Source organism: Pezoporus flaviventris, unplaced genomic scaffold (genome assembly GCF_033815535.1).
Source record: "Pezoporus flaviventris isolate CSIRO_AGI_PZ_B2104156 unplaced genomic scaffold, CSIRO_AGI_Pfla_v1 ptg000001l, whole genome shotgun sequence".
NCBI classification, from domain to species: domain Eukaryota; kingdom Metazoa; phylum Chordata; class Aves; order Psittaciformes; family Psittacidae; genus Pezoporus; species Pezoporus flaviventris.
In genome coordinates, this window is record NW_026892549.1 from 51,112,000 (window position 1) to 51,256,178 (window position 144,179).

The 144,179-nt window shown below is 39.4% G+C and overlaps 5 protein-coding genes across 17 annotated transcripts in view; 3 read left to right on the plus strand and 2 right to left on the minus strand.

Moving 5' to 3' along the window:
* The window catches only part of NEMP2 (nuclear envelope integral membrane protein 2), a 13,966-nt gene extending 13,878 nt beyond the window's left edge, over positions 1 to 88 (plus strand). For all 3 annotated transcript variants that reach the window (XR_009744150.1, XM_061457470.1, XM_061457486.1), the window contains one exon: positions 1 to 88. This exon is cut by the window's left edge. The gene's annotated coding sequence lies outside the window, so the exon portion shown is untranslated.
* An 894-nt stretch (positions 89 to 982) lies between these two features.
* Positions 983 to 50,002, minus strand: MFSD6 (major facilitator superfamily domain containing 6). 9 transcript variants are annotated; one of them, XM_061457408.1, is made up of 9 exons: positions 49,684 to 49,899; positions 30,092 to 30,141; positions 29,904 to 30,001; positions 19,758 to 21,352; positions 14,368 to 14,465; positions 8,643 to 8,804; positions 7,974 to 8,072; positions 5,545 to 5,825; positions 983 to 3,158 (listed from the first exon to the last, which is right to left on the minus strand). In XM_061457408.1, the coding sequence occupies exons 4-9, from the start codon at positions 21,296 to 21,298 to the stop codon at positions 2,976 to 2,978; spliced, it is 2,364 nt and encodes a 787-aa protein (XP_061313392.1). In that variant the 5' UTR covers positions 21,299 to 21,352; positions 29,904 to 30,001; positions 30,092 to 30,141; positions 49,684 to 49,899; the 3' UTR covers positions 983 to 2,975. The 9 variants fall into 9 exon arrangements, with proteins under 9 accessions (XP_061313392.1, XP_061313401.1, XP_061313425.1 ...); XM_061457417.1 differs by lacking the exon at positions 29,904 to 30,001; XM_061457448.1 differs by lacking the exons at positions 29,904 to 30,001; positions 30,092 to 30,141 and adding an exon at positions 3,375 to 3,393 and having other exon boundaries at positions 2,964 to 3,158.
* Positions 49,980 to 91,794, plus strand: HIBCH (3-hydroxyisobutyryl-CoA hydrolase). Of its 2 annotated transcripts, none has more exons than XR_009744152.1 (14): positions 49,980 to 50,074; positions 51,003 to 51,045; positions 51,782 to 51,922; positions 53,391 to 53,475; positions 54,347 to 54,427; positions 55,134 to 55,186; positions 69,815 to 69,893; positions 74,724 to 74,869; positions 75,786 to 75,872; positions 77,847 to 77,905; positions 78,659 to 78,740; positions 82,859 to 82,979; positions 84,700 to 84,819; positions 85,970 to 85,998. XR_009744152.1 is itself a non-coding variant. In XM_061457499.1 (14 exons), the coding sequence occupies exons 1-14, from the start codon at positions 50,043 to 50,045 to the stop codon at positions 90,754 to 90,756; spliced, it is 1,158 nt and encodes a 385-aa protein (XP_061313483.1). In that variant the 5' UTR covers positions 49,980 to 50,042; the 3' UTR covers positions 90,757 to 91,794. The 2 variants fall into 2 exon arrangements, 1 of the variants encoding a protein (XP_061313483.1); XM_061457499.1 differs by lacking the exon at positions 82,859 to 82,979 and adding an exon at positions 90,641 to 91,794 and having other exon boundaries at positions 85,970 to 86,003.
* Positions 91,795 to 96,200: 4,406 nt separating this feature from the next.
* CUNH2orf88 (chromosome unknown C2orf88 homolog) lies at positions 96,201 to 113,103 on the minus strand. 2 transcript variants are annotated; one of them, XM_061457526.1, is made up of 5 exons: positions 112,965 to 113,103; positions 108,198 to 108,375; positions 103,018 to 103,098; positions 102,336 to 102,405; positions 96,201 to 98,837 (listed from the first exon to the last, which is right to left on the minus strand). In XM_061457526.1, the coding sequence occupies exon 5, from the start codon at positions 98,669 to 98,671 to the stop codon at positions 98,408 to 98,410; it is 264 nt and encodes an 87-aa protein (XP_061313510.1). In that variant the 5' UTR covers positions 98,672 to 98,837; positions 102,336 to 102,405; positions 103,018 to 103,098; positions 108,198 to 108,375; positions 112,965 to 113,103; the 3' UTR covers positions 96,201 to 98,407. The 2 variants fall into 2 exon arrangements, with proteins under 2 accessions (XP_061313510.1, XP_061313502.1); XM_061457518.1 differs by lacking the exon at positions 112,965 to 113,103 and having other exon boundaries at positions 108,198 to 108,496.
* Positions 113,104 to 135,096: 21,993 nt separating this feature from the next.
* MSTN (myostatin) lies at positions 135,097 to 141,748 on the plus strand. The gene is made up of 3 exons (XM_061457761.1): positions 135,097 to 135,602; positions 137,749 to 138,122; positions 140,372 to 141,748. Exons 1-3 carry the CDS (start codon positions 135,230 to 135,232, stop codon positions 140,750 to 140,752), a joined length of 1,128 nt encoding a protein of 375 aa, XP_061313745.1. The 5' UTR covers positions 135,097 to 135,229; the 3' UTR covers positions 140,753 to 141,748.
* The last annotated feature ends 2,431 nt before the right edge of the window (positions 141,749 to 144,179 follow it).

Genomic DNA, 144,179 nt, shown 5'->3' on the forward strand with positions numbered 1-144,179 from the left:
TATTTATTTGGTATGCATGGTACAGCCCACTTGATATCCTGTCTGTACTTTTCAAGGTTTTTTTAAATTAAAGTATTTGTCAACTTTATCCTTCTCCTCTCTGACGCATTTACTGTCTTCAGAGCAGCATGACATATGACAAGGAGGAGCCAAGCAAACTGGGTGTGTGTTCATGTCCTGAGGTTTTCTCCCTTGTTGCAGATTTGTTGCACTAGCCATGGTTGCTCCAAAATAGTGTCCCCTCTACCTCAGATCGATCTCCCTGAAGGGGCTCACCATTCCATTCTCCCATCCTGACACATCCAAACCACCAACAAAGCCAAATTCATAAGGTGACATGGTCCAGCACATATACACTCTACATGTGCAAATGAGGAAGCGAAGATCTCTCCCTGTCAGCACTTTTGTACTCGTGCAAGTTGGGCAGTTGAAAGTAAAAATTTAACTGTCCTACACCCAAGGTAAGAATAAATTCCACACAAATGTGCCCTTGTTAGGGTAGGTGCAAATGTATATCATTAATCAGAAACTGGAAGTATCTCCATACAAGCTGACATGACCTGCGCTCAGAGCAGCCTCTGTCTCAAAACCACCAGGTAACAATCCAATTCTGACTTTCCCTCACCATGTGGAGATTGTACTTGATGATCTTAAAGGTCGTTTCCAACCTCTTTGATTCTATGATTCTGTGTCCTGCACGCTTCATATCAACCTGTTCGTGAAGCACATCACAGTGCATCCCTTACATTCCCCTCGCCCCACAGAAGGGAATTTGTGCCTACAGTCAGATTTTTATCATGAAATGCATTTTAACACTGTGGAAGAGCAGGTCCCAGGCTCTAGGTTCACCACACTCGGGGCACTGCCATTCACTGAACCTAGGAAAAAAGGTCATTACCAGTGAATTCTTCCCTATTCTGGTGATTATGTTCAGTGCTGGCACCATAACATGAGCAAATGTAAAGAAGGTTCAGATCAATACTATTGACTACATTATGGATATTTTATATTTCTTACCACGGTTTTTACAGTTTCACAAATATAAAAACCCAGGTGTACATGTCCATTTTGCAACATAGAATGACTATACGATTCCAAAAAGAGCAGGCATTTCAAATACACGATTCTGAAGTGTAAACACAGTGTACAAGCTCTTCACCCCACAACCCAGTGCTATGCAGTAGCAGCTGAGGTAACACTGTACAGCATGAACTCAACAAATGGTTGGTTTGCCTCAAAATGATTTTCAGCATCCTTCTGTCACCTGTTCAGTCTTTAGCTCTCCTCCAAGTTATACAAACATACAATAAATACATTTCTGATTTTAAAGGACACTTAGACAAGTCATGAGGATTTACGTGAGTACAGTACATTTAAATTCAAGTGCAAAAAAAGTAACTAGTGGTTAGTCATCAATGTTTCTTTTTATTGTCTATGGTGTTGGTCCCAGGCACCACTAGAACATGGGTTATTCCAAAAGCACAGCTGAAGCACAGCTACAGGACGCCCCTTCAGTAAAACCAGGTAAAACTACACACCTCCTTCGCTGCTTAGCTGCTGCCATCTTCCTCTCCCCTAACCCTGTGATCCTGTTGGTCTGCCTCAGGATCACTGCACAGTCCTACAGCACACGTCTTCCCCACAGAAGGCCTGACAGATCACAGACAACTGGTCTCAAGAAGGGCTGACCAATACTCACTCGGTCCCCTAGAAGCCGAGTGCTCAGGATCTCCCAGGAACAAGCTGTTAATACATGCAAATGGACCAAACCACTCTCCTGACCAAACCCCCAGGCTCCTCCCTGAGCCCAAGGATTCCCCTCCAGCAGCAATTTTCACTATGCACTAAGTGAGCCTGCTGCAGTTAATATTGAAAAGCTTAATAAAACATAATCCAAAGTCATCCAGTGTCTTCACACTGGGCAAAGTAATTTCCTAAACATCCTGCAATTTAATTACGTTTGCTTCCTCCTGAGAATCTCTCACTCTACTTGATTTCTGCATCAACAACTCTGCCCCATAATCCTAATTGTTAAGATTTGCAGGTAATTCCTCCTTATCCCCCACCTTCCCTAGGCACTTAAAGCTTACTCTTTTCTTAATAAATAATCACAGTAACTACACTGCATTAAATAAACCACTGTATAGGTGATGAAATAAAAAACCCAAGAGGAAAGTGTGTCCATTGAAACCCTTGATCAATCTCAGGTTGTGCAATCTTGACCAAAGATTTTTGTCTTGATACAACATCAAACAAAAAATTACCCAAACACACACAGCCAATGCCGAACTGAAGGGCTGCAAGTGCAGAGGTTAACTTCTTCAGAAGCCTTCCTCCAGCTCTTTTGTTTCACTAAAAACTCAGTTCAAAAATCATTGCTTTGCAGAACTAAACCTTTATCTCAAACAAGATAACATTAGATTCAAAAACATTCTTTGAATATGTGTGTGTTTTACTTAATCCACCACCGTAACAAGAAGATACACTTCCTAAAGCTATTCTGATTCTGAGAAATCTTTACAGTTTCATGCTGTTCCTATATTTATTGGGTATTTTTTAATAGACTATGCAAGGAAACTCAAATTTCTCTCCTAAAAAGTCTTCTCTCATTTTATCTTGGGAACAAACTCAATGAAGAAAATTATCCAATTAAGTCAGACACTCTGTGCCTCAACAAGCGAGGAGTGAACTCCCTTTTTTTTACATAGCACTTGACTCAGCTTTAGCAAAGCAGCCAAGAATTCTTCCTACCGTTAGATCCGGCCACATCACTTCCCTCAAGAATTCCGAACTTTGGCTTCCCTGCCGTGGTGCTCTGCGTAGTCATATGAATATCCTTTATATAGTTAAAAGCTTGCACTGCATCACATTATGATCATTAAGATGAAAGAAGTCCTACTTTTGAGCTCCTACTCCAGTATTTCCCAGGTGAGAAGCAGGATTCCATGCACTGGATTTGATAAGATGAGCGCATCTCAGGGCCCTGCAGCAGCAGGCTGAGCATCATGATCTGACACAATGCGGTCGCCATCTACTTGGGAATCTGATGTTGCTGTAGGTATTGGTGCTGAACAATTGCTGGACTGCCCAGAATCTGTTGGATTTTGGGGTTGTCTTGCTGAGCTGGCTGATGAAGCACTGCAATTCTCATTGATTTTCTACAGAGAGGGGAAAGGATTGCATGCAAAAAGTAAGTATAAACACTCATAACATTATCCCCCGTGGTACACCCCAGATGCATTCAGGCTCTTCTGAAAATTTACAAAGCACTTACTTTCAATGCCAGCAACAGAACAAATCAAACTTAAAGCAGCAAAGCAAAAGCAGTACATTTAAATCCAGATGACACTAATAGCAAGCAGACAGTAGCTTACCTTCCATCTCTTTTCCTAACTGCACTTTCCCAAGAAGCATGCAAAAAACAAGCTTGTTGTGTTTCAAGGGAAAAAATACACAATTAACTGGACTTCAAAGTGTTCAGACAAAATCATTCTTTTGACCAAGCAATTCTATAAATTGTTTTTCATGCTCCTTGAATATATAAATGCTCTTACTACTCAATAGTTTGTTCCCTAATCCTTCCCCTTGCCCCAAGATATTCCTCAGACTTTCTGAATGGCAGAACTTCTGCAATACTGCTGTATGATTCTAGCCAGGCTACTCAACTGGCCTTGCTAATGAACATGAAAGCACATTTAAATACTGGTTACATTTCGCAGGGCTGAAATAGCAAACCTTAACACCAATACATTCCACTTAGAAGATACCACACTATGACTGCTTCTCACTGAAGAACAGAGAATATGGAAAGTATATCTCTTTGCTTTAGGAGTATAAGCAAGCAGTAGCAAAATCAAACCAAAGTCTTAGTAAGAAGGAATACTTTCTGTCACCAATTCCATTTTCTGTGTACTGACCCTCCTTCCAAATGATCTGTTTTAGTTTTAAGGAGGCTATTTAAAAAATTCTCTCAGAGAGCCAGGCAGCGTTTTTTTTAGTTTCAGTCTTTTACCACCAGCCTAAAATAAATGACTGAGCAAAAAAAAAAACTTGAAGTGTTTTGGGGCAAGTTTGTCCTTTTGGAGCACTGAAACAGGGATGAGAGACGTTAGAAAATAGAGATGATGAAGGATGTGGTGTGCACAGAATTTTGGCACATCAACAAGAACAACTTTTTTATCAGTACTGTATTTTTACAGGAAGGAAAGAATAATGAAGAGATTACGTTCCACAGGGAACAGGCACAAAAGCCTTTCTTGCCTCTCCGCAATTCTCAATGAAGCAGCTGGGGGGTGAACAACAGAGCTGGACTAGTCTCTCTCAGATACCACACAACTGCAGAAACATTCTTTTCTTGCCATGTTCACAGCATAAGGTCTGTGTGACTGCTCTTCTCTGATTTAAAAGGGGATGGCTTATACTAACCAAGACCTTGAGGGTATTTACCAATGAGAAACAGAGCAGTTTATCTGGACAAATTACTTTGATGTCAGAGATCCTGTGATATCTTCAGTGTCACTATAAAAAGAGATGCTCTTTGACTCAGTGAAGATAAAAAAAAAAAAAACCAAACAACCCCCCATCAACCTAAAGCAGACATGCCTGCAGTATATTTTCAGGAATAAAGACAAGAAAGGCAGGAGATCTCTGACCGCATGACATTCCTACACACTCTGCTCTGCTGATTCACACTCATCTCCCAAATTACCAATTTCTAAAGACAGCAGTCATGGAAAAAGCATTTCTGTGTTTACGCCTACCGGGTGCATACAAAGGAATCTCACCCACTCCTTCCAGGCAGGTAAATAACAGTGGTTTTAACATTAACCATGCTGTTCTAAAACCTGCATTGATACCGCTGCATAAGCGGCTCCCTTCTGAAAGGCATGTCCAAAGCGTTAGAAGATAGTTCAAGATCCAAGCCCATCTAACCATTGATGAAGCTATTAAAAGGTATCTTGGAGGGAGACGGGACAGAAGGGAAATGGTGTAAAGTCACAGAATGGCTCTTATCTGGTGTAACTCTAGATAAGATGAGAGACTATTTTTATTTGAACAGAAGGTTTGTATCCCATCAGTAGTTGTAACACCTATTTCTGCAACCATGTAGACGTTTGACAGGATCACCCAAGGAAGAAAAATTAAATAAAAACACATTTTACACTGTTAAGCAGCTGTGTATCTTCAGTTACCACCTGGTACATTTTGAAACATGTATGACCTGCACATTCCAACTAATACCAAACCAAATATGAACTTAAAGGGAATTCAAGTATATCCGAGCTTGTAAACCAGAGTCTCTTCCTATGTCTCTCCCTGTCCTTCCAATTTTGGGAAAACAATACTTGCAAAAATAGTTACTCCTGCTGTATTATACACGGAGAACAGCTCCGTTTCATGCAATATTTCAACTACCATGTCAGAACACCAAAGTTATCACAAGCTGACAGAGAACACCTGCCAGGTACTAACAGATTTACACAGCTGTAAAGGTTTCAAGCACCTAACAAATACGTAAGAACTTCCTGTAGATTAGAAGATTACCTGCAAAGGCTGATTCTCGGGAGTTGGATGGGTTTTGGATAGTTTAACCATCTCTTTGATCTGGTAGACAGCATAAGCTAAGGTGACCCACGGAGAAGAGCTGATGCCCCAGGCAGGCTTGTTCACATCCTCTTGATCTTCTTGGTGCTTAGTTTTCTTTACAGGAAGTCTGGGCTCACTCCGAGGCATGATATCTTCTGACTGCTGCGGTACAAGGTCAATAGTTGCTATAGGAACAGGACTGGAAGGCACTGGGATCCTTTCCGCCAGCATTGTCTTTTCTGAAGTTTAAAAACAAAATAATCACTGGCGAAGCCAATGAGCTTAAAAAAAAGCCCACCCCAGAACAGTGAAGCAGACAAAGAACACTAAGTATTTCTGGCTTTAACAGACCAGTTATCACTGCACTGAAAGCAGAACACTGGCACTAACAGCCAGGAGCCAGACACACCACAGTCTAGTTAGGGAAAGAAGCCATGGATGGTGCCTTACAAGCAAGGCTGTTCTGCAACTGCAACAAGGTATTTTAGATGTCTTCACAGACAGGAAGGGCTAATGGGTATGAAGCAGCCCATTTGTTTCCAGGTAGTAGAAATCTGTGTTTTCATGTTACATGGAAGAAGTCATTTTCACGTTACATGCAAACTGGAAATAAGCCTTTTAAACTTGTTGCAAACTTCTTTCTCTGTGTAAAGCCTGCATCTCACAACTCACTCGCCCTCTAGGTAACTAAATACTGGCTTCAAACAGGAACCATTTGGTGAAGGCACATGGCCTGAGTCATCAGAACAGTCCTTTTGGATTTTAAGATTTTTAAACCTACTCATTTGACTTAAAGAAGTTGTTGTACATCTTCACCACTTCTTTTTTTACTTGAGAAACAAACCATCCCTCCATAGTTACTATGGAGTTAAGCAGTTAGTGAGAAAAAAATAAGGTTAGTGACACATGGGAGAAGATGAAATATCTGTAACAGAGTTTCAGGCAAAGGCAGAAATCGTTCCAGCAGATCTTTAGATCTAAGGTTTTCTGATAATCTGAAATAGTTTTCACAACTGTCTTGAAATGTCATTCACAAAAAACTGTCATGGCCCAACACAATGTACCTTACAACTTTGAAAAGCCAGAGTATTTATATATGAAAAGTAATTGAGCATTTTTAGAAACTGTTAAGATATTTTAAGTAAGAGCTCTATGTTCTCTGTGAGTCTGTAAATAACACTGTAAATTTTGAGAAAATATTTTTTTCTGAGTAGAAGTATTTTTGCAGTTAAAAAGAACTTTTTTTTCAAAAGTATAAAATTGTATTTTGTTTGCAGACTTTTAGCACTGGATATTTTAAGCAATGACTGGATGTTTTCTAATACTGAAGAAATGAAGAGGCTAATCCTGCACACACTTGACCACATGCTTAGTCTTACTCATCCAACTGGTCTGGTTGAAAGCGATCAGATTAGTGCCATGCTTAAAATGAAGATACACACTGTTAAGATGGGTAGCGCATATTAAATGAAAACCAAAGACTGAAACAAACTACAATAAGGCCACTAAGAATAAGCTATTCTTTTGTAGGTTCATGTGTAATTAAACAAAAGTTGATGGGAAACTGAAGCAGCAAATACCTTTTTTACCTTTCCATTTTTTGGTGTTATCATTTGAACAGAGAAGAAGAAAATTCTAGCAAAATAGGAATTTGAACACCTTATTACAGACAACTTGACAACTAGTCAAGGACAATTCATTTAATAGTCCAGCTAAAGAAAACTAACTTTCATTTTCATTTCATATTCAAAGCTTATATTGCAAAGTAACATTTGGGTAAAAAGCTCAAAAATTCATGACTTTGCAGAATTTGCTCCAGTTTTATTGTAATTATTAGCTTTATGCTAAATTCTTTGCACCAACTATTTCATTTTCTGGTTAGCCTTTATACCAATAAAGATGCAGATTAAAAAGTTCAAGTTCCACCTGAGGGGAGATTTCTCGGGTGCCGTAACAGAACTCAGGAAGCTATAGAAGTCTGTGCCCTCTGTAGCCATCTCTACAGTTTCTGGCAGAGGTGATGGTTTGGACTGGTAGAATATGACAGCATGCAGTGGCAAGGGTGACCATAAAGAACTGATGCAACTGACATGACTCGCTGTATGTTCAGACTAACCCAAGGGATTCCCAGAACTAAGAGGACTTATGGGTGGTAAAATATGTTATACTTTCCTCCTACTGACATCCAAAACTCAGTGCTACCCTTCTTACAGCAGCAGCACACTGTCATTGCTCAGGAAAAGACTTCCCACTTGAAAATAAACTGTTCTGTCAAAATCTGAGTAAAGACACCAAACATGCAGAATTAAAACCGCAGGAAGAAGCTTCAGAGATACCTTTCTTTACTCGTTCTAATTTTGCAGAGTCTCAGAGACATTAATATTTACCTTCTTCATCATCAGGAACCAACAGCCACTGGATCAGGGCAAACAGAAGAAGAATCACTAAACAAGCCATCCCTATTCCTCTGAATGTGGCAGCAGGACCTGTAATGAGATTTATTTTTCTTCTAAATTGAGAATGTACTAAGATGAGTCAGTATTATGCACTCCTTGGGTACATACTGTCCCATGTAGGCTCTTATTAGCCTGTTTCATTACATTTTCCTCCCTCCAGCTGTTGAGCAGGCTTTGCAAAGGATTTTTAACCAAGTAATTAGATTCTCATTTGCTCATGGAAAGGCTGCATAGTATCAACCTATTCTCTCACAAAGGATTCATTCATCTCAGTCATGGATCAGGTTAGAGATTTGCTCACACAGTACTAAAAATATCTAGGCATAACATATTTAATTAATCTGTAATGCTCCCAGGACAAAGCCACAAGCAATCTGGTCCGCATTCAGTGGTGACCTTGTTTTGATCAGGAGCCTGGAGTGGACATCTGAGGTCCCTCCTAGCCTGAGCAGTTCTATGATTCCACAATTTACATGTAGTGCATTATTACTCTTTAAAGCACAACAAGACCTTGAGCATAAGTAAGTTTAAAGCTGGTAGTTCAGTAAAACTGTAACTTCAATAAATAAGATGAAAGTTTTAAAAGCAATTTTTGCTTACCGAAGTAATTGACCAAAACGCCTCCAACCATAGCCCCGCATCCTCTGCCTAGACCCAAGTGGAGACCTTGCAGGATTCCTTGGGCTGATGTTCTCAGCTCCGGAGGCACTGCTGCACTAAGGTATGAAATACAGGCTGCCCATATAGCTGCATGAGTGACACCTAGAGAGACGAAACGTGAGCAAAGAGTTCACAGTGTTCCAATGCAATATCAAAGCAACTGCACTCATCAACTGGAGCACATGTTGGAGAACAAAAAAAAAAAAAAAAAATCCCTTTACTGACAGCTCTCTGTGAAATACAGATCAGCTTTTGGTAATGTGATACTGGCAACCAAGCCACAGGGAGACATGATGACTCCTCCTGCAGAGTCTGTCAATAGCTCTTTCTCCCTCTAAGATGACCTCACTTCTCTTCTTGAGACACAGTCCCTCGGAAGATTAAGTAAAGTGCCTTAGATGTCTCCCTACCAGATTCCCTGTCCCCTTGAGAGTGACCCTGGGCATCTGAAATACAGTTATAATTTCATCAACTGCAAGCAATTAAGCACTGATGCCTCTCAACAGACTCCTTACTGCCACCATGAAGGCAGTGCAAGGTCATAAAATCTGAACAGTATCAAAGATATCCATGCCATTCCAGAGGCAAGAATTAATCCCCTCCTGCCCTTCTCACTCCCCCCTAAACCATCCACCCCCAAGCAAACTCTTTCTGAACTCAACACCAACACACTCTGCATTTAGCACTGAATGGTCTGGACAAAAAAAAGCACTCAAGCTCCTCAGGGTAGGCCAAAGATACAGATTTTCACGCCTGCTGTTGAGAGGCAGAGTCAGCATGCCCTTCCTCCTGCGATGACTGCATCCTGCGTAGGAGCTGCCGCACGCTGCTGCCGCCTCCCACTTCACCCACTCCCGCTCTCGGGACTGGCGCAGCCAAGGGCCTTGCTGCTATAAACAACAGCCACAGTTCCAAGACAGCCCCAGTGCCACAGCAGAAGTTTTGGAAGTCTCCTTCTGGCACGTCTTGTAGATTGAGGGTTACAATATTTCTTCCCACTGCAGCAGAAGGAATGGCTAATGCCCCATCCCTGGCAGTGCTCAAGGCCAGGCTGGACAGGGCTTGGAGCAACCTAGTCTAGTGGAAGGTGTCCCTGCCCATGGCAGGGTATTGGAACTAGATGAGCTTTTAAGTCCTTTCCAACCCAAACCACTCTATGATTCCATGATTCTAGGGGGAAATGAGCTGTGCACAAATGACCCATGAATGATCATCATCAGCACACAGAAGCAGGCTTTAGACGGAGCCCTCATCTTTGAGCACCGGCTTGGTGGGGGTTTGTGGAGTATGGAGGACAGGACAGGAAAAGGCAGGGTTGTGGAGAAGTTGGAAAAGCAAAACAGTTTATTAGCTCATCACACACTGAATAAGCCTGAACTATTTTGCCACCCTCGGATTGAGTGGGAATACTTTTTTCTTATTTAAGTGGTATTAAAAATAGTCATCACAGCTTACCAATGCGTCAGCTCTACTGCCTCAGTTTAAAAGAACATTGACACCACTGATGATTCAGTCAACATGTTTCTGTCCTCTACATTTGACTTATTAATGAATAGTTGGACACTTAGTAATTAATTAGCCATTAAGGCTGAAGACTGCCAAGAGCAAGAAAATACAGGATTTTGTAGCATACAGACTAGCTTGGATTTTGCTTAGGTGTAAAATGATAAATAGCACTGACTGGAATGGGTACAGGTCAGGTATAGCCATGTTACATATCCCTACATGTCCAATTTCATTCCAAAGCTAAATGAGAGTTTCTCAAGCTTTGGGTTTGTAAAGGCCACCTTTCACCTTTATACATTGCAGAGGTGGTTTTGGTAACAGCACATCACCTTGGTGAAAAATAAAAAGCTTACATCAGGATCAGAGCATTTTACCTTACCATTTACAGTTTAAGGCTTTAAAACTCAGACTTTCCAAGCAAAAAGCTCACAGTTTTAAAACTCACTGAATATCTACTTTTTTAAAATGCAGACCCGTGTATGCACTGAAAATAGCAACCAAGAACTGTCCCAATAACAAAGCAAAGCTAATCTTGTCTAATGTGTTTTTGTTTTAGAAAAGCTATCAATTAATGTAAAACATTCAGCTTTATCAACTATTAAAGAGTAAGTCCCGTTTTAAAGCCTTACAAATCAAAAACACACCAGAAATTATTTGAACCATGAAGCACAACACCCCTGTATTTGTTTGAAAACAAAAGCCCATAACTTAACCAACAGGTTCTCGGCTGTTTTCACCTTTACAAGGCAACCCAGACAGAACATAGTGTTCCCAGTTCCTCTGAAACCAAATCCATGCCAATTTTTACAACAACTTCTGTAAGAAGTCTGGTCTGGATTACTGCTAACCATGATTCTTTTAAGAAGAAGTTGTGTACAATGTATATATTGTGACATCATTTGCAAAACCACTAACTATCATTTCAACATCTGGACTATCATTCCAACAAACGGAACAACCCCAGTGTTATGCTTAGAATAACAATGTTTAGCAATGTTAGGATAATTTACATACAAACCAAGAGCTGAAGATTTAGGGAGCTAAATTTATTTCAGGAGAGATATATATCCTCATTACTGCCAGTTAAAGGCCCAAGCATTTTGCTCTCTCAGTATAACTGTGTTGCTGGTACATCAGTAGGAGTCACTTCGTAGAACAATACTTGTTTTGGAGTTTGCTGGATAACTGCCAAGTGAAAACAGCTAATTTTCAGGTTATCAATAAATTACAAAATCCCTGTTATGTAAATTGGTGAGCTAGCATAGCTGTTACCAGAGAATTTGGACCATTGCTTTGCAAGAATAAGTTGCAAGCTAACTAGTGGATCAAAACTTAATCTGTTAATTGCAAAATGAACAAGATTGCCTGTGTGTTTGCAGGTAGATATATATATATATATATATATATATACACATTTTACCATTTCCCTATGAGGATGCCTAGACATTTTCAGCTATTAAAGATTCAGCCTAAGCTCTTCTTTTCATACACTGCATGTGCAAGTCGATGCAGCATACCTATTCAGAACTCTAAACTAAGAAGCAAGGTTAAATCTCCTCATTTACTCTTCTGACAGTGCAATGCACTTAAAAGAGTCCTCCCCGTTCCAGTTACAGACAGCAATTGTTCTCAATACAATCAACAGACGCAGTCTGGGGAGTTATCTTCCAGAACTCTCTCCATGCCCTTTAGCACAGCACATGGGGATAACCCTCATATTGCAGAAATATATTAAAAGAAAAGAAATTCTTTACAAAATTCAGCTGCAACTGAATTATGTACAAAATTCAGCTCAAACTTAAAACCCCTTCAGCTCACAGAACTGAAATTCACATGGAATTTGACAGCTTCCTGGGAAAAAGTTGTCTAAAAGAATAACAAGGACTTCACTAAGGGATTTAAAGGTCCTATCAACATGGTGCAGTCATGTGTCCCACATGGTATCCATGTGTTCTGCACAATCTATTCTTTCACTGTTTTTAAATACTTCTAACCCCTACACATGCAAAGGAGCTACAACTCCTACCGCCCTCTGTCAACAAACTCATTTAACAAAAACAAGAGCTTCTACCTCACCAAATTTCATTAAGGTTATACCTGTTATCCCTACTGACAGATTCAATGGATATGTGGGGAAAAAAGCAGAGCCCAAAGAAATAGGATTTGGTAACCACTGCAAAAGAAATAATGAATCAAGGAGAGATTAAAATCAGTAAAAGTGAGGAGAAGAAAAGAATAAAGCGGGGAGGGGGGAGTTAGCAGTACTTATAAAAAGATAAAATTCAATCTCCCATTCAGGAACAAATGAGTGAGATTACTGGAATGTAACAAACGTAGTGGCAGTTATTAGACACACAGTGTACTTATGGACTTCACGGACAGTAACAAACGATGATATAGAGGCAGGCTGAAAAGTGCACACAGAACGCAACACGGGGCTGGGGGAGAGTTCTATGTGTTTGTTTTAACTTTCTCATTTGCTGACTATAAACAACTGCAAATAGCAACAATAACTGAAGCATACATGATTCAGCAGTGGCTAGATAGAGTCTGGCAGACGAATTCATGATGAAGTATTATTTTGAAGGTCCTTAGCTTTTTCTTTAAATTACTCAAGATTATACCACGAAAGAAACCCAACCAAAACAGATCACTCACAGCCTTGCTGTAAAGGCAAACTTACATATTATGCAATTCATATTAAAATTTCAGGAGAATAAAAACAAGATTGAAAGCAAAAGAAACTTCTTTCTCAGTCATGACTTATAAGATGCTTCCAGGCACAAACTTAGTCTGTGTTGCCATAACACAGGTTTTTTTCCTGTGATTTCTGTTGAGGTATCTTTAAAACAGAATTCCCTAGAAGGCAATATCCAAAGCTCTGGATTAGTAATTTGTTCCCCCTAGATGTTTAAGCAGGCAAGAGTGTAACACATTCACATCCTTCAGGTTCTTTGCAATATTTTCATATTTTAACACTTGGTATGAATGATGAAGCAACTCAACAGCTTTGGCTTTTTTTTTTTTTTAAAACAAAATTCAGAAGCTTGCTGCTGTGGCAGTTTTAATACAACAAATTGGTTTTGTTAATCAGGGAGGTAAAGAGCTAGGACACAAACAGATCTTTTTCTATGCTTAGAGATTTACACAGTGTTCTCCAATGACATTTTATAGCTCAAGTTAAAATCTACCTTAAAAAGATTTCTGTAAATAGAGTGGAAAAAGTTAATGCAAATTCAAATTATGCATATAGAGGAATAAAACTTCTACGTATAACCTACAGAAAACAGTCCAGGTGGCGCTGCAGAAACCCAAACCCCTGGCTTTAACAAAGACAGTGCAATTATTTTTAAAGGCAGGAAAACATTTTCTGCACTTTAACTATTCTCTTGCAAGCTTATAAAACCAAATACTTCAGTATTCTTCAAATACCGAAGAAACAAAAAGTAAGAGAGTTTAGGTTTTTCCTGGTTTTGAAAAGTGATACCTACCACAAACAAAAAAATGCTGCAAAACCTAAGTTAGAACAATTTGTATTTTAACATCACAAAGGTCTTAGAGACTTCTGGGACAACATGACTTGAAAACAGGGCTCAACCTGCTTTTCACAGACCACACCTCTGTCCTCTTAATTAAATTAAATGGTGAGTATCTTAAAGAAGCTATACTAGCACAAAGCTATTGAAAGAAATTCCTCTCTAGCTATTCATAACAAACAATTCTGCAGTCTAAAGGTACTGATCGAACAATAACTATGAAAAACTACAAAGTATTTTAACGAAGACAGAATGACCCAGAGTCCTTTCAAGAGCCTTTTTGCATTTAATGAAGTTCACATTTTCCACCAAACAGGACTTGCAGTAGGCGTGTACCTGGGTCGTGCTTCTGTCTCTTTGTTTAGTTAAAGGGTGTGCTGGTCTCACGCAGTTCTGTTTGAATAAACAGAGAACTGCGCACAATCAGATGCAAAGCCACCCTTTTGACGTCAAGTATTTCCCAAGACAAACAGCGATGTTTTATGAACCTGTGTCTTCTGGAGCATTTGTGGTCAACAAAAATAGAGAAATACATGATTTTTACTTTATCACAGTTCACCTGAAAACAAGCTAAATGTAAGAACCTGATCTTAGGTTGGAAGGGCATTATTGCACTGCCTTACCTTGAAGTACTTCCATTGGGAGAACAGTCCAAGCATTTTCCAGATAGGAGATGTAAATATATCGAGCTGTATTACAGGCAAGACCAATGTAAAGCACTCTGAAGGAAGTAAGGAAAAGAGAAGTCAGGATAGCTTGCACTTTCTTTTTTTTTTTTTAGTATGTTATAGCTTACTGCTTCAGAAGCTATTTGTACATGTACAAAACAGTTTGCCAGTCTAAAGCATATGATCAACGCAAAATACAGTCTAAGTCCTACAACCAAACACACACTCTCCTCTCGCCCACTCCAAATGTATTCAAACTAAGGCTAAAGAGTCTCTTCAAAATCCTAATGGGGAAAAAAAAAAAAAAGATTAGAAATAAAAAAATTCAAAGGGACAGCAAATTCACTGACCCTTTACACTGTGTTGTTCTATCATGCTCTACACTGGATTGTATCTCAGAGAAACCATTTCTAAGCACATACAACATCCCTTCCAAACAATCTTTTAATCATTCAGGGATTCATTCTACCACTTTAATGTAAGCCTGGTGCAGGTTTGTATTAGATGAATTAATTTTACCCCAATTAATGTAAGTTTATAGTCCCAGTATCTGCAAACTGCTCAGAACTACTCTAAAAACACATCCCACAGAAGCAATATGGTTTATAACAACATGCCTCAGGATGATCCTGTTGAAAAGCAGCAGATGCTGCATCTCAAAATGAAGAGGAAAAAGAAGCTCTTGTAACAGTTTTCAAACAATGAAACACAAAGACTATTTGTGCAGTGCATTTCCCACTGCATGTTTAACCTGATTACTTTTCCCTTCTGTTCTCAGATTCAGCTTAGCTTACCTCTAGGATGCTTACTCATCCAGCTACCTATCTCTTATTTTTAGATGGATCTTAGGAAAGAGCAACTTAATTCAAAACATGTTTTTGGCTTAAGAAAAGATGCTATTCCTAACTTTAAAGGTTCTTAAAGGTTGGTGTTTTGTTTTGGTTTTTTTTTTACAGGGACAAGGATAATTTATTATCCAAACATGGCTTCTTGGTTGACCCCTGGCTTTGCGCAAGTGAAATAAATGCAATTAAGGTGTAAGCACAGACACTGTGAAAGGGCAAGGTTTGTGTTGCCTTTTTAATTATTCTGCAAAAGCAGAGTGAGATTTCATTAAGTGGTACATAGCCACTGAAAAATCTAGAGCGAGATGCAATCAAAAAGATGCAGCATCCTGTCAGCATCTGAGGCCTCAAAACATGTATGTTGACAGCTACAAAACCAGTACCATAGTTTTCATCATGTCATTGAGACCAAAAAGCATTCAGAGCTATGCATTTCACAACAACATAGATCTACAGTAGACAATTTGTTTTACTTTCAGCAAGTTGGGTAAGCTTGCAGGAAGCTCCCCCCACCCAAAAACATGCATCAGACCAAGCTGTGTTGCTTCCAGATACATGTGAGGTACATGAATAGCTGGTTTAAGCTGCTTTTAGGCAATGCAAGCCCAAGCATTCATTGAAGAAAACACGGGAAGCCATGAAAAAAATCATTATGATACAGTAAAGAGAAAAAACTTGTTCTTTGAGCCACACATCATAAATTTCATCTTCCCCTTTAATTAATGCCTTCTGCTAGTTCCTTTCATAGCCACAACTTGATGTAATTATTTACAATCACATTTCTTAAGTATATTAAGACACATTTGCCACAGAAGGTAAGCAAACATGCAAGGTTTGCAGGCTCCTTTCTTCATTCCCTTACCAGTATAGACCAGGGTGTTGCACACTCTTGGGAATACAAAAGAACTGCCATACCATATAATTGGTTTTCCCCATCAGCAGCACAGATGTGCCCAGAACTGTTTAGGACCAGTTCTTGCCAGCTTAATTTCACTTTTGCCTAGCAAAAACTTTGCCTGTGCCTCAATAAATTTCTTCCCACCTCAGCTATCCCCTGTCACAGCCAGGCCAGAGATGAAAAGAGGACTCCTGCTCCATAGCATCACCACTAACACACTCGGCTAGAAGGGCTTTTCTGTTACGTTAAACTTGCAGAATGATTTGGATTCAGAGTTACAGATGAGCAACTTAGCCAGGTTCTACCTTTTAATTTGTTAGAATATGTACAGAGTTTTAGGTAAATTGCAGTTTATGAAGATTTCTACAATTACAGTTTTGGAGTGGCACATCACACAAGAGCTTCTGTGTAGTTAGAGTTGTTTCAAAAATGTATTTATAATGATCACTTGGCCTCTTTATCAGAACTAAATGGAAAATGCAAACAGATGTTCCTTATGAACCTCATATTCAATATCCACAGAGACACCGTACTCAATTTACAGGTTAAGCCCTTAAAGCACTGAATCTATATTTATGTTAAGGAGAGTAAGCTGTTTACAGGCATTGCTACCAGTCTCTGCTTCCTATAAAAACTCACATGCTGGAATTGTGGTCAGACAAACACGTTCAAGCTTAACCTCAAGCAGGAAGTTATTTTCAGAGAGTAACATCATCTTCCTAAACTCGGTAGCAGTTTTGGGTGCTTCTACAGAGGATACCATTCAACAATGATGTCTAAATATTAGACAGCTGGTTTTGTACACTTTTGCATCACAATATCCTCTCAAAGAACTTGTGACTTTCACCACACTTTCTGAGGATGTATTTAACTCTTTATTTTCTAACAAAACTCTACTCTGCCATCTCTCAAAAGGTGTCTGGAGCAGAGAAGGCAAAAATACCCTTCTAACATCTGCAATACTCCCCCCTGTACTATGACAGAACAGCTTTTGAGATGAACCCATCACTACCATTACTCCAGATTAATCTAGTGGCCTGCTAATATACACTGTTAAAAACACTAGCAGCATGTATAACATATACACACATGCCGTGCACATGTGGATGAACAGTAAAGCTAATGAAGCCAGAAATCAGGCATTTTAATCACCTCCTGTTTAGCATGGTCATGTTTAAAATGCTTGGACAATAATCTGAGTATTAGTTAAAAAAAAAAAAACAACAACCGAGTGAAAATAGAATAGGTTTCAAAACACTGTAAGGGTCCTATATGCCACCCCATACAAAGGTAGAAACAAAGTTTCACAAGTCAAGAAAAGGAAAACTGAACTTCTATCTGACAAGGGTGTAAGGCCTTCTTCTTGTAGTTCAACAAAGGACAGCCAATAGCATTTTTTCCTCCTACTGTGACAGCACCCGCAATTCTGATGCTCATGCCTTTCTCCAGAGAATTGGGACAGGAAGAAAAGATTGAATGATAATGTTCAAATAAATAATACAGAAAGATTGTCTATATCTAGGAGTCTTAACCCAGAACAAGGAAATTTTGAGCTATTATAGCTCAAAAAAATATATAAATATAGGAAAAAATATATAGTGCTATTCCCGAATACTTCTGGCTAAGATGGTCCCAAAGAGGATATATAGTTGGCTCTTATTAATGGAAGAATTAACATCTGTACTAAAAGGCAGCAGACACATATACAGAGCTATCAAAGAATATGAGCTATGAATTCCTGTACTTTCCTCTTTAAAAAAAGGTTGCCTGCTCTTGAACAAACTATACATTGAACACAGCTCAAAGAGTACAGGAAGGCAGGCAAACAGGAGACAGCTCATAAACTGTGATGACTAAATACAAGCAAGCATTAGGTAACATTAAAGTATGACTAATGTGCATTTCCCAGGTGCAGGTATAAAGAATCTTGTTTCACCGCAAATAGGAGCTAGTGTTTAAACAACTTAATCTTGATCCAGTCTTGTCTTCATAGGCTTAACAGTGCAAAGAAGAAGCAAAAAGAACAGGATTTAATCCTGCACATTATCTTTCTTTTCACTGGCCGATGCTCATGTCCCCTTTTGTTTCATCTTATTCAGAAGCCTACCATTCCTTTGGTTTTTCTTCTTTCTCTACTTGAAGCCTAAGCCTGAATTCTGTGCTATATACAGATACAATATACACAGAAAAAGCACACCCAAGCTATTTTTAGGTATCAAGACTGTGGTCTGTTCTCACCAGTCCTCCATCACCATATCCTTCCTCCAGCCTTTGCATGCAAGTTGTCACATATACTGATTATTGTCAAATTCAGAGATTAAAAGAGTGACTCAAAGTCAAGGGATACTCCTCAGTTCAGAGGAAGAAAGAAAGCATCTTTTAAGTAATCTCTCAAATTACCATGCTAAGCATCTCAAACATTTTTAGTAGAAGTCGAATCAAAAAATTCACCCGAGTAAAAAAAAAAAAGCAAACCTACAGAACAGAAAATGCACAAAAAGAACAGTGCAGAGAGCTTAAAAATACATCTCAGTGACTGTATGACTATAAACAGGGCCTTTGGAAAGGACATGATGCTAACAGCACAGAGCTCTGTGCTCAGTTGAACAAAGTACCTGAGTAAACATAAAACCACCCCTTTATGACTTCATTAACTCAGATTCCCCCCGATCTTTTCTTAAAGAACAGTGAAGAGATTTAGAATATGCAAAATTAAGTCATTATGAGTTTAGCAGAAAACAACATACATTAAGTAACATGTTGGAAGAAGTCAGTTTCACTTACACAGGGCAAAAACTATGGGAGAAGCCCCACACAGCCATCTCCCTTCAAGAGCTGACACAAGCAGCTGCAAGGAACTGAACTGTAAGCGACACCACCAGGCTGCAACCTCATTCTGCCAACACCCAGAGACTGATCCACAGGACATGTGCACAGGAGGTGTGCTCCCCTCACTTCTTCATAGAATCATCCTCCTCTCAGGATGCAAGCGACACCCTTCCAGGCTACTGTGGGGCAAAGAACTGCCCTACAAGGAGAATCAAAGAATCACAGAATGATTGGGGTTGGAAAGGACCTTAAAAATCATCCAGTTCCAACCCCCCTGCCGTGGGCAGGGACACCTCACACTAGACTATGTCACTCAAGGCTCTGCCCAACCTGGCCTTGAACACCGCCAGGGATGAAGCATGCTAAAGCTGGCTAAAGCACGAGTTTTCCAAAACGCTGCTACTCACAGGTTAAAAAAAAGTTAAATTAACAGTATTTGTATGTCAAAACAGTCTTTGAGTGGGTGGCGATTCGCAAAGAACTCTAACAGAGCTTTGCATCACTGAACTAGGATGTCTTCCGAACTGTCTGCAAAAGGTTACAGCGCCAGGCACAATGCACTACTAATGTGCAACTCAAACACAAAGGAAGCTTTTCAGGGCATTTTCAGCTCCTAAAATAACAATAAAAAACTGCATCAGGCAAGCTACATAACTGAGCAGGACTTGAAATTTTAAAATAAAAATCAGCTTACATTTCACTTTGTATCATAAGGCTAAGCCTGAAATTCAGCATCTTTTTGTATAGCTCTTTAATGATTGATAGCATCTTACCTGATATGACCAACCAGTTCAATCAATTTGTGGCTGAAGAAGTAGGCAGTCAGCTCAGACACATGACTGAGCACAGAACAAACTCCAAAGAGTGTGGTGGTACCATTCAGGTCTTCCAAGTGCCAGTACAGAAAGGTGAACACAAAGCCATATCCAAACCCCATGAACCATGCCACAAAGAGCACCGAGCCGTACTGGATACTACACAGCAGTTTTATTAGGTCCCAAAAACTGAATGACTGTGACTGGGTCATACTGGTAGGAGTGTTATCAGAGGACTCATTGGAGGCATTTCTGTCCACCTGTGAGATTTCTACCTCTTTTCTCTTACTTTCGTCTTGCTTGAAGTGCGCATAATGGAATCGAAACTGAGTGGCCACGATCAACGCCATTGTCATCAGAACACCAAAAACGATGAACACTATCCTGTAGTTCTTGTACTCAGGAGCTTTACATCCTTGACCTTCAATGCCAACTTCTGTATGAGTATAGTCAATGCCAATTCCCACAGAGAGCATGGCTAGCCCCCAGCCCAGAGAACCCCACATACGCTGCAATCCATACCGGTCCCTGTGTTTGCCAAGGTACTGCAGAGTTACAGTGTCCACAATAGTAACGGAGGAAGCACTGAAAAATTCTCCTATGATGACAACCAGCAGAATGAGTAGAAAGATGGCTTCTACTTCTTGTTGATCATAAATGAGCACAGCTTGGTCAGAAGGCATTGGCTTTGTGGTGACAGCAGCTGGCAGGGTACTCGGAGTCGTGTTCCCTGGTGAGACCGGGCTAGTGGTGCTGTTTTTCAAAGTCAGATGGGTACTGTTTTCCAAGACAAACTCCACATCATTGCTCTGTGTAGGTAACAGGAATGTTACTTCAGGATTAGCTGTTCCTGTTGTTTCCAAAGTGACTGGGCTGGAAGCGAGCAGGTCTCTCTTCCTACGAGCTTTTGGGGATGCAGTACTGGCTGTGGTTAGCAGAGAAGATGAGATGTTTTGCACAGATGTTGTGAAAAGGCTGCTTGCATTGGTGGGGTGTGCTGGGGGGAGGCCCCTTGGTATGCATCTTAAGGTGGCTGGTCTAACAAATCCAATCCCTAGGTTAAATAAAACCCAGCATAAAAGTGAAAACAGGAGGACAACCTTCCCTTTCTTGAAGCGATCTGCCACCACTCCCCAGAAGGGAGCACTGCAAAACTCAATAAAGTACCTGATGCCCACCAGAAGTCCACTCTGACTGGGTGACATACCCAGCTGCTTATAATATACAGGCAGCAAGGGGTAGAGGGAGCCATATGCAGAATAGAAGAAAAAATAGAAGACCTTTGAGATGAGGAGATCATTGTTTATTTTGACACAGTGCTTTTCTAACCAATCTAGCTCCTCATCCGGGACAGTGGTTGTCTCCGTTGAAGGGGACTCATTATGGGGTGGCAAATCTTGATCCTTGGAAATGCCATTGAAAGGATCAGCAAGCACATACTTCCTCTTCTGTTCCTCTTCGTCGTCGGTCAAAATGGCAACCTTATCATCAGCTGCCATGGTTTACCAAAAGCATCCAGTATCTGTATATTCTCTCAAGGAAGCAAGGCTACCCTGGGAACAAATGAAAGACAACGTGGTTAAGGTACCACACAGGAACTGACCTGCAATGACAGTCATCAAGGACAAAGCCAGCTTCTATTTTATAAGTGACATCCCTGAGCAATAAACGCACCATCGGGGTGTGGAAGGCCATTTGTCTAGACTAGTGGTACGTGATAGCATCAATAAAAATGTGGTTTACGACCAATTCTGTGAAGTTCTCCCAACAGCAGCTTTAATATTGTGCAGTAAGACATATTTCATGTTTAGGACAGGGAATAATTTATATATTCAAAGTTACTGTGGCAATTATGTGCTAGAATTTGCAAGTCTTTTCTTTCAAGCTGTCTTTTCTCCCCCAAGACTAACTGTTTTATTCCCAGTATTCCCTACTATACCAAAGGATAGCCAAGATTTTGTAATTAAGTAATGCAGCCACATATATATCTGTGTTTTTTAATTATCAAAACAAATTATTATCCAAAGCCTCATGACAGCTTTCAAAAGGTTCATCAACCTCCTCTTGAAACACAATTTCCTAAACGCTCCACAACTACAGCAGAAACTGGTAGAAGGCTTAAGCTTCTTGGCTGAATGGCAAGAGAGATGGGAATCAGGATAGGGCTTTAAGGTTAAAACAAGGAACTCTCAAAATTAGGATAACAACCTCAAAGGTATCAAAGACTCAGGAGCAATGAAACTAAAGGACTAAGTACAGACCCTATAATGACCTTTTCAAGTCCAAATCTGAAATTGAAGAAAGGTGGATTGGGAGGTAACTGCACTGTAGCTTCCCATATTTATCCTTTGCAGAAAACTGTAAGACTGGACAAGAAACAATTAAAAATACATTCACCACTACTTAGACTTTGATTTGACCAACTAGCTCTCTCATTTAAAAACAACAGACTAATAAGGTAAGCTACCTAACAGCAGCTTTCCTTTCAAGGAATACAAAGGAAAAGCTCTGCCAGCAGACTACCAGCTCAAAATCATTCTCTTAGGCAACTATTTCTTCTATATTAGTATCTGTAAATTTAACCTAGTATTAGCTCATATTCATTATGAGAAAGTTGAACATTTAGTTTCTTTTTGGTTTTGTTATCCCTTTGTGGTTTGGATTAGTGTTCCTATCACACAGGAACTTTTCCAAGGATCAAGGAAAAGAGCATTATATTCCAAAAGAACCTGAGATTTCTCCAAGAGCATTCGAGTTAGGTTAAGGAATACCTTCTCCAGGAACTTCAAGTATTTTTTTTGCAGGTCTGCACTTTAGTTGCTTGAGAAACACTCCGGTGAAATTGCAGTCTTTCAAAACTCAACCGTAAACATAGTATCATCCCCTTAAAATTAGTCATGCACTGATATAGTCAGTGCCTTTAAATTAGCTATTATTCAGAATTAATTTAAATACTGACAATGGATTTGCAAACCAATGCAAAGCTATTAACAGAAAAGAGACCCTAATGTTGACAAGCATGTCAATTTAACTGTTTCTTACTGATCCAACACATAGCAGCTGATATAACCAACTATGGATACTTCTGAAAGCAACAGTCCATTAAAATAATCAAAACCTTACAAAGTTCAGTGATAGACAAGTCTAAAAATACCACCATTAAAATCCCAAACACTCATGAGGTTTGTGTTCTTCAATTCTAAATGTAATTTCAATGGGATATTACCTATGAGGATCTCTGGTTTCACTTAGAGAGAAAAGGTTGCATAAAAATCTCAGAACCTTAAATATTCATGTATTCAAGTTCAGAAGTTAAAACAATGCCAGCACACACAGAAACTGCTTTTTTCTCCAGTTCCTTCAGAGACAATACAATTTAAAAAAGTATTTCAAGTATCAAAAGATTAGAAAAAGTCCTAATGAAGTTGTTAGAACAGTTCAATGTGAAACCACATTTTCTTGCTCTTACCTGCTACCATCAAAAGCCACATGAACCAAAACCCAGCAGCCGTCTAGTTAGCTCTAGCAATTTTTGATTCAGGCAGCCATTTCCACCTGACAGCTGGAAGGACTGTGGGGTTTTTTACTCATATATTTGCTCATTTTCCACTTCTATATCCATAAAACAAGTCCTTCTAACAAGTAAATCAATCAGTTATCATCTGTGCTTTTATTTTCTTTATCCCTTGCCTGCTTTCACAACAAAGACTCCAGAACTTGTGCAGGGCCCCACTTATGTCAAGGGGATGTAACTGTGGTTTCAGTGCTGTTCTTGTGTCCTAACAAAAACAGCATATGCTCATCTGTTTGCAGAACTTGCTTAGTAGCTGTATCAGAGCTTTACAGCATTTAATTGTGAAGAATAAATTTCCTTCCCTGTCCCCATTACGTGACAAGATAGAACTTGTATTTTAACCACCTGTGTATTAGGCCAACTTCTTTGTAACTGAACTTACCCTGAATTAAAAAACACAGCTATGTTCTTTATCCCTGTATATGACCTCCAAACCATCTGATTCCATATATAAATTATACTGAAGGTTTTTAGAGCAAATAGTATTCAATCTTTTCAAATTCCATTTCCTTTTTTCATTGTAATGGGGTTTCAATTTTGTACACTGTATGAATAGGGGGTATGTTAAAAGTTGTTATATTGCTCATCTTTAAACACTTCAGCTGCTGCATCTTCCTCCTTCCCTCCCTCCATAACGTGTCTCTGCCCCAGCATCCGTCTTGTTCTAATCTGTTGTGAGCAAGGATTAATCCAAAAGATCCATCCTAGTATTTTGACTAGAACATCTTGGGTTAGAATGCTATGAAAAGTTTATTTCACAGGAATTCCAGTAAATATTTTCCTACCCTAAGAGTGTTTCATTGAATATTATTAATAACACAGAATATACTCTTCATAAATGTAACAGCATCAAGACTAGTAGAAGCCATATGGCATTCTTTAATGTTTTGATCACTAGTTTCTTTAGGAGTCAGGCTTTTGAAAGTGATTTTATTTAGCAACTTTTTAAAGACTAAAAATAAATGACTGAAAATGAGAAAAGCAAACTAGTGGTATTGTTATTGAAAAATCCACAGAAAAGTAATCTACAGGGCTTTCCTTATACTGGCAAAAACACCTATACCATTCAGGGACTGAACATGCAGCAAATCAAAGCAGAAGGAAAACCAATGTCCTTTTAAATGAGACTAGTTATCTACTGGTTATTTTAACCATAGCCTTCCAATACTGTATCTTCACTTTGCAAAACCTTTTTTCCAATCCACAAGGCAACAGGAGGATAGAAGACAGCACTACCAGCAAGTTTAAAACGAACAACAGAGTATAAGCAAGGAAGAAAGGTTTAGACAGTAAACAGAACGGATTTCAGTGTGAAGACAGATTTTAACTCATCGAGGCAGAATGAAGCATGAAGTTTTGGTAGAGGCCTGTTGATTGTCATCAGTTCAGCCAGGACAAGCAAGACCAGAGAGGCTGCAGAGTGGTAACATCACTCTGAAAAATAGGAGTAACAATTTTGAAGCTATCTTCCCTAAACTAGACAAGTACACACATACAACAAAGCCCTAAGAAGGAACTTCTTCAAAGATACTGAGAAAGCCCCTCAAAGGGCAAGAGAAAAGGCGTAGCAAGCGGACAGTGCAGCAGTTACACATCACAGGAAAGCATCTCAGTCCTCCAGCAGACAAGCAAGCTTTTGAACTCCCACAGGTTTACATTTCCAAACCAGTACAGAACTCACAACAGGGAACCAAGTCCTTGTTCCTGCACCATCCCATCACCCCTGACATGGCTACAGTGGAAAAAGTCTTCATTACAACCTGAACTGCCCACTTCCTCCCAGCCTATGACTCTACCAGCCCAGGAGCACAAGGCCCTTTGCTCAGAGCTGCCCAGAAAGCTTGGGGCCAATCTGGCTTTCTCAGGCTGAGGATTAATTCTGCAACATCACTCAGCCTCTCAGCAGCTCATGCACAAGTGCAGGCACTTCTCACATATAAAGAATATACTTTTCAACCACAAGACTATTCTTCCTTCAGGCTTTGCACAGATATGCAAATACTAGAATCCATTATTTTTCCTGATACCGACTGCTGTCACTTGGTTCACATCTTACCTCCAGCAAGTCAAAATACACTTTCAAACCCTTACATCAACACATCTTTTGTCCAACCATCTTCTGCTAACAGTTACAGCAACTTTCCTGCAGACTTGTACCTTTGAGCAACTATTTGATGAACAGAGGAAAAATCACGTGTCCCAAGGAATTCAGGGATGACAATGCAATGGTTATTTTAACAAGGCTCTTACACAGGTAGGTGGAAGGAGCAAGTACGGGTATTCTACATACAGTTAAGGATCTTCTTGGCATTCTTGGCTTTTTAATTTCTTAAACTGATCCTCATTTACTCTGGCTCTCTTAGGAATTAAGAGGATTTCAAGCTCAGAAAGGATAAAAAGCTAATCTGTTCAAGACAATCTGATGTTATGAGAAGTTAACTATAAAACGAAAGAAAATTATAATACGGAAAATACAGTAACTAAAACTCAGCTCTCCCCTTGGAGCCACTCTTCCCAAAACCTGGAGAAAAAAACCAAAGCATCTCAGAACACCTGCTTTGCACCACATCTCAGGAAAGAAAATAAAGCTAATGAACAGATCAGAGTGGGTCAGAAAATCCCTAAACCTCTCAGGGAAAACATCATGGCATTAAAACTTCACTTGCATTCCAGCAGAAAGTTAGATTTGAGGGGAAGGAACACTGCTGCTTTTAAACAAAGTTTAACTCAGCATAAATGTTCCATTCATTAGGATTTGAGGACTGAAGTACAATTTAAAGTCACAAAGCAGAGCCTCAAAATCAGGCTTTGGATATATAATGAATGTAAAAAAAAACAAACCAACCCACCAACCAAAAACAAAACAAACAAAACAACCCAGGACAGTTAATCAGAAGACAGTGAGAATGATCAAAAGTAGCTTAACACATCAAATCCCTAGAAAAATCTCTGTAGATTTTTATTTATACAGTCTCAGAATACATACTCTACGAATAGAATTTCAAACCAGGAATCATTAGTTGATCTCTGAAGCAACATGCACCTGTAAAAACAGAGCGGACTAGCTTGCTGTTTGCACTGTGTGGGTAAATCAATGCCACCCAACATGGCATCACATCTTATTTTTCCCTCTCAGATTTTCACAGATTAGCAAAGTTGATGTTGTAGCCAGCACAAGAAATTTTCATGCTAAGAGTTTTAAATCTGCTCATAGGAAACATGTTTCTTGAATAACCTTTTTTCTAAAGTCACTAATTATTGTTTGATTCAGAATAGGTCCGTGCTAGAGAAGCAGACTTAAAAACTCTCCATCTTCTAAAGAAAGCTCACCTCACTCATCCCCCAGCTGGTGCAACTGCCACAAGTGCATCCATCATATTGCTCATGCACAGTATCTCCTCCTCAGCCCCCTTGTCTCATTAATCTAAACTACAAAACCTTTGGATCAAAGACTTTCTGCTACAGGATCTGTGCAGCATCTCTCAGAATTAAGCCCTGCATCTAGCAAGCCTGCAAGGCATTGCTGTAACAAACATGAATAATAGACCATGTTTTCCTTTTCTAAGGAGGTTTCACCCCTAAGGAGCAGCCCAGCACTGTCACCTGCATCCATGCCAAAAAGGAGGAGGATTTTATGCAAACAACTTACTTCATGACAGAGAAGTACATAGGCTTAATTTACTCTTGCATAATGTTCCAAAACCTCTCCCATGTAGCTCAACCTCCAAGCAGAGCCCTTGGAAGAGTTGTCCCCTGCCAAGCCCTATGACCAACTCACACAGGCTGACCCACCTGCCCCACATCACCATCCCCTGCTCTCTAAAGGTGTGCAGTCCTCCTGTGAGGCCCCTGCACTGACACCTTGCTCTGAATTTATAAAATCAGGAATAAATTACATTTAGTGAATTAACTCAGTGCTGGGAAATACATTTCTTTCAAGTCTGAAGTGAAATACTAGTGCTGTAACATTAACCACCACAATTAGGGCTTCCATGAAGTGAAACCACCTCGTTCTAAACCACTTAACTCAAAATGGCTTTATTTTGTGTTGCTGACATGCACTCACTTGATGTGTTGGTCGATAGGCTTTTCTACTTAATTCAATTTGCATGTAAAACCCCACATACTTTGACACATTTAGTCAACTAGATTGAGAAACGACAGTATGTCTGAAATATGTCAAGATCAAGTTTATAATAGGTTTAATGCACTTTATGATAGGTCTGAAGTTGCTAAGTTGATACAACAGTGCTTAACATTAACATTAAAGATGACAAGAACACTATCAGATCCTCATCTGCTAGCGAAAAAGCATTAAACTCACATTTTAGGACTCCTGCTTTCCAATTATGTTTTCTATCAAATATGTTCAAGTTAAGGTGTCCTAGCAGACTCTATTCCTGAATCAGCTTGTCAGCATTAGACTCCATCTTTTTAGCCAGTTTTTAATTTACCAAAGACATACCTACACCACCGAGGTTTACACTTCAGTAGTGACAGCAAACAAGCGTGCTTTCAACTACAGGCCAGGAAAACACCCAGGGTCAGGCCCGCAGGGCTCCAGAAGCAAAGCTGCTGCTAGCGCTGAGGAGGGAGGCAGGCACCGGCTGCACCACGGCCAGAGCCTGGCTGCAGCAGGAGCAGCAGGGCTGTGCCAGCTCCGAGCAAACCCAGCCGTGGGGCAAAGCCATGGTGCTGGGGCTGGGCTGTGTCACGCATCACCCGTCACACTCTCCCGCACTGCTGTATACACTTGGGCCCATGGTGCTGTAACGAAGACTACGATGAATGTCAGGTTGTATTTAAGTTGTGCCCTTGCACCAGCTACATAAGTGATCCACCACAGCTTCCTCACTTCATTAGCCCCTCACTTCATCAGCTTTTGCTCTCATAGACTCACTTCACCTGTTTGAATACTTTTGTTGAAATCTGTTTAGGATTTTTACTATGTTTATGACTGCTATCATGAGCACCATCCTTAAAAAGACAATTGTTTCCTCTTCCCCTATTTCCTACTGGGTCTCCAGAGAATACAAACAATAAATTTCATTTTTGTCCGCTATTAATAACCAAGGAAACAAATACAAAAAAAAAATAACCAAGCTGGAAAACTAGCATTTTACAATCTTTTCCCTTGGGTATTACTAAATACAGTGGACAACTAGACCCTGTGTATCTCAGTAATGTAATGAATGTTTGGGCAAGTTCTGACTGAGATACTTCACTATTATGTTCGTACAGCCACTCTTCGTTAAACTACGAGTTCATCACTCTTCAACGCTGTACTTCTCATTAACACAGCATTTTAAAAGAGCCTGTTGTTAAAACTTTAGAGCTGCTGACCAAACATGGGCTTTAAACTCCATCTAACAGGCATCCATAACACCTATGGTACCTCCAGCACCAGTTCCTTAAACAAGCATCTGTTCCTATGCTTGTTTTAATAAGCAAAGGAGCAGCTGACAACCTGCTTACTAAAAAACATCGTACTTTAAGGATTTAAGGGTTCAGAAACAGAGTGACAGCCACACGTAACACTACAGCTAGATATTAGCAGCACGGACAAGCACAGCGACACCAGTTCCCATGGGACACTGCCCAGACCGCGGCCACCGGCGGGAATGGAGGTGACACAGGCGGGCACGGGACATTCGGCTTCGGATTACCGCAGGTACGGTGGTAACGCCTCACCACAACGCTGAGCTCCGATGATGAGGGCCGGCACCCTAATGAGGTCACTGCTTAGCCACAGCTAACGCGGGGGACCTCAACAAGGGCGAAGCAGCCCACGCCGACCCCCCAGCTCAGCTGAGGAGCAGGTGATCGGCCTCGGCGCGGCGCAGGCAACACCTCGGGAAGGAAGCGCTGAACGCAGCAGCCGTTACGATGGGAAGGAAAAGGCTGAAACCAGGGCCCAACGGCAGCATCCTGGGCGGCTGCTGGACAAGGCCCGTCACTCCAACGGGGAGGAAGCCGCAGCCGGGTCACAGATTAGGAGAGGAACGGCCTCACCGGCCCGGCTCCCACCGACAGCGCTGAAATGCGCCACAGCCGGCCCGCCAGCCGCCTCGGCCACCGGCAACCCCGCGGCGCAGCGCGGCCCGCAGCAACCCCCGGGTCGGTACCCGCCGGCCCGCGGCCAGGCCCGCCCGCTGCCAGCGCTCCGCGGAGCGCGGTCAAGGGAAGCGGCGGCGACCGGGCTACCGCGGGCCTGGCTGCCGGCCCAGCCCCCTGCGCACCGCGGAGCCCCGCTGACTCACCTCGCCCGGGGGCGGCTCCGGGGGGGGCGCGCAGCTGAGAGCATCGCAGCCCCCGCCCGTCGCCGCCTCCTGCCGCCGCGGCTGCTGGGGGCGGTGCTTCCGCGCACCCTCCACCGCCCGCCCCCCCCCCCCCCGCCGGGCCCAGCCGCCGAGCAGAGACGCTGAGGGAAGGAATGGAGCTGGCACCTGCCCGCCCCGTGCCGCCGCCGCCGCGCTCCCCAAGGGCGGACGGGGCTCCGAGCAGGACGGGGCGGCAGTCCGTTTACTTACGTGCTCTGCTGAAGCTGTGGATGGTAGGTATGCACCTCCGCTGGGCCACGGGCTGTGCGTCTGGCTTAAGAATAGGGTTTGGGGAGCGTTCGTGGACTCTAAACAACCAAATAACTCAACAGTCATAGTGCTTCCTGCGCCTGCGAAGTTCCAAACACGTATTGCAGCACAAGGAATTAAATTATTACCTGTAGTGCCTGCCGCAGCCACTCGCATCATCCCTTCAGCATCATCATTTCTGGAATTTCTGGAATTATATACGAATTAAATTGCGTAAATGCTTAACAACATAAACGTACCCACCTCCCCCTCCCCCCCCACCTCCCCAAGCCCCCCGCACTAAGTATTGAGGCAAAAAAACGAAGGCAGGGAGAATAACTTCCTGAGCGACAACTGAGCCGTGTTAAGCTAAGGGAGGGCAGTAATCAAGGCAGAAAGTGAAAGGCTGGTTTAGGATGTGGGGTGTTTATCAGCCCTCAACTGACCCGGAGGCAGTGGAGTTGTCTGAGGACTAAAGAGCTGGGGTGAGGGTGCTCTGTACACAGGAGCTCGCACTGGGCTGCAGTCCAAGCAGTCAGTAACACAAGCAGCCTCCATGGGCTATCCCTCTCCGAAGCACACACGGGCTGTCTCTGCCCAGGACACTGACATTAACTGGGTATCACAGGACAAACACATTGCTTACATCTTCTGATATGTACCTCCCTTTTCTGAGGGAGGATCCTTCATTTCTCAAGAAAAAAAAAAAAAAAAGGCATTATTTTATCCAAGGGAAGAAATTAAGAATACAAGTTTGCATAATTGAGGACAGAGAAGAATGGGAGCACCATGGGTGTTTGACCCATTTACTTTGAGTCCTCATAGAAGTGGTAGAGACACCAGTGCATGTGGAAGGCTGTGCTCTCTTAAGGTCATTCCCCTGCCATGCTAAGGTACTAATGCAGTGTGATCTGTGTATGTGGATATGAAGGCTATTGAGGTCACTGTCATCTCCTACAGTAAAGGCTGCTCCTGGAGTCAGTAGGAGACAAAAGATACGGGAGGTAACCTGGGTGGGAGAAGGCTTGTTTATCATCTGTCTCTGGAAGGATTTTCAACAGTCTTCATCTTTCAGAATATCCCCTATGAGTAGTTCACCACAGACAAAAACCACGTCTGAGACCAGGAGTGCAGGCCTCCAGTCATCTTGCTGAATTAAGAGATAGAGAACTACCAGCTCATATACTGTGGGGTTAATTACAAAATATCACTGTAATAAACCAGATGTCAGCTCCACATAAAATGATTTAATCTGGATGGAGACTTTCTGGCAAATGACTACAAATGCTTTTAGAGAGAACATCTATTTCAAATCATTTCCAGTCACTGTTTGTGAACTGAAAAGAGAAAGCTGATCTTTGTAGTCACAGACTACATTTACTGCAGCCATAAAAGCAGTCTTTCCCTAAACTGTGGTAACTCAACATTGCCCACCACACACACACTAAGAATGTGACCATGTTCTGAAGCTTTGCTTGTAGTTCCTTTTCTTGGAGCTGTGTTTTTGAGAAGCTACACCTTGATCATTCCCCTTCCTTCTACTTGGTTTCATTGGTGCCAGGGATATCCCCTAAACAAACAAACAAATAAATGCTTTCTGAATAGAGGAATCATGACAAAACATGTAAAAAAAAATTCTTTGCAGGCTGTTACATAACCTGGTATGTGAACAAAAGGGTTGCAGCTGAGGACCAAAATACAGAATATGACTAATACAGAGTAATTTACAATGTTTTCTTTGCCCAAGGTAAGAAATTGAGAGAAAACTGCAAGTTTGCATAACTGAGGCAGACAGAGAGGAATGGGGGTACAATGGCATGTATAAATATGTATATGTATCTCTTTATCTATATACATAAATGGTTTCTTAGTGAGTTTAAAAGCCAAATCCAGTACCAAGCGAGTTTGCTGACATGGCTAAGCCTGGGGCCCATGGCCAGCAATCAGTGTGAGGTAACCCCTGCAAAAAGCCTCTTCCAGTGAGGCTCTGTGTGAAGATATGGATTACAGCCTGTTAGGCTTGCTCAGGAACTTCTTTTGCTGTTCTTGTAGCTATGAAAATGAGGATTAGCAAAAATGGAGAAACTGTAGCACTGCATACAAACTGTCCGAATGTATCCTTATCACAAAGAGTTACACATTTATAGCCAAAGCAGTGTTCAGAGAAAGGAAATGTAATTGTACCCTACTTAAAGTACAAAGTTTTCTGTTAAAGCAGTTGCTAGTGTAAAACATTGTAGAAAATAAAAATCTGAGTCAGGTGTAAAATCTATTTAAATTTAATTAAAAGATCTCTTCTTTTCAAAAGGCCTCTGAATCACAGTTAATGTGATACATCAATGTGATATACCAAACAACAATCTCTCTCTTAGCTAATACAGTGACACTAATAAATATGTACCCAACCACTGCATATTAGAATATTCAGAAATAATACTTTATAAAATAACCAGAATTCACACATATACATGCCATATAATGAACTCTATACTACAAACCCACACTGGGTTAAACTTGCCCATGAAATGGAAAGAATGCTTGTGGATTTCTGTGGGCTTTTGGTTCAATGCATATGTCACTTTGTAAAGATTTCAATTTATGTGTCCTACATCACTTCACCATCTATCATGGTGAGAATACTTGTAAAAAGGAGTTACAAATGCTTCACTACTTAAAAAAGAAACAAACGAAATTAATGTCTAAAAGAAAGCCCCAAATAAACTGAAAAATTTAAAGCAGTTATCTTTGAAAAGTATGTAAAATTCCACATTAAATAAAATTAAAATAAACAAACCTGCCCATTACTAACCATGGTAGATTTTGCTTGAAAAGACTCAGTGGAAAATAAATACAGCATAACACACAAACTTCCATGGAAAAACATCTGGTATGTTATATGCATGAGATACGCATCTTGTGCATCTGGTATTTTCCAGTAATGATAAAGATGAAGTATCTGAGCCCCATCTTATGGAAATGGTTTCTAGAGGCTTAAATTTTAGTGTACATAAAAACTAACTGGTTTCTTTCATAAGCTAGAACTGTACTTTGAAATCGAGAATTTCTGGCTGGCACAAAATACTCTACTGTCCTTCGGCAGCTTTTAACTCTGAGCTCTAAAAAAAACCCACTTACATCAGCCAGATTAGAAAGATAAGTTGAAGGTGAGATTTGTGCTGGCAGGACTTGCTCTAGAGTACAATGAAAACATCAGAAAAGCCTTCATTACCTTCAGACCTTTAATATATTTTTTAATATATTTTGCATAGCATGAACTACTTTTTTTTAGTCAGTCCTTTGCTAGGAGAGGTACTGCATTAAGGCAACTATGGTATTTGTTTCTTCCTCTTTAAGAAGTTCTTCATAACACAGTTCATACTTATCCCAGCATAAATCTGGGAAGAAGTCAAGTCTTCTTGTTCCTCAAGCTATGAAGAATAAAGTGGCTTTTCCCTACTGTTTCAGACACTAAACTATATTACCAGTAAAAGTCCCAACAGAGGAACTGAGAAATAGTCATCCAGTGAATCAGCAAATCATACCCAGCTGCAAGCAATGTTAATGGTAGCCAAGGACAAAATATTCACAACCAGTAAGACAACAAGCTACCATTGCAGTGGTCTGTCTGGTTTGGCAGGGAAGCAGAGGATTCTTTTCCTTTGATTTTTAATCTATCACTTTCAGCAGGATTACATTCATTAGCAAAGAGAAGGCAAAGCAATGCACAAAGCCAAATACTAGTTACAGAAACTGCATTTACTTTGACTGTGTTTACTGTGTGTATGTACGCATACATTTTCCTACAGGTTAGGTTCTTCCCCACCCCCCCCCAAGTTAGATTTATGTCTGCATAGTATCTGCTTATAGGGTAGTCAACCTTTCCTCACCCCAAGAACCTTTGAACCTACTAGCAGGTATCAAAATTTGATGTGTGGTGACAGTCTCGCAAATATTAAATTACTATACGGTTGTGTGAACATCAGAGACTGACAAAAGAAAAGAAATGCAAGACAGTGCCCTCCACAGGAAGAAAGCGCATGGCATGAACTCCACAGCCGGCTTCCGTTTGTCCAGTTAATCACTGGCCGTGATTCACTGAACTGCGTGAGCCGCAGTTCAGTTACCCTGTGGTGTCCCTGCCCCTGGCAGGGGGGTTGGAACTAGATGGTCTTAAGGTTCTTTCCAACCCTAACTATTCTATGGTTTTATGAAGAACTGGGGGTCAGGTGAGATAACTGAAGGGAAAAGAGAAGAGACGGCCAAAGCTTTTAAAGTGGTGGAGACAAGGGAACAGATCTAGAAGTATAATAACCATAGGAAATCAAGCTTCAATAGTTTTGCTGTCCACACAGCAGATTGGTTCCATTGGGCTGCTGCTAACATTGGTGCCATCAAATATATGCAAAATCATGATGACTTTGATCCTGTCATAAGCTCCACTGCTACAGAAAGTGCAGAGCTCCACTGACTCTGTAGTCCAGGGAGGAACTAGAGACAATTTATGCAACACAGCTACTGAACCTACAATGAATTCTGCTCTGGCCTGTCTTCATGGAGGGAGGGAAGCTTAACTGGCTACAGCTTTGAAATAGATCTGCTTAGACCTTCTGTTATAGAGAGGTCCCAGAAAAGACCAAACTTAAACAATGAACAGAGACTTTATTCTAAATAAACACCAGAAAACTTAAGTTTAAAAAATCCAAAATTACTAGGGCAAGTAGATTAGTTAAAAACATGACATACATCTACCTCCTCTGCCCCTGATGTCTTGGCAGGATGGGTCCTTACTTCCACACTTGGCCTCAATAACACATGTACATGCCTTCTCCATTGCATTGAGTGTACTAACTATTGAGCCTAACATGTTTTTAATAACTGCAGGTATATGACCGAGGGATGGCAAACTGATCAGTTTTTTCTGATCCCTAGGAAGTTCCTTCTATCCCTTCTGAGAGCAAGGGGTTGAGCAAATACTGGCAGTGAAGCAAGAATTTTTTTTCTATTATTGTCATTCACACCCACAGAAAAAAACACCAAAACCAAACAACAAACCAACATGGATATAGGGACAGATATCTCTGTTTTCCTAATTATTAGTCAGTGACTTGAGGTCAATGGGAAATTGAGTTATCAACTTTTGACTAAATCAAATTTCACGAGAGTAGATTTTAAAGGTAATACAATACCACTGCACAGCAAAATATTCCCTGACGAAAGCAAATTTCAATTGAGGGTCAGTAATCTACGTAGTGAAAGATTATTCAAGAAAATGACTGCTGATTTTACAGAGCATTATAGATTATTCTACTTCAATCCAAGGACTAGCTCTCACTATTTATATGTCTAAAAAAATGGTGATAGCTCAAAGCAGTTTTTAACTGAACTGATTTTTCTGAATCAGATACAAGTATAGCCATATCATCTTGTCTTCCTGATTAAATCCAGGTCTTTTACAATGCAGCTTTGCAAACCTAAACCAAAACTAAACTCAGTATTTTTATTTAGTACATGCAAATGTGATTTTTGATTAAAACAATGAGCAATTTACTTATGCCCTTCTCAAATTCTCAAGATAATATTCCTCCCTGCAAAGAACAAAGGATCTAAGTACTTAAGTGTCAGTAGGAGGATTGCCATGCTTCAGTTGCACTGAGATTCTGATAAAGACTGAGTGTGAAATAAATAGAACCTTTTTAGACAAATAGAAGCACTCATCTGTTTAAACTGTGTTTAGGACAGGCAAACTATGTTGTCAGTCATGCCACAGAATAGTAACAGCAGCTTAACGTTATCTGGTAACATTAGTGAATAAAGTGATGTTTCTATTTTTGTATTCAGATTTCTGGCAGGAAATAAAAATTATTAGTAACACATAAGAAATGTTTTAGATGTTTTCTTTTTAGGACTATCAGTGCAATGTGAGATAAAGACAATGTAATGGTACAAATTGTTTCAGAAATACTGAACACAGCTCTTCACCTGTTTCTTACAATATCCCAGTCATCACAGTGTATTTAATTTAGGACTTAGCGTACTGTAGAATTCTCAGTGGAAAGCTTCAGAACATCTGTTTATTTCAGAGTTTGAAGTTGAGGATAAAAATAAGACAAACAAAATCTCATATTTTGAGTAGATATTAACAGTTCCACACCTACCGCGCTCACTAATAAATTCATTGGATTCCTCCCCAACAGTGTTTCTTTTCCAAACCTGGAAACTAAATTGTTGACAGTAAAAAAAAAACAACAACATATGTTTAGTTTTCAACAGAATGTTAATTTAGGTTTTAAGAACCTGATTCTGCAGTGTGTATTGGCCTAAACTTGTATTAAAGCCAGTGACATGCAGGGACAGAGACATGCTTCAAGCAAAGATCAAGTTTTGCACTAGTGGCATGACATTGTATCTGGCAAAGTTTGAGCAAGGATATCTATGTCAAGCGAGTTGCCATGATATAACTACTGTGAAACCCAGCCTCGTTTCAGGAAGCAGCTTCTCTTCGAAACAGAAACATCCTAGAGAAACTCTGTCCCTTCCATTTAATGTCTTACTTTACCCACAGACACCAAATCATCTTTCCTGACAGTCACTCTAACAGAATTAGATAGTGGGAAGAAAATCAACCTCAGCTATACATATATGGCTGCAGAAATACTCCTAGGAATCAGATTTCAGCGCAGGGTAACTACTTGTTCTTCCAAAATCTGCTGGAAGTGTCAGTGGGATATAAATGACCTCAAACAGAAACAAAGGGGTATTAGACTGTTCCCCAGTTTTGATTTTTTCACTGCCCTCTTTGGACAAGGACAAGGTTTCAACCAAATGCTAAGATGTGTGGCTAAAGTTAAGGCATTTTGAGGCAAAGTGGAAAAGTGGAGCAAACTTGAACCCTACCAATTCAGAGTACATGAGTATCAACAGAAAAATTCCAGTGTACAAGTTATACATTCTGATTTAGTGACTCTACAGAGTATAAAAGAGTAATTTCCTCTGGTGTTTTAGCTTCACATAAGGAACTGTGAAGAAACTGCAAGGTGCTGCCTTCTCATGCCATTGAACTTTTAAGTTCCCAGAGATGGGACTGAACGTCATTCTTTGCTTGGCACTGTGACCAGAAGTGCCACCTGATTCCACCTGGCCTCACAAGGAGCACGGGTTCCTCTGCTGAGGCTAATAAAGCATTTCGAACTGAGTCCTTCCACTCTTGGAGACACCTAAAATCTCAATCCACAGCTAAATTTTTCAGCTTTTACAATATTTCATTCTCTTTGTCTCTTGCAGAATGTGATCTATTTATAACAGCTCAGCTATTTCTGAACCTCAAGCAGACAGAAAATTGATGTGTCATTATAAGGGTATGCCTTTGAAATGGTTGGGTGGGAAAAGAAAAATACAGGAAGGTGACAAAAGTGGGAAAATTAGTCTTCGTCTATGTAACAGTATGAACATTTCTTACCTTTTTTCTATGGCATTCCTCATAACTTCCTAAATCAGCACATCAACTATGAATTCTCAGAACCTCTGCTTTTTAAAGTCATTTACTAATTCCTTTTCTTCTTTCCCCTCTCTTCCCTCTGTTCTATTAATAGTTGAGAAAAGGTCTGTTGCCTGCAGGGTTGGACAATTTTATCTGCTTTTAGGAGGTACAACCCAGCTCCCTGAGGATTTCTTACATTGCTGCAGTGTGCTGTTAACTGTTTATTACCAGAAGGTTCAAAACTGTCAAAGTACTTATGTGTAGGGGGAAGAAAGGCTGTAAGTGCAAAACCAATTGCAAAGAAAGAAAGAATTCTATTTTAGCATAATATATGCATTTTTTTTCACACAGAGAGAAATTCAGACATGGATCCCATCTGAATTACAGGAACAAATCGGTATGGTCTCCTCATTTCATTTCGAAAAGACTATATTAAAGCTGGAAAAGGTTCAAAGAAAGATGCTCAAAAGTTTGGAATGACCTGGAACAGCTGAGGAGTTTAATATTCACCAGTCAGGAAAAGAGGCAACTTAGCAGGAATATAGCAGATTTACAAAGTTATGAATTGGAGAAAGTGGATTCATTTACTCCTTATTCTCATACATGGATTAGGAAACATCAAATGAGGTTAGTAGGAAACATGTCCAAAGCTCGCAAAGATACTGTAAATGATAAAAATTCATCAAGTTGCTGGGGAGGATGGACAAATACATGGAAAAGAAAGCCCCAGATTATAGAACATAAGCCATATTCACCCTGGTCTTACTCTTGCCCATACAGCCCCTCGGGGCCATTTCTGGGAGACTGTGGCCTGGGCTAGACAGTCATTCAGTCTGACTCAGCATGGTTATTCTTATGTCTTTTTACCAAAGAGCTGTAATCTTCTGGGGAACTAAAAGAGATTAGAATAACAATAAATCAATAGTTCTCAAACATCTTGTAGCACAGTTTATTTTCCCTTCAGTTTTTCAAAATGTTGTGCATTCTTGTACTTGTTTCAAATAAACACTATATTTGGTTTTGCAGATCACCTCTGGACCACTGGTGGTTCCCTGAACTCTCGAGTTCCTTAGGCCGCCATGTAATAAGTACTGTTAACCCTCATGCTTTGCCTTAAACATGGGCTTATAGATGTTCTGAGTTAGGAAGGCATTTTTCCCATTCATGTAGAGCCCTTCTAATGTATTTAAAACAGTAGCATTTCCTACCAGTGCAGGTCCATCAGTATATGAGTGACAAAAGGAGAAGCCAGAGCAGCTAATAGCAGCTGGCTCCTTCTTGACGTTAGTCACATCTAAGTTAGAAAAGCTGTAGGCAGATGTTCCTTGTGTCTTCCATAGCCTTAGTCACTGGTATCAGTAGCAGCAGGGAGTGTTATGGGAAGTCTGAGGTCTCAGTTTCTTTTTTCTCTGTAGCTTGCATGCTGAATTAACATCGGTACAACGAGAGCAAATGCCATCAGCTCTGAACTGTAGATGTTTTGTTATCCAGGTTGTAGTGGAAAAAAAAGCTAAACTGTTACCCTAAACATTGGAGGACAATTGTGAATCAGCCCTCCTGATGCCTAAAACCCCTTCAGACAGCACTCTCATAAGTAAGACTTGTAGTCTTGAACCATCTCCAGGAAACTGAGTTATTTATAATTTCCTCTGACAAAGATGAAAATGTGTAAAGATATAAATGTACAAGACACATAGGTTGCCTGTCTACCTTGTATGTCTCCCTTACATTCTAAGTTAAGAATTTAAGCATCAAATACCAATCCAAATGGTAATACTGGAGAAGAATTTGAAAGACCTTAAATTGCAATATATTTTAAATGTTGATCCAACTGCACCAAATAGTAAGTCAATGCAATATCACTAAAAAAGAATGCCGTAATTGGTTTACAAAACCTGTCTTATCTTACCTACTGTTAGATGTATTAGCTAATCAAAACTGGTAAACCTTTGGACTCTGAGCTGGGTGGGGGTGATCTCCTTCTAACAACAATGGCTGAACAAATATAAATGGTTTATACACAAAAGGCTTAAAAGGAGGAAATGAGTATTGGAAGGTTGGCTGCTAATTAACTTGGGCCTATCTGGGAAATGGAGACAGAAAGTGAACTACACTACAGTCATAACACCAGAGTTGAACTTTCATTTAGCTATCTACTGAGCTGAAGCACTTTAAAACATGGCTGAGCTATAGCGTTTTTATGAGATGGGTAAATACTGCCCTCATTCTACATGCTAGATAGGTGCGAAAGATTAACAGGGACCTGCAAACAGTTCCCCTTCCTGGATAGGAGAGGTAAAGGTTATACAGCATGAGTCACTAAAACCTTTGGCAAAAAAAGTTTCCAGGTATTTAAGACAAAGTGACATCTTCTAGGGAGGATGTTTTCCTTCACCTTCTAGAAATAACTCCACATATGTCTGAGAGATCTGTTTCTGGTCATTACTATGCAGTGACAAATTCACAATCCGTTGGTGCAGTCATTTTGCAGTGAGTAATTATGTTACCTACAATCATTACAACTGCTTATTGTGGATAATGAAGAAAAGCAAATAAATTACTTGAAAGAGAGTGCCAACTGCTTGTGCAAATACTCTACAACTTCCTGAAATTGCACACTGGAGGACATGACAGAATTTTGGGCTTTGTTCTTCTGTAAATACTAGTTGTTTTGGGTTTTGTGTTTTTTTTTTTTTATTTAAAAAGTGAAGAAGGTGAGAAATTCTCAGATAGGCGGGAATTTCCTCAGAAGAAAAGTTAAATTCTCCTGAGGAGAGTGACTGAGTGCATTTTAATACAGGTTTGTTTGTCCTGTGCTACAAAAAATGTCCTCACTGCCTTCTGCAGAGCTGGGTAACAGCTGATAGATGGCAACATTACAGGCTTGCATGTGAAGCAGTGGTCGGATTATTTGTTTAGGAAGAAGAAGCATGCATCTCTTCTAACATACACAGAAGACCTTATTTATAAATCTATTTATAAGTTTACAGAGCAGCTTTTCTTTTCTTTCTTAAAGAAAAAAAATATATTCCATGTATTGATTTTAAGGTAACACAGAAATTTAAACACATGGTATCTGAATCTTCTTTCTTGGGATCCCATAATCCTGGGTCATTGTGCTATGTGGCATTTTCTGGTATATGCACTGCAAACATATAGATAAGCTATATTTATGCTTCAGCTCAATAACAGGAGCCATCTTTAGTGTGATGACAAGATGCCATTTGTTATCACTAGTGTATAGCATCTGATACTTTCAACTACGAAGCTAATATTGATACTACAACGAGATGGTAAAAGTTACTTTCTTTACAGAAGTGAAAACTAAAGCAGAACAGAGAAAAAAATACTTCTTTCTTAATGTCTGCTTCTTCTGACTAGTTAAAATATGTTAAAAATGGTATGTTGCTATTGTAATTAGGATGACAGACAGCAAAAGTCAGCTGATCCCTTACTAGGAAGTAACTGATTAATGGTGAATGCTCCAAAAGGCTCACAAAAGCTACAGCAATATTAGTGGTGGCACAGGAGGGAGAATGCATAGATCAGATGTGTTGCATGATTCTCCTGTTCAGCCAGGATGGGATGAGAGGGGACAATTGCCATTAACATTTCAGATGGAAAATGGATTTTTCTTTTTTGTTTGCTTTCTTTCCTATTTTTTTTTAACAAAGTCTCTTCTTTCTCACAAAATTGTTTAATTTTATCATAAAGCAAAAGATGTTGCTTCTTGTTGCTGACCAGAGCTTTCTCTTCTTTAATTTTGGTTTTTTTTTTAGGCTACAAATATCAATAAAATCACTTTTCATAATATCTTAAATTTATGAAATAATGTCCCAGGCTAATTCTTCACAATGCTACATCTCCTAGGCAGAAGCACAGCTTTCAATTCAAGCAACAGATTTGTGTGCTTTAATATCTTGGCAGGGCCCAGATTAAAACCCTGCTGTTAACTCCTGCAGTTAACCATACAATAAAGCACCTTCTCACTCCCAGAGCCTGAAGAAGCGCTCTTAGCAACAGTTTTATAAGGTAGTGCCTGCATTTTTCTTGGCAGACAGAGGTGTGTCAAAGTATGACTAAATCACACTGAGTTGCATGTTATTTCTGAAATAATTATATATTCCCATATACTGCTCTTGGCAGCGTGAACTTTCATTCCAGCCTGCTATGGCAGAGACAGAGGGAGAGCAAAAGAGAAGGAGGGACTGTCAACTTCTGGACAGGAGAACCAGTGGCATCATGAGATCCACATGGCAGATGAAGATTGAATTTACAGAGAGGAACCAATGATACTACAGACCATGCATTTCCTTGTGAACAACTTAGATGTATATTGTGCCTTGCCGTGGCTGGCACTGCTTTTCTTCACCAAGCAGTGTATATATATTCCTGGGGCAGTATATCCACTGAATGAGGGTTCCAGGTACCAAGTACTCCATCCCTGTCACTTCCATTGTTTGTTTATGATCCAGGATGACCACATTTCTTTTAAAAAAAGCAACAACCACCCAAAAACCTCAAACACTTTCCCTTCTAGCTTGCTATACATCCTTTCCACCAGGTTAATCATTGTACACAGAGCTGGTAAATTGAGTTTCACTGAAGCATTTGCCTCATATTGGAGAGTGGCAATTTATACTTACAAACAGAATATATCTGCAATAATGAATGATATATACTTATTTTTTAATAGCTTGAAGGTCTCTATTTATTCTGCTGACCTTTCCCCCCACAAACCATTTTTAAGTTTTCTAATCTGCTGTTCTGTCCTATGCATCATTCATGGCATTAGATGAGATATCTTTGCCTAGGCAATGTTCTTCAAAGGATTTATTTTATGAACAATTTTAGCTGCACTGTAGAATTAAATAAAATAGAAATTTGGAAAAATAATATTGACTTTTAAAATCAAAGGTACATCTTTTCAAGTGAAAATGAATACCTGTGTGAATTGTCAGATGAGTAATGTGGAAAGGCTTGAACACACACACATCCATTTAATAAGATACCGTCACGCTGTCAGCCAAACTGCCCTGCTGCAGAGCCTCGTTTGAATTTAGAGCAACAAACTCTTAAAATAAACATCTGAGGTGTTCTCTCTAGTCATCACATCCCTGAACTGTCAGAATCTACTAATTAGCATCAAATACTTTTGTGTTTAATTCACTATGATTCTGACTGAAACAAGATGAGGTAACTAAGCACTCACTGCAGTCCCTGAGAAGGAATGGCTTGGTACCAGATGGTTCAACACCAAAGCACGTGACATTGCAGCTAAACAACAGATAAAACAGGGAGGCCGCAGGAATCTTACATACAGGACTGAGCTCCTAAAATAGATTTGTAATGATTCTAAATGTTTGGGGTTTGTTTGTTTTTGTTTTGTTTTTTACTGCCTCTTGAATAATATCATTCCACCACAATAGATCATATGAGGAAAATTTCAGGTTAACAGCAGTTGGCAAGATAAGCATATAATCTGCATTTAAAATGTAATGTACATTCATTGATACAAAAGATATGAAAAACACTACCTTTAAAGTTAACTGAACCGATGCTAAATGTGAGATAGAATTACAAGCGGGCCAATAGTGCTTCAGAATGCTACTGACAAAGGAGTTACTGCAACATCTCAAAGTAAATCAGTCAAGTGACAGGAACTTCCTATTCAGAATATTGTTCCTTGCCAGGGTGGGTATCTGATTCTAGTAGATTATAATAACGAGTTCCGTAAGATTCAGTGGAGGGTCATCTGCATTTATATGTAAAATATTAATCACCATTCAGAAATAAGACTTTAAAAACATCAGGATAGTTCCATTAAGGGTACATCTCCATTGAAACTGCTCTAGCTGCTTCTAGCATAAGTCCATCAGCTGATCTTTCTATTGTGTCACATGCAAATGTGTTAATTAGGCTTATTCATAACTCCCTTTGTTTCTGAGCTGATCGTAAGGAATTATGGCTACATTTTTATTCCAACTCTAGGGTAAAATCTCCAGAGCTCCAGGAGATAGGCTGGCAGAGGGGAAGCACTGAAGGCAGTGAGCCCAGTTCCCTACTGCATTGTACCTGTGCAGTCCTGGTCTGTGAAATGGGTCTGGCAAACTGCTATGTCCTGACTGGAAAGTAAATTGCCTTGTGCCAGGATTTTACACCCAGTGTGTACTCATTTTCCATGAAGAAAGTTACTTCACAGGGCTAAAATCATTCAAGTATTAGGTTTGAGGTTTCTGCTCACTAGGAGAAAGTTACATGCCCTATGCAGTACCTTTTAAAAGATCTATATTTTTAAAAGTCAATTTTCATTAATTGGCTATTATTGCATCTCTTTGAATCATTCACATCCTGATACACAATTCTGCATCAGTAATGTATAAAGTCTGATGGATGGTGAGAAATAGTGAAATTTATGGGTAGAGCTGTTCTTTACCCTTAGTTCTCAGAGTCTATCAGAGATTTCTTAAGAAATAGGAGTACCACTTTGCACTCTGTACCACTAGTCTTACAAGTTCTGTTTTCCTATACTAGTTTCACTGCTATTTTCATGTAATACAAGCAAAGCACCTCAAATAACATCCTGTTAACATAAATAAGCTTGAATTTAATTTCTTATAGAAGCACAAATTTAGAATAAATCTCGAATTAACTGATATTCTGGGCTAGTGCTATTTCAAGAAGTCCAACAGGGATGGTATTTTGAAATAGAGAGCCACACTGTGTGAAAACCACATGCCTTTTTCTCTTCCTACATAGAGGCAGCTCTGACTCTCACAAAATCAAGCTCATACATCATGACACAACAGGATGCAATACAAATACCATTTGCTAAGCAGACTCCTGAAGTCTTGTAGGCAAGTATCCCTGAGCAAAGAGTGCTGGCTGCACTGTAGCAGGGAGCTAGAGCTCACTTGCACTGCCAGGGAAAAAGGAACTCAGTTTCATTCCTTCCAGACCTGGGAAACTCAACCTCAAAAACTAATTTACATACCCAAAGAGACCTTCAGCAGTAACATATCATTGGGGGATCTTTTTTTTTTTTTTAGTCCTCTAAAGGTTAACTGTCCTATGAACAGAAAATGCACTTTCCTTTGGCCCCATTCCCACTCCACACACACACTCCCTACTGCTATTTCCACCCACGCTACAGCTCTTTTTAACTGTGTTTAAAAAGCTGAGAGAGAAATGTGCTGCTGCTGCTGCCGCCGCTCCTCCTCCTCCTCCTCCTCAGGTGGGCGGGTTGGTAGCTGGTCAGTTTTCCGCAGCATTTCTCATTGCTAGATGTGTGGGAGGCCGGGAGCAGGAAGGGAAGGAAGCAGCCCTCTTAGGAAGGGAGACATATCAAAGCAAGTGGGAAGCAAACAGCCCCTTCCCACCTGTACATGTGCAATAATATGCAAATGAAAAACATAACAGATCTAGAAGTAGAGCTTTCCAAGATGTGGTCCTAAAAGGTATCAAACATCTTGGGTCTCAACGCCAAGCTCAGGGGTGACCAAGATCTCTTGGCAGACAGCATTTTTCACCCACGAAGAAGCACACACCCGTGGTGAGGGAAGGGGGAAGGGAAGAGGGCGTTCCTTACAGTTCTGGCTTTGTACGTAGGTGGAGGGTGGTTCGAGGAGAGCAGTGACAGATTGCTCGTGGCAGCAGGGAAGAAAGATGTAGGAGGGTGTCTGCCCAGGGTCCCGTCTAGCCCAGGGGATACTGGCAGGGTGGATGCAGCACAAGTGCTGTGTCTAAACTGGGAGGGGAGGCACCCGCTGGCGGATGGACCTTGCCTAGGGGCTTTCTACCGGCTCCATCAACACGACAGCGTCTGCTGGTGCCCTGCGAGGCCAAAAGAAAATGGAAACTACTTCACCCACAATTTCATGATGGATTTGCTTTCATACTTTTCCAAACACTTCCAGTTCCCCACTGATAAGATGCAAATTAAGTGGTTAGGGAGGTGAAGCGGGGGGGGGAGAGGGGGGGAGGAGAGATGTTTGTTTGGATTATTTTTACCCTCTCACGCACTTTTTTTTTGTGCCAGGAGGAATTCACTACTGCATGCCATTAGTTGTGCCCTCATCCCAAATCTGTGATTTCAGAGGTTATATGGATGCATTAGCTAAAAAGTCTCTGACCAAAAGCCCTGGGAAAAGCATTCTGTTCCCATGGGATTACTCACATAACAGACAAAAGCAGATTATTTGCTTCTCCATATTACATGTGTGTGTTCCAATCCTTCCCTGGGCTGGGCTGGTTTTAGAGGGCAGAGAAACAGATTTTTTTTTTTTCACTTACATCTAATTTACTCTCAGTGACATCAAGGGAAGACTCCACTGCAGACCTGAGCCTTTAGTACTTAGGTGTCCATGCTGGCACAAAGAAATTTGAACCTGTGTCATGTGGAGATGTTTCAGAGTGTTGTCAACTGAAACTGGGCTGAGAAGAAACAATTTGAGGATTGCTTGTCAGCACAGCAATAGCAAGTTAGCAGGGATGAACTGGAAATTTTCCTATTCTTTACTGTTCTTTACTGTGATGGTAGTGAAGCGCTGGAACAGGTTGCCTAAAGAAGTGGTAAATGCTCCAACCCTGGCAATGTTCAAGGCAAGGTTGGACAGAGCTTTGGTTGACATGATCTAGTGTGAGGCATCCCTGCTCATGGCAGGGGGTTTGGAACTAGATAATCTTAAGGTCCTTTCCAATCCAAGCATTCTATGATTCTATTCTGTTCCTCACGCCTTCACAGGCTCATTTTTCCTTACCTTCATATACAGTAAGGATGGACTTACTACCCACACATAGAGAAATTAGATGCCAGCTGTTAAGCCAGCAGAGGAAAAGATTAAATTTACAGCAAGCCTCGATGCAGAAGCATGGGACATGAGGAAGCACTTGTACTGTTTATTATCTGGTCTTGGTGGACTACACTGGGAGCTCTCAGAGGCAAGTAAGCGAGAAGTACAAATTGATGATTCATTAGGGGTATATAGGTGGCATACAGCTGAGCTACTCTTGGAATCCTTCTTAGGAACAAGAACTCCTGCATCCTTAAGTTATATGTTTTTCTGGAAAAGAAATCAAAAACTCCCAGAAACAAAACCCCAAAACATCTGCTCAACTCTGAAGTCCTCCTACAGTCTGCAGTTTGTTTTCACTTTCCAAACCTGCTGAACACAGTGCCAGAAAATTTCTCCACAGGGAGGAATTACAACCTGCCTATCCTTCTGGCTACTGCACTTATACTCCTTGAGTTACTGGTTTAATTATTAGGGGTGCTGCTCACCCCAGTGTATGCAGCCTCCTGCATCCCTTTCTGCTAATATTACTATCATCTATAAACTCACAGGTTAAAGGTCATCTCGTTCCACTTATGTGACTCCACTGTTTTCACTCTTTTTACTAATTCTATTTATAGAAGTATTTTATTTACTTTTCAGAAAACATTTTCACTTTGATATTCTGGTTGATGAGAAAATGAACATGAGCCAGCAGTGTGCACTCGCAGCCCAGAAAGCCAGCCGTATCCTGAGCTGCATCAAAAGGAACGTGACCAGCAGGTCGAAGGAAGTGACCCTGCCCCTCTTCTCTGCTCTCATGAGACCTCACCTGGAATATTGTGTGCAGTTCTGGTGTCCTCAACATAAAAAGGACATGGAACTGTTGGAACAAGTCCAGAGGAGGGCAACAAGGATGATCAGGGGACTGGAGCACCTCCTGTATGAAGACAGGCTGAGGAAGTTGGGGCTGTTCAGCCTGGAGAAGAAAAGGCTGCATGGAGACCTCATAGCAGCTTTCCAGTATCTGAATGGGGACTATAGGGATGCTGGGGATGGACTGTTCATTAGGGAGTGTAGTGACAGGACAAAGGGTAACAGGTTAACACTTAAACAGGGGAAGTTTAGATTGGATATAAGGAGGAAATTCTTTCTTGTTAGGGTGGTGAGGCACTGGAATAGGTTGCCCAGGGAGGTTGTGAATACTCCATCCCTGGCAGTGTTCAAGGCCAGGTTGGACAGAGCCTTGGGTGTCATGGTTTAGTGTGAGGTGTCCCTGCCCATGGCAGGGGGGTTGGAACTAGATGATCTTAAGGTTCTTTCCAACCCTAACTATTCTATGATTATATGATATTGCACTCTGAAGAAAAAAAAAAAAACAAACAAACAAAAACAAACCAAAAAAAAACACCAACCAACCAACACCCCAGGACGATATCAGTTCCTTTTTGGACTGGCCTGCAGTCACTAAATGGCTGCCTGTAAGAAAATTGCAACTTGGTAACACCTACCACCCCTCTACCTGAAAAAAAACTATAGATAACTTCAACCCATCATCAGCATATTTTAACACGCAGGACACTAGGCTCAAGGAAGATGGCTCTTCTGGCACCACCCCTTCTTCTTGAAAGCAATTTAAAAAAAAAGAAGAAGAAAAAAAAGAAAGAAAACATTAAGCTTAAACTCAGTGTCAGAACCACAGAAAGAAATCAGAAGCTGTCACAATGCGTGCCGATACTTCATTGTTTACTAATGAGTAGGCCCCACTCTTACTCTGAATCAGACATGCAGCTGGAAGACAATAAAGAAAGAGTCTTTATACTGAAACCATGGGGGGAATAAATTAAAATCAGCATAAGTAAAAGATGAATCAGATCACTGACTTCTATTTTGAATTCTAGAAACAGACATAGTATGTAATCATGTCCTGATCACAGCCTTGCCCATGTGCCGGTGGAATTTATTAAGAGATTTCCAGGATTTCAAGCAGCCTCCACCTGCTCGTACCCAAGGTTAGCTTACACACGCTGATTTCTTCATTTCCACAGCACCACCAACAAAAGAGTATCTGACAAAAAGGCTCTGTTCATATTTGTCTGTGAAATATACAGACTTTCAGACACAGGATACAAAGAAGTACAAAAAATGTTATCTCCTTATCAAACTCCTCCTAATTTGCCTACACCTGGATGAGAGATGCGGTTTTCCTCAAAAATAGTTTAAAAAATAAAAATCTAAGTAAGGGTTCAGATTCTGCAACTATGGCAATTTAGTGTCATTTAGAATGGTTTAGATTTAATTGCGTGGTACTTGCTGTAAAACAGCATATAAGGCTGAATATACATGCTCAAGATGACACTAGAAGGCTGCATCTTTGATGATCATATAATATGTAGGGAAAAGTTTGGATAGTCTGGATTGTCTAATGAATTCTGCACTCAATTAATTTGCAGTAGTCAGTTTCCCAATGCCTGCAAAAGCACCTCATGTCCTGTTATTCTTTGTTCAGTGTACATGGCTGAAGACTGAGACTGCACAATATAGACATGTTCTGTGCCTGTTTAGTTTTAGATTTTTACAACCAAATTTAACATAACCCAAGAGTTACTGCAGCGGAAATGCCAATACAGATTACGCTGCTATAAGCAGGCCCTGAATTAGTTCTTGAAATGAAGAGCAAGGTTGCCCTCTGGGGACTTCACTAGAAGTGCTTCCCAGAGCTGGGAGGTTTTTTGTTCCAGAAAAATAATTTTACTGCAAGGGTTTTATTTTTAAAATATACAAACGTGAATCAAGACAGCCAGTGCTAAAAGCTTGCTACATTGAGTGATGACGAAGCTACGGTTCAACCTAATGCACTGTATCGTCATTTACTCCATGGTTCATCTCATTTTTCAGTATCAGTCTCATGCTGGCCACATGTCAGCCTAAAAAAGTAACCCATGGAATGGTCTGACTTAGTTACTGAAATAAAAGTGAATTTAGTTCTCCTGGCGTGATGGTCATGTATTCTCAGGTGCCTTAATCTTCTATTAAAATGAAAAAGGCAAAAAAGCCATTTTCCTGGTTGCAATTTCTGAGTCTGTTTGGGTTGAACACCTGCTGAGTTTGAACTCTCAGCTGTCTGCAGCTACTTTTCGGGCAGTAATCATGCCAGCTGCCTAATCCCTGTATTTTACCTTCCAGGATAACCAGGTTTTGGTGGGATGTTACATCGGAGCAGCTCCTTAACCCCAGCTCACGAATCTGTGTGTCAGTCACTGAGAGGCAGCACAGGTATGGCTGCAAGTGTAAGGAATAAAAGGAGAGAGCTGGAGATCAGACATTAAGAAATCAGGTTTGCTGTTTGAAACAACACATCACCAAAATGCAAGGTTCAGTCTACAAAGCTCGGCTCTGAACGTAATTTAGCAATGCCGGCTTTCAACACTTTGGGCAGCTACCACCACGGTTTAAGTTACGTTTGCTTCACCGACTGAAGAAACAGCCTCACTTCATGTCCTCATACCTCCTGGGTTAATCCAGGACGCGGAGCAGCACCCATTCAGCCCAGATCCCATCGAGGTAAGGGACTAAACCTTTCACAGAACTACCGCGCAAGGGGCCTGCTTGCAAACCCCATGCTGCCGCCCGGCTCTCCTTTGTCAGACGCTACATTGACTGGAAGACGGCTGTTCACGTACGGGATGGGAAAGAAGGAGTCCTGAAGCGGGCGGCTATCCCTCAGGACCACCCGCTTACCCCAAGTGACGTGGGGGGAACGGAGACCGGCCCCGCGCATGCGTCCTACCTCACTCCCGGCTGATCGTATCGGTTACCCGATGACGACGATCGATCGCGCCGGCTGTCGCCATGGCGGCCCGGGTGCTGAGGCCGCTGCCCAGGTAATGGGGAGGTGGCTGTGGCCGCACTAAGGTGCGACGAAGCTGCTCCCGCGCCCCCCTTTCTCCCCGCCGAGGAGAGATGTAAATGGCGCCGGGCTGGCCGCGCCCGCAGCTTGCCGCGGGAAGCAGTGGCCTGGGAAGGCCTCATGCCGGAGCTTGAAACCCTCTGAACTAGGATCAAGGATAATTTAGATCCGAATTAACTTTCCCATTCTAAAATGAATATGTAGTTTAGGTTGCCGGAACTTTAGAATGTAAAACGTTAATTGTCTGTGATTTGCGCTCTTAAGTAGCTGAAAGATAGTTTGTGAACGCTGATGCAAGCCAGGCGTTTGAAGCCCAGTGAATGCTGCTGTTAACTGTCCTCCTTAACAGAATATACTGACAATTAACACAGCCTCATCAGTTAAATTGAGAAACGTTCACGTGTCCCAGCATTGGTGTTTCCTGTCAGTAACAGAAGCATGAGTTCAAGCTGTTCATAAACCCTACCTAAATGTATGTACACACAAGGACATGAGGGCAGGTTTCTTGTAATGGAAGCTTTGGGAATAGACAAGTCTTTGACAGGATTATTAAAAAAAAAAAAAAAAATTAGTATTTAAACACCCAGGAAAAGGCCGTAAATCTTTTAAAAAACAGACTGCTAAGTAGCGATCTTACTATTTACAGGTTCCCCTAACTTGAACACATCAAAAACAGTAGTTGACACTGGTATCTGCCATCTATTTACTAGTAAGCAAAGAAGTTTCCGACTGTTTGTAGTTTCAAAATTGTTGGCTAATTTACTTGATTTTAAAAAGGAGAATGTAAAACAACTTTGCGTTCAGATATTTTTCTGACAAAACCTTGCTTAAATCAGCAGTTATGTATTTGGGATTGAGTAGCTGGTTTATGGTTTTAGCTATCTTTTTAATATTTCTTTCAGGCCAAAACCATTCAACAGACTGCAAATAATACTACAACATTTGGTAAGAGCAGTATCTTGCATGACTGAGCTAGAGATTTTTAAGACTTTTAACTCCGTGAGGCAGACATGCAGCTTGTGTCTTTTCACAGTGGTTCTGAATGCCATCACTTATTTGTAGGCATAAGGCTGCTCATGTCTTTGAGCACTTTGTTACAAGTTTCTGTTACATTGTAAATTAAAACTTAATTATTTTGGCCTTGCCTACTTTTATAGCTATTTTCTATGTTAGCCTCTGTATATTCCTTAAATAGAATTCAACTGTGAGTTTAAATAAATTGTGAAAATAGTTCAGTGATTTGTTCTCTACTGTTAAAGGTTACTTACAGACAAAGCAATATGTACATTTGAGTTTCCAGTGTCAAACTGCCAGTAGGGACACATAGAACTATCATTGTTATAATTGTTGCTGGTATTTTCAGAATGCTAGTCATAAGGGACCATGTGGCAGTTCTGGTGGTGTGTTTTTGAATGAATTCAATTGTCAGTGTGTAGCTCAAAAACTTGTCTGAGGTTTATTATTCTCAAGGACTCAGGCATAAGGTGTTTTTGAAAAAACTGTTGAGGTATTACAAATAAAACTTGAAGCACAGTGGGAAGGCCTTAGTGTACATTTCCAAAATGCATGCTTTATGATCTTAACTGTTACGAGAATATTTCCATAAACACTCTTGTATGGATGTTACTCAAGGTATCTAACTGATGACATTTGGTTTATTTATTTGTATTTCCATGTACAGAAGATTTCTAAGCAAACAGATTCAACAGCTGAAGTCTTGTTGGAAAAGAAAGGAGGTGCAGGAATAATAACTTTGAATAGACCCAAGGCTCTCAATGCCCTAAATCTTCCGATGATCCGACAAATTTATCCACAAATAAAGGTTAGTAGCTCCCCTTCTACCCATCCACTATACATATGTATCCAAAACCAGTTTTGAAATTCAGTCTGACACTTCTTAGTGTACTGATTTAAAGAATGAGAGTCTGTGTGACTGCATTGGCCAATGAGCCATTTATAGTATGGGAAAGAACAGACAGTTTTAAGTAAGTTAGAAGGAGAAGACATGTCAAAGAAAGAAGCTGTCAGACAAAGTTAAATTTAGCATCTGGATAGATAGAGACACCCATATTAAAAGTAGAACTGTATTAAAAGCAAGAAGGGCTCATGGTTTATGTATTGCTTTTGGCAACACCCAGCTGGTCAGTCAGCATGCATGAGTTCCAGGATGTACAGTTTTGTTGGCTTTTGGTTGGGTGCATGTTTTGTGGAGAGGCTGCATCGCTGAAATAAAACATACAAGCCACTTGAAAGCAAGGTATTGTCAGTGTCATTCCTTTAGGAAGAACTTTATGGATTTACAGGCACTTTTTACAAGCTAGTGAAGTAATGTGAAATTTTAAGCTTGCAAATTTTTTAATTTAATGTGACTGTTTATGATATGCAGAAAATCAGGCTTGCTAGATACCAATATTTGTTGGATAGTTGCCTGCCTTTTGGTATTTTGGTAGACAGATGTATTGCAAGTTTATGCATTCTTTGAAGAACATTTACAGACATACTTAATCTGTAGTGCTGAGTACTGAGTTTTATTTGAAGCACAGCCTTAAAAGGTGGCATAATTTTAAGTACACTTGCTGGTATACAGAAATGTCCTGTCTTTTTTGAACAAGGGATTTATAAGCGTAGTTTAAAGGGCAGGGGGAGGGAAAACCTGTAGATGGCATCTTTTTCTCAATATGGTTGCACCACTGCTGAAGTCTTGTACCACTGTATTTAATTCAGGGGAAAAAAAAACCCCAAACAACAACATGGTCATTGTACCTAGCAAAACGTCTGTGCACAAATTAATTTAATACAGAAAAAAAATTCTTGATGGGCATTGATCACAGTAATTTTGCCAAAATCCATCAGTAATTTAATCCCTGTTTTCCTTGCCATGCATTTTAGCTTTACACAACTTTCATGATTTGGCCTGAGACCTTGTTATTATATCTTCCATATTCCTAGCTTTATGCCCCAACATTGTGTTCCAGTTGGGATTTATGCTGGACCCTGTTTTAGGGAGTGCTGCCTTTCTTCAAATTGGTATCTCTACACAGGCATTTGCTGAAATACATGAGGCAACTCTGCTAATCTGATGTTAAATTAGATTATTTAACCTAATCAAGGTTAAATAGGTCACCAGGATGGCAGAAAGACATTTAGCTCTCAGTGTAAGAAAGACAAACTATTTTAAGTATAGTTTGATTTGCTTTTTGAGAAAGTAAAGTAAGTATTACAGCATACAGAGAAAGCAGGTTTTTTTGCACAGACTTTAATCTTACATGGAAACATTTACTTCTTTTTAGACCTGGGAGAAAGATCCCGAAACTTTTCTAATAATTATAAAGGGAACTGGAGGAAAAGCTTTTTGTGCTGGGGGTGACATCAGAGGTAAGGAGTAGAGTCATTTGAACATTTAACATGTCTTTGCCAGTTATTATTTTGCATTGGTTTATTTACTGTGACTTGGGTAAGCACAGCCTTGCTACACAAAAGTAAGAGAGATTATTCTTATGATGCCTTGATGCAGGGATGCTATTTAAGTTACTCGTCAGGAGACAGCTGTCAGAACATTGTATAAAAGAGTAAAAATTGAACTTTTATGAATAACTGGTAATAGCAGTCATTTGTGGGAAGAGGGAAGAGAGGGTCCTTGTCTCTACCTTTTTCTTCCCAGATTTTCATTACTGACAACTTCTTTATGAGAAATTTGAAGAGTCCTAATAAGTAACTTTTACTATAAGATAATTTGTGTCTGATGTTTGAGTTGGCTATGTAAAGAGCTGACAATGGTTATCAGTGTATCTAAGTAAGAACTGTAGGAAACTTCCAGACTGTGAAAATTAGCAGTTGTTTTAAATTTTAGGTGAACAAGCAGCACAGGTTATCATCAAATTATGTCCTGCTCTCATTGGCTTCTCAGTTTTAGTATTCAGAGTTTTCAGTATAATAAGTTTTAAGTAACCGTTCTATATATTGATATGAAACACCACAAACAAGACTACCATACATTAGGATGGGTTCCATGGCATAGAAGATGAATTGCATGCTCACATGCATGTGACAGTCTCCAGCATAATAAATTGACTCATATTTGAAACTTTGCATTCGTATTTAAGTTTGAGCAAATTTTCTCAACTAAAAGCAGGATTAAGTTGCTGCTTGATTGCAGTTGGAATAAATTGTTTTCATGCAATATTAATTCTTATTTGCACTTTCCTTTAAACTTACAGTTATCTTTAGAATTTTTATTTCTCTTAAGCCATCACAGATGCAGGAAAAGTTGGAAATAAGCTGGCACAAGATTTCTTCAAAGAAGAATATACCCTGAACAATGCCATTGGTATGTTTAATAGCAAATTCTGAAGCAGTACAGTTTTCAAAGTAGTGGCTTTGAATGTAAATTCATTTTCTCTCTTTGCTGATCTATAAAAAAACCGAGATAACATAATAGAAGTAGTTTTATGTTAGTTTTTTTGTTTTTTTTAATGCCACTAGTGTAACATATCTCATGTTTACATCATGCATGCAGAATTTGTTTCTTTTGTTTAAGCTACTGTGATAGCTTATTGCATCCAGTTGTTCTGGATAGTTACAATTCAGCTACAGATTAATTATGTTGTAGATGCAGACAGTGCAGTTCTGCACTAAGTACCATTGATCTGCTTCAAAAAAGACTTGCGATAAAAATAGATGCATGGAAAATCATTAGTATTCAGTCAGAAGGCAGAAGATCAAATTATGTTAAAGCTTTCCATTTATATAAACTGCATAAATTAAGCTAGGAGTTAAACGCCTTAGTTTATTTCGAAGAACCTAGGAGTATGTGGTCTTAAAATAACTACCAGCAAAGACACTGAGTAAAGATGTTTTCAATTACCATGCATGGAAAGATTCAAAAGTCCACTCTGACTAAAACTGCTGTCTAATATTAGTGTTTTCAGGTCAGATTTAAAAGTTCAGTCAGATTCATCAGTTCAGCTGATGTCACAGGACCATTGTCTTGAAAAAAAATGTACAATTTTTTTGGTTCTTTACATTCCTTACAGGCACTTGCAAGAAGCCATATGTGGCACTTATTGATGGCATTACAATGGGAGGGGTAAGTTAAGCACCTTGGTGTGGTATGTGACATCATTTGTTTTAAAGTAATGTAATATGCTGAGCTTGAGTTAAATGAAGCGCACACATGGCATTTCAAACATTGCAATTCGAGAATAAGGATTGTAATGTGAACCTTTGTCTCTTGCTTGTCAGGGCAACTTGCTGCTCTTCTAGTGCTTCTGTTCTTTCATACCCAGTGCAACTGCTTCTCTGAGGATCTGGCAGTTGTGTTAAGAGCAGTATCCTGTCACTGTAGGAGATGCCCCTTGCAAAGGTTTTCAGAATACTGAAGTGTGAGTTTGTAGATCATACAAGAACTGAGTTTTTCACTCAAAATGTATTATGAAATTGAACTATATAAATATGCAATTAAAGGACAACTCCATGAAAATTAGTAAAAATTATATTTTAAGCTGTACTTTAACGGACATTTGTGAGATCTGTATTTTTCCAACAAATTACCTGAAAATGCATCTACTTTCTCACCTTTGTAGTACTCCTAAAACATGTATTACAAGATCCTGATTCTCCCTTACCCTTTCCAAGGCCATACCTTATTACTAAAGCAACATGGAAAGACTCCATCATATTGCTAGTTATACTCAGTGTTAATAATTGCTTCAGCAATTGGTGGCTCTGAACACTATGAGTAGGTAGTTAAGAGACCAGTACTGTACTTTTCTTCATGCTGAAATGCTATTCTCTAAAGCTTGACATCTGTTGGATACATTTGCGCTGTAGCAGGGAGTAGAATATAACAATCTTAAGTTATTTTGAACAGTGAGTTTGACAAGTAAAGTCTGCCTGCCATATTGTTGCTTAAATTTATATTCTTGCACACCAGTATGATATGGGCGTATAATCTGTTTAAGTTTGTCAAAGACAGGATGATATAAGTGTAACACTACATGATCCATCACTGGTCATGACTCCTCCCTTTCCAACTTCCCTTGCACATTTCTTTTTGTGTATTTTGGCCGTGGTCTTTCCAGCTGGTGATCTAAACATGCGATTCCTCTTTTCCCCTTGCTGCTCTGCTACCAAGCCTCAGATCTCAGACCTCTAGAACAGCCCTTGAACTTGGCATGGTTGTACCATTATCTTGTTCTGCTTCCTGTGTGGGAATGCTCTGTCCTACTGTAATTATTCATCAGAAATGCATCCATACAAAGGAGTTATTCTGTTCATGGTATAAATAGATGCTCTGTTTTAAATCACTCAGATGTTTGGTTCTATGTTTTTAACACAATAAGTTCATATTTCATCCCTTTCATATGCCCAAGATTTGGCTATCTTAGTCCCTACAAGTGAGTGGGAGCTAGAAGCATCTGTCACTTATGAACTACAGTAAATGCCTTTAAAACAAATTTACATTGAAACCATTGGCTTTAGAAGCAAGTCATTTTAGCTTGGCCTTAAAATTTAAGGGATACCTCTTAAAAACTGCAATTTCACTATAGTCAATGAACAAAAAGACAAACAGGTCAATCTCAAACTTGCTCAAAAAAGTAGCACTGTACATGGAGTGCTCTTTTGTTCTAGTTTAAATTGAAAATCAGAATGTTTTAGAAACTCAGTTACTATGTGTTTAGGTAGTAAAAGTTGCTACTGATGCACAGATATCATAAATTTGTGAGGGTAAAACTTGGGATTGTATCAAAGTAAACTAGTTCCGCTTCAGCATTGTTGGCCAGAGGCTGGTAGATGGCTTTCTTGAGAGCTTAATTATCCAACAGATGGGGCTGTGGAGCTTGATTTCTGCACTTCTTGTCTATGCTCCTGTAGTTCATCAAAAATTGATATTCAATATAAATGTATTTCATTTTTTGTACTTAGAACAGTAGGTTCAAGTAACAAGTATGTTTGATGAAACAAAGGTGACTGCACCTAAGGTGATTGTTACTAAGCAACAGTGAAACAAGTTGTAGATACCACATTTATTGCTAAAGGGCATGTACAGTGGAAGGGAACACTGGGTGTGTACTCTCATGATGCTGAAAACCCTCAGATTATGATAGTTATCAAATGCTGAAAATCTATTCAGATTATTTTAGTTGACTTCTATCTGTACACTTTTAATTCCTTGAAATGAAATACCTGAACAGTAGACAAAAAAATGCAGAGTATTTAAACAGTTGTTTGTTTTTTTTTTTAATATTATTGTTTCTAAATGAGGTCCTAAGTTTGGGTTTCTTGGTTGTAAAAAATCTTCCAATGTTTTCCTGACTTTAGTGAACAAAAGTGTGCCATGTAACTGTGGTTTTAAATAGGGCTTTGGCACAAAATACATTACTGTGTCATTGCTCTCTCTAACAGACTAAAAGGCTTAATAACAATGTACTTTATACCTGTTTCAGAGCTAAATAAAGCACACTAGACAGATTTGATTGGTGGTTTTAACTTTACATAAAGCCTACTTAAATCTCTGGCATATTGCCAAAGCAGAAATACATATATTTAGGAGCAAAGGCCACTGCTTTTAGTTCAGGGAGGAGTCTGCAGCAGTGTCTACAAAGTACCCTTCTCGTTAGTATCATATTTAGAGCATGCATAATTTAGAAACTTCCTGAGCTACACTGTATTTCAGAGCCATGGTGCTAAATAACTATCAGTAGTCACACTCGCCTCTCTATTCATATGGTACTTTTTGACATAAAGTAGGTTTGGCCTTCAGAAAGGCTTGTGGAGGTAGGCTTCACAGTTCAATTTTGTGCTTTGTGAAAAGCAATTTGCTGCTGTTTCAGGCTTATCATCTGTTATTACTGAATACTTACGTGTTTAGTTATTAATAAGGCCAAAATAGGCCCCCAGTATTTGTTTTTCTACTGATGAGTAAAGACTGTTGCTCAAACACAGGATTTTTTTGCTTTGTAAATCATACACAGTATTTAATCCTTTAGTCTGACCTCTTGCATGATATATTTGCTAAGTTTATTTTAGCAAGTTATGAGATCTGTAAAGGCTATACCTTTATGTTACACTTCTTGCTTTAACAATTAATGCTTTGAGTTTTAGGGTAAGAAAACACCTTGTGGGGCAAATAGATTTTAACTTATATAGCAATGTGCAACATTTTCAGTATAGAAATGAAGCTGGATAGAGTTGCCAGTTCTTGTAAATCCTTTGCAAAGCCCTGTGGAGTTATTCTGAGAATTTTATTTTCTAATCTTGATTTGGGTTTAGGGAGAGTAGTAGGAAGCTGGAACTTTAATGTAGCTCACAGTTTAAAGAGATATTGCCATCTCCAATTCCCTCATATTCTAGGGCCCAGTTTTCAAGAGCGATAGTACACAGTGCTGACTTTTATTCTCTCCTCAGTAGGGAAGGACCTCAGGTGTATTAGGGCATGAGAAGACAACCTACCAATTGGGTGTTTGGGTTCATGAGTAGCTTTCCATTCATTTTGTCAATGCACCTAGCGGTAGAGTTTTTTCTAAGCAAGGTATTTTATTGAAACTGAGAGTCTACATCCAAGTTACTTACGTGAAGCATCCTGAATTTTTTAAGGAACTGTTTGAGTCTGTGTTAGTCATTCAGGTAGTAATGTTGAATATGCTAAGTTTTAGACTACACAGAAGTATAGATCTGAGAGGAGCCTTGGGATTCTTCTTTTGCACTTGAAGTAGTGTTAAATATAGCTAGATGATTACTTAGCAGATTTTCACCTAAAGTGTTCAGAAGTCTCCAACAGCAAGAATTCTGTTTTTTGCTGATGTCCTACCCAAGTGCTTAGTTATTTTTTAAGGTTCCCCAGTGTCTAATTTAAGTCTTTAGCATGTGTAATCAATATATTCCTGTCTTAGTCACAGCTCTCTAAGAACAGTTTGAGATACTTGCATTCCTTGCTTCTAGCCAGCTCTTTTTAATAGGGATAAAGGTAGCTACTCAGCCTTTTTTATAGATTAAGTCTTCTTACAATCCTCTGAAATCTTTCCAGTTTTTGTACTTTACAGTTCATTACCAGAGACCAGACAATATTTCAGCTGGAGGATTCATCAGCACCGAGTAGAGCAGAATAATTATTCTCTATATATTGCAGAGATGTTCTGTCACAAATAGTTAAATAGCAACTTCTCAAAGCATCAGGTGCTAGGAGGCCACCACTTTTAGTTATTCTTAAAGCTATTACTCTTACCTCTTTCCTTCTTGTGTAACATTCCATGACAGTACCTTTCTTTACCACTAAACTTTTACCAAGTTTTAAATCTTCCTCCTTGAACAGAACTTGTTTGTTGAAGCGTCAGTCTTGTGGAGCTACCCTTTTCCTCAAAGGCAATAAAAGAATAATACTAATTTTCTCCCTAAGAAGCCTGAGTGCCATCTCAGCTGGCATTGCCTTTGACAGCTCCACCTCTTCGGTCTGACTAGGCTTCCCAAGTACATTGAATCTAGGCTGTGTGGGTATACTTCAGCCCTTTGGTGCCTGTCAGCCTGATACCTTCAGTAGTTCTTTTCTCAACATTGCATCATTATGTGTATTAAGTTCATGGTTACTGTAAACCCCTGAAAAATGTCTAGGCATTTGTTCCGTAGAAAACATACTTGTAATCTTGCATTTTATTTTGCTAAATGTAGTTATTTTTATTTCATTAGCTTCTATCTGGTCTCCAAAGTGAGATGGTTTTGAATTCTGATTCAAAGTGTTTGCCTTCCCAAAAAGCAATCTGTAAATTCTAGAAAACCTTGTTTACATTATCCAAGCAGATAAGGAAAATATCAAATATGACTTCATTAATGATTGGCTTCTGTATGACCGCAGCTAGGGTGCCCTCTCAGTTTGATTGTAGACTGCTGGTAACTCTTAATATACTTTCAGGTGATTGTGCTCTCCATTTCATAGTGATACCATCTAGGCTGTGTTCCCCTAGTTTGTTTATGAGAGGTAACTATGCTGTGTATGGGAAAGCATCAGAAATGTCGCAGTTCAAAATATGAAGATTTTCAGACTGCTGCTTGCTGAGTGACAGTCTCATTTTAATCAAGGGGTTATGTAGGAGTTCCAGAGAACAGATGCAGCCAAAGCCCTGAACCTATTCTATGGTTTGGAAATACTACTGTGCAGCTAAATGTGCTTCCCTTCTGGACTACAGGTTCAGAGCTACTGTGTATTTTTATGTTGCAGCAGAAGAGTGGACTGAGTACCTAATAATCAGCTTTACTTCTTTGTGTTAGTGCCACTTCATTTTCAGCAAAAGATTCCAGAGCCTGACATTGTTAGAGGAATCCAACTTTCCGACCTGATCTGTAACCTTTAAGGCAGAAATTTGTTTAGTTGAAGTTTGCATCTTTGTAACTATTCAGTGTTGCATCATGTAAGGTCCATTTGTCTTAGAAAGGGTTTAATAAGTAATTGTCTTGTGGGAAAGGGTGATATTTTAACCTTCTTCAGGAAAAAGTAGAACACTTCTTTGTTTCAAGCTTCTACTCTGCTTTAATCAATAAAGACTTGTCTAAATTTGAATTAACAATTTTAGAGGGAATTTCCAGTGTTTTACTTCATTTTAGCCAGGCATATTTGTGAAATTTTACCTCACGACATTCTGAAAAGGTTTTATAATTATAAAAGTTTGTTAAGTAATGTTTTATATATTTCTGATGCTAGCTCTTTATAATAATGTTCTGACACCTGAGGGGAAAAACTTGACAGAGATGGGTAATTTTCCATGGTAGTGAAGTTACTTAGTAGGTGAAAGTAAATGCCTGATATGCAAAATAATGCACTAACTGCAAGTGCTGGTAAAATCAAGTAACAGTTTTTAAAAATAGCTTAAAAAAAAATTAGTCCCCTGTGCTCTTGTGTGTGTTTATAGATGTTTGCTGCCAGAAAAATGCATATTGGCGTGTCACAATAGCAAGTGGCCTACTTCCCATGGTTGCCCTTTATGGGAGAAAACATATTTGCTTACTTAGCTGTTTGAGGTTCTTGCATTGAATAAATAGCTGAAAGCTGTGGAGGAATTTGCCCCAAATGTATCATATATAGTTGTCTTTTTCTCAGGACTTGGTATTTCTAATAGAAATCATTCTCAGTCACAGAAATCAGAAGATTTATGTGAAAGGAAGGCCAGTTCCTAATAAAGGAATTTCTCATAAGGGAAGGTGAAGTCAGTTTTTAGGAGTATTTTTAGAAGTTTTTTTGTACTTTGCAATGCTTGCATGTAATTTAAGCTGGAACTTTTTTTTTTTCCCTAATGCTTAGTAGAAAAAACATCTAAAATGTTTTCCAGTTCAATATTCAAGATATCAGCTGCATCTTACACTTTTCTAAACTACTTGAAATGTTATCTGGAGGGGAAGACATTCAGTCAGTATCTTGTTATACTTAATATACTGGTTATTTACTACCATGTCTGTATGTTACCATATGTAACACTGCCTGCATATGAGTGCTCTGACACATCTGGGCCTCATTCATCAAAGAAAACAAGGGTTTGGATGTACACTACAGGTTTAAGAGCATTTACTGAGACTGGAAATATAATTTACTATGAACAGCTGGATTAATGTTTTCTTGAACAGTGTTGTTAGACACTTGCTACAGGTACCATGGGGATTCTACCAATATAGTTACTTACACTTTAGGAGGATTTGGTCAACAATTCTCATTACAGTAATATTTCTTATGAAGTAAATCTGTAATGATGTACATTATAAGCAATTTATATATTGCGCATTTAAGTCAACAGAATTCCAGTACACAAAGGAGCTGGAGCAGAGCAATAGCTGTCCTTATCCCATTTTTATCCAGGTTGTGTGGCCATAACTCTTCAGGAATGTTCCTTTCACTCCAAACATACATATATACAACTTCTGGCCTGCATCTGCAAATAACATTTTTTCCTTGTTTCTTCACAAATAGTTTACGAAAGTAAACATCAGTGTTGAATTTAAGATATGTATTTGTAAAATGGAATTGTTTTTTGATTGCTTGATATAGGACCAGAGCAGCATCAGAAAGAACCAAAACTTTCTTACTGCTGTATATAAAAAACACAATTGAAATTTCTTACTCCCAGGCTTCACAAGTTACACAGATTAACAACCAGGCAGCTGCAGAAGGTGGGAGGAGGAAAGGGAGAGCTATAGACTTCAAAGATTCAGTGGTCTATAGCCTAAATATGCCCACTACCAAATCCAGTTCCCAGTGAAGTAAAAGTGAGAGAGAAGGCTCTGCCTTCACTCTGTGCCATTTGTGGGTACAGACATCTATGCAGACAGTCTTTCCTTCTGAGCAAGTTGCCTGGTATTGCTGTCTGTTTTTTCTTGCAGACTAGTGAAACAAAATCTCTGTGTAAATAACACCTGACTTACTAATATACATATATAAATGTTTATACATATAGTGTGCTTTGGGTGATTAATTGCAGCATATTAAAGTTCATGAAAAATTATTTTACATAGCACAGTGCTTCTATACTGTAATGGATATTATTACCCCTTTAAGCCTTTTTTTTACAGCTAGGAAACAGAAACTGGAACTTAGAAATGTCCGTGCTTCTTGGGATTTCTCCTGATTCTTCTTTTTCTTCCTTTTTACAGTTATGTCATGCCTCTTGTCAGTTACCATGTGCTGAAACTTGAACGTCTTTGGTTTTGTTTTAATTTATGCTCTAAAATCTGCCCTGAAGTAAAAGTAATTGTCATACTAAACCTAGATAAACTGCTTTCCAATTCTCTCTCTTCCTCTCCCCCTCCCTCTGGAAACTGTTGTGTGTTTATCACATAGAGGCTTGTGGCTTGTTTTGTTGCCAGTTCTTCAAAGTGGAAGGCAGCTTTTACTGTGAAGTAGAATACAGTTTTCAAGTAGTTATTTGTTGTACTTTAAAACAAATCTTTGTGAGATTGACTTGAGTGCCTCTTAGCTTCTGTAATATAGAATATTGAAAACAATGCTGAGGCGGTACTAAGGCAGGATTCGCTCTTTGCTGACACAACAGTATATTTACCATCTGGCACTTTGGCCTCCTAAGCTCCTGTGTGTGATCCTAGGGACAAATGGTGCACTTGATTTTGTAGCTAATCGGACTATAATATCAGCAGCTCTTGACATCAGCAAAAAATAAGCACTGAATGTTTGACTGGCCTGTGATGTTATTCCTCGAAGGGCTTATCATAAAGCTCAGTCTCAAAAACAAGTATTTTAAATTACGGGTCAGTATTGGTGAAGTAAGTAAAACTCCTTTCTCCTCCCTCTCCCAACTCTACAATGACAGAGTTTAATGTACACTATGAAAAGGAATGGATGCCACTATTTTACACCAGGGAAAGAAAGGCAGACTTCCTGAACATACATTGTACAGATGCTGGTATTACGCAATCATACTGCACTTAGTATTTTAGAATGACAGAATGTTTGCATTCCTGTTCAACGTAATGACATGTAGATTGTATCATAGAGCAAACACCACTTGTCTACTCCGAGACTGAAGCTGAAGCTTTAAGCTGTACTTTTCTAAATAATTATTACTAATTTTTTTTCCTGAAACCTCTCTATGTTTAAAGGAAGTTTTCATTTGTGGCTTTCCTACCTCTGCTGTTGACAGTCATTGCAGAGGTTTTTGCAAGCTTCTGCACAGATTTGTTCTTTCCATTTAACACCAGACTCTCTTTTGCTAAAAGTTCTACTATTTTTCTCTATTTCTAGGCCTTTGTGTAGATGCCTAGTCTCATACTGCGAGTTTTCTCATTATTTCACTTTCCTTCCCTTTACAATAGATCAAGAAAAAAAGTTCTGAAGAGAATTATCTTTGCTTGCTTTTCCATCATTTCATATTTCTATTTTTTTCTCATTTCCAGAAGAATTTGAATGCTTTTCTCCTTGAGTTAGTTTTAATGTCTTATACTTTGTAAGCATTTCTTCCTGAGAAACTGAGCCTCATTACCAAATCCCCTTAATTCTCTCGTCATCCCCAAAAAAACTGTGCCCGTTTAAAAAAAGTTCTGTTGCATGGGCCTGTTTAAGAACAAGAAGTGTTTCTGTAATTTAAAGATAAGACGTAGTTATCTAGTTATGCACTGGTGGTGGTTGCTGAAACAGGTTCCCTCTCACATCTCTGCCCTCCCTGCAGACGTCAAGATGTGGCAAGTTGGACATACAAATTTCTTGCAGTAGCTAGATTTTTTAGGTGATACAGAAGACCAAAGGGAATGGGCTTGTCTTCCAGGATTTTATAAGTAATAAAAAAAGCTTGTAGTATCTTTTTCTGAACATACATGGCCAGTATAGGGAAAGACTGGAGAACAGCATTGGGGGAAAAAGAATGCTGTCAAATTTAACACTAGAAAAAGTTTCACTTGCTAGTAATTAATTCCTTTTGTTGTAGACTGTCAGAGCTAAGCCTTATTATGTCTTCTGTTTCTGTTGCAGCAGAAGTCTTGCGTTCATAAAAAGTTCTGCTTCCTCCAACATGAGTGTTTTCTAACAGACATAGCTGACTTGATGCCAGGAAGTTTTGTAGGCTTACTAAATGTAAGTCTTAGAAAATAATACATAGTAGTGAGAAAGAATCAAGGAAAACAGTTTTTATTCTGGAAATAAGTTATTCCTGAAAATTCTGAATAATCAGAAGGAATTCTTTGTAGAAGTTACTATGTTTGTGTCATGGTTGTGGAGCTGCAGTATCTGTACGCCAGACTGGACCATGAGACCACACTGTTCAACCTGCTGCTTTTTGTCTTGGAGGAGCCAAGGTACTTTGCCAGGGAGGATATGAAAGTGCAGGCACTCAAATCCTGCTGTGGAACCATGGGTTTAACTGCCACCACAGCATCTATATGGGCTGCCATGTGGGATTGCACACTACTATGAGTGCTCACCAGCAGAAGACTGGATCAGTCCTTGCAGGTTACACAGGGGAAAAAACATGGCTATTGCAGCTAACCGCCCTAATAAAAACAGTTTGAAACCATTCGTAAGCTTTTGCTGGTAGCAGAAAAATCAGAAGAGGGCTTTTAAAAATTCAGTCTAAATTCTGTGGATAAAGGACACTTGTAGCAGCATTGGTGCACAGAATGGCCTATGTGGGTTTTTTCCCCCAAATTTCACTGTAAGAAGAACCCCACCTAAATTTTTACTGTTAATGTAGTTGGATCAAATTTGTTTAAATAATTAGAGGTCAGAGTAACACAACTGACACATCAGATATGATTACAGATAATCCATATGCATTCAAATGATTGTGCCTCTATTTCTGTAGGAATTTCAACTGAGTATCTCTAATACATGATCAGTATGTATAAATTAATATATTTATGTTACATTAATGTTTTATGTTTTAAAATACTACACTAAGTGATTGAAAATTTTACCAAAAAAAATTTTACCAAAAAAAATGGTTTTAATGATATTTTTAAAATACTTGTATAAAGTTGATTTATATGTCATCAGACAAAGAAAGTGATATTCGTGGTCCAGGCTGATCTGATGTGCCGCATTGCTTTGGTTCACTAAGTCATCTTGTCTGTTAGTATCTACAGATAAAAATGGATTATACTCTTTGGAGTAGTCCATAACATTAATGATGAACAGAGATTAATTTTGATTCAGTTTAAGCCTTGCTGTGTCTGGATGCAGGTGGTAATGCTCTTACATCAGTGATTTTTGACCTAACATAGCTCCTCCTGCGTCCTGAATCAGTTCCACTCACTTTGCTAACTAATGCTTTTGAAAACATTTTTGCTGTTTCTGCACATCTGTATTCAGATGTATTTGTTGTGTTATGCTCAGCTTGTTTGTTGATTGCCACATTTCTTTTGTGGCACTGGCCCTACCAGGAATTGTATTTTACTGCAGTTCAAAATGAATGTTAGCATTGAATGTGAACTGTTACATTCAGTGTTTTCAATTCAAGCAGGATTTTCACAATGTTAATATTGGTATTGTCATAAAGTTGTTTGCTTTCATGGCTAAAAATTCTTTATCAGCCTAGTGAAGATGATACAAACAACATTCTGGAAGGCCTTTTCTGTTTGTATTTCCTTTATTCTGTTACTTACGCTTTCTTAGGGAGTGCTTCCTTTACAGTCTGAGTTAAATTATTTAGTAAATAGACAAGTGTTATTTATGGTTTTGCTGTGACACAGATCTGCTTTTCTGTATGTGAACAGAAGTTTACATGTGTAATTCAGGAAGGGCTTATTTATTCTGCTCTGTTGTGGTGGCCCTTAATTTCTTAAGTTCCTTAGACATGATGAGTTCTCTGATTTACTAGTATTCTCAATTTAAGATAATGGAGCCTTCTGGCTATGACTTAAGACTTACGACTTTTAAGATTTATAGTAGCTGTATTCCATTTTTCCATCTATGAGTAATTTGCACCTTGTTTTTCATTAGAAAAATACTTTTAATAAGGTTCTGTATTCATCATGAGAAAAAAATGGAAATCAATGATAAATTTTCTATATGCAGTCACATAATGACTTTTGAAATAGCATTGAGTAGGAAATCGTGTGCAGGAAGTAAAATTCACTTACTCTGGTTTTTTTTCGGAAGCTTGGTGAGGAATTCAGACCCAACTGCCTGTAATATTATGTTCCTCTTTGAGGATATCTAGCAGTCAAGTTGTAACACACTGCTTTTAAGATTAGTATCCATGTAGTAATAAATCTGTAATTTGTAACCAAATGCCTTCCTAGACAATCTATCTCCAGTAATATATTGTCAGACCACCATTACTGCTCTTACCTGGTTTTGATTAATTCTTACATAAACCCTACAGATTTGCTTGTTAATTTCTCAACTTAATTAAATTGATTGCTTGTTAATTTCTCAACTCCCTAACTTCTGCTCACATTAAGTGTCCTTTACAAAATTCAAACATTCAGCTACCAGTGGAAAATAAAGTGTCATGCTGGTATTAAGATAAACTGTCTGGATTAAAAAACAAGCCTTGATACACCATAGGAATCAATTATCTTGGTAAAGTCTGAAGGAAGACATTAGTTTTAGGATGTATTTTAAGATCAAGAAAGGCAGGACAAATGCTTTATGATAGATAATATTTATATTCTTAGTTAAGGGATTAGAAAAAATTAAAGCATTGGAAAGAGCAAAATGGGTATTTTTTAATTTGTTTTTAATTGTGTTGTCTTTATAACAAGGTCGTCATTATTGCTGAACATGCATAAATATAACAGCAGGCTTTACCAAATGCAGTGAAAATACGCTATTATGCTATGAAAAAAAGAAGAGTTGGAAATGGTGAAGTCACATTCCCATTTCATGTAAGAGTTCTAGAGCTGTTTTAGGAGTGAATGTAGCTTTATATTTGCAAGATAACTGAAGACAGGGCCCTTGCCTTTGCCTCTGTTCAGATGAGATGTACAGCATCTCACCAGTCCTCAAGTGAAAGGGCTGAAGGACAGATAAGTGATGAGCCACAGGTTGTACCCTTTGCAAATAACATTGCAATTTTTTGCTCAAATCCCATTTGCCTCCTTGAAACAGCAGTACTTCATGTGTGTAGATTTGGCTTAGTCTGTGGATATAAAAGCAAGTATGATAACCAGTTAACTTACAATTTCTCAGAAAATTAGACTGGAATCTTAAAAACTTCATATATCTATATTAAAACCCTTGACTGGCAGATATATTTTTACAGAAAAAACTTGAAGATGTTTTCAAATTTAGTCATGTATCACCCTCAGGGAGGCAGTGACAATTTCTTGCTGGGTAGAATCATAAGAGAGGCCAGGGAAGAATGCATGAGACTGGTGTGAGGAAATGGATATGATTTTTATTGAGATAACTTCTCAAAATTTTAATGTAAAACCACACAAAGATCTCTGTAGATAAGCAGAAAGATGTTCTACTCTCTCCTCAAAAGCCTATATATAATGCTGGTCCAAACAAGTATCATCCAATTAATTCCACTGGCTTTGTTGGAAAGTATAAAACACTATGAAGACTACCACCCTTAGCTGGATAAAATGACATTTTTCTAGTATCTAAGCAATTACAAATGCTACTGCCCTGGGTTCAGCAGTAGCAGTCATTTTTCTCCTTCTTAGTCGCTGGTGCAGTGCGGTGTTTTTGACTTTCAGCATGGGAACAGCGCAGATAACACCGATGTTTTTAGTTGCTGCTTAGTAGTGTTTACTCTGACCAAGGACCTTCTGAGCCTCATGCTCTGCCAGGGAGGAGAGGAAGCCAGGAGGAAGCAGAGACAGGACACCTGACCCAAACTAGGCAAAGAGGTATTCCATATCACAACATGTCATTCCCAGGATGTAAAAGTGGGGGCAGTTACCCAGAAGGGCTAGATCACTGCTGGGGTTGGGCTGGGTATCGGTCAGTGGGTGGTGAGCAGTTGTATTCTCTTCCCTTGTTATTTCCCTTATCATTATTATTATTGGTGGTAGCAGTAGTGGTTTGTGTTAAACCTTAGTTACTGGACTGTTCTTATCTCAACCCATGGGTGTTACATTCTTTCGATTCTCCTCCCCATCCCTCTGGGAGTAGGGGGAGAAAAAAGGGGGGGGAGTAAGCAAACAGCTGCGTGGTTTCTGAATGACAGGCTGGGCTTAAACCACGATTAATCTAATACACCTTCATTAGACACTGACTTCTTTTTGCAAATGGTATTTAACATGTTTTAGTTTTAATACTAAAATTGGATGGATAGAAGGACTAAGCAAAGGGGAATTTAATGGTGAGGAAAGAAAGTAAGCTGGAATAGTGGAAAGGAAGAGAGAGAAAATATTTGTATGAAGAAACTTTTTTGAGAAATACTCAGTAGAGGGTTTTATCTCCAAGTAATATATGAACATTTCCGTGCACATGTATCATATAGATAAACTTTTGAAAAATAAGACTCCTTTGCGATTGTGCTTAGTAACCCAAATTCTTTTGGATTACTTCAAATATTATTCCTAAATAATAGTAAGATAACCATTTTTCTTTAAATTGGCAGTTTGCCTCTTGAACATTTATCTCAAATTAAATTTGTGTGAACTGAAAATATATATATTTTTATTGGGCCTTGCTGCTGCTCACTGTCTAATCAGAAAATATGTGATAGATAACACCAGAAGCTCTTCTGGTCTTGAAGGAAATGTCTCATCAGGAAGGACTGCTAGAGAAGAGGGCTAAATATTAGCTATTGGATACTAGATCTATTTCTGCTTTGGAGAACAAAAGGCCACAGGTTAAATAAGTGAGTTTCTAACCCCATACTTTGAATTTTAATGGTGAAGGCTTTCACTGCTTAAAATATTTCTGTATTGATAGAGTAAGTAATTATTGCATTATAAGAATAGTTAATTATTATTTCTCTTTAAAGTATTATAATTAAAACTTCATGCAATTCATATATATTCCAAAAGTATTGGGTGGGTTTTGTTGGTGGTTTGAAGCATGTCCAAAAATTACAGATGGGGTAATGTTTGAAAAGGGTGATGACAATTTTTTAAAGCATAGAATGCCATTTCAGCCAAAGCATAAAGGTAGTCTGATGCTTTATTGGCATTTGAACCATAAAAGGCCTTTTAATATTTTGTTGAGATGTGTGTGGTAAATCAAATATTTGATTGTAGAGCAAAGCAAGAGGTGTGCTACGTGGGATTACAGTTATGATTATTTTTACCAATCATTTTATAACTCTGTCCTTTGCTTGTTTTCCATGCATAGGGAGTTGGCCTTTCAGTCCACGGACATTTCCGAGTTGCTACAGAAAAGACAGTTTTTGCAATGCCAGAAACAGCAATAGGTAAGTATTTTAACTGATTATGACATGCTAATGTGTTTAAAGTTTCACTGTTTGTGTAATGAAGATGAAATGTCTTTGACTGAAAATAGTTGAGGTAATGAAAGAATTTTAAAAAGGAATTGGAGGTGACCATGTGTGGAAAGTATCTTCTATTAAATTAGTAGCAACTTATCTATGTTCTGGCAAGCTGATCTTGAGGCTCTTAAACCTAGGGTTTACTGTCTAGACAACAAGAAGACTGTCAGGATACAGTCTGTAAAAAATGGAAGTAGATCTGAGGAGCTAAGTCTTTGCTACAGATGTAGGCAGATGACGTCTGAAGATCCCAGTGCAAGCATGTCAGCTCTGCATTTGGAATTCAGTGTGAGTCAAACTCACTGTACTACAAGCTGATCTGCAATGTTAATGAGACAGATTTTTAAATTCTACCTTTCCTTGTAGATTATTCATGTAAGCCCATTACAGTTGCATACAGATTGTGCCTAGACGAGATTGCAGTGTCATCTGTTTTAATAGCAGCATGTACTTTGTGTTTTCTAATGTTTGATCCTACAGCTTCTTTGTCAGCTGAGATGTATAAAATAAAATGTGTCTGAGAGCTGTATGAAGATGGTGGCATGGCTCAAGAAAAGTCAGTCTGATTACAGTGAAACCATTGTGAAATCATTCACATTTTCCTTCAAGACAATCCTGGCACCAACAGGGTATCCACATTGAACTATTACAGTCTGGCATATATACTCCATTAATGCTTTCGTCAGTGTTGAAGTCCCTTTTCCCTGCTTATCAACAATGTTTATGAAGAGTTCTCAAAGCCTGTAACCTATCCTGCATTCCTCTGCAAAAATTTTTAGTTTCTGTGTCTTTCCAAAGCAAGGCAGCTGAAGAATGATTACAGTTGTTATCTTTATGTCCTCAAGCAGGAAAATGAGAATAGTCTGAAATATGTGGCTCTGTTAAAAAAATTTTTGAGAGTATAGAATTATATACATAGTTATATGGCTTAAATGGTGGTGCTATTATGTTTAGCCTTAGTTTCATCTCAAAGAATCAATTGTGAGAAGTAGCGATCATTATATCAGGACTAAGTTGTAACATTCTGCTTTTGTTGAGAGTATTTTAAGTACAGTAATGTCATTACAGCTAACGTTAAAATGCATGCTTAGCTGATAGGATTTTTGTAGTGTGCCCTGTTCGTAATGCTTAAAAGGTCTATCATTTTTCATATTTTTAAAGGGAGTTTTACATATTACCTAATGTTTATTGCTATCCAGCCTGTATGAAACATTTCACAAGACATATTCTGAAATTCTTAAGATACTGAGCTGTGTCGTCAAAACATAACCCACCAAATATAAGCAAGCTCACTATCATTTTAACTCCTGCAAAAAATAGTAGAGCAGTTCCTGCTAGCTGTAATTTCTCTGATCAGATAAATTTGGGATGAGAAAAATAAGAACTTTTGAAGCCCTTCGGATATCCTTCTGTGCTGAAGGACAACATAGTAAACTAAGTAGCTCCAGCACTAATACAACATGGATTTGCTAAACTCCTGAAGTTCATAATCAGCTGCTGAACGATAAAACCATTTGAAAGAAACAATGCAGGTTTATTTGATTTTAAACTAAACAGAGAGGTTCTTTGGCATATGAAATTATTCTAATAATAAAAGATACCACCTTTGCTTTCTTTTTCAAAGGTAAAGATGTGAGTAGTGTTATTTAAAAAAAAAATATTTACATACATTTCTTGTGTTGACAAGGGCTTACTTTAAAACAGACCATGAAGACAAGTTAAAGGAAAAGCTTAAAACTTGCTTAGGAAAGAAAGTAATCAAAAGCCTTTTAGGATCAGTTAGAAATAAAACCGCTGAAAGCTGTTTGGGTTTAAAGGCTTAGCTGTTTTGATCTCTGTGGTGTATGTTTGAAGTGTCTAGCTGCCTAGATATTGTATTAATTGATTTTTTTCATATGTTCACTTGTTTCAGTAGGCATTAATTACACCTTTTCTGTGAAAGGAAAACAAACCATTCATTCAGCTGCTACATTTTCACACAATTGCTCTGCATTTATACACCATAAATAAAAGGATATAGATAGATATGCCACTTTGCAAATAGAAACAAAAGGCAACTCTAGGTTGCAGGATTTTGACATAGATAAGATAAAGCACTGGAAAGCAGCCTAGATGTAGGAGGGTGTGGAAAAAAACACTGGTGAGGAGAACAGAAGACGAAAGTATACATTGTAGGAGGTAGGCTTTAAAGTGATGTTATAATAATAGTGGACACTTTCTTGTAGATCCCTCTTAAGGTTTTAGCTTTCCATGAGTTATTTACTGATAAATCTCCATCTCTGGAAGATAAGGTAGGAATGTAGGAGTGCTACCTTTATCTTCTACTTGGCAACTGCAGAGTTTCACATTTGATTGCAGTTATATCTGTCTCAGAGTACAGACTGCAAGTCAGCATAGGCTTTTAGCCTCGTCAGCCCAGCAGACATTCAGTTCTTCTCTTATTTAAGTAGGGATCTGAGAAGTGATTGGTAAACGCTATCAAAAGGAAAAAAAAATCAAGTATATGGCATATGTTATGAAAAACCCAGTAACAAGTATGGGAAGCATTATTGAGAGAATTGAGAGGAATATGTAGAACAGGGACAAGAGAAGTAAAATTATAAGAAGAAAGGTATACAGGGACCTTGAAAAGGATACAGTAGAAGCTATAGGGAACTATATTTATACAGCTAAGTAAGTATAAAGTGGATTAGTCACACCTTCACTAATTCTGCTTTTAAATTCCTTAATAATTAAAAGAAACTTTCATTCAGTTTAGTGCCTCTAAAGCAACTTAAGGTAATCAGCTTAAGTTGCTGTAGAGCTTATTTAAAACTGATTTCCCTGTGTATAGCCATGTAGGAAGGCCCTATAGATCCCAGTAGGAAGATGGCTTTTCCTCCAAAAACTTACTGAAGCATGGGGAGAATAGTACTTCAGCATCAGTATTTTAATTGCAGTAAAGAGGAAAAGGTTGATGCAGTCCTGATGAATGGGGAGAATAATGTAATTGTCTTTTTATTTTGGAGGGCATTTATAAGTTTGGTTTTGAAATGAGGATTTTTTTTTCAGTAGTAGGATATCCAAGGGGAGACAGATGAATAGAAACATAAAACCAAATTACAGTCTTGGCATCAATATTCTGGATATGATGCCTCAAACTGAGACGGTAAAATGCAGAGTAGACTATTCGGAAAGTGAGTACAGATGGAGAATACAGGTGATGAATTGGGGTTTTAGGGCTTTTAAAGGACAAGACATTCAGCATTTTAGAACAGCCGTATGTCTCAGTAGCCTGTGGTATGAGGAATAAATCAGTTAATAGCAGCACACTTATCAGCGGGAACAGGAACAGAATACTAGAACTAATAGGAAGTGGTGCCTAAAAACAACTTTGTGATGTATTAGAGGCAGCAGAACTAAGGGAGGACAAAGAGGGAACCAGGGGAGGAGCTGAGAGATGGGTGAGGACCTAAGGCAGTGATAAAGTTTAAAGAGAAGCTGTCTGAAAGAAACCTCCACTTGTTTCCATCCAAGAGGGAGGAATATTCAGGGACCACTAATTTCCCACATCTTAAAATACTTGTCGTAGGGTCTTTCTGTAGTACATACATTGACTTTTTTCTCTTGTGACAGAAAGCAGTTACTAGTGAGTGAAAATTTACCACCTTCCATCAGAACCCCATTTAAAGTCCTTATGTACATCTTAATCTTCTTAGTAAATGTCTCTGCTTTGGCAAGTGTTTTCTGAGTTTCTTACTGATCACTTGTATTCTTTTTCATTTATGTCTCATTTATTCTCCCATAGTGAAAAACACACCACCACACTTAATTTCTTCAAAAGACTTTCAGTTTCATGAATGCACTCTCGGTCATTATTTCCAAGTAGTAACTGGACACTGCTTCTTTCCATTTCAGTTTCTGATATTGATACAGATAAGCTTAAGTTTCCTTAAGTTTGTTAAAATTTACAAGAAGTGGTTGACTTCATTTTATAGGCTATTATTGTAAATAATAGAATAAGGTAGATATTGACAGAGTGATGATTTGAAATATTTAAACTTGATAAAAGTCATATTTTTCAATTGCAACTTTTAAAAGTCTTTTAAATTTTATTCACAGCTTTAAATGGTTAAGGTTATCCTATTACATAGATTTAAAAAGTACGAATTTCAATCACTAAGTTGGGAAGTTTTATAATTTTTTAAAATTGCAGGTTAGTCATAGTCCTGTCAAAGAGCCAGGTTTTAGCTCAGCATCTCGTGCCTCCACCCTGAAGGCACCATGGCAATATTGTTGATCTGTTAATGAATTCTCAGCCCCCAAAATTGTTCAAACTCAGCTGTGCAAGAGGCACTTTATCATTATTTGACACTCGTCTTGTAATAAAAGATTTCAGAGAGAAAGCAGCATCATGTTTGAGTTTGCACAAGTTAGTTCATAATTGTTCTGTTTTTTGCTGAGGGCAACCTTGGTTGTTCAGGCATTTGAAAATGGCTCAAAAATTGTTGGCAAATAGAATTAACACTATTGTTTGGTATATGTTTGTAAATTATGTGCCAGTGGAGAGGTTACAGTTTGGAACGTGTTCAAGAGTTTGCTTGCAGAAAGGGTTTTGGTGACAAGAGAAATGTCAAACCAGGTCAAGGGGAAAGGGGTGAGAGAGCTGTGCCTAAGTCAGAGATATGAAAGTGAGACAAGCAGAAATAGCTACTAAGTTACATGCATGATTGGACAAGTTCTTCTCCCTTCACATTTTTGTTTTGTTTATTACAGGCCTTTTTCCTGATGTAGGTGGAGGATATTTCTTGCCAAGACTATCAGGAAAGGTTGGCTACTACCTTGCACTAACAGGATTCCGGCTGAAAGGAAGAGATGTACTGAAAGCTGGCATTGCTACACATTTTGTTGAATCCGAGAAGGTAAGCTGCTAACCAGTGCTACCAAGAGTGCAGCCAACAACCATAATGACAAGTATGAATTGTGTAGCACACCAATATACTTTTACTAACGTGAGCATATGCAGGGGCACAATTATATTAGCTGGGTATGAACTGTGAACGGGGATCATAAAATACTCTCAATCTGTCATTATAACACTTGCCAGCTAGTGACAGCTTTGCTTGGAAGAGGGAGCAAATGTTTCTGTCTTCATGATTCTTCTGTTGAAGGGCATGATTTACTGGCATGATTTACTGAGCATAACTGAGGGTGCTTGGAAATTGTACAATTTAGACAACAGTGCCTGAAAGTAGAGATTATTTATACAACCATAAAGTGTTTAATCTAGGTAACACCTATTATGTGGTCATAATTAGTCTCCTTAACAGGTATCCTATTTGTTCTTACAGTGGTTGTAACAAATTACAGAAATTAGTATATTTGATAGTCAGAGTCATAATGTAATTTGCAAGGACATAAGTGAAGGAGAAACAATGACTTGCTTTCCTTCTCTGTGTAAACTCTCAGGGCTGTCATTGTGCAGCTGGCTAGGTACTATTTTGAGCATAGCATGGTTGCCAGGCTCTTTCTCTTCCCTCTCAGACTGTTGTAGGCTGGCTTTACCTGCTGCAGCTGCAGCACTGCATTGGGACTCTGCTTTAGAAGCAGAGTTCTTTGCTGATCACCACAGACATCATTAAATCCATATGGTTCAATAGTGAAAAGTAAAATCTGGCTGCTTGTATTGTTTAGTTGGTACTTCTTCGAGATGTCTGTCGAAGTTGGGGGGGGGGTTGAAGGTGTGTTTATGTCCATATATGCTATATAGTACTATTACCAGGGCACTAATACTCTAAGTAGTACATTTTAGTTTTCATTAAATCTTCTTTTTAATAGCTACCTGCCTTAGAGAAAGACCTGATAGCCCTGAAATCTTCTTCAACAGAAAATATTGAAGACTTACTGAACTCTTACCACATGAAGGTAAATCTGATCAGTTACCAAAAATCAAGTAGAATTGTTAAATACATGTAAATAGGAATTCTTTTTTATCTGTGATCATTTGTTTTATGGTTAAAAAATGAGTTTACAAACTCTTCTCACTATAAAATACCAATTTGTAGCCCTAATGCCAACAGTAGTCAAAATTAAAATTTAGAAGTTCTTCACATTTTATTCATTTTGGATGCTTCTCAAATACCTACTGTGATCATTTCACTCTCTTTTATGAGTGTAAGGAATTTTCCATCCAGGAGCATGATGATTCAGAAAATGTATTGCTGCTTCATTTCCACCCCCCTTCTTTATCCTTAGATTTCTAGTGTGCTGTGCAGAAGGCAGAATAGATAGACACTGGTAGACTGGGAGTTGTTCACCATAGCAAGTGCAGTCTGGGGAGCTGGCCTAAAATTCAGAGATTCTGCAAACACAAATGACAGGAGTGGAACTACTGGCCTAATCCAAAGGCTGCAGAAGTTATAATGCCAGTCATTAAATGCTACACTGCTCACTTGGAAGTGGTGTTATATTTCCATCCCAGAAACTTTCTTTTTATAAACCTGAAGAAATGATTTTCTAGCTTGATGCAGTTGACAAATTTTAGCATTATTTTGATGCAGACCATCTGCAGTCCAGATTTGAAGCCTGAATTTAAAGACTCAAGTTGTTCTTTTAGTTTCTCAAATATTTTATATGTTTGTAAACTTGAGATAATGGAAAGACTGAATAAGCACAGGAGTTATCAATAGGATAAGTATTAAAAGAGTGCAGAAATATTGTAGGGAAAGCATCTGAAGTCTTAAAGCAGTATTTCCAATGGGAGAAAGGTCCTGTTTTCCCAGTGGACAAACCCATAGTTCTCTGATTTTGCAAGTGAATGTAACTGTATTGATAATACATAATTAACGTTAGTATAAGGTCCATGTAATGATGGGCATGAAAAGGGTTTCTCTTTACAATAAGTTTATTCAATGGCTATTTAGTTAATTTAGTTGAGATGTGTGATGTAATTTTATTTCAAAGGAAAGGAAACTTCTGGAATCAAATCAGGATTCAATGTATTCAGTCAAACTGAGTATTACTCACTAGTTGTTTAGCTCTGAAGTGAGTGATGCCTACTCTTGTTATTTCTGTTTTGGCATTACTAAGTTAATATGCTAAGATTAATTAGAAAAATAAATGGGATAATCAGTACTACTATGGGTATTAGCTTATTCAAAATAGAAACCTGTGAAGTAAGAGTGATTATATGTTACAGTATACTACTTTACAAAATGACACTGAATGGAAAAGGAAGCAGTGTATTTTTAGTTATCAGAGCTGAAGTGACAGGGAACCTTTCTCAGTTTCAGCTGTTGTTACTGAAAAAATCTGCTTATGTCCTACATCCCTTAATGCCAAAAGATATGAAACATTTGACAGCCTTCCCACATGAGGCGAACAGATCTATTACACTCTATTTGTCTAACTAAAATTTTGTAGAACTACTGAGAAAAGATAAGGAAGAGAAATGCAGGTTGTGTTGTTTTGCTTGTGGTGGTTTTGTTTGGTTGTTTTTTTAAATACATACATGCATGCTTGTATATTTTTAATAATAATATTTAAAACCCCTCATTTTTTTAGTAGGTGTTTCTACACTAGCTTTCTTAGTGTATTTGATAGAAATGTATTGATAGAATAAACATGATTACTTGTGTTTGAGATAACCACCCGAATACACATACATAGGAGCTCAGACCAAGCGCTGCATTGTGGTGACATCTTTAACATTTACGAGATAAGTAATAAGTTCATTTCTACACACTATGAAATTGTAATTCATTAAAAATGTCAGTGTTATGAATATTAAATGTTCATTTATCATGATATATTTGTAACACAAGTGATTGAAATTTTTCAGTACTGATTAGCTTTTGGTCTAAAATAACAGAGTAAAATATGTATTTGCTTTTTCAATAGAGCAAAGCTGATGAAGAAAAGGATTTTGTACTTGATGAGCATATGGAGAAGATTAACAGGTATTCAGCAATCTTTGTTCTCTTTCACCTTTTGGATAGAGAGCATGAAGTTAAACCCACTAACAGCATCAGTGTTCCACAGATAAGGTGACAGAAATTGCATTCAAGTTAGTAATTTAAAATTTTTTGTCTTTAGAGAACTTTATCTGAATCTCATAAAATATTTCACTCAGCAGTATACTAAATACTCAAGCATATTTGCTTGATTCATACACCATTATATTAAGCAACTGCCCTGATGCACTTCAAAAGGAACATTTTTCTATAGAAATTGGATGGGCATTTAAGAGAATAATTGTTTAGTTGGACAGGGAATTATATGTAGTACATTCATACTCATTGATATAATGTCATTTCTGTGATTGTTTGGAACTTCTGTGTTCTCAGAAAGGGAAGGAGAAATGTGTCATAAGAAGCAACTAAAACTCTTGAAGTATGGCAGCATAGAGACAAAATATGTTGATACCAAACCAGTAGAATGGAGCTGATAGCTAAACATTTGATGTGTTACAAAAATACAGATAAGACTGATGGCAGTAACTGAAGTTTCTGGATAAATAGAGTTTGTAAGTGAGGCTTATTGAAATGCTAGAGGTTTGTAAAGGAAGAGTTAAGTAAAACTGAACAGCAGGGAGCACATCGCTAAGAAAAGCCAAGTAAGCTTGTTACTCTCTGTTCCTAAGTTCTGTGTTACTAGCACTTCACAGGGAAGAGGAAGGTTGAAGCAGTTCACTCATTAACTTTTTGTTTCAGTCTTTTTTCAGGAAACAGCATGGAAGAAATTGTTAAAAATTTAAAGCAGGATGGTTCTGCTTTTGCCATTAAGCAGCTAGAGGTAACATCTATACTATTTTTGTTAGAGGTTTTAAGTGTGGTTTTGTACTGTTTTTTTCCACAGGGCTGACTTTAGTCACTTTAGTAACATAGCTAATACTACATAACATCTATATAGGCCATTGGACTGAGATCCTCAGGTTCTCACACGTGACTGTGGGCCTGTCAGTAGTTCTACTCAGACAAGAATATTCCTCTGTAGAATGTGAATACCATCATATGTTGCATAAAATTGTCATCTAGAAAAAAAACTCAAACTCACTCCCCCTTCCTTTTCCCCTTTCCACGATCAGGGAGCTATTGGTGACTAAGGTTCCTTTTATAGCTTCTCGTTTTATTGCCAAGGTTTGGAATAAAACAGTGCCAGAACAATGTTGTTCTTTTTCTTCCATTCCAGATACTTCATTTTGGTAAACAGCAAGCCTCAAAAATCAAGAAGCAGCTTTTATTCATTTATAAGTAATGTTTGTATTTTCTCGTTTTCCCTTGACGTATCCATATTCAAGTGCCTTGCAAAAGTTTTCCTTGGGACTAATCAAATATTACTTACAATTGGATAGAATACAAACATTTCTCTAACAAACGCTTTGTCTTAGCTTTAGTTCCAGCTTACAGAAGAAATCCTACTCTTGTAATGAAACAACACCCATCATCTCTGGACTTTCATTTGAGCAGTGGAATACAATTTGATAGTGTATTGTCATTGACATCAAGCATCCTGTCCCATGGTTAGTTGAAGATAGCTTTTCCTAAGTTAATTTCATAGAATTTTGTGGCACTTCAAAACATAATCAGACCTAGAGGAATATAGCCTTTAAAAGGTGTTTTGTTCAAAAGACAATTTCTATTACAAAACATGCAAGGAGTCTGAAAACACTTTGTTACTGAAATGTGTTAACTAGCTAGTTTGTTCTGCCACATTTGCTCTGGTTATCCAGACTGGCTTGACTCATTCCCTTCATCTGCAGCCCTGTTACTCAGATTTCCCCTGTTAAAAAGATGGCTTTGTTCCCGGTTGTTTAGAAGTGTATATTTGTTTCATATTTTTAATCTAGAACTTAAAACCATGTCACCTACTTCAAGGGTATGATTGTGTATTTTTTTTTTACTTTAAACAAACAAAAAAAGCTCTTTTGTTGCTTCTTGGTTTATTTCATGTCTTTAATAGTACTTCATAGCAGCTTTTTTCTTTCAGATGATTCAAAAATGAATGACTGTCCTTGGAGTTCCTGAACAATTGTCTGTTGCCTGTTCTGTTCAAGAAATGAGACTGTTAATAAGAATTGGTTCTGTCTATACATAAATTGGGGAGGGAGACCCTAAACCCCACATTTTCTATCAGGTTCAAGGCTTATTTGTGTGAACAAGTACATAAGTTTCAGACAAGTTTCTAACAGCAAACATTCTGTGCTAAGCAGTAGGATTAAGTAAGATTGTAGGATCAGATAACTTAATTTCTTCTGTGAAAGATCCACAAAACCAGAGAAGGAAAATGCATTTGTGGGTGAAAAAAAGTTTAAAAGGGATTCAAGTATAAATCTGGCTTTCTCCAGGAAATGTTTGCCAGTTAAACTGGAGATTGTGTTTTACTAGGGAGGCAGAACTGTAATTAAACTTAATTGTAGCTGAATAAAGAATAGTAGCTTGTACCCTGGCACTTGAGCTTTTACACCTGCAAACAGAGCACTGTCACATTGCTCAGAGGAGCAGAGTTCAAAGAAGTGGTTAGAGCAGGGAACACATAGCAAAACCATGACAGTCAGATTATCGGACATTATCTGTGGTAGCAGTTTGCTGACTTGTGTGAAGCAAGTAATTTTCCTCATTAGGAGTAACAGTACCAAGAGTATTTCCATGGATAGTAGTTTCCCTTATGTGACTTTATGAAACCAAGATCTCATGTTAGTGTCTGGGTACAGGAACAACAGCACATTCAAATAATAAATACATAGACTGCAAAAGATTGGATAACAGCAATGTGTATGCTTATTTTCTTTATTTCCATGTATACTTTGTATGATATATATTAGTAAGCTTATGGAATAAGCCCTAATTGAAAGTCTAATACTGCAGTCTAATTTGGAGGTACACCTTGGTACAGCCACACCTTGGAAGTACAGATACCTTTTAGAGTTAACAAAATGGAACTGCTAAATTCTGCTATAATCCAAGGATGCTGTGGGCTCTTCTGTCTCTGGTATCCTGTTCTGTTTGATCTACAGTACTCCTGCTTTTTTACTTTCAGAACATGTCTGCTTGGCAGGCCTTCGCATACCTGATACATAGTTTGCATTAATAGAAGACTGTAAAGGTGTTAAAATTCTACTTGAGAGTGGCTTTGTGACTTAGATCACATTTCAAGCCCAGTTACAAATAGGTAGAAATCTGGAATACTAACATACTTTCTGAACTCTTACTACTAACATATTTTAAAAATTGTTTACTTTATAACATTACTTTGTTTTTAGGATTTATATGAGCAAAATAGCTTTGATCTGACAGAAATATCACTTCTAGTTGGATGAAGTAAGCATGTGGGGTCAAAACCTGAAAAGCGTCAGTTGTTTAACTTTGTTTTTTACATGATGCTTTCTGAGAACTTTTTTGGCATGTCAGTACACCTTTTGAGCACTGATACTTCGTGAGTTTATAGCCTTAATTGTTACTGAATGAATTCCAGCATAGTGTGCAGTACTGAAAATTACAAGGTACCTTGTCCAGATCTGCTAGTCAGGTTGGGATGCAGACACTAGCTCCTGAAATTTTAAATGGGGATGCAGCAGCGGGTGAGAGAGATTACAGGTATGAAGCAGGATGCATTGTACTCAAGTACATTGTACTCAAGTACATTGTACTCCTTGTGGCATTGAACTCAAGTAAAAAAGGATTCTAAAACTCTTTAAAAGACAGTAAGTGTGATATATCTGTCTTTAAGCAGCTTTGCTGTGGTACTTTGGCTAGACTCTCATTTTATGTCAAAACTCATCCAGAACGGTTGTTCATTGTTCAAACAAATGGTTTATTATCTCAGAAAGTGATGGGTGTCTTCATCTATTGCAAGTGAAGTGATACACTGGACCTCTGGCAGGGCTTTGTTTTGCTAATTGCTCTTTAAGTTAAAGAAAGCTTCCCTCAAGAGCCCTCAGCAGCTCAAATCAGAAACTTCAATGGGCCTTGGAGACAAAAGATGTACCCACTGTACACTGTACACTGTGACAACTGTACCCCAGCTGTTGATGCTTGTAAGGGACTCCATTGAGTCAGTGCCACTTAACTCAGTCACCTTCTAATAGTATCTTAGTGGAATTCAGGTGTATTGCAAAATCAGCTTGTAGACTTCAGGATCATTATGTTGAAATCAGTATGGTCTCAAAATACTGGAATAGATGTCAAATACTTCTATGAAGACTTATTTGCATTTTAGTACTCCCTACTTCAGCCTATTCTGTCTCCTTTCAGGCTTGTTCCCTAGCACCAATGCCCTCCTCTTTGTACAGAGAATTTATTTATAGATACACCGGTGACTCATTTTTCTGCAATTACACCTACCCATTTTCTTCCCTTGTTTCCTCTTCCTTCAGCTTGATTTATGGCAATGCCTCCTCCACCTTAAACCTCATTGATATGCCAAGATAAGGCAGCTGCTGCATACACTAGGCTAGCTAGGTGTGCATTTCATAACTTCCCCATTTTAATGCTTTCTAACCAGAAAGAACTCACCATTATGATTTCACCTGTGGAACAATCTGGTTGCACTGTGCATACTATTTCACCTGGTCTGAGTAAAAACTTTCTAATTTAGTTGATAGAATGTGAAACTCAAAGCAGAAAAGGTCGAGTTCAAAGGTAAATCCAGAAAGTGTATTACAGGACATAAGGGGTATGGGTAAGAGTTGCTATCCATAGGAGACCTGCATGGTGATGTAATTAGAGGTGTAGCTAATTTCTTTGTCTGCTGAAAGGCAGCTCATTGTTAGAGAGCTTTACCAGAACTCAGGAAATGTTTACAGTTTGAGCCAGCATTCCTTCTTTCGAAACGTGCAGGTAACAGAATGACAGTGCTTTTAAGGTACACAATTGCACAGCCTCCTGCTTGTATAGCAATTGTGTGTCTTCCAGCTTAACCAGGCAAAATGGGTCACTGCTGTATTAGCTGGTGTCTGGAAAAGGATGAAGAGTAATTGGGAGCCAGAAAAAATGTTAATGTTGATGTCTGGAAATCTGCCATTTCAGTCTCTGGGTAAGGACTCTAATGTCTGCAATGAAAATTAATGTAAAGAGGCAAATTTTACCATCTGCTACTTTTCAGTAGGGGTAAAAATGTCCTAATTTATAGTCTATTGTACTGTGAATAATAGAGAGCTTGTAGTTGGATTTACAGGGAAAGAGTCTTGTTTGAAGTAAGAAAACAAAGATGGACAACAGTAAGATAAAGCTATTTTTCCCCACGACCCTGAAAGCTTTAAAGCTCATTTCTATTTTCTTAACCAGGTTTTTGTCTCTCTCCCCACTTCCCCCTACTGTTTATTGGCATGCTGTTAATTGAAGGATAGTCATGAAAGCCAGAATTACAGCATTTGTTTATGTGCCTTAAACAGATCTTGTCCGTGGCATAATATTTATAGCCTGTAACTGTTGAAAGAAGGAAAGCAAGACCTCCAGACTTCCTATCAGAAGAGCAATGTAGGACTAAATTACTGCAGCATCTGTTGATCCCAGACAAAAAGCTTAGATAAATACGCATTTATGTGTCATTTCTTTTTAATATTTTTCTTCCAGTTTTCTTCATATGTTGTCTAGTCTCTGCAGATGATCCTAAAGCAACCACCTTAAGTTTGTTGCTAATCTCGCTATTATTACCTTACTACCCTATTGTACCAAATAAAACTTAAATTCTGTACAATATCAGCTACAACTTCAGTAATTTGTAAGAGCACTTAAGACTGTATGTATATGATACTAGAAAATGGAGTAACATTGCTTGTCCCACACCTTCACTTCTGAAACAAGGAGGCACAAAAGTACAAAATGTAATCAGTGCTAAGTAATGTTAAGTTTGATGGCTTTGTAATGGAAAATAACTGCCGTGTTTGAAGGTAGTTGACATAGTTTCAGGCCCTCAGGACCTCAGTACAAAAGGTGTGAGAAAAGCAGAATAGGACAGGACCTGGGGATGGGGAGTATCTGGGACTAGCAGATGTCCAGGGTGGGCACAGATGAACTAACTGATGAGTAAAAGGACAGGATGATTGCTATATTTGAGGTGTTAATAAACCCATTAAGCTAGTGTAAGCATCTACTAGGGAGTATCCCAGACTAGCAGATGTCCAGGATGAGAGCAGTTAAACTAACTGATAAGTAGAAGGCCAGGATGATTGCTATGTCTGTAATGTTAATTAAGCTTGTTGGGAAAAGTAAACGACCCTTAAAGACCACCACATTTTTGTATGCATGCCGGAAACTGTTTGGAAAATGATGTAATATGCTCAGTGACCATATAAGGATGACCTGTACAGCAGTTCGGGGACACACGTTAGGAGGAGCTATGGCCCGTGTCTCCCGGCGCCGCAATAAAGAATACTTGCTTGTCAACTTGAAACTCTGCTGGCAAGTTTGTTCCTGGAGTTTTCTCCGAATCACTTCTCAAAAGAATCTGTTTGGAAATGGCTTTCAAGCTGCATAAGATTCCTGAGCTAGTAGTAATTTGGTCATAAATGATATGATCTTAGGAGTTCTAAGCTTTCCACAAGTAGTGGCAAACATCCCAGGGATCTTTCCAATAAAAGTTTATGCAAGTAAGTCCTTTTAGTTTGACAGCATGGTGGGAGGGAGCGGGAGGAATAGGTATAACATAAGTGAGTTCAGTGCCATCATTTACTTCACAGTTTAAAATGCAACGACAGACTTGCAAATGTGTCTGAGTTGAAGAGAATAAAAGTAATTGTTGTTGTCTTCCCCAGACTATTAGTAAGATGTCACCTACATCCTTAAAGCTGACTCTCAGGCAGCTCAGAGAAGGCGCTTCCATGAGCTTACAAGATGTACTCACGATGGAATACAGACTGAGCCAAGCATGCATGGTAAGCAAGCAGCTGAGCCCATTGTCTCTTCCCAGCAATGGAGGGGTAGCACATTTATCAGAGACTAAGTTATATACAGATTACATCACGGACTCACAATTTATAGGTTTTAATTCTCAGTATCGTTTGTGTATTTGTTAAATTGTTTTTTCCAGTTACATCTCTTTATATGAAGCTTGAAGGGGACTACATTAACGGGAATGGTAAAGGGCTTTTGTTAAGAAAACTATGGTAGTGCTGTAATATAGGGAGTTCTGTATTTGGACTGTAATTTTAAACCCTTGGTGTTCTCAGATTTCCTATTTAAATTACTTAGTCCTCAATTCCCATTAGCAGGATGGGAATAGTTGTATATCACTGCCTTTCAGGAGTGCTGTGACAAGTTTATTAAAGAAAACAGATTTTAGTACTATTTGTAGTAAGGCCTGAGTACTTGTGTAACATATAAGGAAATGATCCTTTCAGTAGAACATAGTTGCTAAATAAATTATCTGAACAAACTCCTCATAAAGCTTCCCCATGGCACCCTTAATACTAGTTTTATGACATTTTAAGGTAAGATTTTTATGTATTTGACTATTTGTGATAATGTAAATACTTGGAAAATGGGAAAATATATCTGTTTCTGGTATGTTGTAATGTCTGCCAGTATCCTTGCCATAGCTTTCCTGAAACTAGTATTGTTGCTCCATTGCTAGTGAAGCATACTTAAGGATTTAAATGTTACATTTACCTTTATAAAAAATCCCTGAATGTTTCCAGGGTTCTATTTAACTGCATAGTGTTCAGTTGCGCAGAATACTTCACAATCCCTGATGACTGTCCTCTCTCTGATAAATTTCTGATCCTGCATACCTCAGTTCCCATCATGCAGAACTCTTTAGAAAAATCTGACATGTAACAGAGAGACATTGCATAACAGTTGACTGATAATCGAAGTTCAACAGACTGATTTTGAGAGTTGTGGCTGCATTTAAGCAGGAGGTCATAGAGCTCTAATAGGTAAGGAGCAGGTAGGATGATATGAGAACAGTACAAGTCAGATTTAACTGAATCTTGAGAACTTGCATTTCAGGCAGAGGTGGGATAGGGAAATATGTGCTAAATAGAATCTGTCATGTTACAGCTTTTTTTCCTTTTAATCTTTCAGAGAGGCCCTGACTTCTATGAAGGGGTTCGAGCAGGTAAGCATGCACACCAGAAATGTTTCTCAGACTTAATAATATGCAAACTCACTGTTGTGTTGCTTCTGTGGAGGTTAAGAAAAGTGCATCCTGCAACAGCCCAGAGAAAACTTCCAAACTTGCTCCAGTTTTTACTTAATTGGACTCCTGTATGGGCAAAAACTTGTTATTTTTCCCAGAGTGTAACAGCCATGTTTCCTTTGTGTAATCTCAGTTACATTTCTAATGTTATTTATTCACCTTCTAATGCAGCACCGTGAAAAGGTTTCACCAATTCATTGGGAAATGTCAAATATATTTAATGCTAGCAGTAGTGATACCCATAGCTACGGGTATCACTTGTGTGTCCAGATTTAGTGTTGCCACATAGCTGGTTCAGCCTGCTATAAGATGGTGTAAGACTTGAAGAACATGGAAATTTGTTAGAACAGAGTCTACTCCTATGTCCAAGGTATATCTATATAGAGGTGTCTTTCTATCAAGGTATATACACGTAAACTTTAATATTTCAGCATTTTAAAGCATTGGTCAAGGTAGGTAAGGGTACAAGTAGAGCAGCAGCTCAGGAAGTTCACCTAGGGGAGAGACTTAGATTTTGTCCTTGATTCTACTGCTGATTCACTATGCAGTTTGTCAAACCCAATGTCACATCTGTTAGAAACTATCGTAATTATTTATGTACTGTACAGCAGGAGGTGAAACAATACACAAATACTTCCTTTTCCTAGGAGCTTACAGTACAAGATGTTTGGATGAGTAACACTTTGGGGTTGAGGGAATCTGACTTTGAATTCAAACTCAAGTATATATTATTACCTCCTTCTCATTTTTTAATATGTGTCTTGATAAAGTAGTTTAAAATACGTGTGAGTAATAGATATTAGTTTGAGTGTTCACTATTAGTAATACTGTATTAAAGCCTGTGGTGAGAGATGCAAAATTTGTTTGTAGAGCATGGAAAAGGTTTCTGATTTTAATCTTTAGTTCTTACTGGCAGAGAATGCTTTGAAGAATTTACCCCATTGCATGATAAATTCTGTTGAATTCTGTTCTTATCAAATACTTTTGAGAAGTACATGGTTTTCATTGTGTTGATAATGGGGGCAAGGATATTTTACAAAGATTATTCCTAGGATAATATTCTAAATCACCATATAAACTTTTGAAATGACAAAGTCTGAGAGTCAGATGAACACCAAACCAAATTGTCACTTGTAATGCCTAAGGTCATTAAACCATATGGTGATGAAGTAGAGGACAAAAGCAAATCACTTGTCAGTATGTCCAGTAAATTACACAAACTGCTCATAAAGAAAGAAACTGCAAGAACAGCAGTTGGGAAAGATTCTCTTTTACACAGGATGACGTAGCAAAGGATCAACTATATCAGGAAAAAAAACCCAACCCACCAATATTCTGAACATAATTTTTAATAGGAAGTAAGATTGTTAAGACTTTACTGGATCAACCAGTGAAAAAGAAAAAAAAAAGAAAATAATAAATACTAGCTTTTTATTTATTAAAGCATAATTTATCAAGCATTTAAGAGCAAGCTTTTGACCCTGTCCACAGAGGATCTAGCACAAAGTAAAGTTAAGATGTAATAATCAGATTTTAGTTTTCAAAGGTTGTTTTTCAGCAGCCATAGGTCAGGTTCTAATAACAGCTTTTATTTGCTTCAAACTGTAATTTTAATAGGCATGCTAGGGAAATAGTTTGTTGAAAAGCTTTTTAAACCTATTTTGACCTGAGGTCAGAATTTCATTGTTCTTTCAGCCAGACTGAAGATAGGCTGGCAAGCAGTATTCCTCTCTGATACCTGTGATTTGGGCTACTAAAGAAAAGCCAAACCTTCTAAAGCATAAACTATACAGATCATATTTCAGCAACATTTTTCCATATAATGCTAAATGTGGTCTTTGGACACTTTAGGTATCAATGTTTTGCTTTGATTTATAGGATAATACATAAATTAAGAAATGCATAGCTCTGCACAATTTCCAAGAACGTTGGGTTTTCTATTCTTGCTGCATAAGCAAAGCAGTCATTTTTTAGTGTCAGTGCTCAAACACATCCAGGTGGACTACAATCTCAGCAGCCTGAGGGGACAAAAATCTGCTAAATTAGCCTATTTGTGCAGGAATGTACAGTTCAAATGGAATTGTAAAGGCCTTCTACATATTGCTGATCCTGCAAAGATGTTATTTCTGTATGGCTTCTGCCCTCTCTTCTGCAGTGCTAGCAGCTGGCAGATGTGAGCCTAACCCTGGACACACAAACCTGCTGCAGTCAGTGAGTAGGTAGAGATTACATTGCAACTAGCAGAATTTTAGGTGCTTAGAAATATCAGCGTTGTGACTGTTCTTAGCCTGCCTTAGAAGTCTTCAGAATTTTGGTTCTGTTCTTGTAGTGATCGATCTCAAGCTGGAGAAACACAGCATATACAGATGTTAATACAGCAAGGAAGTATTTTCAAGATACTAGTAGAAAACAAATATTTTAACTCATATAATATTAAAGACTCCATTGGAGAGAACATAGTAAGCATTCACTTATCCACCAAACTGGCCACAGATCCAAACAGAAAGGTTGAGTACACAGTAGTGCTATAGAATGAAGAATTATCAACGATTCCTACTGTATTTCAGAGTTGAAGCTGTAGCAGTATACACATGGACTTTTTTTTTCCTTCTAAAGCATCTCTAGTCAGTGTGGACTTTTGTGGCTGACCACTGAGATTATTTTAGCCAGATTGTAAACTTCAACTGAAGTTGAATAAAATCATTAGATAAGTCATATTCCAGTGGAATAAATATACTTGATTCAGGACAGTTACATATTTTGACCCAAAACAATCAGTGGCTTCACATCACAGTGTTTAATTTGTAAGATCATAACTTTTCACCAAGTTATCCAGGTGAGTGACCTAGTAAAATCACTCTTTTACAGCACATTTTTTTTAAATTGCCCACATGGATTCTACTTCCTGTAGAAGTACAGCTTTGATCTATATAGGGGTTTTCTTTCAAAAATTATTTTTTATTTGTATCGAAGGAGTCCTTAGACCTCTGTTTGCAGTTAAATGAATGCAGGGCTCTGATTCTCTTTTTACTTTGGAGGTGCATGATAAAGGCTTGTGATGCCTGTTTGTCTTCAGCTATATTCAGAAATATTAATTAATGCAGCTGTTATTTGAATGGTATTTATTTTCTAGGCACTTTCCAAGTGTTGGTTATAGAGGGAAAAGTTAAAAAGACATTTTGAAATCGCTTGGGTTTTTTACCACAAACAGCCATAATGCCTGTCTTCCGATATGACACAATCGTTAGGTAGGCATTCAATTAAATCCAACTCCTTTGTATACTTCACATCCTAGATGTTTTTAGTTTAGTCACCAAGCACAAAATCTGTTTAGAAAGACATGACAATTTACCAAAACCACCGGCTGTTATTCTTCAAAATATCTAGGATCTGTAAGTATCTTCTGTCTTCATACCTTTAAAGCCATCCTACTCTTCATCAGAAAAATCAACCAACCAGCCAGACCCCCCTGTTCTCAGCACATTAAGTACTGAGAGGTGTTTCCTGCCCATCCTCCCTTGTATGATGTGGGTGGTGTTGGTCAGGAGGTCTCCCAGGACACGCACAACCCCATCTCCAAATCAGTTGCTGATACCACACATCTGAAGAGAATGTTTGTTGAGGGGGGATGTTGGGTGCATCCTAGAAAGCCATAGTTACTATGGCTGTTCATTTTAAATTATAAAAAAATCACATTTTTGAATAGCACCTCTATGGGTTTTCTTGGAGCCAAAAAGGTGCTTGGAAGGATGCTCTGGAATTCCATTCATACTGATAATTTTTATACACAAATAAATTCTCTCTTGTCTTACGCTGTTTACTAATGCAGCTGTTCTTGCTGACATGCCTTCAACATTCCTGCAGTACAAGGGATGCTTTTTATATTTTCTTGCTATACATGAAATTCATTAACTGATGATTTTTTCTTCACTAATGTACTAGTACATATGTAAAGTACACATACTAAGCTTATACAAATCTCCATAGTTAAATTTACATAGGTCTGCAGTATCTGTCAGTACTTACAAATAAATATTCTTGTATTTGCCCACAAAGATACTCTGCTTTACTCTTTCCTCATTAGTTATTTCATAATTAGTTTATATGATGTGTTTAAATTAGCTTTAGGCATTAAACACGTCCTTTGAGTCATCTCCTATATCCTACAATCAGATTTTGCAGAGAGGTGAAAGCCCTTATCCAAAATGAGAATCATGCATACTGTTTCCAGTTTCACATGAAAAAGCGTAAGTCAGGCAGGAGTAGTAGGTCTAACAGAAAGCACTAATTTGAGGTCTATCAAAGCTTGGGCTACTTCTGAAGTTACCCACTGTTCCTTGTATCATCAGGCAACTCCCAGATACGTCTCCAGGCAGATCACAACTCAAGACTTTTTAAGTAGAAATATGTATGTTACAAAAAAATCTGTCTTCTTGAGAACATACTGATTTTTCTTCCCTGTGTATTCATTGTAGTTATCTGTCTGGATTCAATCTAAAGTCATCTTAATTAGAGAAAGCTTACAAGTAACTTTTGTGTTTCTGTACACCTGACAGTGCTGATTGACAGAGACCAGTCCCCCAGATGGAAGCCAGCTGCTCTAGAAGAAGTCAGTGATGAGTTTGTGGATGATTGTTTTAAGCCGTTGGGAAGCAATGATCTCAAGCTATAAAGATCAAGCCTATTGACTTAACATCTGCTTAAGTCTATGATATAAAAAAATAATAGTAGTGTGATAAAGTTTGGTAAGACTCAGCTAGCCTGAGATTCGTAAGTAATTTGTTGCATTCAGGAACATTCTCTTTTGTTATGCTGCCATAATGGCAAATAATCTCTGGTTAATAAAGGGAAAAGGCAAATTGTTATTTTTACTGCTTTATGTAATGATTAACATTTAATTTTTTGCATCAACTCTTAGTTTAGGAGGAATCTTTGGGGACAGAGCAGACGTAAGGGATGACCCTAACAAGCAAGAAGTTAGGAGACCTTTTGTGTTCTTGGCTCTGTCACGGATCTGTTAAGTTTGGGTTGTGCCCCAGCTTATTATTTATACAATGAAAATAAAATACATGTAAAGCTTTAAAACAGAGCTACAAAGGAAAATGCAGGACATGAGAAGTTCATGGTATTAAGTAGCCTTTTAAATAGAGGGTCAGACTGACACGTTATTAGTCTGAGAGAAATTGTTCTATTGATTTAACATTTGGTCAGTATTCAGTTTTGCTGTGTGATGTAGACATTGTTTCAAAGGTCAGAGCCTAGAGCACACTTCTGTTTGTTATAAGAAAGACCTTTAAAAAAAGATATTGAGTTGAACTGCACAATTAGTTTTTCATGATTTAAAAAATAGCTAGTTTTTCCTGGTCTTACAAGGGTGAAGAAATAACTGTCTCAGACCTTCCTCTGAACACTAAGCATTGATGTTAGTGATTGTTGAATGATTTTAGTGGTAGAGATCAGCCCAGCCCTAACACTGCAAGTGCCTGGAGTTTTTACCACTAGTCTGGGTTCCCATTTGCTTGTGCCCATGGACATCCAATCTGCTGGGTGGAAAACCTGTGAAAAATAAAGGGAATGCAGCAATATGTACTGAAGATCACGAACGGGAAAATACGAAATATCTGCTGTACATGGATTGTATAGATCTTTTAAGACAACATATCCTAATGAATGTATTTGTTGGGATCAAAATTTAAATATGCGTCAAAAACAGATTAGGATTGTTGTGTGTGCCTTAAAAGTTGCTTGGTTCTGATACTAATAATACTTAGTTATATGACATAATCAGAGCTCCTTGATAAAAGTATAATCTTTTGCAGGAGTAATATTAATTTTTTTGTAGTGTTTGCAACAACACATAACTATTAGTCTTTCTTCAACATTAAGACTGCATTAATCAAATCATGTATCAGTATCTTTTCCTACTTGTTTCTACAGTTACAGGCAGGTCACAAAACCAAATTTTGGCTTCTGTGAAGGTGAACCACTGAGACTAAAGGAAGAAAACTTCTGTCCCTGTAACAGTAACAGAAAAATTCTGTCCGTAATCAGCACTGGAGAATCAAGAGGTCAGAGCTCCAGCCCTACTGTTACAGAGTTTTCAACATTGGGCAGAGTTTATTATTGACAGTATGGGTATACAATGGCTTAAGGCTCCTTCCTTCCTAGAAGCTGTTGCGTAGAAACAAAACCCGGGAAATTCAGGCATCAGGGTGAACTACTAAAGTGACTTTCAAAGAACTAGAGGTGAGCAAAATGGAGAGCAAGATCATGAAAAAATGGCACCTTGATTTGTCACTAGATAAAACTGTCCAAATTTCACCTGCAACTTAATCTTACTATGTATGTATTGGTTATGAGACAGTCCTTGAGCTTAGTTTCAAAAGTAGTTAAGAGATTTCATTAATAATTTTAGGATAACTCTGAAAATAAGACTTGAATTTCTATCTCATTCTGACTTGTAAGAAATTTAAATCTTCCCTCCTTATTTTTTGAAAATTTTGTATGCTTTAGATTCTTAAACAGTCATAGAATCATAGAATAGTTAGGGTTGGAAAGGACTTTAAGTTCATCTAGTTCCAACCCCCTGCTGTGGGCAGGGACACCTCCCACTAAACCATGTCACCCAAGGCTCTGTCCAACCTGGCCTTGAACACCACCAGGGATGGAACATTCACAACCTCCCTGGGCAACCCATTCCAGTGCCTCACCACCCTAACAGGAAAGAATTTCCTCCTTATATCCAATCTAAACTTCCCCTGTTTAAGTTTTAACCCGTTACCCCTTGTCCTGTCACTACAGTTCCTAATGAAGAGGCCCTCCCCATCATCCATATAAGGCCCCCTTCAGATACTGGAAGGCTGCTATGAGGTCTCCACACAGCCTTCTCTTCTCCAGGCTGAACAGCTCCAACTTTCTCAGCCTATCTTCTTACAGGAGGTGCTCCAGTCCCCTGATCATCCTTGTTGCCCTCCTCTGGATTTGTTCCAACAGTTCCATGTCCTTTTTATGTTGAGGACACCAGAACTGCACACAATACTCCAAGTGAGGTCTCACAAGAGCAGAGTAGAGGGGCAGGATCACCTCCTTCGACCTGCTGGTCATGCTCCTTTGGATGCAGCCCAGGATACGGTTGGCTTTCTGGGCTGTGAGCGCACACTGAAGCCGGCTCATGTTCATTTTCTCATCAACCAACACCCCCAAGTCCTTCTCTGCAGGGCTGCTCTGAATCTCTTCATTGCCCAACCTGTAGCTGTGCCTGGGATTACTCCGACCCAGGTGTAGGACCTTGTACTTGTCATGGTTAGACTTCAGAAGGTTGGCATCAGCCCACCTCACAAGTGTGTCAAGGTCCCTCTGGATGGCATTCCTTCCCTCCAGCGTATCAACCGAACCACAAAGCTTGGTGTCACCGGCAAACTTGCTGAGGGCGCACTCAATCCCACTGCCCATGTCAGCAACAAAGATGTTGAACAAGACCGGTCCCAACTCTGATCCCTGAGGGACACCACTTGTTACTGGTCTCCAGCTGGACATTGAGCCATTGACCACAACTCTGCGTGCAGCTATCCAGCCAGTTCTTTATTCACCAAGTGGTCCATCCATCAAATTGATGTCTTTCCAATTTTGAGACAAGGATGTTGTGTGGGACAGTGTTGAACGCTTTACACAAGTCCAGGCAGATGACATCAACTGCTCTACCCCTGTCCATCAGTTCTGTAGCCCCATCATAGAAGGCCACCAAATTGGTCAGGCAGGATTCCCCCTTAGTGAAGCCATGCTGGCTGTCACCAAGCACCTGGTTGATTTTCATGTGCCTTAGCATGCCTTCCAGGAGAATCTGCTCCAAGATTTTGCCAGGCACAGAGGTCAGACTGACTGGTCTGTAATTCCCCAGGTCATTCATTTTCCCCTTCTTGAAAATGGGGGTTATATTTCCCTTTTTCCAGTCATTGGGAACTTCACCTGACTGCCATGATTTTTCAAATATGATGGCTGTGGCTTAGCAACTTCATTTGCCAGCTCCTTCAGGACCCACAGATGGATTTCATCAGGTCCCACAGGCTTGTGCACGTTCAGATTTTTAAGATGGTCTTGAACCAGATCCTCTCCTACAGTGGGTGCAAGGTCTTCATTCTCACAGTCCCTGCATCTGCCTTCCAAGACTTGGGTGGTGTGGTCAGAGCCTTTGCCAGTGAAGACTGAGGCAAAGAAGTCATTCAGAACCTCAGCCTTCTCCAAATCCTGTGTAGCCAGTTCTCCCAATAGCTTCTGGAGGGGGCCTGCGTTGTCCCTAGTCTGTCTTTTATTCGCTGTGTACCTATAGAATCCCTTCCTGTTATCCTTAACATCCCTAGCCAAGTTTAATTCTAACTGGGCCTTGGCTTTCCTAACCTGGTGCCTAGCTTCCTGCACAACATCCCTGGTATTCTTTCTAGGCCACCTGTCCTTGCTTTCACTTTTTATAAGCCTCTTTTTTCCTTTGAATTTTCCTCAGCAGCTCCTTATCCATCCAAGGAGGTGGTTATTTTTATTTTAAATTTGTTCATTCCATTATTTTTGTACAAAATGAGCAATCTTCAGCAACTATTTAACAAAAAACATGGTGATTTTCAGGGAGTAGGGATCATGCCTTCTCTGACTGAAAAAGGACTTAAGGTGCTTTAGCAAGAGTATTCTGAATCAAACTTTCAGTTGCTTCCAAAATTTATGCAAACATAAATTATCCCAAACTCATGGTAGCAAGATCCTGTCCAATCTGTGCATTTCTATAAAATAAAAGTCATACAAACAGATGGTAAGTTCAATTTTATTTGGTCCACAAGAAAGTATTTTTCACAAAAGATACTGTAAAAAATAGATTGTACTGTGTTTTATTTGGGACTACTGATGTGTCTTACTCCAGAAATGTCAATTTTATGAAGTTGTGCTGTAGTTAATATGTTTTGAATTATTATAATATCAAGTCAGTCACATTGTATCCACTCAGACTACATTTATGTTTCCTGGAGAAAATATAAAGCAAGCGTATTTTTAACTCCTAAATATAAGTAAATGGTTTTGTGGAGTATGCCAGTCCCATACTGGAGTGCCTTTATTACACAAAATCAAGTCAAAGAATCAGTGGTAACTTAGCTGGAAAGCCACTGCAAGTGGCACACTTTAGAGTAATCTAATAAGAGATGTAATTTTATTTAGGTAAAGCCATCTTGATTTTTATTACACATTAGTATTGTGCCTATTAGAAATACAGCGTAATTCTGGACAGAAGTCTCCTTTCATTCCTCACCAGACTGTAGTATTGAACAGCTTTTATTTACGTTTTTATTTTATTAAGGGTACGTGCATTATTTATTAAGGACAGTGTCTTGTAAAAGAGATTATTTTCCTGGTGAGAAGTTGTCTCCCTGTTGTTTGTAAGCTTGTTTGCCTTCCATTTGCTCCATGCTTTCCCTGAAGTTCCAGTGTCCTAGGAAGCATCACAAAGCAGCTGAAATTGCACTTCAGGCTATATTGAAGCTGCTGTAATCTTCCAGCATTAATGAGAAAAGACAAGCTTTGTGGTTGCAGGTAGGTAACTAGTTGGACAGTGGGTGATCTACTTACTATCATGTTATGATGACTTTCTGAGGAAGCAGCAAAGGTGTCCCACACAGCAAATACTCCAAATGGAATCACACTGTGAAGCATGTTTAATTATACCTAGGTGACTTTGGGGAAATTTTGAGTATTTATCTGTATGGATGCCATGATATAACTTTAGACTATTATATCGTATAATTCTGCCTGCTGTTGGACCATGCAGTGGCAGCCTGCCAATGGAGAAGCTGCTTTCAAAAGCACATCTGATATTCTGACTCCCAGAAGAGTGTCAGATGCTAAGGTTACATCCAGAGAAAGGATTTGAGACATTGCAACACCTAACTCTCCCTGACAGCCACCAAGGTTACTTGTACAAGGGTCAAGACAGATCTACCTAAATGCACTCTTAAAGTGAGTGCAGTTTTCTATCTATCTGCTAGTCACATATCTATCTGGCAAATAATGTCTCTGGAGCTTTTGGGAGGGTTTCTTTTCCCCCTGCCTTGTTTTTGTGTTTTTTTTTGGGGGGGGGGGGGGTGGGGTGTTTGGCTTTTGTTTGATTTGGGGTGTCTTTGCTATTTTTTTCTTTAATTACTGTCTTTGACAGTGTTAATATCTTTGAGTAAAGACTAATGTTACAGAAAGGTTCACTTTTTTTGTAATAAAACTTTAGCTATAATATAAATAGGAATCCTTTTTAATGCTGTGGTTAAGCAATATCAAATTAATATATGTGCTGATCTGATATAGCGTGGACATTTCTTTAGACTGAGCAAATGTAGGGTATGGTCTAATGTTTTACATGCTTTAGAACTTCAAGGTACATCACTGTTGGTGGTAGAATTTAAGTGGGCCTTGGTCCCACTTTACATATGGCTTCAAAGATTCATCACTTCAAAGAAGAAAACAATGCAACATAAGCAGATTTTGTCCCCCTTCTTTTCAGCGAAAGCCTGAGAAGAGTCTTAACAGCACAGTCTAGTCTGGTCACTGTGAATTAATAGTCTTGTGCTGTGTTACAGAGAACCATTTTTCACCCTTTACTCTTGATAAAACCACTTTCCCATACAGGTGGATTTAAAGTAACTAAGTTTGTGTGGCAGAGTTTTCAAAACAGCTCAAATCATAGCTTATTCTCAGATTTAAGGCAGGCTACAAATAACAACTTACATGGTCCTCTTTCTGCTTGCTTCCTTCCGCTTGAAAAATCATGCTTTATATAATTTACTAGAACTACGTGTGTGTGTTTTAAAAATAGTATCAGTTTTTGCCAGTATGGAAAGCATTTTTCTGTAAAACAAAAACATCAAATGGAAAAATGTTTGATCTAGGAAAAAAACCAAACCTATGTCTTTTAAACTGGCCATAACAGAAAAAGGAACAAACCGGTGCTAAACCCCAAGCTTTTACAAGGCATTCACTTTGTATAAAATGTCCGCAAAACTGTAGCTTTAAGATGACAGTGATTAACACCTCCCTTTCTTCGTATCTCAAATGCTAGTTACTGTAGGTCAGGCTGCAAGTCCTGGAGAAGCAGGGTGCGGTGTGTGGAGGCAGGCTACATAAAACTGGTAAAGAATTGAGTCCCTTAAGCTTTTGGCCTAAGGCTTATTTGCAGATTCAGTGCACTGCTCAGGCTTTGGGTTTCTGTAGCTTGTATTTGCATCACCATATGCAGTTTTACCACTGGGTCAAGATGAGCCTACAGAAGCTGAAGGAAGGTCCTGTGGCGAGGGCATTACCTTTGTGTGAAATTTCAGTGTAAATCAGCCATAGGTCCCATGAAACATACAGTCCTAAAATACTGTCACACTGTTGAAGGTTTGTTTCACTAGTTTGCATCAGTAGTTTTTGCACACCTATGTGGGTTACAGTAAAAAACTAAAACCAATCCCCCCTAAAAAACAGCACCCGAACGTAAAAACCAAACCAAACCAAAAATCCAAACAGCTTGGTCTGAACACAGCGATCAGATGTCATTAAACTACCTTACTGTAGGATTTTAGAGAATAGCCTTCATGCATTTACAGAAGCCAGAGCATCTGTTAATTATAATGCACTGTTTGTCAACACAGTCCTGTTCCTCACTGTTTCACTTAAGAACAGAAGTTGATTAGTATCATAATCCATATGGGTCCCTGAATACTGCTGGGGTTTATAAAATGCTTCTCATCACCTTCATTATTTTGTGGTTTACAGATTCAGCCAGGTCAAAGAATCAAGGTAAAATTTATGACAGCAGTTACCTTTGCTACATGCAGACCTTGGTTTCACTTCAGCAAAATGCAGACAAATTTACCAAGCATGGAGAGTTCCCCTCTTTTCACCTACAACCAGGCCACTGATTTTTTTTTTTGCAGTAAATAAAAATAATCCACACTTTGTTGTTAAGCATCTCTGGGGCCTCTGAGGCAGTGCTTTTACAGTTGCAGGGCAGCCACATTCCTCTCATCCTTTTAACACTATTTCTGATCACATTTGATACATACAAAGACAGAACATACTCAACATACGTCTGATGACAAATGACACTTGCTTAATAGATTGTACTGTAATCCAATTAATTTCTTAGCAATATAGATGAAAAGGCCATTTTTTTTTTGCCTCTTCTTGCAAACACATTCATATAGTGGCATTATGCTCAAATCACAGCTGATTTTACTTTATTTGCACTAGTACCAAATACAAACTGCTTCACAGACAGGACACTCGTGGTGAAGACAGTTCTTGCCAGTCAGGGCTCAGGGCACATCACTTTCAATAAAAGGGATGTCGCTGTATTTGCTTTCAGTCACTGCCCACTGTTTTACCGCCTGATCAACGATCTCACGGGAGAGACGGTGTGCATAGTCTAGCACTATAGGGCTCGATGGACCTTTCTCATTCACCTTCACTGCTATCAGTGATGATTTCTCTCCAGTACATCCTTCATTACCTTCCCTGATCTGTTCATCCTGGATAGCATTTGAACCTTGAAAGGCAGCCTTGGATTTGATGCATCCCATGGTACATTTGGAAATGCAGCTCCAAAATTCAGTTCAACAGCATGTTTTGATAACCTGGAAAAGGTGCCCTTGTTCAGTGCACAGTGTGGCTGCTTCTTGCCAGTGGTTCCAGTTGTTTTCAAAGAGCAGAATGTCTTCTTTTGTGCTGCTTTGCTTCTGAAGAAATCTGTCAAAACAGTGTTTCATATAAGCACAAAAAATAGTCTAGCATTCCCAGTGAGCTCGGAGGAAAGATAAATTCAGTACAGATGCTTGTAGAAACAACTTTAATAAATGTTTGCATGGTGTGTGAAAAATGTTTTTATCAGTAACATACATCTACTAGAAACAGGCAAAGCTTGACCTGAATTCAGACTGCCGTTGCATGCAGATCCCAGTACATGATGTAAGCCATCTAGGAATGCAAAGGTCTTGGGGAAAACAGTAAGAATAATCATTTCTTTCCAACTGACAATGCAGTGCTCTTTTCCTGAATCTGTCAACAAATACTGTTTAACTTCAGTGACTGATGCTGCTAAAGAAAATAAACCCCCAAAACACCCCAAGAGGCACCAACCAACCACTACTGCATAAGAGCGTTGTGCCATGGCTGTTGTATGCCCTTTGGACAGGAGTGACACTAATTCCCAGTGTCATTCTGCTGTTGCTCAAGGAGGCTTGAACATATTCATGAGAAACAAGCTTTTTTCTTTCTTTTCCCTTGAGAGGTAAGGGAAAGCAGCAGCACACTGCTGTGCTCAAGGCAGTTTTTACAGAGCTGGAGCACCATTCTTGCTAAAGCAGGACAGCTGCACATCTAGAGGAGGGAGAGTGGTGAATGCAGTAACACCTGACAAGGTCCTTTAGTCAAACTCTTCAAGAATCACAGTTGTTCAGCCCCAAATTCTGGTGTATGTTTTTTTGTTTATTAGCCTTCAAGGCTGTTTCTCAGGCTACTTTCTTAGTACAGACAAAGCAGAATCTCATGATATGCCTGACTTTGCTTGGCATGAGCTTACCCACTTATCGGAGTTAACAGACTGCCAGCCAAAATAAAGACTGTGCACAGAAACTAACTGTTCCCTACAGCTTCACCCGATGACGCTGTACTAAGGTCAGCCAAAGTTAAAGATTTTTTTGTAAATAGTCTTTGAAAACTTAATCATGACAAAGATGTTAAGCCTTAATTTATTTGCTTTATACACTGGGGGAAACAGGGACTCCAGTAACATGATCATAGGCAAATATTTGCAGAGGAAATCAATCCCATTTACAGGCAAACAGTGCTTCACAGGTAGGAAGGACTTCCCCACCCTAGCAGCTGACCCATGAGGACCAGGTTCATGGTGACAAGCTTCACTGAAAACATCATTACCTGTTTAGGAAACTGTAGGACTCAAGTGCCGGTACTTGGAAGTGCTGATTGGTGTTTCTGGCAGAAAGAGCTGAAGGGCTTCTGAAACCACAACGTACATACAGATATTTTCACACCTTTAGCTTTATGTCAGAACATTGCAGCATTTTAGAGAAGTGTTTATAAATCCCTCTAATAAAATTTAGTAAGTCTTTTTTTTTCTGGAGCATGTGCCAGTGTATTTCAGAGCAGGCAGCAGAGTGAACAAGCCTGTAACATAAACCCTGCTGGGAGCATTTGTAGTTTTACCCAACACAGAGGAGAACTAAGCTATCAGGCAGATTTTTATTGTAATAACTTGTTATTAAATGAGTAAAAGGCTGGATTTCCCTACATCACACAAGAAACTATACTGATCCCTGTAGAGGTTTATTAAAAAACCTTATGAGCTTCATACCCATGTCTATTAACTGACGAAACTTAAAATGCTTTCAGAACATGCTTATAGACCAGAGGCCAAGGACATGTCTGAAAGCAATTCAGACATCTGAATAATTCAGACCTTTCTAATAGTAGTATCTTGTGCATGTCTAATTTTAATATTTATCATTAATAAAATATTGATAAAAATAATTTCTACTGGCTTTTCGAACGAATACATAGCTCAAAGTATCTGACATGGCAAAGAATCACTAACAGCATCTATAACCCAGCATACCTAATACCTGAACACTGCAGTCTTTACCCAGCCAAGGTAATACACAAGCTTTGTGGGAGGTACACAGCGTATCTATGTACCTCCCTCTCACTACACTACCGGTTGCATTAGAAGTTTTCGATGTGGTATCATTTCCTCCTTAGGCTAAGCCAGAACTGTAAATACCATAAATTTAAACCTCATACTCCCCAACCATAAAACTGTGGCTCTATGCCACAGTTGATAAAGTATTTTATTAGATTTTCATGACTGATATTTTATGACAATTCAGATTTGATTTCTAATCTAAGTTTGGACCCATATTCTTTTAGATGTTACTCTTTTGTGTGTGTGTGCATGTTTCTAAAAGGAGGTGTGTTAAATGGCAGCCAGTTTTAGTTAGTATTTTATCATTGGTTTAAGATGTTTCCATCCTAAAACTGGAGATTTTCTTTGCTCTTTTGTGAGAGGACGCCACCAGATGAGTTAGTGTCCAGCAGAAGGAAGGAGGGAATAGGATAAACATCTCCTAAAGCAGGTAGGAAGAAAATCATCTTCAGCATCTTCATCTGCAGGATTTACCTCTGTTCCCACCTTCTTACCTCTGCCTTTTCATCTGGGCTAAATCAAATGTCTGTGACTGCCCTGCAAGTTGGAAGGGGCAGGCTCTGACACTTCTAGATAGCAAGACGTCCAAGACAACTAAATTGTTCCAAATTGATTACTATTTGAGCTTAAAAGCAAAGTTATTGACCTTATTTTAAATGCTCGACTGTTGCTCACTTCATTATTTATGGAGTGTGGTACTTTCCCAGTCACTGCAGTAAGTTTTACAGTTTTGCTCATTCTACTTGGGTTAATAATTGTTGGCACATGAATGATCGCAAACGCAGCTGCCCTCAGTCTTCTGACTGCTTGCCCGTTTTTCTGACAACCACTGCTTGCACGTACGTGGTATAGTGCTGTTAAAGCACTCTCCACCTAACTCATCTCCAGAGTGGTAAATTCTGATGGGGACTTCAGTATCTCTGGTTTTCCTCACAATGTTCACTTCCTCAGGGAGCAGCAGGGAGGATACTCATTTTACTCCCAGCACGAAGTTTCATTCAGTAACTGCACACAAGTCTGTTTTAATGCCCAAGCTCTGATTTATTGCCAGATTTGTCTCAGAAATCCCTGCATAGATGGTTCGAGGCTCAGGCCAAAACCTCTGCAGACACAGTCCCTCATGTGACAAGCTGTGTGCTCAGCTGGAGGCAGAGGTTAGGGAGCTGCAATCTGCTCTGCCACACTGTCAGCCAGGAGTTAAAGCAGCACCATCACAAACCAAGACCAATTTTACAGTAACAGAAATGCTGATTTAATTAATCTGAGTAATACAGTTTCTTCATTGTGCTCAATTTCAGGGGACATGTAGTCAATATACTTTTAAATAAATACCTCATTTAACTTCAATAGTATAAACACTGTGTATTATTTTAAGAGTCCTGAAAATAATCGATTCCCTTCCATACCCCTGGAATTGGAAGTTCAGGTGTTGCTTCACCTGTGATGTTATTTACTACACACGTGCCTTGTAGTAATACAAGGAGAGAGAAAACATTGAGGGAGTCATACCACATAGCTGAACTCACCTTGCATGACAGGGCTAAGCAGTCTCTTTGCCAGCCTGGCTAGGTGTTTTCTGCCAAGGTAAGTTCATTCCTAAATATTGAAGGAAACAAAACAATGGTAAAAGGATGCCTGCAATTCACTATTATACAATATAAATTGCATTAAAAAAGCATTAATAGCATAACTGCAGTTTCTTTTAGACAAATAAGACTTTTTAAGTATTAAAATGATCAGTAAGAAACAATTACAAAAGGATAAATGTGAGCTATCCAAAAATAAGTTTCACCTGCCTCTCTGGAGTACATCTTCACATGATGAAGACAGGCATGAAGAGCAAGAGTTCTGCTGTTATACAACATCTCTAGCTACCACAGGCAAGTAAGTTCCTGCTACCATTTAAATAGCTTCATGCATAAGACCTTTGAAAAAAAATCTCCTTGAAGTTCAATGCTACACTGCAAGGAACTGCTTTCTGTAACACTTTCTGCTACAGCTGTCATTGGATTAACAAATAAGTTATACTTTTCAAAATAGCTTAGCCCAGCTTTGTCCAGTTGAACACAGTGAGCAGTTTCTGCTGTGACAAAGCCAGGCTTCTCATTTTCCAAAGCTTTAGGTTCAAATATGACTCTCTGTAACCCTCCTCCAGCCAGGGAGGCTTTTAGTGTTAATCTCGGTATCCACAAGAGAAGCTCAGTGTACTACTTACCAAAACCACATCTGCTTTTAACAAGCTGTCCCACTTGTCCTCAGCACAGCACAGACAGCTTCACAACTGGGACTCTGCAAAGGGAACCAATAAATGAAAGCACTGGTGGATGGGTCAAAGTTATGTATTATCACAAGGTTAGATGAAATCCGTAGCACTGGCCTTGCAGAAGTCTGCCTGCTTGCTCACCCACAGGATTTGACTTTGACAAAGGTGATGATACAGCAGTTTAGAAATTAGATTGAATGGTAGGCTGCAACAACTTATATACAGCACCTAATCCCAGTGCACAGGGGGCTGCTGCTTGGGCAAGTGCCTCCCATCCTATTTGCCTCCATCCTCCACAAGTCTAGTTAAAGACAATTTCAGTGTGGATATAGAAAGGGTCATATGCCAGCATGTGGAATGCCCCATCTTCTGCCAAAGCTTAAAAGTTCCTGTTTTCCCTTCTCCCTCTCAGAGCTTCTGCTGAGACCTGGACCTTTATCATACAAGTGCATAGGGAGAGTTTTCAGATAATCATAGTGTTGTCATTATCGTGGAAACAATAAATATTACTCTTTGTAACAAAACCACTCAAACTTGAGGCAAGTGATGCAGCTGAGGTATCAGCAGAGGTAAACCAAACAGCATTCAGGCATCCAGACCTCTGAACTGCATCTAATTGCATTAAATACTTACATCCTCCATGCAAAAATGGAGAGAAACAGAAACCCGGAACATCTTACATCTGCCTTTCCTCTCCCTAACAAGGTGGGATGCTGTTCAGAAGGATACATGATATTATGCCTCTGGGTGCTCTGCAGTTTCAAACAGAGCACCAGCACATAGAGGAATGAATCATTCCCTTAGTGCACAGCATCGTCTCTGTCGCTCAGGTCTTGGAGGCTCCTGTGCAGAACAGCCCAGGCAGGGCCTCTCAGAGCAATCCAACCCACCACTTTTAATGTCTGCCTCTCCTTCACATCCAGTTTTCTGCAAATTCTACAGAGGCAGCACACTGTAGTAACATTTATTATAAAGGCTCCTTCTCATCATAGGGAAAGGAGGTTTTAAAAAGCTGGAGTTATTTTAAGACAAGCATGATTCCCAAGATCTAGCTACCTCAGGCAATCGCTGATTTACCTAAATACCCTGAAACAACTTGGGCAACAAAGAGCATAAATGGAGCCCTCATTCCTTGCAGAGCCATCCTCTCCCTCATGTTGCTTACTGCCAGCAAGAGATAAGAGCTATGGATTGAAAAGGGCTGGATGCAGGAACAGCAAACAACTGCTGTGCAGGATTAGCGTGTCAGTGAGAGTCTTCTGGCTATCTGACTCAGGGCACTTGCTGGAATTTCAATGGTCCCTCCACCCCCCATGGCCAGAATTGATAAAACTTTTGCAGGCTTCTAAGCCAGTTTATTGTAACTGAATGGGGAAACGGCACCACTTTTCAGAACCAGGCATGACCTCTTTAAAAGCTTACTTTAAAATGGTTTTCAGTAAGACAACAGCTGTTCATCAGATTGTTTAGGTTGGAAAAGACCTTTAAGATCATCAAATCCAACCATTAACCCAGCACTGCCAAGTTCCCCACTAAACCATGTCTAAGTGCCACATCTACCCGTCTTTTAAGTACTTCCAGGGATGGGGACTCCACCACTACCCTGGGCAGCCCATTCCAATACTTGACATCCCTTTTGATGAAGAAATTGTTCCTAATATCCAGTCTAAACATCCCCTGGTGCAACTTGAGGGTGTTTCCTTTTTACTTGGACGAGGAGACAGGCATCCACTTTCCTGAGTTTCTTTCTCAGTCAGAACACTGAGTTACTTAATGGAGGCAATTTCCATGTCAAATTTCAACTCTCAACCACTTCAGCAGTGCAGTTAAGGAACATGAAAATCTTAAAGAAAATTAGAGGGAAAAACAGGAGAGAGGAAAATGTTTCTTCGCCTCAATTCACGATTTACGTGCACAGTGGGAGTGGGGGAATCAGGTTTTTTTGCTGCCAATCAGTATACCTGTGTTGATGTGAGTTTTTATGCTGACATGCTCTGGATATCTAAAGCTTCTGGATCTAAAGCCAGTACTGACTTAGAAATAAACAAGCAAACAAAACACCGATGTATTAACAAAAACCAACCAAGCCCCATACGCACACACAACAGACATGTGACCACAGAAGTAAGGAACAAACCCAAGTGCTTTCCTGACTGCTCTAGCAATCTTACCCATGCTTTTGGAAGCAGCAAGCAAGGCTGAAGTACAGCTGGGAGCCTTGAGGCAGAAATACCAACAGTTCAGACAACAGCAGTGCCAGTTGGTACAGTCCTCAGCAGCCACAAAGGTGGTTTTCACCCAGGAAAAACCAGTCTTGTTAAAAGCAAAGAGCATTGTGTGCTTGGTACCTGTCTGATTTCATGAAAGTAAAGCTGTACCCAGCCAGCCTTTCCTGAAATCCTTCCTCCTTCCAGTACAGGGCTTTATTTACCAGAACCACATGCAGCAGAGAGCAGCCTGAAGGCAAGAGGATGCTGAAAACTTCTAACCAGTTCTGCTCTCATCACCTAGCTGCTTGCCCAAGCACCTGCACATGCTACTGTTTCCACCAAATTCAGACAGAAATACAGACCACATATTAATTCTACTTGATTTTTCAACGCCTGGTGGTTCCACACCCCCCCCGTGTCTCAGAATACAAGTGAGCAGACATTTGTCAGCACAGACTCTCTGCCAGACCATAGACAAGGGAGACAATCAGCTTAACCTACCCTTGTACAAACAAGAGTGGGATGCCTTCTGTTGATTAAAGCCTGTATTCTATATAAGTAAAAGTGGACCAATGGGTTTCCTTAACAAGTGAGGCCTCTGAGCAAAACTGTAGAAGAAAGAGCATGAGGAAAATGCAGAGCTTCCCAGAAAGTCCATCTGCAGGAAGTTTAGCTAAGATTTAAGTGATCCAGCTACAGAAATTACAGAGGAATGCCTTGGCTCAGAGGGAGGAAAAGCTAATGTCACAGAGGAGACCTGAAACTCTCTAAGAACCCAAATACAAAATAATGCTTGAAACTGGTGAGTGCACAAAAACAAAACATAAGAAATGGATATCAAGTTTTTAACGTAGATGTACAGCTGTTTCCCTGCCCTAAGGAAGATACGGGTTCAACACGTTGTTCAGCAAAGCCTACAGATGTTGTAGTTATCAGCCCGCCCCCCATAGGGATTAGCTGCAAATATACAGCCTGAAGATCCCCAAAACCATATTCCCCACAGCAGGGGAAAACACGTGTATCACCAAAGGTTATCAGAGACACCGGCCAAGTTAGACTGCTTTAAAGCATGGCACTGGCTCCAAACAAAGCAACCTGTGGTTTATTAAAATGTGATACTCTTTTGGACAAACCAGAACAGAAACTAGTATTTTCCTAGATACACCACAAAACTTCCATCCCAACAAGCCAATCGTGGCATCAGAGCCTACCTATTAACAACACACCTTCAGGAGCACGTTAAAACTTCAAGCTACCTACACTCCTGCTAAAGCTTAGGATCTAGGCTTGTTTGTAAAGGTGCATTGCTGTCCTTTGCAGGTCCAGCTGGAGACAGACTGCTGCAGACAGCGGGCAGGGATGCACAGATCTTCACAAGCAAGAAAGTCCCTCCTGCCATTATCCCTGGCTGCTGCCCAGCCTGGGGATCCTGCCAGCGGGAACTGATGAGCAGCAGCAGGTAGAACACTGGATCAGTATCTCAGTCTGACAGAGTCATGTTTTATTGTAGTATCTTGTAGTCACAAGATTCAACTACGAGCATATGGAGCTGCAGACCGGAAGGTATGAATGAAGCGTGTTGTTTTGCTTTGTGACGCCCTTACAATGGTAAGGTCCCACTAGATTAGCAAAAGTGAAAGTCAGAGGAAGGAGAAGGCCAGGATCTGCCTACCAGGACAGAGTAGTACAAGAAAAGCAGCGCACAACCCCATTCTGCTCTTTAATCTCCCTATGCAGAAGCCAAATGTAAAACTGGGACTCAGGAATGGAACAGAAGACCTGTTTGTCCACATCTCACATAAGAACACACAGGAAAACACAGCCCCATGCTTTAAAATCACAACTATGTTACTAATGAGTGGCAGAAATCAGCCGAGGACAAAGTGAGGAGTTAACAGCCAGATGCTCCAGCTGTACAAAAGCTGCCCACAATTGCAATAAATAACTATGTCAGCCTTAAGTATCACTGTCTCACAGCTCTCCCCAAGTATTTTCCTTGAATTTCATTGCTCCCAATGCACCAGCTTCTACTTCTAAGGGAGCTGCCACCTCTGGGCCCAAGCAGCAGGGTGGCCAGCAGCCAGACAAGGCAGTGGTACCCGCAGAGCCCAGCAGCACTGCTGGCTCTCTCCCCAGGACCCTGCCCATGGAACCACCTTGTCCCCTGAGACATGAGCATTGCGAGGCTCCGCACAGCCCCCTGTGCTACTTGTACAAACCAAAGGGATTTTAGAGAAACAATTCTCAGCAGAACATAATGTTATAAAGAAAACTAATTTGTATGCACTCGAAGGTCAAAAATGCCACTTTGTTAAGACTACAGTACAAATCCCTGTTTTTTTTTCCTTTTTAATTACTGCATTTAGAAACATGATTTGAAGTCCTACTTCCTGAACCATGAGAAAGAGTAAGACGTTTCTAAACGTTCTACAGTTTTTGCCATGGCTGACATTACCCTACCAAATCTGTATTTTATGATGTACTAGATGAAGGTAACCTGCCCTGTCCAGGTTTGGGCCAAAGCTTGGAAAAGGTATTCATGGCACAGCAGAGGCAGACAAGAAACCCTCACATCACCCCAGCCACTCAGAGGAGCAGCCAGGCTATTTACCTTCCCTTTACCTTCAGCAATGGCTATACGCAGCACCACCTCTTCCCACGCAAACCCAAAGGGCTGCACGTCTGCCCTGCCCAGTTTGGAGAACTTTGCTGCTAGCAACCTCATTGTGACAATGGGAGGAGTAAGGTGTTACCACTGCAAACCCCACCTCTAACCTAGCTCTTCCTCCTTTCCTCCACATGCTGAAGGCCAGTCCTGCCCATGGCCACAGCTTGCCCCGTGGGTCACCACACACTGTGATGGTTGTGAAGGGACACAGCCCATCCCTCCCATAAACCAGCACCAGGCTACATACCAGCACAGTGGGGATGGGTGAAGTGCCAAGAGCATGTTGTAAACGTGGTCCCACCAGCACGCCTCTGTCCATCGAGCAGCAGTTCCTGGGGCCAGCCAGGCAGGAGAGGGCTGCTTCGTCCTCGCCGGTGCCCGCAGGATCAGGCCCTCGTCCCACCAACGCTGCGTCCTCCCGATTCCTGTTCGCAAACGACAAAGATGCAAAGCCTCCATGAAGTCATTCCCACACCACTTTCGGAACACTACCGGTAAGCGCACCCGGCTCCGGGCGGGCCCCGAACGGCCTCCACCCCACACCCCCGGGGCTCCGCCACCGAGCCCCCGCCGCCCCGCTCCCCCGCGGCGGGAGCCGGCCCGATTAAGTCCAGTTCGGCCCCGCATCGCTCGCACAGGTAGCGCCGGGGAGGGGCCCCTGCCCGCCCGCAGCGCCACTCACTCCGCTCCGCCGGGAGCTCCCCGGCCTCCCCGCGGCACCGACGGCGCTGGTGCTGCCGGCGGGGCGGGGCGGAGCGGAGCGGGAAAGGGAGGTGCCACCGCCCCGCCGTGCCCTTCAGCAGCGCCGCCGCGGCCCCGACCCGCCCGCCGGGCAGCACCGCCCCGCCTGGCGGGACACACCGCATCGCGGGCCGACACGGGGGTCTGACAGTTATGGGGGGGGGGGAAGCGGAAAGAAAAACGCGCGCCCAGGAAAAACGCTGCTCGTCAGCTTCAAAGGACGGAGTTACCGTGTCACATAGCTCATCACATGCTCAACTCAGGCCCTGGGTGAACGTGAACGCGCCACGGAGCGGTGCGTGTTGCAGCCCCGGTGAATGCTGAAGTGAAGCAAACCGAGGGGAAGGCAAAGGGTGAGGCCGGGGTGATGCTCCTGTTCTCTCCTGTCAGGCAGCATCAAGCCGTGTACAGCTGCAGACAAATATCGTTATACCAAAGCTATCTGAAAAATGCCCCCACCCCAAAAGGCAGCTCCTGAATGAAGGGGCTGAGCAGTGCCTCGATGCAGGCAGCACTTGCTGTGAGTGCAGATGTTGACCTGTGGCCAAGCCTTCCTATGCACTTAGGCAGCAGTTTCATTGCCGAGTAGGTTTCTAATGTATTCCAATTAGGTGCTGTCCAGTCAAGGAATTTATCACAGCTTTATCAAAGCCAAAGAAAACACCACACTGGTAATATTAGTCAAGAAAAACGCTATTGTACATGTAGCGCTGGGTCACAGGGAGGCCGGGAGAGCCATGGGCTGGAGAGGCACAAACACTTCCCGCGTCCCTCTGGGTTTTAGGAGCAGGTTTGAGAAGCTTGACCCAAAGCCCAGGCAAAGCTGGTGGCACTTTACTCTTTGATTTCAAGGAGCTTTGACTTGGGACCCACTGATGTGGGTAGATACTGGTCAGATATTTTTTACTGCTGTTTTAGGTTGCCTCTAGGTGGCTGGAGGAACAGATCAAATAAAATCATAGCACCGAGGATTAAAAGACAGAGTACTGGAAAGGCATCATTGCCTTGCATTAACACAGAGGCATTATTATGACAGTGATTTTTAAGCTATACACAGTTTTTAAATAAAAATTTGACAACTGAATTATGAATATTGTAGCAGTTTATGGTTATTGTGCTCTTTTTTTTTTAGTTTCTATTCTATTTATAATATTCTATTTATCCTGGTTTTTAACACAAGGCTCCACTTTTAACTTCAGCTTTAAGTGACCTCCCATTGTTCCCACTGAGTCCCCATCAGTTCCCACTGAGCAACTTTGAGACACGGAGCAGCCATTTCACAAGCTGCCTGCCCCTGCATGGCACAGGCTGCATTCACATCACTAGCACCCAATCTGATCACTTTGTTACATCCCAACAGATAATAACCCTATGGCACTGTGCACTGCTCACCTCCAGTGTCACAACTTGTCAACAGACTGTTTGGTCTGAGCAGCAGCACTTCAGTATAAAGTAAGGGGAAGGAACTGGGGGGAGGTAAGGAGAGGGAGATGTGTGTGATGGGAATTTCGAGCCAGTATTTATTTCTGGGTGCCAAAACATGTTTAATATTTTATTAGGTGTGGAGTATGCAAGACAGCTTATTATGTTTGGCTCAAGCAAAGCAGTCAGTCTTTGCATACAGCCCATCCATCTGAAATGACTGCCACCAGGCACAGACCACGTGCTCAATGAAATATTTAGCTCGTAAAGCATTTCAGTGTGAAAGGCTGGGGCCAGGCACAGGTGCTGTGATGCTGAAAACCACAATGGCCAAATCGGAGGTATCCCAGCCCCAGCATGGAGGCCTCAGAGGTGAACAGTCACTCAGAGAGCCAGGACACAGAGCCTGAGCCATGCATGTGCTGGTCTGGGGGGACACGGGCACCAAAGCCTTTCTGGGACTCAGTTTCCCAGCTTGTGCTACCCTCCCTCCCTCCATAAGAAATCATTCTGAACAAAGTTTGATGTTTTTGTTGTCATAAGATTTGATATTTATTTTCTTAGCTGTCTTTCATAGTTATTTACTTATTAGAGCTTGCTAGATCTTTCTATAATACAGTCTAAACTCTCTAAACGCTTGGCATGCCCTGCTGTATGTGCTCATGTTCATCCCAGTGGGGCACAATTGCTTTGATGTCCCCAGGGCAATACAAACACTTTCTGATAATAAGGTGCATGGAGTGGGAGGAGAATGGTGCTGACTGAACCCTGGAAGCTGCTGAATACTGCTAGTACTGGCATTGCTGGAATGGTAATTGGCTGCCAAACTAGATGACAGCAATGCTGAGGTTTCAGAGAAGCTTTGGTAAGAAATTGCTAACCTGCTAAAAAGTAGTAGGTTTTTTTTTTTGTTTGTTTATTTGTTTGTTTTTACTTTTTAATTTTAGTATATTTATAATTTTAGTAAGTTTACTGTTTAATTCACTTTTTAATTTTACTTTGGTATAAAATTTGTCACCTACCAACCTCTGTACCAGGCGCCAGACTTTTAAAGAGTTTGTCCAAGGGTAACAATAAATGAAATCTGGTTTCTTCCTTCCTCTGATGCAATTTCACAGTTTTTGTCCTCATCGTTCCACCTGCTGCCCTTCATGGCTTCTCCTCATCTGCAAACCCTTCCCCCTTCAAGCCTTCAACTCTCCTCTATGCCCAATAAGTCCACAATATCCTACACCCATTTCTGTACTATTAATCTCTTCTTCTGCTTGGCAATTTCTCAGCTCCCTCCTGTTTTACCTGTGCCAATTTACAACAACCCCAGATTTCTTCCACATCTTCTGACCAATACTATGTGCTTGGCCAGGTGGGCAAGAAGCAGCATGTGTTTTGACTAGGTGCTAGCCAGATGGCCAGTCCATAAGTCCTGCACAAAGACAAATGCTGCATCAGATTCTCCCTGCCATTCTTTCAGAAAGCAGAGAAAAAATAACTCTTTTTCCCAATCAATGCTTAAGTTAAGAACCCCTTGACATGGGATGTGGTATTCAAAACTCCATGGAGAAGAACTGGAACTGTCCAAATCCAACAGCCAGCTGAGTTCCTAGTCATTAGTTGAGGCTGAACCACTTCATTCTTGCTCTGCTTCTCAATTCATTTTACCATCCATGCATACACCTGTATTAAGGAGGGTTTTATGGAGACACGTGTTTCTAATGCAGTTGAAGAGTTAAAGAATGGAAGTAGGACAAGTATTCTCTGCCCCAGTAGCTTCCCTCCAGCAGGCCCATGGTCATGCGGTGACTTTACAAAATCTATTGCTACATGCAGAAATCCACTAACTGTATGTGTTGGAAAATGTTACGCAGTCTGAAAAGGATCAATATAGAGCGTGAAAAGCTAAATATCTCCTAATGATCTTGACTAAAATCTCCTAATAATCCAAAAGCCTTGGAAGTTTTGCCCAACATGCTCTGACCTCCATGCAATAAGGTGCTTTGGTAGAGGTTCAAAATCAAAACTACGATGCAAAGGAGGTCATCTTCACTGCAACAAACAGCTTTATAGACTAAGTAACTGCCTTTTAAATAAGTGCTCTGTTTTCAGAAACTTCTTGATGGGAAAGATGTTCTTTTCCTCAGCTATGGATTTTTCTCTTTTCTCCTTAATTCTTGTTTCATTGTGTGCTGCACACAATTGAGATTTACCAAACCTTTCCTCAGAGCTCATAATTTCTTAACATACTTCCTTAATGTTTGCAACCAGGTTGATTAAAAGTAAGGACAAGTATGATTAGAGTATGTCCAAGCATGCACCATCGAAAACTCTGTGCTGCCCTAGTTTTCAACTCTGTTACTACCAAAAGTGCATGACAGTGGTGATTGCACATTTACTCCAAACTTTATGGCGCAACATTGATTTCTAGATCACAATTATTTTTGGAACATCCCATCCTTCTGCTCTCAAAAAAGGGTTTGATAGTTTTAACTTTAAGTTTAGTATATGAATGTAGACCCTATTTCCACTTTCTTGTATGAAGATACCCTGAGTATTTAAAATACAGTGTTTAACCCATTGGTATTAACTTCACCTTGTTTTGTTACTTGGATGTGCTTATATTGCTATAGCTCGAAGGAGAAAACCAACGTGAACCATCAGCATATTCACTGAATTTCATACATATTAATGAATCCCCATACTATGTAAGAACAGGTAGGTGACTGTTATCATCAGTCTTCATCATGAAATGCAATTGACATATCTGGGGACAGACCTCCTTTTTCCCCAAAATGGGTGAAATACCCCATTTAGCACAGAACTTGAAGTACGTGCTCAGTTTTACTCATGTACTTACACTTCAGAGTTGTGCTGCAGTATTTCAGTGGGCAGGGGCTGAGTTCCAGTAATTCATTTCCGCCAGTCACCAACCCTGTGAAGACATTTGGAACTACTTTAGCCACCATATTTGCAAACTTTTCTGTCAAGAAACAACATCAGAACTTGTCTACATGCTTACAAATGTGCTAAAAAGATGATTATGACTATATGATACTATAAAAAGGTGCTCTGCCCAAATATAATGAGAGCTAAGGTGTGAATCTTATTCTTTTCTCCCATAGAACAAACACACTTACCAGTAATAAAAAAGAAGAAATCAGAAAAGGGGTTAGAAAATAAATGGCACATCTCTATACAGCACAAATGTTTGGCTACTTGAATGTAATAGCTGTCGGGTGCTTTCGTTTCAATGTGTGTTAGCCATTAATCCAAAACTTAATAGAAAGCTTGTAGTGGAAGTCTATTTGGACAATTTTAGGAATCTTTAAAATAAAAGTTTATTCACATAATGGGTCTTGATTGTTTGATAAACCCCACAATATCTTCAAGAACTTACATCATACTGGATCACATTGAAATACTGTTAAAAGAAGGCCATGAAGAAAATAGGTTGGGGCCTGTAGAACAGACAAGACAAAGTTTACAAGAAAGCATTGAGTCAGAGCAAGTCCATGAAGGCTTTTGTCCTCTGTTTTCTGCAAGGTAGGGCCTGAAATGCTTTCCTTATTTCTGCTTTTGAATCAGAAATCTGACACCTGTTTGTAATAAATGTCCTCTTGTCCATTCTCCATCATTCCTGTACCTCTCCCGTTTATCAAGAAACACTAATAAGACAAAGTAAATATTAAACACTGAAAACCATAGCTATCTAGCACAGGTTATATCTTTTGTAGCACTGTTACAGTGCAAAAAGACACTTCTGTCATAGCCTACAAATAGTGAGGTAAAAACAGGACTAAGAATATAGAGGAAATAAACTTTAGGACTGAAGGAGGACACTGTATAGAACATCATATCTGTAAGAGAAAGAATGGGGTTACTCAGCATTTGGATATACCAGATACAAGTGTGCCCTTCCTTTCAAAAAACTGAGATGCTTTTGTAATGTAAAGCCTTCTTTTATAAGCACCATATACTCTACGTGTGTAATTGGAAGAAAAAAAATGGGTTTAGGCTAAACAAACTGCTGATAATTTAAGGAATTTGTAAGTATGTGGTGACTGATATGAAGTAGTTTCACCATACTAAATTCTCTTGGGTTTCTCTAAAGCTTGAAGGTTATAATATTACCAAATCCTAATGCTTTCCTAATACTCTTGGGGCTTTTCAGATTGTGTCCCCTACAGTGGGGAGCACTGCTGACTCCCTGGGACTCTCTAAATTGCCTCCACTCGCCAAGGGCACTGTGGTTGATGTTTTCGAGTAAACACAAAGCAAAGACACCTGCGGAATTCAGAAGGAGACAAGAAATCTTACAAATAAAAATAAAATTGAGCATTAATTCTCATTAAAGAGAACAGTTTTCCAGAGTAGTGGAATTTTGTCCAGTGGAGGAGGTTGAGTATTTCAACTAAACAAGATTCACTGGCAGCGAGTCCTAATAGAGGAGTCCTGCTAATAGAGGAGTAAACTGTGTTCCCCAAACACTGACCTCAAGTCTATGGCTCATATTGGTGCCACGGCAGTGGCTAGCGGTCTTTTGAGAAACCTTCCTAGATGATAGCTCCTTCTATGGTGTATACAGGAACCAAGCACTAAATCACCAAAGCAGCACTGTGCATCCATCATGAAGGAAAACAAAAACACCAGCAATGAAAAGTTTGCAGGAGCTTTGGGGAACGAGGCAGCTACACCTATTGCTTCAGTCTATATATGAAACTGGAGATCATATTTTGCAGAAGGCTAACAGTGAGTCTGTACAGAAGTTGCCTATGAGAAGCAATAGGGACATGTGGCTTCAGCCACTCCACTGCCCAGCAACAGCTTGGGTGCAGTCTGCATACAGCCTGTACAGCCAGGCACTTAGCTCTTTGTGAATAGAGACCATGCTTATCCTATGAGCAGTACTGGAAAACACAAACCAGGCAAATACCAAATATTACTTACATTTGTGCTAATAAAGCAGAGATGAATACAGAGAGGAAACACTACCCAGAGAAATGTTCTTAATTTATATGCAAGTCCTCTGAATTTTTTTTATCAATACCTGACAGCACTAAAACATGAAGCATGGGAGGACATGCAAAACACAGCCCTGAAAACCCCAGGCAGCAGCACAGCCAGGGGATTAACCAAACATGGAGCATTAGAATATTGCAAAGAGGATCAAAAGAGATTTGTGACTCAAAAGCCACCCACCAGAATTACAGTCAGCTGAGAAGCCGGACAGGCAAAAAGTGGGTAAATCTTTTAAGTTTAGATATCTCCTAGAATTATCTCAAACTCTGGGATGCTCATAGCAATACATCACATCAGGCCTCCCTGTGACATGAGGCTGCAAACAACGCCATCTTCTTTCCACACTGAAAGTTATAGCTTTGTGATTGTCAAAAATTATTGGGGGAAACAGCACTGAATATGGTCACTGGCACACCAAAACCTGAGAGCACTGAGGATAGCAACAAAGCAGCAGCTGTACCAAAACTGCCATACAAAGGGAAATAATACAGAGAAATAAGAGCAATATAAGGACCCAATCATCCTGCACCAGTCACTTTTCCAAAATACATCACTCTCAGGGTCCCCAATCCAAAAAGACACTAAAATAAAATATTAAAGAAGAAATTGCTTCTAAGGAGAAATTAAAAGACCCATTGCTGTAGACAAAGCCATGGATCAGCAGAGCAGTGGCCTGCTGAGAGCTTGCTCTTCCCAATCTTGTGTACTTACTTGGAGAAGTCTCGTGTTTCAAAGGAATGTTGTACCAACATCTGTACCCTCATATTTCACACCGAGATCAACATCATTACGAGCAACAACTGAAGAAGGTTAACAAATATGAAACAAGGCTTTGTATTTGCCTTTGGTCTGGCAGGGATGTAGTGAACTTTCTCCACAGTTGGCCTGTAGGGTGTTTGGATTTGTGGCTAGGATGGTGTTGATAACTCACCAGTATTTTGGCTACTGCCAAGCAGTGCTTGCACAGCATCAAGGCTTTCTCTCTTTCCCACTCTGTCCCCACAGTGGGTAGGTTTGGAGGGACACGACCAGCAGAGCTGATCTGAGCTGGCCAAAGGGATATCCTATACCCCATGATGTGCTCAGCAATACAAGCCTGGGAAAAGGAGGAGTGTTTATGGTGTTGGTCTTCCTAAGTAATCTCTGGTTGTGCATGCTGAAGGCCTGCTTCCTAGGAAGCTGCTAAACATCTGCCTGATAATAGGGAGTAGCTTTGCTTGCACACCTAGCTTTGGCATCACCCACTACACTTTCATCTCCCATCTGTGAGTCTTCTCACCTTCCTTCTACTTTCTCCAGAGCCAACAGCAGAGGGGAGGGGTGTTTGGCTGTTGACCAGGAGTCAACCCACCACATTATTTCATCCCAGCTTTGTTCAGTCAGCCTGCCCCTAAGAACTAACATGTTCCCTGAAACACGCTCTCCATGTGTTTTATGGACAAGGATAAAGATGCTGAATAGGTATGAAATAGAGATTTTTAACTAGTACTTGTAGTAACTCCCAAAACCACCTTTGCTAGAAGATCAGTTTCTCAGTTCCGCGAAATGAAGCCATGTGGATGAACTTGTCAAAGGGTGGGCTCCTGCTGCCATGAGAGCAGCTGTAAGGTCTCTTGCTATTTTAAGAGCTTGGCCCACTTCTCTTAATTTTCCTTGAGGGCAGGCATGTATTCCCCTGTACTTTAAGGGATATCTTTTATTTCATTTGTTGATCAGCTGCCTGCCCAGCAGAGGCAGCCCATGCGGAGCCGACCAAACATTCACCCTGCGGTGCAGTTTAAACTGGTCACTGCACTAATGAAGTGGGCAGAAAAACTGGCTCCTTTTGAGCACAGAGCAAATGGATTTTCAAATAGGAAATGAGCCAGAAGATGCCTTAAAAAGAAGGTGGGGTAGAGATTCCCTCAGAGGCTACATTAGGGCAAAGACAGGGAACTGAAGGATGAGGATGCTGATAGGGCAAAGACAGGACTGAAAGATGCACATCCCTCAGGGAGATTTATGGGTGACTGAATCAGAACTATTGCTCCTGAAGACTTTCATTTCCCTATATTGCCTCACTGGCTGAGATCAAATCCTATGTACTTTCTCTCATACACCAACATCCCCTTTTGCAGCACAAATGTCAAACAGATTCCTTTATAAAGACAAAATTACTTAAACTGTCACTGAAATGAGAAGGTAAATTAAAAATTAATTTTTGTTAGAGTCTAAGTTACAGACAACTGTCATCATGATTACCTCGCATAATAAATTTTTTGATAACTACAGACATTACCCAATATCCAAATGATCTAATTATCTAATTATTATTAGATAACCTTTCCACTGTGTGAAGTTTTCAGTTGCACAATCTCAAATCAGAACTCTTGAACACAGTGAAATTTATGACAGCGCATACAGCAATCAGCAAGAGGCAATGCACTTTTTTTAGAGATTATAAATAGAAATATTATCTATTGCCACATAATGGCAAAGAAGAAGGTAAGATGGATTTCATTCATGGCGTACATAGACCCTGATATCCCCAACTTTGCAATTTAATTTTAGGAGGAAAAATTGACTTTTAACATGGTACAAGTGATTTCCTGGGGGGAAAAAAGCTGTCTTGAGGACACCATGTGCATCACAGAACAATTCTGTTAAAATAAATGTTAGTTACGGATGGTCTGTGTAACAGTTGCTCTATACAGAGATTCAACAGAGCATGAGTATACCCTTTTAGGATACAGATACAGATTGGTGTTCTGCTTCCATGTCTCAGTTTTCCCAATTTCTAATTAATATTATGGCATCCATTCCTACCTTAAATATAGCAGTGGAAAGAATACTTTAATTGGAAGACCAAGGTAGACAGCATAAGCTTGCTACACATTTATTTCATTAAAGCAGGGATTTGAAGAAAAAGTAATTTTGATCGCAGGTAGAGAAGTATTTATGACTGAAAAGACTCAAAATATTTGATCTGATAATGTGCATGATTCTAAACAACCCATTGAAGCTTATGATACTGCTAAACAAATAAAAATTGAGCTGGCTTGCCACTAGCATCTGATTTGAGCTAATACAGGTTTTGTGGAATAAGCTTTGGGACAAGATAAAGCCAGGATTAAGACCTAGGGTTTAGTGGTCAGTGTTAATTGAGATCTAGTGTTCACCTTTGACAGATTTGAGACACTTGTTGGTTTGGTACTGGCAGGGGCTGCTGTGCTAGGCCACCTTGAGCTGGGGAGAGTCAGATGCTAAAGCAAAAATAAACATCCAGAAATACACTGTCAAAATGGACTCAGGTGGTACCTAAGCACTGGCCTACAAAACAGGGTTGAGAAAAAACAGGATTTAAATCACAATTAGGTTTATAGTGGCCTGCCAAAGCCCCCCAGAGCTACAGAACTTATCACTGGAAGTTTAATGGTGGTAGTTCCAATCTCCATCCATTTTCCAGTAACCTTTGGCTTATGAAAAAGCACACTTTTGTTGGTATTAACTGATGCTGTCTGTGTTCTCCGAGCAGAAATATACATGAGAAAAATGCCGTAAAATAGTATATGAGAGTTAAGCCTACCTGGGTCAGCCTTTGGCTGTTGAAGAACACATCTGTCAAGAAGCGTCAGACATCTGTAAAGTAGCATCAGACATCTGTAACGTATCAGTTTGGGATGTTGTCCTAAGTTTTGACAAGGAAACATACACACAGACATATGTGTATTGTTTTGAACACCAATAATCTACTATGATCCAATAGCTCATAAACGTAAGAGAGGTCTTGAACTGAGTTTTAGCATAAAGTTATATGATTAAGTTTTGATAAAGTAGTTAATATGGGCAAAGTAATATAATCTGTGATAGACAAATGGATCACAAATAATCCAGGAAAACCATCCTATCTAGGGTGGCCTGCCAACAACCCTACAGTTTAATAATGGAACTTTGCTCCTATTAACTTTTCACTCTTTTCCTGGCTCTCCTTTCATCCTCTCACCCTGAAGTGAGAAGTCTGGCCTTTGATGTCTGAATTAAACACTATTCATCTCACATAGTTCAAAGTTCAAGACCCTACTTGTATGTAGCATGACTTCTTACTAGCTGGAAAAATTTAGTCAGATAGAGACTCTGTGATGAGAGGCCAACAACTAGATGCAATTTTCACAGGAAAACTTGTGTCACTTAGCTATAAAACAAGCCTGCATTTAGTGAACTAAAAGAGTCATTGAGTGGCTTGGCCAAGAGCTCACAAACACACATGGTCTGACAGATTCTTTTCACCAGGCGTCAATAGTACGCACAGACACACATTTCAAGCCTCAGTTCTTCTGAATCAGAGAGGAGGAATCAGGATGAATAGTTTCAGCCAAACAAGAATATCTGTCATTTTTATCTACCTCATCTATGAACAGCATCACATACTATCAGTAACTAAATAACTGTTTGATGTCTGCAATTTGTACCTCCTGCCGTCTCCTCATCTAGCCACCTGTATGCTTACAGAGGTTTTATCAGGGCAGTATCTTGGTATCTTGGAATATCATACATTTTGTTCTCACAACTATGATGCAAGTGGAAATTTATATTTACTTTTTAACAGTGGGGAAATAAGGGATAACAACAGGGAATGGGCGGGGAACTTTGGAAAATGGGTAGGCTTAACATGTGCATGAAGTGAAGGGCTGTGCAGAGGGGTCTGAGCTGGCTCTGAACAAGCTGAGGTAGAGCACTGGGCACATGTAATTATGGCTCTGTGTTGCACTGACAACAGAGACGCATCAACTCATTTGGAGCTGGCTCCAGTATTTCAATTCAGTGTTGCTTTGTGGGCTGCAGGCATGCCCAGCAAGCAGGCCAGCAGAGAGCTGCTTGTATCCACAGAAAGAATAAGGCTCTATGTAACAATTAGTCCTCTTACAGCTATGGGCATTGGATGGGAAATACTAAACTGATTTATCCAAGGTCACCCAAACAACTTAGAGAACAGAACCAGAGAATTGCCCCTTCAGTTTATCATAGTCACTCCTTAGAGCAAGATCTCATAATGAAGAGATGACTTAATATTTACATACCTGAGTGACAGCATTATCAATGATTTCAGTAGAGTCAAGACCCAAGTTTTATGATTTTGAACCCAAATAACCTTTTTCCATTGACCAAACCAATCTTTTGAGCTTTGTCAATCACATTTATTTATGCCATAAGAAAGATTCCAGGCCAGTAATACTTACGGCTGTAAACAACTTACTATCTAATCTAATATTGGCATGATTTTAATTAATAAAGAAGTTTGTAAGATAGGTTTTTTTTAGGAAATTCTTTCGACAGAATTGATTTAAAATGCTAGATAGAAACCTACTGGAAGTACAAATAACATTGACTGAAAATGGATCTGTTGAATTTACCTCTGAAATTCCCCTCATGCTTACAATATAAGCTTTCTATTTCAAATGTAGTGACAGCAACAATAAATTAAACTTGTATTAGTGAATGTAATGTATTATTTCATGGATATCACGTACACACTGTTATCACATCATACCGTCATGATATTTGTTTAATGTTCCCATAATGACAACATTTAGGAAGAGAGTGTTCAACACCTTTTTATTAAGGTGAGGGAAAAATGAGAAACATCTCTTGCTTGGAAGATGCTTGTTTGGAATTAATTTTGAAACACTAACCCTCTCAAGAGAGGCAGCAAAAATATCACTTCTATCATCTTACAAGAGTAGCCTGTGAGCCACGTTAATCATCTTGGACTGAAATTTATAACAACATATGGAAGACTTGCTTCACTATTATTAGAAGTTGGGTTTCATATGAGTTCTTCAACTAATTTAAGTTCACTACTCTTCAGCTTTGAACATTATACCCTAAGTAATAAGTGCTATAACAGGTCATTTGCATTCAGGATATTATTTTTGGACAAGCTCCTGCTTGATGCAAAAGGGTAAAGGCCACTGGGATTTAAAGTCAAGAATTGACTTCTCTTAGGCCTTGATCCACACAGCCTTTGGAAGTCCATATGATCTTTTAATTCAGTTTCAAAGGATTTCAATAAAACTGCCTTTGGAATATTCATTGTTAGTGATATTTTGCCAGGTTTTATTAGTATTTACTCATGGCTTTACATTATGTGCTTTTTAGAGAATGGAACTGCACAGAATATTTGGTCTCTTCCATCAGTACTGTGACCTTTTTGAATCTTTATTATGCTTCCAATTTAGTAGTATTATTTCATCCTCTGAAAGAAGAAAATCACTTCATGCTGTAAAATCTCTGCATTTGACTCTGACAGTACTACAGGTATGAATAAAGAATTTTGTCAATAAAGTGTGCATCTCTTTGAATACTGATACAGCTTATTTGTTCTCGCTAGCAGAAAACTACAAGTAAGATTTTGTACTTCTCCCCCACCAGTGGATCCCATGGTGTTAGAAATGTTTACGCAGGCACGTTGGTGATTACTGCACTGCAATAGTATCCATTCCCTGTTCTCATCCCCAGAATCAAGACCCCGAAGACTCAGTGCTACAGCAGTAACAAAAAGACATTTTGGAAGATTCTCAGCCACTTCTCAAAGTTGTCGCTGAGTGTTAGTCAAGTGAATAAAGTCTGTTTATTTAAGCTCTGAAGCTTCTTTTATTCACCCTCTTTTTCTTTAAATATACTTGTGCTACTCCTACACTCATGCATATAGCAGATGGAAAGTAAATTTATTCTAGCTTAGCTCCTCAATGCTGAGCTATGCCGCCAGCAATATCATAGATGATCATGCATACACTGGGTACATACTATACCACTGGGTAGTAGTAAAAATAATGTTAGCTTTTACTTTTACCTTCTAAGGAAAGGTAGATTTCATATAGAAAATAGAATGTGAAAATCAATGATGTGATCCAGTCTCACAGTTGATAAAATTTAGGTTCTTATTCACTGTTAAATTACGCTTGAGGGATGTCACTGATAAAAGTATTTAGTATTGTACTTATCACCCCAGTAAATTCAAGAGAAGTTTTAAAGTTGTTACATGATTTTTAAAAACTCAATAGTATCTTGTTTAGGCAAATTTAACCTGTGAAGTTTCTTTTCAGAGGCAAGAAACTTCCATGTCATGGAAGTAGCCAGAACCACCCAAAAGTGGAACAATTTGGCATTGCTTTTAAGAACCACGGTTCTCCTGCGGTTTGACTCTAGCTAAACTGGAAGCACTTCGGGAAAAGCACTTTCAGTCTGCCTTCCAGTCAAACAGGTGTATAGAGCAAATTCAGTTGGGATTACTGAATACACAGCCAGAAAGAAGAACTGAATTACTTGCAAAGGTTATATGGCTTTATGCTTATTATACTTTTTAAAGTTATTATTAAAAGAGAACACCACTGTGAATAGCTCAAAAACTTCAGTTCAACATGCAGGTGGTTTTTGTAACTTCCAAATACTGGTGTGCAGAATGGGTAAAAATGTAAGACAACTCTAGTTCATCTATAGCTGTATAATCAATGTATCACCTTGCCTGAAATACTGTAGACATTTGCAGAATATTGTTGATTACTCCATCTCAAGAAGATCAGACTCCTCATGGAATAGCACTAGAGAAGGGAAACCAAAATGGTACAGAGAAAGTGGAGCTGTTTACTATAGAAAAGAAAGAACATGATAAATTACCTAAAGTTATGCATGGAACAAAGGAGACAGATAAGAAATTGCTATTTTTCTGTTTCTCATAGAAAAAGTGATAGACCATATATAACGGAAAGGAAGGAAATTCCATAGTGATAAAAAGAGAAATTTCTTTACTTAATACATAATCAGCCCACAGGAGATGCTACCATTATAAACAGATTCAGAATGCCTAGATTTACTGCAATGTGCACTGTCAAGTTTGGAAAGGGTTTTTATCTCATGCTTTGACACCGAAGCCAGTCCTTGGCAGAGCTGAAAGGGAAGATCTGTGAGGTGGCAGATTATTTTGCAGGCTTAATGGGATTTCTTGAAGGTTATACAATTTCCTAGTGCCCACGATTTTGGTAAAGATATTTTACAGCGGACTTAAAGGACCCAGCTGTATGTTAAATACATGCATGTTATTTCTGATTTCACAGCCTTAGCCAAAATTAGTGGACTATTAATTAAACAGCAGAAAACAGAAAAGCACACATTTAACACAATACAAAGCTTAATGACAATTTCACTGGAAAACAGAAGAAATTGGTGAAAAACAGAGACCAGAAACACAAGAGAAGGAACAGGGATTCAAGAAGCACAGTTTGCGTTCCCTGCAGCCATGTTTCCCTTTACACCTCTGGATATTGCCATGTGAATGTGATGAAAAAGATATCCATAAATATTAAGGAACTAGCTATTAGTAAGCAGAGAAATGCTTAAGATGCTGAATGGCTGAATCAGATCCAATAATATAACCCTGAGATTTAAAAATAATATTTATAGGATATTTACACTGTATCTTTACAAAAGCTTACTGGGCTTGTTTGAACTGGAATGAAAATAACTTGAATTCTTGGGTCCTCACTGATTTTGTCAGATTCAAAACCTGCTCTGGAGGCATGCGACTCCTCTGACACAAGAATTGTCCTGAGCCCCATTAGCTTTCTTATTGATTACTACTTGTTAACCAGATTTGTGTTTTATTGTGGTTTTCTATTTAAACACCTGCTCTTCCTCTGATCATTTGTAGAATGCCAAAAAAGGTTTTCCAGAAAAACCCCAAAACAAACCTCCAAACCCACACTATTTTGATAGTGGCTGCTGCTGCTGCTATAGAAATTTGCAAACAGAGTATCTGGATGCAAACCGTGACAGATATTTCAACTTTGCTGTGGAAGGCAAATTATCCAGTAGTGTAGACAGAGCCAATTCAGTTCTTCAGCCACGTCTCAAAACGAACCTTCAAAACCAGCTGAAAATGGGGCAGTGTCAGTGGGGGCAAGCTGGCTGCAGGTCCTCACCTTTCCACTGCCTCTGGCACCTGCTTTGTACCAGAAAAGAAATGATGAGGAAAGCTGCTCCCAAGGCAAAGCTCGGATACATACCTTGTCCAAAGCAGAAATCTGGCCTTCCCCAAATTAAAGTTTAAATAACACACTTGAAGCTCTGTTTATTGCTGGAAATGAGAGGTTTCCTAACAGAAAGGGTATGTTGGAAAGGTTTACTGAGATTTATATTCTGTGCATGGCAAACACACTCCTTATAGAAGAAAGAGGTTCATAAAGCTTGATGGAACTGCACATCAATACTGCTTCTCAAAGAGCGACTCTACCCCAACAACTGGCTTTAGCGCATCAACTTAGAAAAATGGCTATTTTTTAGGAAGCAATACCCTCCCTGTAAATGCTGCAAAGAGTCAGAGCATTTTAGGACCCTTCTTCTATATAATCTAACAAAAAAGAACACACATCATACCTAGCTGTATGCAGAAATCACTGACAGTGGTGATGTTCTCACTATGTATAAACCATGGATGACACTACTATACTGGAAAACACTTTTTGATTAGATTCTCTCTAGACAATAAAAAATATATTCTGTGTTATGCAGTGGTAGTTGCTAGTATTATAGTTGAATTTGTGCTTTCTACATTGTCCTGTTTCAGTCTGGTATAACGCAGATAGAGGCTATTCAAAGAGCTTCTTGAAACACAGCACATCATAATGCAAAAATAACATCCTTTCCATTATAACATGCTTCAATGTGTCTTCAATATTACTCACAGTAGAGGTTACAAAATTGGCTATCAGCTTTCCTCTTTTTTATAACACTTTAGTAGTGCTGAATGGCTGAAAGAGAAAACTAAATTTAACCCTATATAATAATACTCAGATGAGCCATTAATTGGACTGATGATTAATAGATCAGATTATTAATTTATATTGATATCAGATGACACCAAACCTTAGCCCAAGGTATAAGAAGATGTGCCTTTCAGTAATTAGCATTTCTAAGTACAACATTCTTTGTATATGAACAACAAATATACATTTCACACAATTGCAAATACATGCTGAAATAAGTATTTCCTTCTTATTATTTTGATAAACCTTATTTATTGTAAGAAATGTGTACCATTCTTTGTGTAGGAAAATTCTGGAAAGCATTTAGTGACATTATGGTCCTCCTAGCTAATGCCTGATTGACTGATATAAGGGAAGGGCTATACAGAAACGCACTCTCTTTAAGCAGTAAGCAGTTTGCAGTAAGCATCAATGAGCAACCCTTTGAGCACAGAAGCTGCTCTTTTGGTTGAAAGTCTAATTAAAACATATATATATATATGTACACCTCCACCCCTAAAACTACATGTATAGAAACACAGTTTAGGATCTAGTGAAGCAGTTTCTCTCTACCAAGTTATTACCGGGACTTATTGATACAAATCATTAGATACATCAATCAAACTCTACAATTAGCAAAGCAGCCAAGTGCACAATTCATTACTTATTAATTAATTTTCCTTTATTATAGAGGCTTTGGACAAAATGGTTCAATTTCTTAATGTTGAGCTACTTTGATAATCTGTAGAAAGTATAACAAAGTAATTTGATATAGCCAATTTTATTTTCATTTTGCATTGCATTCCTACTTGTACCATCCATTTCTTTTAATCAATATGTGCTAGGAAGCCTTAAAGGTTTGGTCAAACTCTCACATTTTTAATTAATCACAAGCTTGGCTTTTGGCACAAGCAAGACATTTTTTTTTTCTTACTTGTTAGAACTTCAGAAACAGTCATGAACTACTGCTTGAATTTCCTCAGTTTGTGTACTCAAAATATCCTGGTACAAAGCTCACATGATAAAAAAAAAGCTTTGTGTCATTATCACAAAGTCATATAGCTCTGTATCTATTAATCTGGGTATCCTAGGAATATTTTTTTTCTATTAACTTTTCCAAATCTACTCACAGAAAACCATTCTTTAGCCTTCATTATCAGGAGTGTGCCCATTCCAGCTAGCATTATGTTAGCATCCCTCAAAACTAAAGTCTGTAGCAACAGCCACTGTAATATTTCAGATCTATGAATTACATTTTGCAAGCATCCTTTCTTAGTTGCTTAGTCAAGTAAAAAATACAAAATCTTCACATGGTTTCCATGAGTATAAGACATGTACCCATTGATACAGTGAGAGTCAAGCTCTTTGCCCCAAGACTACGAAGAGTTAATTACTAAGTGGCTTGGTGTATCTGCAGAATGATAGATGGGGTTTGAAAGTCCATTGCTGAAGGTAAAACAACTCAGTCAATTCATTTGTGTTTTTTCCTTGTTTCTCATCAACCTGTTGGCTGATGCTACCAATTAGCAGGCTGATGGGAGAGAAAAGCTTCCAGGTCCCAAGAAAAAAAAAACAAAACCAACCAACCAAAAGCAAACTTGTAAATTTTTAAAGCACCAGCCTTTAAACTGTGGGGAATTTGAAGTGTCTGCTAAAGGAACCAGAGACAGTTCCAAAGAGGAAAGGGCAGTAAAGCTAATGCTTTAGCTGGTAAAGGCAGTTTTCCTTCAGTTGATGCTCATATATGATGCTTCATAATGGAGCTCATAAATACAAAACATCTTTACTACATCAACAGGGAGTGAACAACAAATAAGGAAATATACAAAAAAAGAGAGTGAGTGAAAGCTGTGCTGCTGCTTCTCTTGGATGCACAGGTTACATGGAAATCCTCTGAAGGTGCCTCATTCATTACAGAAGTTATCATTTATATTCTTCTCCTCCAAATGAGAATTGAAATCATCAAGAAGCTTTACTCAGTCTCTGATGTACTCTTTGTCTTCTAAAACCCTAAAGCAGCTTATAGGATTTCCTGTCTCTGCATTATTTTGTACAGGGTTTTCACAGAAACCACCTGATTCTTTGGGGGTCTCACTTCAATTGAAGCAGCTTGATCAGAAGTTGCAGCCTTGTGTGCCTGCTTTTTGACATCATACACTTTTGTTATTAAATGATTTTGAAGGCTTCAGTGTGTTATATTTCATCATAAAAGACTTACATTAGCAGCATTTTAAATACCAGGGTTAGTAGCCCTAGGCTGTCAATTAAACAACTCCGTTGCTGATGAATACGCCAGATTCAAAGGCTGTTTTGGATTGACTGCAGAACTGCATATTGTTTTTCGATTTCTTTGACAATATTACCACTGCTTTTCATTCACTTGTAGAGGCTCCTGCCTCAGCACATCTAAAACTGGCCATAGATCAGCACATGGTAGAAAGGAAAGGAGGAGCTGTACTATAATTTAATCTTATTCTTTCTGCTTGCTTGGAGCTATGACAGGAGGTAACTAAAGCACACACCTTTGGGCAAGAACTGTGAACCATGTATTCCTAAATGAACTTTGCAAGCAGGAAAAATCATTATCCCTTCTATCAGTCCTGAATCACTATGAGGTATAAACTAGCACCTTGTAAAGGAAAAAGTTGATATTGCAGCTCTTTACTACGCTTTTATTACTGAACATTTCTGACAGAAGTTTCATGGGCAAAACCATGTTGTTATGTTTCTCATTGCCTCCCCTTCTACTGGTATGCATTTTAAACTGTCTGCCACAAAGCCTGTAAGATAATCTTCCTTTTTATTTCAGGTTTAAAGTAGATTCCTAAAGCCATCTAAATAATGTAGCATGACTTTAAAAAATACACTTATATGGAGTAGTCAATATTTAGAGTATTTGCAAGAAATCTCTTACAACTTCCGGAGCTGTTTTGACTTTTGAAATTTCTTTTGAAAAGACATCATTACAAACTTCCTAACCTACTGATGCCCTTGGACTATTACCCATTACTGGTCTTCCGTGTAGATGAAGGCACAAGGCGTAGTCCAGGAGCGATCAAAAGAGACTTCAGTCTCTTGGAATATAAATAAATGGAATTGTTTAGTATCTTCATCAATGACATGGACAGTGGGATTGAGTGCCACCCTTGGTAAATTTTCAGATGACACCAAGCTGAGTGATGCAGTTGACACACCTGAGGGAGGGGATACCATCCAGAGGGACCTGGACAAGCTCAAGAAGTGGGCACACATGAACCTCACAGATTGAAAAAGGCCAAGCCAAACGCAGGGTCCTGAACCTGGGTCAGGGCAATCCCCTGTATCAGGCTGTATACAGGCTGGGGCACAAGGGGATTGAGAGCAGCCCTGCTGAGAAGGACTCGGGGTACTGGTGAATGAAAAGCCGAACATGAGCCAGCAAAGTGCGCTCACAGACCAGGAGGCCAACTGTATCCTGGGCTGCATCAAAAGGAGCGTGACCAGCAGGTTGAAGGAGCTGATCCTGCCCCTCTACTCTGCTCTCATGCGACCTCACTTGGGGTGCTGTGTACAGCTCTGGGGCTCTCCACGTAGGAAAGACATGGACCTGATGGGGTCCAGAGTAGAGCCACAAAGATCCTCTGAGGGCTGAAGCACCTCTGCTTTGGGGACAGGATGAAGGAGTTGGGATTGTTCAGCCTGGAGAAGGCTCCAGGGAGACCTTACTGCAACCTCTCAGACTTAATGGGGGCCTACAAGAAATATGGAGACGAACTTTTCAGCAGGGCCTGCTGCAATAGGTCAAGGGGTAATAGTTTTAAACTAAAAGAGGCCAGATTTAGACTAGATATAAGGAAGAAATGTTTTACTATGAGGGTGGTGAAACACTAGAACAGGTTGCTCAGAGAGGTGGTAGACGTCCCATCCCTGGAAACATTCAAGGTCAGGTTGGATGGGGCTTTTTGCAACCTGGTCCAGTTGAAGATGTCCCTGCTTATTGCAGGAATGGATGACATAACGTTTAAAAGCCCCTTCCAACCCAAACTATTGTATCATTCTATGAATTCACTATCCCAAATGCTAAGAGTTTCAGAAGACTTGAACTTCAAAGCCAGCTCCTCTGCTTGCAATAAATAAATAAATAAATAAAGCTATTCTTATGCCTGTATATCACTATGTCACTTACAGACAAGTGGGTACTAGGTGATACAGGTTGTTCCCATTCAGCTTGTGTCAATATTCAGTAGGAGCAAAACCACAGAGTGTGGCCAAAGCAAAGGAGGCACATAGGCACACAGGGAGGGCAGCAGAAGGATAGTTTGAGATGAGGAGCCAAATCTGTCCCACACATAGCATCTTCTGATGAAAAGATTTCATTAATTCAGTCCATTATGGCACTGGGAAAGCTTACGCAGAGTGAAATCACTGAATTTTGTAAAAGTGCATTTTTCTGGTGTTGTGAAGAATTTCTGTTAGCTTTTAATATCATCTCTACATATATATATACATAAAAAAAAAAGGAGGAAAATAAAAAAGAAGAGGAAAAAGTAAAACATTTGAGCTGTGGCCTTCATTTCCCAGCGGATGCCATTCCCGAACAACCCAGCAGAGGACAGGCCACTCATACCAAATCACTGACCTCTGGGGCCGAAAATCCCCTTCAAAGAGTTGTGCCTTAGAGAAAACACAAGCATTCTTGTAGCTGGTAATACCGAGCCGAGGTATTTGGGTATTTCAAGCACTGTGATTGTGCAAATGCAGAAGTGAAACCTCTCCAAGTACGGTAACAGATCCTTAGAGGAATTCAAGTTTTCCCATCAGTGCCGTGGCGGCTGATGCAGCTATTTTAAAAGACATTGAAGATGAATGTCAGGATGAATGTCAGGAATTTTGGGTAAAAAATATAAAAGCTACAACTCTAAAGGGTAGAGCCTTAGAATTAAACAGGTACTCAAGAGAGCTCTTTATAAGATACACAGACACCATAATGAAGGCTGTAGAATAAAGTCCTGAAGACAAAAGAACTCAGAAACTGGCAGCTTTCACTATAATTGCATTCTTCCTTAAATCTTTTTAGTAAGTCTAATGGGAACATATTTCCTTGACTGTTTCTAAAGTTCATTTCCATTAGTGTATCTGGTTGGTTCTGGAGCAACATGTACTGGAATATGTAGGAGAGATAAAAGTGATAGGGCATTGTTGGCCCTTTCTACACATACACTTATGGTACAGCAGCACAAAAGCTGCAGGCATGAGGGAGATGGCCAGAAAGGCAAGAATAAGCCAGAAGCCTACATTCAGCAGCATCTCTTGGGTAAGCTAAGAGGTGCATCATGGGGCACAGCACCCATTTGCTATGGGGTTTGTTTTTTTGCTATGGATGCCAGTTTTTCCTGTTTCCCCATTTTATCCTTTGCATGCTTACATATCATGGCTTGTGAGAAAGTCCTTAGCAGGTAAGATACACTACTATCTCCCCTAGCTCCCAAGTCAAGGAAGTCATTGGCCAGACAGTGATGATTTGTCCTGGTACTCAAACTGCAGTCACATACCCAGGTACACACTGGGGGAGACCACTCAAAGTCCCAGATCCCTGAACCCAACTGGAGGGGATGAGAAGGAGTTGTGCCATACCTCACCGAGATGCCAGCATACCAGGGCATTCATACCGTGTGCCATTCATGTTCTTCTATGTGAAATACACTTTCTTATACCTGGAACTCAAAATTAGTGAAAAAGAAGATGAACTTACTTCTTTTTTGGTAAGTTGAAGGAGCTAAATGCCCATACTATCAAAATAAAGAAATAAAGCTGACTTTCAGTAGCTGATACAGCAGAATGTTTTGAAGGTTATATATGACTACTTTTGTAGGAGAAAAAAAAAACAGCAGGAGGCAAACTGTTTCCGGGCATTTGTTACAGAGTAAGAATTCATATCAGTTACAGCTTTCATATTTCAATTCACTTATTACTACAAGTAATATAAGTACGTTGATAGTAGCTGCAGCTTTAGTTTACACAATGTGATTGGGATGATGTTTTCATCAGCTTTTTGTTATTGCAAGATTTGTTTCTGTGTGGTTTATAGACATGACTTTATATCTGCTTTGAGGTCAAAGTAATGCATTTATGTTGTGATTCAGGTGGCTAAGAGCAAGCACCTGGTGAGTTAAGACAGCTGGGCTCATAGTTAAGCACTTAAAACACCCTACCTCCACTGCATTTAATTATGTGTCTGAGTTTTTCTATGAAAATTCAACTGTTCCAACCAAAAATACTTCACAAACATTATCCCCAGCTTACTGCAGGTAAGCGAGAGATGAATCTGGTCCAAAAATGCTTTAAATGGGATTTTCTATCCATTTCAATATGCTATTCTAGAAATTAGGCTTTATGCTGATGAAAGTGAGAGAAAAGGTGACTCAAAGAGTACCTTCCTCAGCTGTTCAGAAGGAATGTTACATCTTCCTTAAAAGACAAACCAGGGAGAGAAGCCAATTCAAGATGTAGGACTTGACATCAATGTAAACAGCAATCACAGATTTACAGTGCATTTCACAACACCTGATTTCTTTGTTCCTTCGACCTTCTGAAGTCAGTCAGTTATGGGGACTATTTCATTTAAGTTCAACAGCAGAAAAAGTAATAGTGAATTTCTGGTCCTGCAGGCTATAAGGAAGTTTTTGGAAATCTAGCCTACAACAGGATGAAGCTGTCTGATTTCTGGCAGGATTATAACCCATGTCCCTCTGCTTCCTTGCCACGAGAGCAGCTCCTTCCTACCCCTGTAACTCTCTCTTTTCTCAGAAATGTCCTGGTTCCTTTCCATGTCTACTTGGTCCACCCCCAGAACAAGTTCAAATCCCATCCTGCTCCCTATGTTTTCTGGGTTGCTGGCCCAGCAAGGGGTGACACACTGTAGATGGTCCAGAGCTATCAGCATGCTGAGTAATGATGAAGAAGCACAAGCTGATTGGCTAATTAGAGGCTGCCAAAAAGGATGGGTAATGGTTGGGCTCTGTTTGCCTTCTCCTCAGGGAGGGCATTGGTAATCTCCTTTTCCTCCACAGTCACTGTTTTTCCATAAAACTCACAGTAACACAGTGCCTTTGAAACTTCTCTATTACTCAGATTTCTTGGGGATGGGTTTGTGGTTTTTCCCCTTTTTTTCTTTTTAGGTTTTCCAGTGACTACAAAAGCTCCTGGTGGAAGGGGTGAAGGAGCGGAGAAGTCTACAGGTAGACAGATATGTGTCTTTTTCCTTTAGAAAGGAACATTCTTACATTGCTTGGTTTTGGGGGCCTGAGCCATGATCTTTGAATAGTTAGGATTGGGAATACTATTCACTATTGGCAGGCATGGCGGGTAGAATGACACAAATCCCAAAGATAATATTAAAATGCCATAAAGTTCAGTAAGATTTGCATTTCATTTTTAACTCTTCTTTAGTTTTGCTGGTGGTAATGTGCTGGGTTTTTCTGGGGTTTGTGGTTTTTTAGGTTTTTTTTTCCCAAATAAATTTTTGGAGCAACTTCAACTTTGCCATTTTATCACTTTTCCCACCTCTGTCACCTACTTCTGTAGTCATCGCTTCCCAATCCCACTACAATGAAAGTCAGATGGAGAACCAAATTGCATATTGTATTATTATTAACAATGAAATTAGATCCTTCAATAGCTCCTGATCAAGTGCAACTCTTCAAGCTCCCTTCCAAATTCTTGCAGTTTCATAGAAAAGAAAAAGCTGGCAACAACAGAAGATGAAGAGAAAGGTATTCCACTAACAGCCTAGAGTTATTCATGGCATGTGGATATGAAGTACTCTTTATGAGGGAAATGGAATAAAATACTGTTCTTTGTTATGCAGCTGCTGGTGAATTCTGGGGCACTTTTGCCATCCTGGTCAATCAATAGTCCCTATGTCACCACTCCAGCTGCTATTGCTGCCTCCTACTTCTAATTAGCGAGCAGAGACATGGTGCTCAGTAGGCTTTGTTTACTGCCATGTGTCACCTTGGTGGCCAAGACCAAGCTCTGCTCTTGCTCAGAGCTCACAGAGGTTTTTGCCTTACAGAAGATGACTTTGGTCTTGTGGTCATAAACAAATTGGGGGGGGGGGGGGGGGGGCTTTTTTGCAGATTAATGGAACTATTGCAGGAGATAGGAAAACAAACCAAGAAGTTCTGCATGCCCATGGTGAGCCATAGTCAGAGGGTGAAGACCTTGAAGGAGAAGGAGCAGGCCAGGTACCAGCATGGCTGCTGAGCACCGGCTAAGCTGCTGCAGAACACATTCAATGAGGAGTCATGGTGCTGGATGCATTGCTTTGCAGAGAATTTCTCTTGTCCCCTCTCCAACATGAATGCCTTAAAGCCATGGTCTGCCAGAGCATTTAGTTACACTGATATTAATCATCGTTTCCACCTGTTCTCTTTAAAACTGTTGCTGGTGTGAAACCTGGTACCTGTTTCTACCTGGGGGTAGATTCCCTTTCATGCTCAACTTGTTAACTCACTCTGGTTTAAAATAAAAAATGATAAAAAATAGTTTTATTATGACATTCACTGTCATAATAGTATACAAACAACAAAAAATCCCCTACCTAAAGCCCCTCAAAATCACAAGTAAGATCAGTACTTTTAAAAAAGATTCATACTGTGAATCATCCTATGCGTCTTCCATAAAAATACATTTCCAGCACTTGAAATGCACTAGAAGTCTGTTTAAAATATGTTATAGGCACGACAGGCAGTCTCCACTGCAAATCAAATCTATCCTGACTTCTAGTTCCACTGAACCATGAGCCAATTTATGTTGCCACATGTGAAAAGTAGCTGCAGCATACTCTTGTATAAAAAGCAAACGCTCAGGAGTAAAACTGCTTTCTTTAAATGCATATTTTGGCTGAAATCAGAATACGAGGGTCTGACACTAAAGCCATAGGCCTGGAATATGTGAGTGTGATACATCCATCACTTTACACCAGGGTAGGACAATCAATTTTAATTGAGTACTCATGATTTACGTCACTGGTCATGAGCTTAATATTAGGCTCAGTTCTGTGCTATGCAATGAATTTGCATGCCCTGGAGAGGTGATACAAAACAATATGAATGACCAGGCAGAAAGAAACTCTTTCAAAGTATCTTTCCATATACCAATGTTTTTCTTAGATGCACATGTGCAAAAAAACGCTGTTTGCCATATATTTTGGTTGCACTTAGAATGGGAAGAGAAACTCAGTGAGAAACTGAGTCCTAAGTCAGATAAGCCAACTTTAGCATATTGTATGAAATTCTAGGATTTCCCTTTGCTGTAACATACAGATCCCAAACATACAAATATATACAATATATACAAATTCCAGGGTTTCTCTTTGCTGTAATATACAGCCTGTGCTGACCAGTAAGCCCCAGCCCCCCCAATTGTGAGTTCCACAATTCTTGCTAACAGCACATCAAATATGAACTACATTACTGTAAAATTTTATAAGCCATAACCTGTAAGTATAAAATCACATCTGGATGTACCTCTAATGCAGAAAACATATTAAAACTGTGATTTAAAAAATATAAGCAGAATACAGAGGACGTACAAGTGTTTGAGTAGAAAGCAAAAGAACACAGAAAGGTGTCACTTAGGTTGGCACAATACATTTTAAACAGAAATAATACGTTTTAAACAGAAATAGAAGATTACATGGAAAAAGAAGATATAGTACAGATTTAAATGTATATATATTTATGAATATATTTTAGTTGTTGAACAACATAAATTAGTACGGTTTGCAGTGCATTTCTAAAGTATTTTTTTCCCTGCCTGCTAACAGCAATCCCTCAGGGTTTTTCATCTAAATAGTACAAGCTTTCAAGTCAAAAAGACTGGTATAAGCCTGAAGCAAGTTTAGAGAGAGGTCTGTCTTGATTTACAGTACGAGTACACGGTTGGTATATATTTAAGAATGACAGTGCTGTCTTTCAGTACTGCTGCCTACAATACTTGGAAATATATCCTTTCAGTATGCAAAGACATATCCTCTATGAAGCACCCAGATAAATCAGTTCACCCTTGGCTGTAACTAAATGCTGTTTAGTGACTTGTGATTGACAGGGCTTTACCCTCTGACAGCCAGATTCATTGTTGGGACAGCAACCAATCGTCGGGTTTGACGACATGAGCCTAATCAAAGTTGCAGTATAAAAAGCCCCCTTGGAATATATAAGGTACACCAGTGTGGCAAGCTGTCTCTCAGATTGCATTTGCTTTCACGGATCTGTTTAGTACTGAAAGGGAAAGGGGGAGGGGAAAGGAAAAAAAAAGGGAAAAGCGCTGCACTGAATGTGAGATCATGCAAAAGCTAGCAATCTATGTTTATATTTACCTGTTCATGCTGATTTCAGTTGATCCGGTGGCTCTTGATGACAGTAGTCAGCCCACAGAGAACACTGAAAAAGACGGACTGTGCAATGCTTGTACGTGGAGACAGAATACAAAATCCTCCAGAATAGAAGCCATAAAAATTCAAATCCTCAGCAAACTGCGCCTGGAACAAGCTCCTAACATTAGCAGGGATGTTATTAAACAACTTTTACCCAAAGCTCCTCCACTCCAGGAACTGATTGATCAGTATGACGTCCAGAGAGATGACAGTAGTGATGGCTCTTTGGAAGACGATGACTATCATGCCACCACCGAAACGATTATCACAATGCCTACAGAGTGTAAGTAACCCTGCTGCTTTCGCCTCCCACCACTCCTCCGAGAGAGTTCTCTCTCTGCTGTAGAGCCACGCAACTCCTCCTCAGGCTCTCCCAACAGGCTGCTGGCTGAAGTCTGCTAGAGGGAGGGAGGAGAGCATTATTACTAAAGAATTTGAGCCAGGTTCAGATGACTGTGTTGTGATCCTTTGTTTTACTGTTCCGTTTTCAGCTCCTTGTAACGTGTATGCCCTGTGGCACTTAGGATTTGCCCATTGCCTTAGAGAGCAAAGGGAGATCTGCAGTTTAGTTGATTTTTGGTATCTGCAGTACTCAGGGCATTTCCCATCACAAATATAAAGAACAAGTGCAGCTAATGAGATAACTATGTATTTCTGAGGGAGGTTTCACTGGCCAGCATTTTTAGAAGCAATAGAAATCAGCAGAAATACAGCTTAGAGCACCAGACCTACCTAACTGCAACATGTTATAGCAAGTGCAAGTATAGAGTTAAATTCTTGCTTCTTTGCTGATACCATAAACTAGCACCACCCACCTCCGAGTTAAAACTATATATTTAAAGCAAATATGTGTGTAACAGATTTAACTGTTAAAATGTCCATGCTACAGCAATCAGCTCCAGTAGTCATGCCAAGGAAGAATGAAGGCATTTACTGAATGAGCAGATTCTGAGTTATCTTCTGAGTGCTAAACATCTGCTATGGCTCCTATCAAGTATCTTTTGCATGGCTAATACTGTAGTATCTTATGTTCTTCATCAACTAAAGTATTTGGCTATGGCAGCTGTTTTTTTAAATAACATGAATATGATGTCGAAAATTAAAAAGATGACAGGACATATATGGCATGTTAGCAGTTACAGATATCATTACAATATGCATACTAGAATAATATCAGCTGCTCTAGCCAGCTGTACTTATCTATGAAGAAGTAACTTTATCTGTAAACTTTTTCAACTCATTAATTAGCATGTACTTAATGGCAGTATATTCCTGCAGCCTTATCACAAAGTTGAGGTCTGCCAGCAATTTTATTTGAGCCTATTATGTCCAAGGCTTTATAACATTTTTTAACTAAATTGTCACATAATTACAGTGACTGAAGAAAAGTCATTGCGCTTCATTGATCCAAGCTCATTTCCTACTCTTTATAAAAAGCCCTTGAACTATTTTAAATGCACTAAAGAGACAGGTATCTTAAGTGGTGAGATTTATGAATGTTAAAGCCCTGCACCATTTAAGATTAGTATTACCCATTTTATCCTGGCATGGAAAGACATTGCCATGACCAAGTATGACAGCTGCTTCATAGGCTACAGGAAGGAGGAACGCAGCACTGCATGTGACTTTCCTATAATATTAATCAAATGAAAACAAAATGATCCTTAGATTAACACTCTTATTTTTTTCCCCATTCAGAAAAGAAATTAAAGCAATTGTGTAGTTTGCCCACAGCTGCCTCTGAATACGGGTAGCACACTAAGGTTATTTGGTAAATTAGGAATAGCTATATGATAGCTATTAACACATATTGAATCAGCTTATGCAAAGTTGCTATTCTGCATGCTTTATGAAGGTCCTCAGATGGTGACTAGCAGAAGTGAGTTTGTAGCAGTCACTGTGAAGTCAAATAGGCGGTGTCCTCTCCCCAAGTAGTTTTTGTTTGGGAAAGAGGCTTTTTTGTTGTGCAGGTCAGCCCACAGCACTGATAGCACTGGTCAGAGCCCTGATCAGGCAGAGGACCACAAAGGTCCTCTACAGTGTTTACCTTCTTGTGATTGTCTATCATTTCCAAGTTTCAGCCTGAGCATACCTCCACTCTGCTTAGCCTATGGAGCACAAGGCACCAACTAGAGTTAGAAAATGGTTAGCCAAACCTCATTTTAGCCTGTTTACAAAACAATCATAGGTTCCTTGTCACGTAGTATTACTTTTAGGTGATAGCACAATGATTTCATTGACATCCATTTAATTTGCTGCAAAGCATAAACCAGAGAAAATGAATTAAGTTAAATCCACTTTGTCACTGGTACTGTTTGTAACATATTGTAAGTCGTCCTACATGGAAGAAAAAAATAAAAATGGGGTTTATATATGAATATTTCTTTTTGTTCCCTGTTCAGTAATCTGTTCTTTCCATTCATTTATAGCTGATTTTCTCGTCCAAATGGAGGGAAAACCAAAATGTTGCTTCTTTAAATTTAGCTCTAAAATACAATATAACAAAGTAGTAAAGGCACAATTGTGGATATACTTGAGGCAAGTCCAAAAACCTACAACAGTGTTTGTGCAGATCCTGAGACTTATTAAACCCATGAAAGATGGTACAAGATATACTGGAATTCGATCTTTGAAACTTGACATGAACCCCGGCACTGGTATTTGGCAGAGTATTGATGTGAAGACAGTGTTGCAAAACTGGCTCAAACAGCCAGAATCCAACTTAGGCATCGAAATAAAGGCTTTTGATGAGAATGGACAAGACCTTGCTGTAACCTTCCCAAGACCAGGTGAAGATGGATTGGTAAGTTTCTTGAGAAAAATCCAATTTAAATATCTTGCATTTTATTGAAAAGCATTTAAATTGTGTTTGAAGTATAAAATGGAAGCATTGTTCAGGGAACAGAAGTTCTACATATCCAAATCTTCTGTTCTTTGCTCTCTCATTATGTCAAAATCAATAGCATTCCTGTGCCTCTGTTTCCCTATTTGAAAATTTGAGTCAAATTGCAGTATTTCAGAGCAATGTTGAGAGGCATTAACTAGAAAATGTTTTGGTACTGATGGATGGTATGATCAAAGTAACATTATTTTCAAATTTGAGAGCAAAAACTGCTTAATAAGCAGTTATTTTGCATAAAGCTAAAAGAATAGTGGTTAGATTCTTTCATTGATAGGAAAGATGCCTCAGATATTGCTGCGAAAGTGAAGGGGTTTCTCCCTACAGTGTATGCATATATTTTCTATTAGCAATAGCAATAATTATCTACGTTTATGAAGGTGAGAACAGATATTCATAATGTTGAATTCTGTACCTTTCAGTATGTGATAAAGTGCATCGTTCCACCTACTAGAAATGTTTGAATAGAGAAATTCTGTTTGATACAATAAGTGAGTTGTTATTATTATAAGAAAGAGCATAAAATAACTATCTGGTTTCTTTTTGTAAGTACAAATTAACAAATTAAACCTGAAACATACCAGTTAAAATAGAGCATTTTCCTTGTTACCTGTTTCTGCAAATAACAACCTGTAAAAACTCCTGAGCTTATCACAACCAAGAAATCCCTCCTTTTGAATAAAAAAGGATATTTTACTTTTACTTCTATGCAGTAGGTCAATCAGTTTATCGTAGAATCATTTTGTTTGGAAAAGACCTTTAAGATCACTGATTTATGTAGCTGTGTAACGTTTAACTTCATAACAGTATAATGCAGTTAAAAAGGAGTTGAAGGAAAAACACTGTGATATCTTAAATGTAGATCCAGCATAGGTGTGGATCTCCCATACTTGAAACAGGCAAGCTGGATGTCATGATAAGGAACGTCCTCACTACCTCCATCCATTCAAATGATAACCCATGTGGATAACACATGGTTATCATCATTGATAAAAACAAACTGATTCAGCAGCAGGGCCGGGTTAGATGCATGGCTGATAATGGGAAAGGAAGTTTCTTCTCTTCCCTCTGGCTCCTCTCCAGCGGCTCCCGGTACAGGGACACTCCTCTCACCAAGCCCCTCCCCATATCATTTACCTTCGGGAGGAGTGTATCCAGCAGCTGGACAACTTGTAGCTGTAGAGGTGGGTATCTTGGAAGGCACAAACCCACGTAACAAAGTTAGCTGGACTGCTATTTACTCATAGGGAATGGTCTTCCTTCGTGGGGCAGTTCAGTCAGTGCCACAGTGACCCACAGGACTGAAATCAGTGTGTGGAAGGGAGGAAACTCCGGGAGCTTTTTCAAACTCGTGATTGTGAAGGCTGTGATTTCTTTCTATTCTCAGTTGGTGACTGTGGAAACACACCTTCAGCAGGAGACACGTGGCTCGGAGATCTGCCAAAGTACATTCCTGGCCACAGGGCTCTTTCTAGAGTCAAAATATTAGCTGCCCCTCCAAATTCAGGACAGCAAATCCAGCCCTTTGGCAGAGGGGAAAGTTGTGAAGTACAAGTAACCTGAACTAGCAGGAGGAACACTTATTTCTACTGCCAGTGCAGTAATTCAAACATGACAGCAACTTCTTCCTTTTTGGTCTGGACAAGAAGCCTTCCCCATATCCAGAAAGCCTGAACTCAGTATTATTTTAAATGGAGGGACTTTCAGAGGGATTCAGAAAAGGGAGACCAGCAACAGTTAGTTCTGTCCTTTAAAAGTTTTGGGAGTTCTGTTCTTATTTTGGAGTTTAAAACAAACCCCACATCAAAATAAAAATCCAGCATCTTCCAAAATTTCTGAAACATTCCTGTAGCAGGTAACAAAAATGGTGCTAGCACTGAGGTAATGATGATTTCAGGAACAGATACCCAGGAATTAAAGCTCTTTATAGAGGAACAGAAGGGAAAGCTGGTCCTCAGCATGAAAAATAGGAGTAATCCTTGAGCGGAGATCAGCTGTAGGAGAGATTTGCAGGAGGACTCAGTTTTGTTTAGAAAAAAATGATTTGAAAGTGTTAATTTGATACATCTATGTCTGAAATGCTTACTTGCATGTTTTTAGTGAACTTAGGCATACCTGATTAATGCTTCTGATTCATTCTCCTCTCCTCACAGAACCCGTTTCTAGAGGTCAGAGTTACAGACACACCGAAACGGTCCCGCAGAGATTTTGGCCTTGACTGTGACGAGCACTCGACAGAATCCCGATGTTGTCGCTACCCACTGACGGTGGATTTTGAAGCTTTCGGCTGGGACTGGATTATTGCCCCTAAAAGATACAAAGCAAATTACTGCTCCGGAGAATGCGAGTTTGTGTTTTTACAGAAGTACCCGCACACTCACCTCGTTCACCAAGCCAACCCCAGGGGTTCGGCAGGCCCTTGCTGCACACCCACCAAGATGTCCCCTATCAACATGCTGTACTTCAATGGGAAGGAACAAATAATATACGGCAAGATCCCGGCCATGGTTGTAGATCGCTGTGGGTGCTCATGAGGTTGTCGTTAGATCCACCACTTTGTATATTGTGGAAGCTACCAAAAGAAAAAGTTATACCCCCCTCACCAACCAGTCTTTGAAACTGTGAAGTTACGTATGCAAGGCATTGCCGACATCCTACATACTGTATGACAGGCAATCGTACAGATTTAGTGCAGCACCAGCTACAGAATGTGAACTAAAGGACGATACAGATACCTGACCTGGCTGGCTTTGAACCAGCGAAACAGAAAATCTACAATCGAAATCACCGGATTTAACACACAAAGTTCTTACATTGTGAGGGAATCAATATTCAGTCATTCAGACGCAAATTTATATGCAGGTTTCAGTACACTTTGGTAATCAAAAGCAAGCTCCTTCTCACCTGAGGGCAGAAGGAGAGGGCTTTTAAGTCCATTTCTTCACAGCTTCACTTAATATTGTATTTACAGGAAAATATATACTGGTTACATATACACCACTACACAATACCACCAGAATCATCCTTAAACACTTGAATATATAGTGCAGAATTGTGAAATGTATCAGACAAAATTCCACATACATGGACAAATCCTGAAATTAGGGATGGCATAGTGTATTTAGCGTGTTTCCATTCCTTCTTCTCACTAGTATGTTAGTAATCGATGGCAATGGTGCTACGTAAGCAGGTTGAGTAAATAGATAGTTATCTAAGTGAAAGAATTTAGATTAATAATGAATTTGCCCTATCCTCAGGTACACTATTCAACATTCGCAAGAAATAGATATTTTTTAAATGAAAAGGAATAGTTTTCTAGACATAGTAAAACAAAAGGCAGCAGAGAAGTCTAACATTCAAATCGCAATCCCACATTATAACCTGCCTTTGCAACATTACCATTTGCACTAAGATAAACCAATGCAAATAGTTGGTTGCTACAGATATTGTTTAAAAAAAAACACTTTGATATAACTGACTTATGTAATATGTATGCATCAATATTTTGTAAATAAATGTTTATTTTTTAATCACTGTTGGTATATGTTCATCACAGGAAAAGAATAACTTTAATCTGTACTTTAGTTTAATAAACAAAAGCCAATATTCTCTTCATAATATAATTTCCTGGCTTTTAACACAAATAATATGTAGGAACAATGCAACAAAGTAAACCATATGTTGAGAATTATACTACATTTTATATGTTTTTTACATTGGTATGAGCCATCTGTGATAAATGATGGGTGTTGACATGTTTATAAGGTTCTTTGGGTTACTGTTTTTATGGTCATTTTGATCCACAACTGAATTTCCATACTTTGAATGTTATGTCCATAAACAATGATGATACCACAAAAGATTGCTATTAAATGCATTTTATTATATTTAAAAGTTTGCAGCAAAGCATTATCTTTATTTGAGCAAACATACTACACAGATTTCCACACTAATTCTGTACATTTTCTTATGGTAAAAAAATTATTACTTGAAATTAAAACAAAATCTATTTACTATAAAGTCCAGTTTATTTCACGTGTGAAATATAACTGATAAAACAGGTGTTTGTTAAGACAGCACAATCACTGTTAAAACAACTTCATGTTAGTGTGATACACATTTCTGTTATATTCTAGAATTCAGTTTTGAATTCTTTGTGTAAAATCACCCTAAAACTGCAAAAAATGCTCAATTTTCTTTCCTTTTCTTTCTTTTCTATATTTTCTGCTTAGGTGGTAAATATTTTGTATTGAGTTTGTTTTCTACTTTTTTTATTTTATTTGTATGTAAGGACATTAAAATTTAAAATACAAGTGATGAGGTTTGAAACTTAAAAGCTAACAGATTTTCTACAGTTTCTTTTGAACAATTAGGAGTTCTGCTAAAGCTGTGTTCGAGCAGATGTTCAGATTCTCCTGATGCAGTTCATCAGAGCAGGTCTCTGGGGCCCTTAAACACATTTTCAATTTAGTTTCCCACAAAACACAATCAGAATAAATAAAAGATAGTTTCAAAGCTTTTAGAATACAGAGTCTTGGTGAAGCCGCAAGAGGTAAAACAACACCACAATTCCTGCCTCTCAAAAAAAGTTACAAAATCAAGGGAGCAATCCTAGCTTTGTTGAAGTTAACGACAAAGCTTCCACTGGCTTTAAGGGAGAACAACATTTTGACCTTTGACTTTTAATTCGTGACATTCAGGCACCAAATAATCCCATCCTGCTCATATAAGCTATGAATAGTATCTCTTTGCACAGGGCATACCAAAACCCTCTTATACTGTTCAGAGGTTTAAAATTAACTTCCATTGTATACCTTCATGAGCTTGAATGGGGTCAGTACATAAAGCAACAGCCACAGAGATGCGGCACTGTGGATTTTGGAGATGATCATAAACAAAGTATGTCCCCAGCCTGCACCAAAATCCTGTTACAACACCTGCATGATTATTTTTCCCCATGATAGCTAAACTAAAGCTAATGCAAATTCGGTTATCCCCCCATTTAAGTGACATCATTGGCTACCCTGTAATAACTGTGATAACCTGCACAAATGTGGTGCAGAAGTGATGATTTTTTTTTGCTTGGATTATTGAAAACAAAAGTAAACAAAAATGAGAAAAGAAATAATATGAATTTCCCAAATCATCTACTCCAAGCAGCATTCCACCTTGACATTCAGGTAAATTTAATTCCATGGAAGTTTTATGCAGCATGTGCCTTTCATATTCTGCCAAACTTGAAATTATCATAGAGCACTGCTGGCTCCCAAGTTTTCAATACTGATCTCACATACAAGTGGCTACCCAAAGAACATGCACTGGCCTTTGATTCTGTTGACTTTAGCTGCTGATTATTTATAATTAATATGTTTATTAGCAATGAATTTGAGATGTCAATGATTCATTCAGCTCTTATTGCTACATCCTTGTATTTCCAAGGCTCAGGTCCTAAAGGCTTCAGCAGCATCTGTGAGTGTTTTGTGTGTCACTCAAACTTCACCCAGAAAAGACCAAAATAGAGAATGAGGTTTAATTTCTGAGAAATAAATAGCCTAATTTCCTTGCCTGGCCTTTTAAGAACCCACAGGAATGACACAGGTAGAATCCAGCCTTCCAGTACCCCAAGACATGTGCGCACACCTGCATTGGGGCAGTCCTTCATGTCATCAGGATTCTGTTTCAGATCTTCCCCTAGGCTCTACTATCCAGCTCCTCCCCTTTGAGCATGAGCCAGTCCTTTGCCAGTGCAATTTCACCCCTAGCTCTTACCCAGTTACAGTTACACTGTGGTTCAAGTAATGCTTCCCCACCCCTTACACAGCATCTCCCATCGCACCCCAGCCCATGTCCATCCCCAGCTCAAAGCATGCTCCATGCTTTGCCCCACAGCCTCTTTTGGTAATGGCAACCCTGCAGTTTTGCCCTCCTGCCTATTATTCAGCTCCAGTTCATCCTGCTTCT

What these genes read in the sequence shown, in the direction of transcription:
- MFSD6 (XM_061457441.1), bottom strand. Translation starts at nt 21,298, where the DNA reads ATGGCAGCTGATGATAAGGTTGCCATTTTGACCGACGACGAAGAGGAA. An exon ending in GAACTGGTTGGTCATATCAG is followed by an intron (nt 14,466 to 19,757) that starts GTAAGATGCTAT and finishes TACTTCCTTCAG; the next exon opens with AGTGCTTTACATTGGTCTTG. An exon ending in CGTTTTGGTCAATTACTTCG is followed by an intron (nt 8,073 to 8,642) that starts GTAAGCAAAAAT and finishes ATCTCATTACAG; the next exon opens with GTCCTGCTGCCACATTCAGA.
- HIBCH (XM_061457499.1), top strand. Translation starts at nt 50,043, where the DNA reads ATGGCGGCCCGGGTGCTGAGGCCGCTGCCCAG. An exon ending in GTGCTGAGGCCGCTGCCCAG is followed by an intron (nt 50,075 to 51,002) that starts GTAATGGGGAGG and finishes TATTTCTTTCAG; the next exon opens with GCCAAAACCATTCAACAGAC. An exon ending in AAATTTATCCACAAATAAAG is followed by an intron (nt 51,923 to 53,390) that starts GTTAGTAGCTCC and finishes ACTTCTTTTTAG; the next exon opens with ACCTGGGAGAAAGATCCCGA.
- CUNH2orf88 (XM_061457526.1), bottom strand. Translation starts at nt 98,671, where the DNA reads ATGGGATGCATCAAATCCAAGGCTGCCTTTCAAGGTTCAAATGCTATC.
- MSTN (XM_061457761.1), top strand. Translation starts at nt 135,230, where the DNA reads ATGCAAAAGCTAGCAATCTATGTTTATATTTACCTGTTCATGCTGATT. An exon ending in TATCACAATGCCTACAGAGT is followed by an intron (nt 135,603 to 137,748) that starts GTAAGTAACCCT and finishes ATTCATTTATAG; the next exon opens with CTGATTTTCTCGTCCAAATG. An exon ending in GACCAGGTGAAGATGGATTG is followed by an intron (nt 138,123 to 140,371) that starts GTAAGTTTCTTG and finishes CTCTCCTCACAG; the next exon opens with AACCCGTTTCTAGAGGTCAG.